The 144,179-nt window shown below is 43.5% G+C and overlaps 2 protein-coding genes across 3 annotated transcripts in view; both read left to right on the forward strand.

The window, feature by feature from the left end:
* The first annotated feature begins 8,031 nt into the window (after positions 1–8,031).
* Positions 8,032–90,098, forward strand: MOB3B (MOB kinase activator 3B). Its single transcript, XM_040963598.1, has 3 exons — positions 8,032–8,644; positions 84,148–84,350; positions 90,081–90,098. The coding sequence occupies exons 1-3, from the start codon at positions 8,227–8,229 to the stop codon at positions 90,096–90,098; spliced, it is 639 nt and encodes a 212-aa protein (XP_040819532.1). The 5' UTR covers positions 8,032–8,226.
* A 44,579-nt stretch (positions 90,099–134,677) lies between these two features.
* The window catches only part of EQTN (equatorin), an 11,692-nt gene continuing 2,190 nt past the window's right edge, over positions 134,678–144,179 (forward strand). Inside the window, exons 1-7 of one of the 2 annotated variants that reach the window (XM_040963252.1) lie at positions 134,678–134,815; positions 135,347–135,378; positions 135,952–136,051; positions 137,672–137,758; positions 139,750–139,815; positions 141,036–141,080; positions 141,976–142,032. In XM_040963252.1, coding sequence (XP_040819186.1) covers positions 134,740–134,815; positions 135,347–135,378; positions 135,952–136,051; positions 137,672–137,758; positions 139,750–139,815; positions 141,036–141,080; positions 141,976–142,032 — 463 coding nt within the window. In that variant the 5' untranslated portion in view covers positions 134,678–134,739. Of the gene's footprint in view, positions 134,816–135,346; positions 135,379–135,771; positions 136,052–137,671; positions 137,759–139,749; positions 139,816–141,035; positions 141,081–141,975; positions 142,033–144,179 lie in introns of those variants that run through there. The other variant, XM_040963251.1, reaches the window with a different exon arrangement.

Here is a 144,179-nt window from a genome sequence, read left to right on the forward strand (position 1 = left end):
GCAGATCCGGAGCCAGGAGCCTCTTCCGGGTCTCCCACGCGGGTGCAGGGTCCCAAAGCTTTGGGCCGTCCTCGACTGCTTTCCCAGGCCACAGGCAGGGAGCTGGAAGGGAAGCGGGGCTGCTGGGATTAGAACCGGCACCCATATGGGATCCCGGGCATGCAAGGCGAGGACCTTTAACCACTTGCGCCACCGCACCGGGCCCGACATGGGTGTTTTAAAGTTCTGAAGTCATGTCACTCACTGAAGATTAAAATGAGGCAGCAGGGTCCATCTTCCACCCCTGGCTCATCCAACAATGTGGTGATGTGGTGGCTCAATGTTATAGAAGTGGATTTTTAGGAACAAAAAGTCCACAGAGCTGCTTCTCAGGCTGTAGTCTCTCCATTTCCTTTGTGTGTGCTTACTTATTTTTATTTGAAATACAAATTTTACAGAGAGTGGAGAGACACAGATCTTCCATCCTTTGGTTCACACCCAAATAGCCGGAGCAGCAAGAGGTGATCTGATCCAAAAATGGGAACCAGAAGCTTTTGGTCTCTCGCATGAGTGTAGGTTCCCAAGGACTTGGGCCATTCTCGAGCTGCTTTCCCAGTCCAGGACAAAGCAGCTGAATTGGAAGTAGAGCAGCCAGGACACAAACTGGCATCCATATGGGATGCTGGTGCCATTGGGTAGTGGATTGGCCAGCTGTACCACCTTGCCTGTCCCTCTAGATTATTTTATCAGCAAGATAGTTCCTAATGAAGAAGTAGGGGTAAAACAGTGCATGGGGTTGATGAAATTGTGTCTTAAGGCACATTGTTTACTAGAACCTGAGAAGACCAGATGATATTCATTTTAATCACAGGCACATGCGTGCACACACCCCTCTAAAATCCAATCTCAATGTACTTATTTTCATGATTGCTGTTGGAAGCATCGCTCCATGGACTGTATTCTAGCCATAAGAGAAACAGTGAAGTGAGACAATGAGAAATTGTCATTCTCCAGTTCTGAAGAATTGAAACTTCAGATAACATACAGGAAAAAGCAGCCCAGTTAAAAGAGGCACTGAACAGGTATCTTCATCCCTTCGAGGGACTTCACAACATCCCGGCAGCTGGTGGCATCCAGCTTCCGTAGGTTGGCAGTGAAGCTGCAGGTTGAGAGAGAATCCCCAGTAGACAGAGATTGGAGGTCCAATTTGATTTCACTTTTATGATTTGGATTCATACACAGCACTCTCTATTCACTGTCATTTATCTGTTTAGCAAACATGCAGTGACATCAGCTCTGACCTGATCACTGTTCTAGCTCCTGCGTTTGCTTGGGGAGTATTTCTGGGACATTTCTCTGTGTCCTTACTGTAGAATCCACCTAGACAGGCAGTCCTGCCTGGTGGAATCCTCCTGCCCATGAATGGCATGTTGGACTTGGGCTATCAGCCTCGATTTCTCTGCTGTTCCCTGACCCTCCTCTGCCGCTGAGCCCTCTTGGCCGGGTGGTCATGGCTAGAGCAGAAGACTCTCAAGGGTGTGTGGATAGTTGTTTCATTTCTTTATATCCCTGGCAAAGACTCTTTGATTTTTCCACTAGTGAAGACGAGGACATCAATAGGAAGAGAAAATAAGAACTTTTCTTGCCAGGGTTGCTTAGTTACCTCAACATTCCCTTGTAGGCCAGCTGAATTCTGTCTGCATATTTTTATAGTGCACATGTTTATTGCTATAATTGATCTATTAAGCAGAAAATATGGAGAACACATGGAGTTCCTGTCAGTTGTGTGCTGTTTATTTGGATTTCTGTTTTTCTATTCCCAAAGATCTCACTCTATAGTACTTTTCGTTCCTAACCTCAGTGGTACTTAGAAGGAATCTCACGAGCATCCATACTGATGAGTTCAGTTCTGTAATAGAATGGAAGTTAGTAGGGTGACATTTGCCACAGCAGTTACAACGCTGTTTGGGATGCCTGTGTCTCCTGTTGGAGCACCTGGGTTCAAGTGCTGCTAATGGTTCCCCTGGAAGGCAGCAAGTGATCATGGCAAAAGTACATGGGTCTCTGGCATCCACATGGAAGACTTGGATAGAGTTCTTTAGCTTGGTTCAACCTTGGCTGTTTGGGGCTTTTGGAGGGGTGAACTGGTATAAGGAGGAACTCTGATTGTGTTTTTCTGCCTTTCAAATAAATAAAGACTGGGTCTGGCACAGTAGCATAGTGGCTAAAGTCCTTGCTTTACACATGCCAGCATCCCATATGGGCACTGGTTCATGTCTTGACAGACCCACTTCCCTTTCAGCTCCCTGCTTGTGGCCTGGGAAAGCAGTAAAGGACAGCCCAAAGCCTTCGGACCCTGCACCCGTGTGGGAGACCTGGAAGAAGCTCCTGGCTCCTGGCTCCTGCCTTCAGATCAGCTCAGCTCTGGCCATTGTAGCAACTTGGGGAGTGAGTCAGGGGAAGAGCTTTCTCTTTGTATCTTCTTCTCCCTGTAAATCTTTCTTTGTCTTTTTATAATTTTTATTATTTTTTCATTGGAAAGGCAGATATACAGAGAGGAGAGACAGAGAGGAAAATAATAAAAATAAATCTTTAATAAAAAAAATTTATTATTTTTTAAAGATTTATTTTATTTTTACTGGAAAGTCAGATATACAGAGAGAGGAAAATCCTCCATCCTGTGATTCACTCCCCAAGTGGCCACAACACCTGGAGCTACGCTGATCTGAAGCCAGGCGTTTTGAGCCTCTTCTGGATCTGCCTCGCAGGCGCAGGGTCCCAAGGCTTTGGGTCGTCCTGGACTGCCTTCCCAGGCCACAAGCAGGGAGCTGGATGGGAAGCGGGGCTGCTGGGATTAGAACCAGCGCCTATGTGGAATCTCAGCACATGCAAGGTGAAGACTTTAGCCACTAGGCTGCTGTGCCGGTCCCAAATCTGACTTTCCAATAAATATGAATAGATCTTTAATAAATAAATAAAAACAGCCCCCCCCAAAAAAGGTCAATAAATACTCTCAAAACCACATAACAAACTGAACTCTTCCTAATACAGGAACCAAATATTAATTAACTCTTGCTGAAAGGAAAATTACTTAGACCAATTTTATCCAGTAGAGTTCATTTGAACAAAACAGATCAAAACAAATACAGCTGAGAAATCAGTCAGTTCCGAGACGGAAAGTTCTGAGAACCAACACTGTTGTGTTTTATGGGAAAACAGGCACAAAAAACAAAAACAAAACATACAAAGAACAAATTAATTGGCTACAGACTAGTCAGTCAACCAGTCAGTTGGTTACGGTTTAGCTACTTAGTTGTTTATAGTTTTGTTAATTGGTCACCAGGCTTTCTCTAAGCAACCAACGCTCGAATTTACCATGATTAAACTCTATTGGTTTGATCTGTTGGGACCAGGGCAGATGTCCTGTTCATAGTCATGGTCTCCAACATTTACATTTAAGAGCCCTTAGTGCCTAGCCCTGTATCTGACATATAAAAACCCTCTAGTAAATGTTTATGGATTGAGTGGTTGACTTGCAGTATTTATTGAGAATAACCTCAAGGGGGCTGTTCATGACATGGGATTTACTTGTAGTTTCTATCCCCATGGCCAAGTTCTGACTTTTACTTCACTTTGGAGACTTTATAACCCCTGCGTTAGCTAGTACTAAATTTTATTCCATGAGCGAGCCCTTGCCGTGAGGCTGTAGTAGCCACAGTCCATCTGGCATGTATGAAAAGGTAATCCCAGGGGACCTCCTAGGTGCTTACTGCAGCGCTGGCCAAACCCCAAAACGATGCAGATCAAAAGGCGGTGTTATTGTCACCATCTGTCAAGGCGATGGTACTCAGAACAAAGACTCGCCATTCATTTTCCCAGGCACATACACACTGAGCAGCAGGCACTGCGTCTAAAGCAGATTGTTGACAAAACAACAAGTGCAAGTTTATTTATGCATTCTTTTACTCAGCCAGCTAGGCAGCCCTCCAACCTAGCAACACTCTTGAGATTTTGTTACAGTGTAGTGTAGTTAGATTTACTGGGTGTAGGCTGAAGCCTGAGAACCTGCATTTCTAATCCTCTTAGTTAGATTGGACCTTGAAATTTCAAGTGTCATCCAAGCAGCCCTGGGAACTTGTTCAGAATGCCGACTGTTAGGCGTCACCCAGGCCAGTTGAATCAGAACCTGAATTTTAACAAGACCCTCGAGTTAATGTTTTATAAGTACTACTCTGATCATTTAATTAGCTGACAGTATAAATTATGGGCAGTAGTTCCAATGAAAAGGAAGGTCAGGTAGAATTGCTATTCTTTTTTTTTTTTTTAAACTCTTGGGTACCTGCACAAATATAGCATCTTACAATAAGCAAAAGACACAGACAGGTGCCTCTTTGTTCATTTAGTGGCTCAACTAATCCATTATTATCCATCCTGGATTGCTGTTTTCTTCAAACCTAGGAACCCACTTGTCTAAACTATCCCTTTCTCCAGAGAATTCCATTTTGGACAAGTTTCATGAGCTGAGACATTCTTGCATTTGGTGATGTCCAAGTGATCAAACACAATGCAAAGTGTTTACTCCTCTGTAAAATGGAGATAATCATGTCACCTATTCCTGCTTCCTTACAGCTTTGTTATGACAGACTTTGAAAAGATAGAAATGTTCAGGGGACTTTGAAACAGCTTTAGTTGGAAGAAATCATATATGTATCATTGTCAAAGAGATGAGTTCAAAATTTCCCATGGTTATCTACTAACTTTGTGATTCCAGGCAAATTTCCTCGTCTAGTTGAACCTGCACCTTATTTATTGTCATATAAAATCATCATGAAACTTCTACCATCCAAGATATAGTAAGGATTTGAAATGCTAATGTAAGTAAGGGATTCAGTGCACAGTAGCATTTAATAGTTAATAGCCCAAATCAGCACATTAAGAGGCTTGGATGAGAAATAATTCTTCAGGTAAACCTGTTGAGTTGGGGCAAAAACTGCTGAATTTTAGAAGAATTCTCATCCAGTTCAAAAGCCTAATCTTGAAGTTTATTGTTCAATATCTCTGAAAGAAAAAAATACCCCCACTGCAAAGTTTCATTAACTTTTATTGACTCAGTCACTGCAAGGGTTTTTGTTGGAGACGATTTGCTGTGATGGTTCTGTCCCATTCACATGCGCCCATCAAAGGTGCAGATGGGTCTTCTGCTGGCTTCCAGAAGCACCTGGCACAGGTATGGAGGAAGGTTTCCCCACTGCCATGCTTGCTAACAGACACTCCAGGCCATGGGCATGTGACAAAATTAGTGGAACCAAAGGTCATGCGTGGCAAGGAAAGGTCATTGCTCTGAGGACCGTGGGAACTGATTCACTCTAATGATCAGAATAACAGAAACAAGTCTTACTTGCTCATGATGTGAGCAGGCAACGTTTGTGTTGTTTCTGCTTTGCTGTCATCAATTAAGCATTTAAGATATAGAGGGACTATTGTCTACCTTTAAAAAAAAGTCCTTGCCGTCTTTTATCATCCTGACCTATACTTCATAGTTTTGGAAATGCCCTTTCAAGGTCTCAGCTCTGTTAAGCCTCTTTGCAGACAGGCTGTCTTTAGGTAGGTATTCTTTGGAGAAAAGTATTGCCCTGTTCGTTTGCTGAAATTTGCAAGTTTGTGTGTTGATACCCATGCAGGTGGTATTCTGAGGTTCTCTGGAGTGTGATTTCACAGACTCGGGCAGAGTGTCATGTGGATTGTTTTTCCATCTGAATCTCTTTGTAGAGTGTGTGTGAATGCTCAATGCCATGCGAGATAAAGAAGTCCCACCTAATGTCAGTGATAACCCATTAAGAAGGGGGTGAGGATAAGGAGGCAGGGGGCAGGTGGAGGCTGCAGCAAGTGGGGTGCATTAGCTGGGTGATTATCCATTCTGTGCCAAAGGGGAGACTGTGGAAGAGCGAATCAGGAGGACTTAGGCACAGGTTTTGCTGCAATAACTCAGGGTAATATACATCATCAAGTCGTGTTTAGGTGGAACCACAGAACCCCTTCTAGGCAGAGAAAAAGCAGTTTGATGTGATTGTGTTCCATGTTAATTTCATGACACCAAGAAGGGCTCTTCTGAATCTGAACTTGGTTGTTGGCCCATTTTGTTTAAAGCTTGGTGTAGGGGTGGATCCGTTATGTCCTTTCTGTCAAGACCCAGGTCGTAGCCTTCACCCAGACAATTTGTTCCAACATGCATCCCTTTGAGGAATTTGTGGGCAAAGGTAAAAGGGACACAGTTCTGAATAAGGGGGTGTAATGAACAGCGGACAAGATGGATTGAAGGGCATCACCTTTTAGAATGGAAAAAAAATATTTTCTAGTAGTCAACAATTTGGATGTCAGTCCTGTGTGTCTTGTTCGTTGCAGAAGCTTGTTAGCCGGGTGATTTGTTTATTGGGGATCCAGGGAGAGTAGTACCAACTACAAATATAGTGTAGCTATTATAAATCCATAAACCTCACCAAGTTTTTGTGAGGGTCAAACGAGATAACAGAGAAGAGAGCATCAAATACTTTAAAACTGCTCTTCCCAGTGTGGAGCTGCTAAACATGCATTATTGTTAAATTTAAATTGATTAAAATTTTACACAATATAAAATTCTGTTTTTAAGTTACATTGGTCATATTTGCAGTAGTCAGTAGTGAAATATGATCCTCAGGCGCCTTATTGGACAATAAGGATTTAGTTGGACAACAAAGACACAGAAGTTTTATGTTATAGGAGAAAGTTCTGTTGGGCAGCTGTGTACCCAAAGTGCTACTTAGGATATGATATTACAGACATAAAGGGGGTCACATGATAGAGCTGACAAATGCTGTCATAGTGAAAGAACCATGAAAAGAAACAGAATCCACTCGACTTAGATGAAATCAGAGAAGGGATTTATTGACTAATTCAAGAAAAACTAATAGATCCCAAAGTCTGGAAGCACAGTGGGGTTTCAAGACAGATTGGAACTTGTGCTGAGGAGATTACCAGAACTAAAGACATCGGTGCTCATCCTCACAATTTATTATTGTTTACAACCTTCAGTCAAACTCAATCCAGGTAATGCAAGGGGGGAGGGTGGCATTAAGAAGAAGCACATATGGGGTAGGGTCCAATCAATGGTCACCACTCATCCTTGCCTCTTGGGAGAGCTCTTTTGCGCTTATAATCACATTAAAAATGGCTAGAAGAGGGCCCGGCGCGATGGCAGAGTGGTTAAGGTCCTCGCCTTGTACGCCCGGGATCCCATATGGGCGCCGGTTCTAATCCCAGCAGCCCCATTTCCCATCCAGCTCCCTGCCTGAGGCCTGGGAAAGCAGTCGAGGACGGCCCAAAACTTTGGGACCCTGCACCCTCATGGGAGACCCGGAAGAGGCTCGTGGCTCCGAATCGGCATAGTAATCGGGCCGTTGTGCTCACTTGGGGAGTGAATCATCGGATGGAAGATCTTCCTCTCTGTCTCTCCTCTCTGTATATCTGCCTTTCCAATTAAAAAAAAAAAATGGCTAGAAGATATTTGATGAGGCCATCAGGAAAAGTGTGATGCCCTTTCTTCTAGTTACTTCCATAGTTTGCATCACCAAGGTAGATTTAAAGGGTGGTTATTTAACCTCTACATTCATATATCTGGATAGAAGTGGGCACAGACAGGAACACAAGGTAGAAAATATGTCTAAACTCTTCAGTTTTAAAAAATATTTGCAAGGGAGGAAGATGGACACAGAGAGAGAAAGAGAGAGAGAGAGAGATTGGAGATCTTCCGTCTGCTGGTTCACTCCTCATTTTGGCCACAATGGCCAGGGTGGGCCAGGGTCTTCATTCAGGCCTCCCAGGTAGGTGCTATACCCAGTACTGCTTTCCCAGGTGCACTAACAGGGAGCTGGGTTGGAAGTGGAGCAGCCAGGACTCAGGTCTGTCCACATGCTGATATTGCAAATAGGAAATTAACATGCTGGACCCCAGCTTTTGCCATTTATTAAATGCCAACTCAGCACTCATAAATCTACTTTCTTCTCTACCTCTAGGAAGGAACATGAGGTTCCCTTGGAAGTCTTTCAGGAGGAAGATGGAAGGGGCAGTTTAACAGAGATTTAAAAGCAACAGCCTGCAAGACTGGGGCCTGAGGGCTGGCAGTGGAAGACTGTGTTGGGCTGTGATCTCTCACTGATCAGTTCCAAGTGCCTTTTTGCTTCCTGCAAAAGGAGAGAAGAGAAGGAGAAAACCATGTCTATCGCCTTGAAGCAGGTATTCAACAAAGACAAGACCTTCCGGCCCAAGAGGAAGTTTGAACCTGGCACACAGAGATTTGAGCTGCACAAACGTGCCCAGGCATCCCTCAACTCGGGTGTGGACCTAAAGGCAGCCGTGCAGCTGCCCAGTGGGGAGGACCAAAATGACTGGGTGGCGGTGCATGTGGTGGATTTCTTCAATCGGATCAACCTCATCTATGGCACCATCTGTGAGTTTTGCACTGAGCGGACCTGCCCTGTGATGTCAGGAGGCCCCAAATATGAGTATCGGTGGCAGGATGACCACAAATATAAGAAGCCGACTGCACTGCCAGCGCCGCAATACATGAACCTTCTTATGGATTGGATCGAGGTCCAGATCAACAATGAGGACATCTTCCCAACGTGTGTGGGTAAGTCCATGACCTTTTCAGCTCTCTGGAACATGTGTCCCTCAGACTTGGAAAGTTCCTAGGATCCTCCTCAGAACCACTTTTGAATGCTGATTAATATCCATGTCTGCGCTTTCCTAAGTTAGATTTGAATGTGGCTTCCTTGGGATTACAAAACCCTCCAGTTACCCTGGTAAGGTTTTCTATGTTTTGGCTAATTGACTAGTTTCCATTACATTGACTCTAATACAATTCATCTTTCAGAATTAAGAAATTTCATTGTGGGGTTTGATCTGGTAGCCAAAATGCCTGCATGCCACTGGCTTCGATTCCTAGCTCCCACTCTGATGCCAGCTTCTGCTGGTACAGACCCTGGAAAGCAGCAGATAATGGCTCAAGGAGCTTGTCCCTGCCATTTGGGGGAAACTAGATTGTCTTCCTTATTCCTGTTTTCAAAAAAGCCCAACCTAGAAATGGATCAATGAATAGAAGCCTTTTCTGTCTGCTCTTCTGTCTCTAGAATTTTAAATAAATAAATACATAAATAAATAAATAAAAACAGAAAAAAAAAAAAAACCCTCAGCGTGAGAACCTGAGGGTTTGTTTGGGGGTCAAACAACCTTGATTTGCATTCTGGAGAAGTAAAGATCCTGACATTCCCCTCCCTCTGCTATTCATAGATGTTTAATTCCAGGCTGTGCTCTGAACTCTGACCCTTGCATAGCTGCGAGACTCTTGAAATGCAAATGCTTCTGTTTACTTTGTGCCATGGGCCATAAAACTCAAGCAGAACCAAATCTATTCTACTTCTTATATTTTTTTGTACTTGTGGTCATTGCGTTTTCTGCACATTGATCATTGAATTTGGAACTTGGTGTTTTGTGCCCTATGCTAACAAGGAAGGACAATCTGTTACTCCACTCTTTGTGTCCCTAGTGTCTGGCATAATGCCTTGTCACCCTTATAAGCCCTCAGGAAGTATTGGGGTAATGACTGAATAAATACTTGGATTTGGGAAGTATTCTTTAAAAGCTCTGAGGTGATTGGGGTACACTATTGAGATCATCTCTAGATGGGAGGTGGGTGTTCCTGTGGCATTAGGAAAAGTTGCAAAGGGGCAAATGGAAGTAATCAAGTTTATACCTGGGGTGAAATGTCTGAATTGATTGGTTCTGGGTGGAAAATCTTAAAATATTTGACACACCAACCAATTTGTCAGCCTCCAGGCATTGCCTGGGCTGTGGGCTTCTTCATGCTCCTTCCTGTCTCTCATTTAAAGGAAGGGCGTGGATTGTATGACAGTGCACAGGAGCAGGAAGGAAGATTTCAGAAACTCCCCTGTCCTGTATTAAGCATCCAAAACGATGGGAATTCCTTAGGTTCCTTCCTTTTTACACTTTGACTGTCAGAGGCTACTTGTTGAGCTAGGAGGAATTTTTCCTTTCCAGAAGCCTTACAAAAGAGAGAGCTCTCTGCAGAACACATGATAGCAATAAAGATCAATAAATGTGGGCGAGGATACCACCTCTTCATCCTTCCCCTTGTGATGCTCCCAAGTGCTTTGAACCTGAGCATTCCTGCTCTTTGCAGCAGCTGTGCTTATAACACAAAGTTGCTCACCAGAAATCCTGCACAGGGCCATGTATGTTACTTAAGAGGGAGGAAGCTTCTGGGATTCTACTTGGAAACAGTACATCAGAAGTAGTTTGAAATGCTGCTTGGAGGAAAGCAACGGGTACCTCTGTGTCCCTCTATCACTGACTTTGCTTACTTTTTCTAGACCTTTCCTTAGTCATTGAGCATAGCTGGGAGCAAGTTTGATTACCACTTTCGGTTTCAGCTCTACTGAACCTATGCTCCGTACTGTCGAGGATCTTGAAGGAGCCAGTGGGTGTACTATGATCCCTGTTCCTCTCCATGGAAATATGAGTTTGGAAAAGGCTGGGTGAATTATTCCTTTACTGCAGAACATTTAATATGCCAGTCTATTCTAAAAAAAAAAAAAAAACACTTTAATACGTGATGTTTCCTAACTTGACCCTTAACACTGCTTTTTAATAGAATGTGATTATCCTCTTGGGAAATGTTACATATACTGAAGTTCTAAACCTTTTGTTTGTAACAGAATTGATCATTCTATTAAAAAATGCAAACCTCTTGATTCCCTCCCAGTTCCCCCTACTGCCTTAGCAACAACATCATAATCTGCAAATCAGCACTGTTTTAAAGAGTTTCATTGCTCTGTCGAATAACTGATAGAATTTATTTCTTCTGGCGAACTTGAATTATGTGTTTTTTGGCCAGTGTCTGGTCAGTCCCTTACCACCACCCCAGGTCTGGTAACACCAACCTACTTAGTAGTTTTATGAGTTCAATTTTCTAGATTCCACAAATATGTGAGTGATATCATATGATATGCCTTTCTGTGACTTATTTTACTTAACTATTATGTCTTCTACTTTCCTTCATAATTTGCAAAGGGTGACATTTCCTTCTCAGTCAAGGCTGACTAGTATTCCATTATATGTATAAGTATATATATACCACCTTTTCTCTGTCAACACAGTGTATTTACCCGATTGTTTATGCATGACACATTTCCCTTATTCCTGTACTCACTGACCATTTGTATGACTTTTTTTAAGGCACATTTGTTCTTATCGTTAGCCTACTTTTAATTGGATTTTTTGTTTTTTAATTTCTGAGTTGAACTTCAGTATTGAAAAGGACTTTCTACTCCTCTGTTTGCTATAAATACCCACGAGGCCTTTTCGTTCCCTAGAGATTGTTTCCAACCTGTCTGGGTTTGTTCATGTTATTCTTTCTTTGATCACCCATTTTTCTGTCTTTCGAATTCCCATGCATCATTTGAAGTCCAACTCACCATGTTCTCTTTGAGGGTTTCCATTGCTTAGAATGTAAAGTTCTTGAACTTGTGGAGGCCTTGGACATTTAACTGCCTTTATGCTAAGCCTGGTCCTGGTGCCTTGTAAGTTGTTGGGTAAGTGGATTAAGTTCAAAATGTGATCCAGGGCCCGGCGCGGTGGCGCAAGTGGTTAAAGGTCCTCGCCTTGCACGCCCGGGATCCCATATGGGCGCCGGTTCTAATCCCGGCAGCCCCGCTTCCCTTCCAGCTCCCTGCCTGTGGCCCGGGAAAGCAGTCGAGGACGGCCCAAAGCTTTGGGACCCTGCACCCACGTGAGAGACCCGGAAGAGGCTCCTGGCTCCGGATCGGCATAGTATCGGCCGTTGCGCTCACTTGGGGAGTGAATCATCGGACGGAAGATCTTCCCCTCTGTCTCTCCTCTCTGTATATCCGCCTTTCCAATAAAAAAAATAATAAAATAAATCTTTAAAAAAAAAAAATGTGATCCAAACAAGTTTAACAGATGCCTCAGAATCCCTCCGAAACCAATCCTAGGTATTTCCTTCACCTTATTTCCACAGGTTTCCAGTTTTTCTAACTTTTCCAAGATGAAATGTCAGGGCTCTGTAACAACAAAAACAACATCCACTTACATTCTCAGGGTCTTCTTGAGCACCTACTCTGACAGTACCCCTGTGATTCACCTGAGATGCTATTGTTGCTGTCTTTTAGAAGAACCTATTTTGGGAGGCACTTTCTCTGTTCTACTCCATTTCCTCCCCCCTCCCTCCCCCTGATTCTAGCCCACTCTTCCTTTTGATCTTTGTACTGTCATGAGTCATTATATGGGAAATGATCAAGATGTATGTCGGGATAAAGTAGAAGAATTCTAGGCATGGAGCAGACCCTGGTGGATGAAAAATGGGGAGATCTGCTTAGAATTCCAGCTTTGAATGCAAGGCATATTGCTGTGTTCCTGTCTGGGACTAGGCAGGCTTTCAGACTTCACCTCCTCCCCACTGTGATCCAAGGAAATAGGACCGGAAAATACTGGCAGATGTGGAGTCTTCCCCCTTAGTTGGGTATGAAAGGATACAAGCAGCTGTTGATCTCTACCCCTGAAACACTGAGGAAAGAACAGCTTTCATCTATTACCAGACTCCAGTGTAACCGGGGGGCTGTGCTATTCAAGTGTGTAGCTTTCTCAGGTGGGACCCGAAGATCACACAGACGTGGCTCCCTTGTAAGCCGGAGTCTCCTGTGCTCGCCACTGAAACTCAGGCTTCCGTTGTTAATCGTCTCTGTTAAAGGCCTTAAAACAGCATCAGAAGCAAGGGCTGCCTTGTCTTCAATTATATCTACTCACCGATAGCGATAACATTCTGTACAGAAAAATAGAAAGCCATGCCATTTCTGATCAACATTTTTTGCCTACTTTATTGCTTATGCTCTAGCCCCCCAGCTTCCCTGCTTTCTTTGTTATGTAACAGAATTTATGGTTTCGATCTAATATTATGGGAAATAATGGCAGAGTTTCCACAACTGATGTGTGGTTAGAGAGTCTTTGAAAAGGAAATTAAGAGCATGTGAAAAGCAGTTACATGGTCTCAGCTACCTTGTAGTTTTCAGATAAATGGGTGGCAGGGCAAAAGCGATCGGGAAAGACAAGGAGGCAAAGGAGGGAAGTGTCACCCCTTGAGGGCATCGGCGCTTGTCTGCTGCTGGGCCAGTACTGTTCATCTTTCCCAATTCTTACAACCCAGCTAATTAAAGCTGTGTTCCTTTTCATCACCCCTACCCCCCATTATTCATGCATTTTTATTGGAAAGGCAGGTTTACAGAGAGAAAGAGGGTCAGAAAGACCTTCCGTCAGCTGATTCACTCCCCAAGTGGCCCCAGTGGCCAGAGCTGAGCCAATCCAAAGCTAGGAGCCAGGACCTTCTTCTCTGTCTTCTACGTAAGTGCAGTCCCAAGGCTTTGGATCATCCTTGACTGCTTTTCCAGGCCACAAACAGGGAGCTGGATGGAAAGTGGAGCAGCTGCGACATGAACCACTGCTCATATGAGATCCCAAGGTGAGTGAGGACTTTAGTCTCTAGGCTACTGCACTGGGCCCAAAAGTCTTTTTTTTTTTTAAACCAGTGAAGAGGCTGACATTGACTGGGCCAGGCTGTAACCACGGGCCCAGAATCCAGTCCTGTTATCCCATGTGTGTGGCAGAGACTCAGATACTTGAGCCATTATCTGCTGCCTGCCAGGGTGCACAACAGGGTGAAGCTGAATCACAAGTAGAATAACTGGGACTCCAAACTGAGCACTTTGATATGTAATGCACTTGTCCCCACTGCAGCTTAACTGCTGTGCCACCAGTTTGCGTTTCCCTCTTATAAAGCCATCACCCAATGTCCAGCAAGTATGTCTGGGGACTGTAATTGGCATCAGCTTCCATCGTAAGAATGAGTAGAGGGTGGCTGACTTTATGAAGAACACTTTGCTGATCTACATCTTCCTGTTATCAGCATTTGGTCATCCATTCAGTATTTGCTGAGCACCTGCTCCAAACCAAGCCCTGTTTGAGGTACCGGGAGAGAGTAATACAGTCATGAGGTCTTGTCCCTGGGTAGTTCTTATCATGTTCAGACGTCTCATTGCTCTCCAGTGCATTTTTTTTTTCAAAAAGTAAGTACTTTACCCAGTGGCCAAGTGCATTGCAGAGTGAGTTGCATTCCTTTAGCAGCCTTTCTCGTGGGCGCGCATCTCACCTTCATCCTCTCTGAGTACTGAGGCACCCGGAGAGCTAAGCTGCTCAGACTTAGATCAGGCAGCTGAGCTCGTGATTAGCCTTCACATTTTAACTTTTCCTTTTCTATTGCGCATCTCTCGTTTTTCTTTTGATATTAATTTATGTAACACTGACAAGACAGAGTATATATAACACAATATATATATGTGGGAGAATTAGCATTGAACTTGTGGACAGGGACTTGGGTTTGATCACCTTGCTGTGTTTATAAGCTGCTGTGTGACATTCCCTCTGTGTTTCCATTTCTCTGTAAACTCAGGACCTCAGAGGGCTGTTGTAAGAATTAATGAGGCAGCGTGAGTATAAACATCTCTCCCAGAGCCGGAGATATAAGAGGTGCTGAAAAACAACTATGTGTTAGTTGTTTCTCACACACATGTTCTGATACAACTACCAGCAGAAACCTCTAGATGATTTGTGAACAGGCCCTTTAGTATAATAAATGCATATTAAAGACTCAGTAAGACTTTTTAGCATTATCAGTCTTCATAGCTGAGCTGCTCTGAGTTGAGGCGATAAATACTCCAGACCGACATCTCTCCAGGGTTCTGGGAAATCCCAGAGTTGGCTCAATACCTGATTTCAGAGTTGTGCCCCTGACTCTTCAAGGAGAGCCACTCGGAAAGGTCTTCTCACTGGTTTTGAGAAGCCTAGATGACAAGGCTGCCCATGTCTAGTGCCACACTAGCTGTCCTCAGGACAGGTGGCTGTAGGTCAGCTGAAGAAGTAGAGGGCGGGGTGCTCAGTTGTCATACCTAAGACAAGCATGGCAGGTCAATGGTGGGCAACGTCTCCTGGATTTGATCGCTAAAGAAAGATCTAAAATGGAGCTTCTTATTGCCCACTTCCCCACTGCCACTTCCAAATAGGCTTTGGACTGGCAAAGCACTGGAATCAGGATTTGCCTCTGAGATCTGGTAAACTTTGACTCCTTAAGAAATAACTAATTGAGAGTCCGGCACAATGACCTAGCTACTGAAGTCCTCGCCTTACACGTGCCGGGATCCCGTATGGTCACCAGTTCTAATCCCAGCGGCCCCATTTCCCATCCAGTTCCCTGCTTGTGGCCTGGGAAGGTAGTTGAGGACAGCCCAAAGCCTTGGGAGCCTGCACCTGTGTGTGAGTCCTGGAAGAAGTTCCTTGCTGCTAGCTTTAGATTGGCACAGCACTGGCTGTTGTGGTTACTTGGGGAGTGAATCATCGGATGGAAGATATTCCTTACTGTCTCTCTTCCTTTCTGTATATCTGACTTTCCAGTAAAAATAAGTAAATGTTTTTTTTAAAAAAGAAAAGAAAGAAGTAGTTGAGAAAGAATAATAATAACACTGCTGTTTTTAAACACAGACTGCCTTAAATACAACATCAGGTAGTCATAAATGTCCTAACCTACATTGTAACAGTCTGAAGCAATCCATAAGGCAGGTGGTATGATTTCCAGTTCATAGGTGAGAAACTAAAGCTGAGAAAGATTAAGTAATATGTCCAGAATCACATAGACAGAACTGGATTCAGATCCAAGGTGATTCAGCTCCCAAGTCCAGATTCCCAAGTACTCTAGCACATCATGTCTGTCATTCTTGCTCCAGAATCATTACTGCCCTTGGCCAACCTCTGTCTGTTGTATCAGCTATTAAGTCTTCTGTAAGGGATGCGAGGGTCAAGGTACATGGAAACAGCCAGTGTTGTACATCTCTTGCTAATTTACTGGGTCTGGGTGTATAGAAACTTTGATTCTATTCCTTTTTAAGAGCTCACCTGCTTCAGGTACTAATGCTACCCAGTTTTGTTCAGTAGTCTATTCATGAACTATTCTAATTTTCAGTTGTCTATTCGTGAACTGAAGTTGTGAAACAATGAGTTAAGCCACCTCTTGTTGCATACTTCCCGTATCATAGCACCTGTTCAAGCCCTGGCGGCTCTATTTCTTGTCCAGTTTCCTGGGAATGCACCTGGGAAGGCAACAGAAAATGATCCAAAACCTTGGCCCTTTGTGACCCAAACTGGGAGCTCCAGGTGGAGTTCCTGTCTACTGGTTTCAGCCTAGCTCAGACTTAGCTGTGTGGCCATTTGGAGAGTAAAGCAGTAAATGAAAGATGACCCCCTACCTCTCTCTCTCTATCACTCTGCCTTCAAAATAATTAGCAAAATAAACATTTTTAAAAATATGTTGAGGCAACTGATTCATCGCCCTGCCTTCACCCTTCTGACTACTGGGGAATCAAAGGTCTACTGCGAATGGTCATAGTTTCTCTTTCCCACCTTGTGAACCAAATACTGCAGTGCCTGAGTTAATGAGGACAGTGTTAAATAACCATCCCTGCTCAACAGATCCCAAAAGATACCTCTGAAGAGGGCCTCCGGTGTGCTTGGAAGCGGAGAACAGGCATGGAGACAGGGAGCCTGGAGGCCCAGCGGCTGCCATACGTTACAGCTAATTACCCACTGTCCTGACCTGCACTCAGCTCTCCATTACCTGTGCTATGTAATTTTAATGGGCTGTGTCTTAGGTGACAAGTTGTTATATCTCAACATCAGCTGTGAAGGGAAACAGGATATGTGATATCCAATGGAAGCCAGAGATTAAAAACTAAAACCTAAAGTTACAATGGCGTGACAACGAGGATGCCTTTAGCCTGTTAGTCTTTGGGTGCTTGTGGACACCCTTAGTCAATGAAGTGTGCTTTGTGGTGGTCAGTGATGTTTGTAGGGATAGGCAGTTCCACACTAAGAGACTGGGAGGTCACTGACGCCAGAAGTCTTCACCATGCACCTGCTTGTGCTCTGCTGCCCCTGTGGATAAACAGTGTATACATGCTTAAATGATACATTTTAACAGGAAGCCAAATAATCGGCAAGCCCTTGGGAATGGTTGACAAGTTTTTCTTTGAAGATACCTTTGTAGGCCCAAGATACTGACTTTCTGAAAAGGCCTCTACAGATAGGGTGTTTGTGGTGTTTTCTCTTTAAAAATTTATGCTTGGGCCCAGCATGATAGCTCAGTGGCTAAAGTTTTACCTTGAACATGCTGGGATCTCATATGAGCATGTGGGCACCAGTGTGTGGCCCAGCTGCTCCACTTCCCATCCGGCTCACTGTGGCCTGGCAAAGCAATGGAGGACAGCCCAAAGCCTTAGGACCCTGCACCTGTGTGGAAGACCTAGAGGAGGTTTCTGGATCCTGGTTTCAGATCATATCAGCTCCTGCTGTTGTGGCCATTGGGGGAGTAAAACAGTGAATGGAAAATCTTTGTCTCCATTTCTTCTTCTCTCTGTATATCTGCCTTTCCAATAAAAATAAATAAATCTTTTTTTATGTATGTTTATTTCATGTTTCATTTGCTAAGTCTATACATGTTTTCTTTCACATAATATTGGTTCACCTTTAAGTCTTGTAAAATGAATATTTTGGAAAGATGAGCGAATTTGGGACAAGGTGTAGAGTGGTTAAAAGGATTAGAAGTGTTAGACCTTAATTTAAATACTGTTTATCAGTTTTTCCTAGCAAATCTGTAGCCTCATTGAGTCTGTTATATCCACTATGAATTTTGTGTGAAAGTACCACTTTATGGGCTCCTTAAGAGAATTAAATAACATGCTACTTCTATTGCATAATGTTAAAACATAAAAGAGCTATGCTTTCATTGTGGCTCCTTCAATATCACAAAGTCGCAGTGCCATAAGATAGACTCAGCGTATGAAGTGAGGTGAGGAAGAACCCAGGATGAAAACCCGCAATTCTGAATGAATTTGTGACGTTGAACACCATGTTTCTTCCCTTTCTCCTTTTGTTGCATCTTGTGGACCACTAGAAACAAAGATGCGCATTCATGGGAGATGCTGGGTAACTATAACAGCTGGAAGCAGCAGGGATCCATGATAGAACTTTAGAAAATGTGTCACATGTGGGGCCGGCACTGTTGCTCAGGAGGCTAGCCCTCCACTTTAAATGCTGCATTCCATAGGGGTGCTGGTTTGTGTTTCCAGCTGCCCCACTTCCAATCCAGCTCCCTGCTTTTGGGCTAGGAAGGAGGTCAAGGACAGCCCAAAGCCTTGGGACCCTGCACCTGTGTTGGAGATCTTGAAAAGGCTCCTGGCTTCAGATCCGCTAACTCCACTAGTTAGAGCACTTCGGGAGTGAAATAGTGTATAGAAGATCTTTATCTCTTTCTCTGTAAAATCTGCCTTTCTAATAAAATAAATTTTTAAAAGAGTCTCACATGATTATCATAGGTGACCCACACAAAGCTAGTTCCTTTTATGTGTGCCTGCTCTGATGTACTGAACACACCATCAAGTTCCATGCAAAGTAGCACCTGGTGCACTAAATTAGGCAAGTGTAAGTTGATGAACTGATGCACACAGTTCATATTACAGACCAGATGTGTCCTAGAAGACTGTGAAGTAATTGAAGTTGTCCCTTGGCTGATATTTTCATTTCTTGGGGAAAGAGTTCCATATTTAAAGAAAGAGTAGCAAACAATCATTTTCTTGTGTAAATACTGCCTTTGTGATGTTTCCAATTAACTCTTAGATTGTGCCTTTCAAAGTTAAAATGTTGATTTTCACTTAAAGACAACTGGGACTGTTGGTTTTTTTCCTTGGGAAAATAAAAAGAACTATTGTTCTTCAGAAGAAGCACTGGGCTTTAGGAGTTTCTGCATCATCCACCTAAGGTCGACAGCATTGGAGAGCACTGATGGTTCAAGGGGCAACTCCAGCTGGCAGTCAGTGGTTGGCTTGTTGCCCATCCCTTATGTCACATCCCGGATTCCTGGTCCACCTAAAGTGATGGGAATCCCGGGGAATCCCACTGCAGCCACCAGGAGCAGGGGGAAGAAAGTTGCGGAATGTTGGAGTTTTCTATGGTGGTCCTCAAAGACACCATTCAAGTTTGTTCATCTGAGAATGGGGAAGAGCGAGCTTGTCACTGAGACTTCTGTTTTGCCAGTCTTGGAAGACAATCATGAGCAAATCTGTTTGTGACTGGCCCCAAGTGTCTGGTCAGTGGCTGTCGAAGTACAGAGGATTGCTGATGGCTTTATTTTATGTCCCAGAAATAGTGTAACTGTTAAAAGGTCATCTTCAGTTGTGGTTCATAAAATGGACTTCTCTCCTGCTTTTAAAAGTTTGTTTATTTGAAAGACAGGTGACAGAGTGAGGAGAGGCAAGGCAGAGGAAGAAATCTTCTACCCACTGGTTCAAACCTCAATGGCCTTCATGGCCTTGATTGGATTAGGCCAAAGCCGGGAACCTAGAGCATCAGGTATTTGGGCAGGGACCCAAGTGCTTGAATCATCTTCTGCTATCATTGCAGGCACATTTACTAGGCAGCTGGATTATTCAGTAGAGCAACTGACTGACCCAGCTCTCCCAAATGGGATGCCAGTGTCACAGGCAGCACCTTAACCCCATAGGCCACAATGCTGGTGCCTTCTCCTCCTCTTTTATGCTGTGTGACCTTAGTAAACCCTGAACCTTTCTTTTTTTTTTTTTTTTTTTTAGATTTATTTTTATTATTATTTTTTTTCATTGGAAAGGCGGATATACAGAGAGGAGAGACAGAGTGGAAGATCTTCCGTCCGATGATTCACTTCCCAAGTGAGCACAACGGCCGATACTATGCCGATCCAAAGCCAGGAGCCTCTTCTTCCGGGTCTCCCACGCGGGTGCAGGGTCCCAAAGCTTTGGGCCGTCCTCTGCTGCTTTCCCGGGCCACAGGCAGGGAGCTGGAAGGGAAGCGGGGCTGCCGGGATTAGAACCAGCGCCCATATGGGATCCCGGGCGTGCTAGGCGAGGACCTTAACCACTTGCGCCACCGCGCCGGGCCCAACCCTGAACCTTTCTAAGCCAGTGTCTTCATGTGAGTTATGGGACGATAATATGATACCCACTTATAGGATGGTGAGATTTAAGTGATATAAGGCACATAAAGTATGTAGATTGTTCCTGTCAAAGCATTAAGTGCTGAATAAATTATTTACTTTTACGATGATACAGAAAGAATACCTCATTTCTTGCATATTGCACTGCTTGATTACATAGGAGAATTTTATCTGCAATCTCTATACATTTATTTCCCAAATGAAGTAAAAATTGAGAAAAGTTATTGATCATGCTATAGTTACAGTAACCTCAGGTAAAAATGGTTTTTTATAGTCATAAAAATATCAATTAATTAAGCTGGAGTACCAGCTGAAAGAAATGGATTCCATTTTCTAATGTAAGGGAGTAATTCCAAAGCTTAAAATAGAGTGATAATTACATTAGCTAATATTTATTACCTATTCTATTTCAAATAGTGTATTAAGTTCCTCATTATACATATATTTTTCTAATCCTCTTAGTCATGATTATTGTTATCCCTATTTTTCTTTTAAAATTTTTGTATATTGATTGATTGATTGTTTTGAAAAGCAGAAAGGGAGATACATGATCAATTTTCCATCCTCTGGTTTGCTTCCCAAATGCTCACAACAATTCTGGTTGGGCCACGTCATAGCCATGAGCCAGGAATCCAACCTGAAACTCCCATTCTGTCTGTCCTTCCTTTTTACGCCTCAGTCTGTTATCCCTGATTCTTTCCCTGTTACACTAGGAGTCCTAGGTCTTAATGTTAGTGCAAGATCTTAAAAAGTGACTGGAGCTGGGCCTGGCACGCCAACCTAGTGGCTGAAGTCCTTGCTCTACTTCTAGTCCAGCTCTCTGCTGTGGCCTGAGCTTGGCATTGTAGAAAATGCTCAGTAAATATTCACTAATATTAGTGCGAATAATACATCTGGAATTTTTCCATAAAATAGTTGCTGCATTTTTCTCCCTTATGAGAAGCTATGCATACATAAATCCCGGAGGCTCCCAGAAACAGCGACCCTGGAGGCCCTGGGTTGCTCTCAGTAGGAGGGGCCGGTGGTGGTTTCTGCATGCAGTGACTTCTTGGCCATTCTTTTTTCTCAGTTACCTCTCAGGTAAGTGTCACTTCAGGGCTTATGAAGGATTTTTTTAGTCCTAACTCTAGTTGACTCTCTAATTAACCTTGGCTGTGATTGTCCTCAGCAGTCCACAGAGTCCTGGGGCTGACTGGTCCCCATGTTGCTTCAGGTGGCACAGGTGTCCATTTGGCAGTTCTTTAGCCTCCCTTACAGTGCTGTCCAACAGGTGCCTTTGGAAGGAGGTTCCTGGTGGCGCCTTTTCGGTTTATGACCAAGAAAGGTTCTAGTTTTTCAGGTAAAGTATCACAGCCTTTCTGAAAAAAATTCAATGAGGAGATAATGTCAAAGCAAAGCTTTACAATTTCATGGTTAATGGTGCTTAAGGTATAGTTGAGATCTGCTAGGTTTGCCATACTGGAATCACAGGATCTCTTTCCATGCTGACCTGTGGTCAACGCCAAGTTCCTGTGCCAGACTCTTGTCCTTCTGTGCTAAGCCCCACCTCTCTGCTGGGGTGCCTCAGTCATCCCTGACTGACACTGCTCCATGCATCTGCCTCACCCTCTTGGCTCCATCAGGGGCCTGCATCTCTCTCCACTGAAGTCCACCAGCCGTCCAGGAGTGAAGTCAGGCAGAATACTTGCAGCAGGAAAAGGAAGAGAGCTCCTCGACCCAGGAGGGACGGGGCCTTGGTCCAGCTCCTCTCTAGCTACTGGTTCCCTAAGGAACTGCCCAAGCTCTGTCTGAGTCTAACACGCTGTTCCTTTGCCTAAGCTGAAGAGGATTGTAAGATGTAATGACCGAGACCATGACACTGCCACTTTGTTCATAGAATTCTCAGTACTCCTGGATATTTTTAGTTTCAGCTACTGCTGTCTTTGCCTCTGGCTTCTAAAAGGTAACCTGGTTTACATCACATTCTGTTAATAGTGTTATAACTGAAGAGAAGAAGGAAAAATACATTCTGCTGTGTTCCACAGGAGCCTTATCAAGAGGCACGCTCCCATCCAGTCCTGTAGTCCTTCTCCTTCGTTTGAAAAACAAAGGTGTGGCTTCTTGTGTTTGTAGCTTTCTGGATATGTTTTCTACTTCTGCCAAGATTTAGCAAAGTCATTGTCCCATGCTTTTAGAAGGTTCAGGACTAATGACAGACACTTCAATACATTTTAAAATGACAAGATTAAAAAACGCCCTCTTCTCTCCCTAGAGATAAGCTGTTTCAAGTCTAAGAAGGATGTGTCCCTGAGGATGGCTCTCACTTCCGTCACACAGCTGACTGCCCATAAATAATGACTTGGGCACATGTAAGATGCATCAGTGAGTCTCCAAGGCAGGGCTCTGGTGACAATGTCAGACCCTGTGCGATGGTTGAAGGAAGATGTTTATCAGAAATTGATGAGCTTTTACAAAGAATGTGCATCAGCTGCATCATATTTATCATATTCATCAGTGATCAGCAAATAGATTGTACATAAATAAGTAAACAAGCCTGATAACAGAGCTGGGTCAGCTTAATTAGATAATGCCCAGTCTTTGAGGGGGTGTCTCATTACTACTAATAAAGACTTGAGAATTACCAAAAAGGAATGAAATCAATTAAGATTTTTCCAATATATAATAACCCCAGATGAAGTCAGCGGTAGGCGTTGTTTCTTTGTTTTAACATAATTAATTTTAAAACTTTTTGAAATAACGCTTTCTGTTTACGTTGTAGGTAAATACTTAGTGTTGTACCAGATAGAGTTTAAAAATAATTCAGCGGGAACACAAGCAAGGGCCATAAACAACAAAATTAGCTTTTCCAGCGTCAGACAGTGTCACTTTTCCTGTACTCATCTGTGATATCCTGAGAGATCTACATGCCAAGGGGGCCACCATTCTTGCTCCCCACATAGCAGATGATTGTTTTCTTTTTTATTTTGTTGTATAGTTCAATAGGATATAGGATTTCTCCACACTCCCTACCGATTTCCCACCCCAGACTGATTTTCCCCATATTACAATAGTACAGTGCTTCATAAGTACAGAAATTGGATCATGTTAATTCTCTACTTATCACAACCCCAGCACCTTCCCATTGTAATCAGATAAAATCCTTAGTCTTTAGCGTTCTGGACCCTTTTCAAGCAGCCCCCTTACTATTCCTCTTGCATTGGCTCCCCTGCCCGCTGAGCCATGGCCATCCAAGCCCCTCTATGCTTCTCGTACAACCACATTCTTCTCATTCTTCCCCCCTCACTCCCCACCTATGAGGCTTTGCACATGCTCTTCCTGATGTCTCAGTCGCTTGGCTCTGGATATTTGCAAGACTGACTCTTGTTACTCAAATTTCAGTTCAAATTTCCCTTGAGGAGGACTTCTCTGTAACTGTCAAGTATAACGTGGCATAGATCCCTTGCATTTTAAATAGCCAAATCTTTTCAGGTCTGAGGTTGAGGAAAGAGGCTGAAACCTATGAATGGCAGCTGCAACCATGGGTATGGTTGAGATCACTCCAGGAGACAGCTCTTAAGATAGAGCTCTGAGGGACATCACACTTACCAGTAGGGCAGGGAAGGAGAAGCCATTGGCAGGGGAGTTTGAGGAATCCAAGTTAGGAGAGCATGAGAGAACGGTGTTCCATGAACAGGGAGGGGAGCGTTGCAGAGGACATAGTGTTGACAGCATAAATAAGGCAAGGGCAGAGAAGACAAACACAGAAACACAGAAAAAGTAGCATTTGTGCTCTTGCAGATATTCTGGTCTACGTCAATGTCTAACATAATCCGGTCGGCATCCCTGGCCCATTTCCAAAGCGGGTCATTCTGCAGAAGCAGAAAGAGCAAGAGGACATGAAGCTACCACATGTCTTCAGAGAGGGCGGGCGGATAGTCTGGGGCCTGGCTTTTCAGTTCAGTTTCTGTTCCCTCCAGATGCCTTTCCAAAGTAGCATTTCCTGCTTTCTGTCCTTCCAAATTGTTTCAAATGTTTTTGTCTTTTAGTTACCCTAAATAAGCCATGAATTAGCCATGAACTTTCTTGGACTCACAAAGAAGAGTGCTTGACCTCTGCAAGTTCCACAGAGGTCAGCCTTGACAGTGCTTTGGTAACCTAGCAGGTTTACTGCTGTAGCCTGCAACTTCTAAACAAGAGATTAAGAACACCATGCACCCTCGTGGTGAAAAAACACTTTGTTCTCATCTGTATGTCACAAGAATTCTAAAGGCCTTGACAATAGTGCAGCCTTTCTTAGTTGCACTGTTTCAAGGAATCTTTTTCAGACCTGATTAACTGAAACAGCGGAGATGGAGCCTATGGGTTCTGTTAGCATCCTTGACTCTGTGAAGAAAGGGGAAAAACAGTTCTGTTTTTAAGATGTAAGGCCAGTGATTGGCTTATTTCAGAGACTCCTAAGATTTATTATTTTTTTTTATTGGAAAGTCAGATATACATAGAGGAGGAGAGACAGAGTGGAAGATCTTTCATCCGTTGATTCACTTCCCAAATTGCTGCAATGACCTGAACCACACCGATAAGAAGCTAGGAGCCCAGAGCCTCTTCTGGATCTCCCACACAGGTGCCGGGTCCCAAGGCTTTGGGCCATCCTCGACTGCTTTCCCAAGCTATAAGCAGGGAGATGGATGGGGAGTGGAGAAGCAAATTTGAGTTAGGGAAAGAAGTTCGTAAAAAAAAAAAAAAAAAGGAAAGTGTTGATTTTCTAAAAGGAAAGAAAAGGGCTCACTCGCCTTGAGCTTACCATCTCAAAGTGAAGCAGACTAGTAGAAACAAAACTTCTAATATGACAATACAAACTAGAATTCTTCAATGTATAGGTTATTCCAATACATCAAATGGTATTAGTCTTGTAATGGGTTGTTACTGCCTCTACTATACAGAGAAAGAAGTTGAGTGCATTGTGAAAATAATCAAAGTAGGCATTGAGATGCGAGAGTTAGAGTCCCCACATGGGACACCCTTGTGCCCCATCAGTGCTGGTGAGTCCCTGCTGCTTTACTTCTGGTCTTCCTGCTAATGCTGTTGGAAGAAGCAGATGATGACGCCAGTGTTTAGGCCGTGCCACCATGGCTCTTGGCTTGGGCCTGGCCCAAACCCAGTTGTGACCGTTTGTGGAGTGATCCAGTAGATGGAAGACATCTCTCTTCTTCCCTACTGCCCCAACTCCACATCACTCTTCTGAATGATTAAATCTTTTCTAAAACATGTAGCATAAGAGAAGTTTTTCTCTGGTTAGATGATCAAAATAGGTTTTATGGTAATGACTGAAAGTGAAACCTTGGATCTCCCCCTCTTGTACTATTTTAATAATAGGTTGTTTTCATCCATCTAATTGGTTTCTATCTCTGTTGTGCAAGCTCCTGCTTTGTTTTCTGAAAAGGATAATTGATTGTCTGATGCTTTTGGCTTTTGTGATTCACCCTACCTACTGGATATTGGACTGTTTCTAAGGTTTTTTTTTTTTTTTTCTAGATTTACTCATTTACTTCAGCTCCACCAAGTGTGTTTAGCTTGGTTTTAACCTGCCTTCCACTGTGAGGCCCAGTAACCCAGCTCCTCCTCTCTTTATGGGATCTATCAGCCTCATGGGCTGGAGAGACTGGGACAACTCTTAGCATAGCTCCCTTGATACATGGAATTGTGTTTATTGCTCATGTTGACCAAGTCTGTCTAGTTTTTAATGGGAAAAGCACGACCTCACTGACCTTTTTCTTAGCAAATAACTTTATTTAAGTCTGCATGGTGTCATCAAGAAAAGAATGTTCTTTCTCTTGTTCCTCCAGGACTGCCTACTGCCTCTAGAGTTTTGCATTTTGGAACCCCTACATTCCCAGCTTCACACCTCCCTAAGTAATCTGACCCCACACCCATGAAAGCAGATCAGAAGGGGACCTGGAAGATAGAGGAGAGTGGAGATGCAGGAGTTCATAGTTGCCATTCAGTGTGCTACACTTTGGATTTTAAAGATTTATGAGTGGTCTTCTTGGGTTTGCTTATTGTAGTTTGCTTCCATTGCCACATGAGATTAAACCCTCTTTCCCTGGGTGGTTTTATCTTTCTAGAAAGTGCTTCAGGTTCACCTCTCAGTCTTACTACATTTCCTCTAACATGTGTGAAGATGGGGGAGGGAACATACAGGAAGATTCATCTGTCTCTTTCCTGTCTCCCATTGTCTTTCTGGGCTTTGCTCTTACAGTTGGTAATTAAGTCACCAGGCATGCTTTGAAGGAGATCAAGAGATCTAACAACTAAAATAAACCACGTGTTACATCCCTAGTTAAGTGAGGAAAATGCTGCTTGTTTACCCTTTAATCCTTTATATGTGATTCCTAAGGCTTATTTTTAATTGTAGGATGAGCTACTGGCTCCTTCTATAGAGAAAATGACTTTCAAAGGTAGAAAGTCATTTTGAAAAAACAACACTTTCTCTCTTGAAAATAGTGGATTTTTCCCCCCTAGTTATAAAATTTAGTTTTTGTAGCTGCGCAGCCATTTTAAGTGGAGGAACCTGTTTGAGGAATGACTAGCTTAGTAGTGGGCAAATTCTTGGGGTTTAAGAGTCTCAGGTGAAATCTCATCCTTGACTGGGAAATATTTTTCCCCACTGGGTAGAGTGAGCACTCAGCTTAACTGTGGGGTGGAATCCCTTGTGGTTTGTGGTCTTGAGAAAGTTGCCAATGGTTAGCATTACAGTGGTGAGCGCAGAGCATTGCTGTGTCTGCTTTCACAGAAAATACTTGAAAACAGCCACGAGCTAAATGGCCTTGTGAGCTTTTGTTTCATGATGACCTGTTGTAGGAATTTTCCATCTCCTTTGAATTCCACCTGGACATATTCATCTTTTTCCTTGGCTTCCGCTGTTTGGTTGTTTTTACTATAAAAAGATGGTGTGAGGTTCTTGATGTAGACTTGCTATTTTTGTGATTTTGAACTTTGTATTTCTCGCACAAAATTCAAAAGGGCAAAGATGTTCGCTCACGTGAAACTGGATCCACCTTGTCTGTAGAATTCCAGCCATCCCACTTCTACTCCTCCAAGATGAAGTGGCTTCCTCTGTTACAGGGAGCAAACCCTCAGCTCTGGGCAGTACAGTGCAAAAACTACCTCCATAGACATTCAGCACCTACAGTTTCCTCAGGGCTTGCTTTCCTTCTTGTGGGCAATTGGGGAGGAGTCACGGACCATGGATGACCACCTGAAACCGCCATTCCTGCTACACAGGAAGGAAGAAGTGGAGGCTCCTGTGCTAACCCCTCATGCTCTCAGCACTTTCTTCAAGCTTCCAGTGTATCCTGAGGTTCGCCCAGCTGAATATGGATAATGGGAGCAGCTGTTCTGGGAGTAGCACTGTCTGCTTCAATCCATTCGGGTGGATAGGTGGGGTGGTTTGAGAATCTGTTCCAGGATGCCTTACAGGGCAGCTGACTCCCGCAGAGTCCCATCAGCAAACCCTATGGCACAAAGGGGCTCTGGAGTGTTTTGATTTTGGTGCCAGCACTGATCTTGCTGCCTTAACAGCTATCTTAGCTTTTCTTGTCATTTTCTTTCTTTCTTTCTTTCTTTCTTTCTTTTTTTTTTTTTTTTGAAGATTTTGATGATTTAATTGTTTATACATATCAGAAGTAAAATGACTAATTTGACAAAAATGACTAGATAACTGAATCTTAGTGCCAGGTAATATTATCTATACAATATAAACTGTTGTTTTTCTGCATTGCAATAGCTTAATCTCATTCTGTTTTCATGATATGGTTCCATAGGCTCAGGAATTTCCCTCTCCGCACTCCTTGTTCCTCTTCTCCCACATTGTTTTCCCCCATGCTGTTATAGTAGTTTGGTTCTTTAACAACAGTCAGAAGTTCATCATTCTGCTATTTAAGTATATCATGACATTGTAGGTTTAGAAAATGCTAGGAAGTCCAGCAACCTATTGTCAAGATATATTCAACAGTTTCACCCGGAATCCTCCTTTTGTTCAGGAGTAGAACTACATTCTGCAACATATCTTCACTTCTCACCATGCTAGTCTCCATTATATAGTTCCTTTAGATGAATATAGGTTTATACATATTTGCCTATACATCTGTTAATCTTGATCAAAAGTAGAACAGTCAGGACTTGATGGCACCCATGTGGGACCCCAGTGTTACAGGAAGCAGCTTAACCCACTACATAGCCATGCCAGTTCCATCAGAATACTTTAAGAATGATATGTCCCTTGTGATCTTTTCCCTTCCTCTGACTTCTGGGCCCAAATTGAAGCTGGTTTTTGTTATACTATTGTTTATTTTCCATGTCCCCCATCTCATGGAGGTATTTTCAAAGACCACACATTTTAGTATGAGGTTGTATAGTCAGCTGGTTTCCTGCATGCCATATCCAACTGGACTCTCCAAGAACAAGAAACTCATCGTCAGATGTTATTCTGGATTTGTAAATCCCACAAAGGTCTGGCAGTGGTGTTGAGTGTGTCGAGGGTGCTTTCTAGGGCTGGTAAGGGTTTGTTCCTTTGTGCCATGACAACTGACACGTGGTGCCAAGGCCAACACTCTTCCAAAAGACTTCAGGCATCACACACACATGCACACGCGCGCACACACACCCACATACACGTTGAACCATGTTATATTCCTGAAGTACAGTGAGTCAAGAATGAAATGTGTATGTAAACAGAAGGCCAGGTTTCCCCTGAGTGTAATCTTCCTTGCACCAGGTGATAGGAAACACAACTTTAGATATTTCTTAGGCTTTCTGTCCTTCTTCAGAGTTCATTAGAGCTGCCAAGACTTGGTTCAGTGACACAGGGTAAGGCTCCCCCCAGTCCTTTATTTATATTGCTTGTTATCTGCTTGACTGAGGTAGTCTCCTTTAGTGCCCTGTGTTTGTGTTAATCTGGAACACAATACTGTTAGCAGAGCTGGGGGCCCTAGCACCTCCCATCTAGCCCTTTATGGCATGCCCTGCCATCACATCTGATGCCATTACCCTTTTACCCAAGGTAGTAAGCCCTATCACTAAATTATCTGGAAACATTTTCTTTTGTTCAAGCTTGGAATAGAGAATAATGGGGATTCAACATTTTTCGTTTTACCTATTGCCTGTGTCAGCCCCTTATTTTCTTTGGAAGATCAGTCCCACCTGTTGATGGGATTAATAGTGGGCTTGTTCGTTATTGTTAATGAACTCTATTCATGACTAAGCCAGAGGTACTTGTGGCCATGCTCCACCCATGTTACCTTCCCTTCTGCTTTGCTGTTACCTTGTGCTCCAAGCATAAATTGCATTATGATCACCTGGGAAGTTGTTAAAAGCACAGAATCTCTGTCCAGTCCCACGATCATATTGCAAGAACAGACTTACTAGATCAAGAGTTCCTTGGTCAAAGGACATTGTTTTTCATCCCATGTCCCTTCTGACAGTGTGTAGTTCAGTCTGTTTTAATGATGTATGCAGAGTTTGGTGTTAGAGAAGGGACTATGCCTAAGGTGAGATGCAGGAGGCACTAAACTGGACTGCATGGGTGTTGGAAGTGCAGCCAGAAATGTTTGGGCTAAGTAGCCATACCCACAGGTGTAATAATCAACTCAGAGACATGATGGGTCTTGATTTAAGATCCTGCTGGAGAGCCTGGACAAGAAGGGTAGACTCAGCAGGGAGAAGCAAAGGGAGTGAACCAAATAAGCAAAACTGTGGGGGCATAATGGGAAATAAATGTGGAAAGGTAGAAATTCCATGGGCTTAAATCGTATAAATTGACATGCAAATTCTGGCTAGATCAAAGACAAAGACAAAAACAGTGAACAGAATATTGTTCTGCATGTTCTTTGATTCATTTAAAGTTGGTGGATAGGAGAGAAGAGCCAAGAAAAAGATTGTGTTCACTTCTTCAATTTGTTAGGAAATCTCAGATTTTAGCAATGGCTTTTATATACCTACTCTTCCTAAAGACATAACCACTTGGACTGACATTAAAGGTACTGTTGGAGAAGTGGCTGGCTCTAAAAGTGTCAGCTTCTCTTTCAGATACCAGTCGCTCTGAAAGAATGCTTGCCATTGGCCACATGGACATTGCCTGGGGGAGTGGTTCAGATCCAGTGCTGTTTCCTTTTCTCTCAGCAATGAAAAGTGGCTTGAAGGAGATGCTTGCGTGTGGATGCTGTTTGTGAGTTGCTGAAATGTCTATTGTTCAGCATAAACACACTGTGGCTTTTACCAAGGTGTCTTAGCACTGGAATAATGATGGGGAGGACAAGGTGGAGTTAGCATTGTCTGAGGACTACCTTGGGGGACCTTGAACTTCACTGAGATGTGTGAGCAGTAGACTCTTAGTCACTGTGCTAGTGATGCTGGATTCTCCTTGGCTTTGCCTTGCCTTTGCTCTTTGCAAACTTGCACATCCTTTGCCAAAAGTATCATCTAGGATAATCCAGTGTGTGCTTATAAATTCCATCTTGTTCATACAAGTACCAGATTCTGCAAGAAGCATCAAGTGTCCTGGCAGCTCCATGTCCCTGCACCTCTCTGTGCTTGTGTGAACTGAGAGCTTGCTTCCAGAGTACACATGGCAGAGGGTGGTTTTTCTGACTGAACCAGGTCTTCCAGGTCTTCCAGGTCTCATGATAAAGGTTGCAGAGTCTCAAGAAACCTGGAGAGCCTTATTTTTTGTCTTTGAGCTCTCTCTTATTCTGAAATTAGGAATCAGCTGAGCTTTCCTTTTGATGAAATAGCAGCTGCTGTCTACACATTAGCTAGAAAGAGCCCTGTGACAGATCCTGACTTTGATGTTCTCAAATCAGCTGCAGAAAGCTCCTTAGGAATAGAACTGTGCACGCAAACCAAACCTCAACATCCAGTAGTGTCTTCACCTGCCTGGACCTCTGTGTACATAAGCTCTGCCAATGTATTTCAGCCTATTCAGGCTTGACAGCTGTTCCCCCAAGGTCCTACTCCAGCCCCCCACCAGCACACCTTCCTGCCCTGCTCATGGCAAACAAAAACAATGAGCAACAACATAACATATGGTTGCCTTTCCTTTGCAAGTGGAGCATATAGCAGAGAAAACTGAATTTGAGTAGCACTGCATGCAGATGAGTTTATTTATATCAAGTTGAACAGATGATGACTGTGGGCTCTGGTATCAATAATTAAGATCCTATTTCAGTCCTGTCACTTACTGGTTGGTGACTGCTACTTATTGAGTTTCCATTTCCTTATGGGTAAAATTGAATTTGAATAGCACCTCTCTCCTGAGATTTCTGAAGGGCTAGAAGAGATCTGGTACTTAAAGGCTTGCAACTGTGTTTTGCATGGTAGGGACTGAATTAATATTGGAATTTTCCCTCTCCTTATCCATGGAGAAGCCAATTACCCTCCTCTTTCTGCTACGAAAATCAGAGTTATGCTGTATAATGCCTAATATCAAATGGATAAGTCAATTTTTCATCTCCCTGCCTCTCTACTTCCCTCATTCCTTCCTTTCCAGTCTCACATTCAGGGTTCTCTGTGATTTGAGTGATGAATAGATGGTAAAACATGTACTTGAAAGACATGATGTTTAGAAAGAACTTAGAGAGAGGTGTGTTAGGAAAAAAGAATGCGGTGAGGATGTGGTTGATAAAAGCTTTCTGCTGAACACAGTAAAGCTCGTCTCTCACTCCACCCCAGCTCTGGATTTGTGTATGATCTAGTGTTTTGGGCTTTAGGTTAGAAATACAGGTCTACAATCCATTATTACCCCTTCTGAAGTCCACAATAATGTTCATCTGGCATGAGACTGTTTATATTCTTATCTGACTCTGAACATCCTTGTTCTCTTGCAGAAATGAGTGCGTGTGGTTCTGGGGCGTTGCCTGAAAGTTCTGCTGAGGATGTTACGTAATAGGCATTATATGCACATCATGCCATGTTAAAAAGATTTGCTTATTTTTATTTGAAAGGCAGAGCGGAGAGACAGAGAGATCTTCCATCCACTGGTTCTTTCCCCAGATTACCACAACAGCCAAAGCTAAGCTGATCAGAAGTCAGGAGTCAGAAACTTTCTGAGTCTTGACACAAATGCAAGGGTCCGAGGACTTGAACCATTCTCTGTTTTTTAACCAGGTCATAAACAGAGAAGTGGATTGGAAGTGGAGTAACTGGGATGTGAACCTGCACCCATATATAGGTTGCCAGACATGCAGCTTCATCCATAAGGGATGCCAGACATCAACCTGCACCCATATAGGATGCCGATGCTGCAGGGGAAAGATTAGCCTGCACTGTGTTGACCCCAATAGTCATCCTAAATTCTGAAAAATCTTAAATTTTAATGGAAAAAAAATCTGTGTCCAATGATTTTGAATGAATTTCTGTAACAAAATCTAGCTTGAGATTGTTTGAGCAAACAATGCCTTGAGTGGTGGGGAAAGGGATTTATTTCAAAATTACAGGTGCATTTTATAGAACCCCAGAATGTGAGTACAGCTATATTTGGAAGGGGCTGGAAATAAACTTGCAAGATCCAGGACTTCATTGTTAGGGTTCCAGTTATCATAGCACACAATGGAATACTGATGGCCAGTTTTGATGCACCAGTTATACCCGTTGTGACTTACACATGCAAGTGTTGGTAACTTAATGTGTAAGTGTTTGGTGGATTGACTTTCCTATCTGGTATGTTTTTTGTTTTGTCGCCAAGAAAAATTACACATTCATATGAAGCCCACATTCTGTAGAGTCTCTTTACAGTGGTCGTCCAAAGGTCTGCTTTGATCTTGGAAGCTCGAGCAGTAGTTATGGGCAAGGGCCCTGGCGGTTTGTAACTGTTGCCCCAGTGGCTGGTTTGTTGGATTTGGCAGTAGCCAAGAACTGATCTTCTCCACAGTTCTGGAGTTTGATTCACAGAACCTATAGAGGTAAAGTCATTGATTTGAAAAGAGGTGGCTGACTAGTCCTGTTTCTCAGAAATTCTCTAGACCTCCTGTTTGAGCTCCACCCACATTCCTTCTCTGTCCTTGACCAGAAGTTCTTGGGGCTCTGGCTTCATTGGGTCACGACTGCTAGGATGTTTGGGGTGAATTTCTAAATCAGGTTCATTTTTTTTTAAGCACATGACCTTTAACAAAGAAACAACAGAACACCTCGAAACATCATTTTCTCCCATTTTTCTTATCCAAAAGCTCATACAGGAAATATAGGAGATGTCAGAAAGCCAGCTCAGTATGGGTGATGATGAACTCTCCGGAAGCTGGAACATTGTGGCACATAATGTAAATAGTAAACAGTGTAAGAGACTTTCACACTGTAGTAGTGTAACAATTATAAAAAGATTCTAGAACCAACCTGTTCAGGTTCACATCCTTACTCCATCATGCACTAGCTTTAAACCCGAGACACTAACTTACCCTCTCTTTGCCCTCACTTCTTCACTGTAAAGTGGATATACTGGACATTACTAGTACAAACAGTTAGAAACTCCTGGCATTTAAGAAATTCTAATTCAATGTTTGATACTTTCCTCAGATAAGCATGTGGTCTGAGTCAGTCTTATCTACTCACTACAAAAATATTTCTTTTTTTGCATTTTGTGTCTGCCCTGTGAAGGCCTTGTGCTTGAAAGTGTGAACTGTTCATGTGCCTTCTAGTCTTGTGACAAAAGCAGATATGAAACAATTATTTACACAGGTGATGAGAATTAGGACCCAAGTATTATGTTTTCCAAAGAGATTAGCAGAAATCAGGTCATCGTAAACCCAACCTTATTATTATTTTTCTTTTTAAACACTCCATTTGTTGTCCAGGAAGCCAGTGCGTAAATCTAAGTTGAGAATGTCTTAGAATGGCAGTCATACAAATTGTTGCTTGCTTAGGACAAGAAGTGACTTAAAATCTTAAGTAAAAGAATAAGAAGAATCATTGCCATAAACTCTTCCATACAAAGATAATTACAGAACAGGGGAAATTGTATTTTTTTTGTATTAATTTCATCAATAAAAGAGAAGACTAGTAATGCTTAGCAGTTCATTCTTCACCCCTGATTGTCAGAATTGTGATACACTGTCAGCACGGCAGGATTTTATCCCAATTTACAAATGAGGAAACTCAGGCTTCCTGAGCAGGAAAATCATTGATCTGCAAATCACGGGCAGGCTCAGTGCCTGACTCACAGTCACACCTGAAATGTTAGTGGGATTGGACAGTCTGGGTTTCCTGCCTCCCCATGTAGTGTTCTCGCTGGTTCCCTGGTGGAACACAACCAGACCTCAAGGCTCCAGTACTTCTGTATCTCCTGTTTGTGATTCCCAGGACTGTATAATAGCCAGCTTCTCTCCAGGGAGCACTTGAACAATAGTATGTTCCTGACTCTTTCAGGAAACATCAGATATATATTCCTATCAATAGGTTCAGGACAGAGCAGACTGACTTGCAAGACACATATTATTAACATTTTAGCATGTCAAATTACAAATCTACATTTTATATGTAGTTAGTAATTTTAAAAATAGGAAATATGTTTCCTGGAAAAAAAAATTGTTTCTGTGAATGGGAATTTACAGGCAGAGTAGAGTTGGTGGTATGCATGCTTCAACCAGTTTTAAGATGATCTCCATGAGATACAATCTTTTCAAAGCCATTAATATTCATCAGAGACTGATCTCTCCATGGCTGTCATACAGAAAGCCTCAGAAGTGCAACGTGCCCCAGAAATTGTTGGCAAAGACATAAAGCTACACATCCAAGTGCTTGGAAACAGAAATATAAAATCTGTCTTCAGCTGTCTGGATTTAGTATGATGCCTTGGTTACATTCCATCAGTAACCATCTCTACAGGTGCTCAGTTTTAACCTGGGTCAGTCAGACTAATGCAGCAGAGCTAGATTGCACCATGGCAGTGATTAGCAATGTTTCATAGTGACCACATGCCTACGCTGTAACCAAAAAACAAAAACTCTGAAAGGCATATAGTTGAACTGAATTCAGGCATGAAATTGTGGGTACTTATTTGCAGTAATGAGGGGAAGATTAGTTAAATTAATTCAGGAAATACTGAGGAATGAGAGCTGAAGTGTAAATTGTAAGGCCAGCTGCCTATTTGGAAAGTTGGATCAGTCCTAGAATTGCAAGCTGAATTGAATATTTGACTCTCACATTTTCCATTTGTTACTTATTGCCAGAAAGGGAGCTGTATTCCTTCACTTATTCATGCTTTTATTCATTCATTCACTCTTTACATATTGGTGGAGCCCCTTCCAGGCACTTCTAGGCACTTCTTTGGCACTTAGCTCAGACTCCACAGAGAGCAATAAAAACTTGAGTGCTCACTCTCATCCAACTGATATCAGAACTAGGAGTTGGGGAGGTAGACCATAGTCAAACAGAGGAGGCAGGTACTAGCAGCGTGGGCAGAAAACTGTGCTGGGAAATGGAAGGCTGTAAAGGAAATGTGGGCACCAGGGGAAAACTGTCCAGGCAGAGTGAAGAGTAAGTATGGCACCCAGAGGTGGTATACTTACTATAGTACCATCTGAGCAACAGCAAGGAGGCCACTGTAGCTGGCTTGGGGAAATGAGAAAGTTGGAGGAAATCAAATCACCTAAGACGAAGGTAAGGCTTTCAGATTCGATTCTGAGGTGTGTGGGAAGCCAGTGGAGAGCTTTTGAGCAGAAGCAATCACTCTTGTGTTCAAAAAGAACAGCTTCGGCTGCTGTGTGGAGAGCAAGCCTGGGCGTGAGCAGGAAGGTCTACATTGAGTTCTGCTGCCCTGGCTTACCGCACGTGACTGTGCACCTCTGCTGGTGTAAGGTTGATTCCCTGGCACGTTTCCTAAAGGATTTACAGTACAGGGATGAGGATGGTTGCTGGCCAGGCTCTGAGTCAGAGGTACGTCATTGCCCTCCTTAGATTTTCCACCCCAGTGTGTTTGGAAAAGGAGACTTCCGAGATCACACATGTAAAGTGCCAGCCACACCGAGTAACCCTGACCACCTTTGTGACCCCTTTGCTTTCAGAGCCCATAGTACTAGCCTCTTTTTACCCCTGCTGGGAACTCTGGACAGGAGCCTTACTGTATCTCTTGTAAAATAAAACGGAGGAGATTGGAACTGGGGGCAGGTGCTGAGAAAGAGTAATTATGACCAGATCATTCAAGTAGAACTTCATTGTTTCATTTTCAGATTCTCTTTTAATGAAATTAAATGTGTATCCCCCTCCACTCCAGCTTCCCTGTAGCTGAAAACGGCAGGTGTAACTACAGATAGCAGTTTATTGTGATTTCTTCATGTTGCCCTTTCTACCCCAATAATCATAAATACATTAACGGAAATATGGCATTGGTTATCTTGTATAATAATAGTAATAAAACACTTGAGGATTCCACAAAATCCTGCAAGTATTAAGCAGTGCATTTCATAAATACCACATCTGTAGCTTTATCAGGTTGTCAAATAAATCTTGCACCCAACCCCAACTCAAGGCCTACCTTTTAAACTAACTAAACATCTGAAAACATGAGATTTAGGCCAGATGTTCTCTATGATCTCTACTATTTCCCATGTTCAAATTTAAAAAAATAATTTCCCTTAGACGCTATTTACTGTATTTCTCTCTCTCTGTTTATCTCTCTTTCTCTTTTAAAGATTTATTTATTTTTATTGGAAAGGCAGAAATACAGAGAGGAGGAGAGAGAGAGGAAGGTCTTCCATCTGATGACTCACTCCCCAAGTGACCGCAATAGCCGGTGCTGTGCCGATCCGAAGCCAGGAGCCAAGAATTTCCTCCAGGTCTCCCATGTGGGTGCAGGGTCCCAAAACTTTGGGCTGTCCTTGACTGCTTTCCCTGACCACAAGCAGGGACCTAGATCGGAAGTGGAGCTGCCGGGATTAGAACCAGCAGCCCATATGGGATCCCTGCACGTTCAAGACAAGGACTTTAGGCACTATGCTACTACACCAGGCCGTGGATTTCTCTTTTTAACTAATCCTTAAACTTCTTCGTCTTGAGGTCCTTCAAGGTCATGAAGGGAAATCTTAAGGCCTAATTGAAATAGATAGTTGTTTTCTGTAAGTGTAGTTTTATCACCTTCTAATTACTCAAAACTAATTCATACTTATACATTTTATGCATAGTGTACGTGCTATACTTACACACAATCATATCAATCGGTGCATTCTATTAACTAAATACATGTTTTGATCATCTAATAAGAAGACACAAGCTTAATGCAAAGTTCAGATATCAAAAAGTTTGAGCATTTCTCCCTTTAGGGTTATCTGTAGATAATCCAGGGCTAACAGCATGCAAAAAGCAAGTCTGATCCTGTCTTTGCATGAATTAGCCAAGTAAAGGAACAAAACCCCTTTCTGGAATCTGAGTGACAGAATCCACTCGTCTTGCATTTTAGAACCAGATGTGTTGAAACTGCTTCCCTCAGCAACATAGCACTTCAATGAAGGAGACGCTCGAACATCTGCTTGGTCAGCCCCAGAGGATGCAGGTTTTAGATCTACAGCCAAATCCATTGGAATCAGCCAGGATCTTTTCCATTTGGAGTGAAAAATGAGGAACGTTTTCACAGCTGACAACGCTCTACTGGTATACTGACACAATTGCTGTAAGATTTAGACTGGTATAAGGACCCTCGTTTATTTTTTAATGATCCCATTTTTCTAAATGGAACAGATTAATTTTTCCATCCATGAGAAAGAACATTTTCAAGGAAGGGTATTATAGATGGGAAAATTCAGTCTCCATGACCTCTTCCTAATGTTTAAACTTATTTCTGATTTGAAATAACTTTGGATGTACACATAAGTTGTAAAATTAATATCCAGAGTTTCCATATACCATTCCTCATTTTTCCCTAATGTCAACATATTGCATAACTGTAGAACCATGTGCAAGCCCAGAAAACTGGCAAGGATTATATTATTTTTAACAATATTTTAAAAAAGGCAAATAGTAAAAGTTTGCTTGTAGCCTTACATCTGAGACACAACTGGCATTATATCTTTACAAATTATGTATATGCATAAAATCATCTTCTGAAATCATTTTTATTAGGAAGGACTTGAAGACCATAATTAATCAGAATTGTTATTCAGCTCTCAGGATTTCTTCCTGCTTTTGGATTATAATTTTGAAGAATTGAAGAGCAAATCCTTTGAACAGCTGTTTGGAAGGCCTGCATACATGCATTTGACTTATTGAGGAGGGGGAAAAAGTCTTATGATTGTGACAGCTCATGTTTATGTTGCTGACTGGAGTACTACTTCATGTGTAACCTTCACGTTACACACTACCATGTGTGACTGGTTCCTTATCAGCAAATCTGGGGCCACGGGGAGGTATAACCTCAATAGCAAGAGCCAAGAAAAACTGCCTTTGGTTCAAGACTCCAGAATTTCTAACCCCAATCCTCATATTAGCTTTGCTGAAGCACAGTGTGGGTCATGTGGGATCCCCCTGGGTCACCCCGTTGCCTCACCCGGGCTGAATGGAGGCCCTGTGTTTTAGAATGGGCTCCCAGCAGCTGCAGATAGCTGAAACAATCTGGTGTTCAGATGATGAGCCCCAGGGGATCCCAGCTGCTTGCATCCACGAAGGCTGTGTGCCTTTGGACAGATGTTTCTGCTCTGTAAACTGGGAGATGAATGTGTAATTTGCCCATTGGTAGGGATGACAGCTCTTCCCAGCCATGCTCCATGGTCCTCTGAAGCCACCTCAGGGTACCTGTAGAAGTTGGTGACAGTTGACAGGAGTAGGCATTTTCTTCTTTGAAAAGCAAGAATTTCCCTTGGGGAGTGGGAGTGAGTAATTACACATATTTCTGGCTTAGAACCACTGGAGTTTTATAGAGTTAGGCATGAGGTGGGGATGGATGTTACAGGATACTTTGTTGCTCCCAAGCTAAATGAAAGCTTTACTCCAGCCAATATGTATGTCAGTTTTAAAAATACATCTCAGATTCCAGTATTAGCCTTCTGTTCATTGAGATGATTTGAAGAAACCAAAGCTGTTTGGAAGCTGGCTTTAAAATAACCTCAGGAGCTTGCCTAGGCCTGGATTTATTAGCAGCCTTCCCTTGTCCATGCCAAACTTTCTTCTCCAGAAGGCTTCTCTGGCTCACGATTCTGCTGAGATTTTCCATCCAGTTTTTGAAGTCAGAAACAGAAATCAATGATGCCTCCCCACAACTCCCACTCTCAGTCCATCCTCAAGTCTTATTGCCTTTATTCATTTTGCTTCATTGCTATTCCTGTAATCTCTCAACTGAAATATGGCAGCACCCTCCAATTTTAGGATTCTCAGCTTCACACTTGTCCCTCTTGAATTCATATGCATCCGCATAGCTGACAGTAAGCTTTTAAAACAAATCCAGGCATGCGTATAACTGATTCATTCATGGTTGTGTGATGACTAAAATGAAAATTTATTCTGTGTCTCCTAATATCTCTTTTAAAAATTCATTCAATGTAATGGTTTCGACCTGTGCTTAACATACATTTCTTAGCTTCTTCACGTAACAGTCTTAATCTCACACATTCACACAAAAGGGAGGAAGTACCAATTTAACTAAGAAAGTGAATACAGTCAGAGATAATAGTAACATCCCAAAGATGAGATCCCTACTCATTTCCTTGCTTGTGCTTCTGTCTGTTCTGATTGCCAATGGGGTGTTTGCTCCAGAGAAATGGAGCAAAGCAGGACCCCACTCCTGGGCCAAGACTTCCTTCTTCTGTTGTCCACTACTGCTGTGTTGGATTCTGTCTGTGACAAGTGCTGGGCAAGAAATGGAAGCCAACCATCGCTTGGTGTTCTGGGTCTTGCCTGAGCCAAGCAAGGGGAAGCAGCAGGAGAAAGGAGGTGGAAAGATTGCTTAGTTGGGCAACTCCTTGCTCTCTGGACCTATAAATTGCTGAAACTAAGGCTTCAGAAGAAGCTGTTCATGAGAACAGCCATCTGATTGGCTGGTCTAGCTTTGTCAGGTTGGTGCATCGTAGCCTTGCAGGACTAATGACCCGCCGGTAGAGCTACTATGGGGTATATATGCCAATGGAATGTGAGTACATCATCAGAATTTAACTCAGGAATAGATGCTCAGACCTCCTTTACTAACTACAGATTTCGCACCCATGGACTAATGTGCTTTTTTCCTAGAAGAAGTAGATCCACTAGGAGCGAAGCCATGGTAGGAGAAACTTCACCTGCTACACATTCATTGCCCTATCCTATATACATAGTAATATCAAATCTTGTCATAATAGTCCCACCCATATGAGGACAAGAGAGTAAGTTACTTACAGACTCAAAGCAAATCCAACTTTCCGCCAGGTTCTATATTTTCATTTTTAATATTGGATCATATATTCATATAATATAATTTTAGTCTGATGTTAAAATTGTGTCTTCAAGATGTTTACTCTAGCCCTATATCTGAGTGGTTAGGTGTTCTATTACCTACTTTCTGTCAATGCAGACCCTAGAAGAAACCCATAAGGGTTCAAGTAAGCATTTGTGGGGACCTGGAGTATGTTCTCAGCTCCCTACTTTGGCCTAGTCCAGCCTCAGCTTCATTGTGAGTATTTGAATAATGAATTGGCAGATGAGAGATTTTGCTCTCCCTCTCTCTCTCAAATAAATGACTTAAAAACAGAAAAATTTTAAAAATTGGGTCCAGTCCCAGAATCCCATATGAACGCTGCTTCGTATCCCAGCTGCCCCATTTTCATTCCAGATCCCTGCTTATGGCCCGTGATAGCAGTGGAGCATTTGGACCATCTTCTGCGGCCTTCCCAGACCATAAACAGGCACTAGACTGGAAGTGGAAGAGCAGGGACACAAACCTATACACACATAGGATACTGGTGCTGCAGGGAAGGCTTAGCCTCTGCTGGCCTCAAAATGTATTTCTTTAACGGTAAAATACTCATGATTTAACTTACCATTTTCATTATTATAAGTGCATGATTCAGTGTCATTAACTGATGCACAGTATTGTTCAACCATTACCACTGTCCATTTCCAGAACTTTCTCATCACTCCCAAACTGTAACTATTCAATAATAACTCCCCATCTATCCCTCCACCTTTGATAACCTCTGTTCCCACTTCTTTTGTAAGTGGAGATTAGAATAACAAACTCATTTGGCTTTGTGTAATGTTTTACCCATGTTGTTGCAAGAGTCAGAATTTTCTTTTTAAGATTGAATAGTCCACATATGTCTATTCATTGATCTGTTGCTGGACATTTGGGTTGTTCCCATCTTTTTGCTATTGGGACACTGCCGTGAATGTTGGTATACAAGTGCCTGTTGGAATCTTGCTTTCAATTCTTTGGGTATAGAATCTAGTAGTAGATTGGCTGGCACATGACAGTTGTTTTTCTGACTTTCTGAGGAGTTGCCAAGAAATGTTTTCAGTTCTTTTGCAGTATCCGTTCTAGAAGGTATAAAGTGGTTTCTGTAGTTAAGAGCAAACATTGTAAAGGAAGTCTTTCTGGGTGCGTGTGACCTGAACTTAATCTTGCCATGGTGTGCTTCCCAGCTGCAGCTCCGGGATCAAGCAGAATAGAGGTGTCTTCTCAGTAGGAAGACAGCTCTAGAAACAAAAGAATTCTAGGCTTTTGCTTTACTAACTTATATGTAATCCCTGAAACAGTGACTGGCATGTGGTAAGGAGTTCATATTGTGTGTGAAATGAGTACATTCCAGTCTATCACTTACTACCTATGGGACCTAACTTAATAACCTAAAATCACAGTTTTCTCAACTGTAATATTGAGGGGGGGAAAAAAACCTGATATTCCCAGCCATATGAGCTAAGGATTGTATGGGGCTTTGCCCACAGAGTGCTTGCCTGCTGCCTGGCACAGAGTGAAAGCTCTGGACATAGTAGTACTTAACGGTGATATGACTCAGTAGGGGGCTTTTGTCGACTGATGGTGGGTATTGATCTGCAGCTTGCTGGTAAGTTCTGCAAGGCAGGCAGGGTGCATGGGTTCAAGAATCTGAGAGGTTTCCAAGCTAAGCCGGAGTTTTACAGCAGGAAGGAAGGGGAAATGCTGCAAAATCCATCAAGCCCAGAGCTCCCTGGAGCAAGTGCACTCTGTGGTGATGGTGCTGTGGGCCATTAGCAGAGGGAGGGTAACCTAGAGTCCTGCTCTTAACTGGTTTTGCAACAGACCAGGCCCACCAAGGTTAGAGCATGAGAGCCACTCATTGAGGATTAAAAACCAGTGATTGGAACTAACACATTCGTTTAAGATAGATGACAGCATTCTAGGAAATATTAGCTTCATGAAGCATATGTGAATGGAATGCTAACATTCCCCTGCCCCCCGTCCAGGAGCCAGCAAAGCCATGGAAGGCAAATCTGTGTGCATTTCCCCAACGTGTGATCATTGATTTTAAGAAAATGCACCTACTATCTGGTGAGAAAAATATAGATTTGGGGAAATGCGGGCAAAAAACAGTAAGTCCTGGTTTGATCCATTTCATGTGTTGAAGGAGTAGATGCTGTGTAGTGTGAGTCTTGGAGAATAGGATGACTTATTACCTCCGTCACCAGCTTCTTTCTCATCAACTTGACAGACACTGCTAGGTTGTCTGGGAAGGGGAGCATTCATTATTCAGGTGCTGAGTCATGCATCTGTGTCGTGTTCATCTGGGCAGCTTTCGTGGGCATAGCATGCCAACAGATTCCATTCCTTGCTCACCACATTTTTGGTGGAGCCACAGTATTTGTTGTGAGCCTGCTGTGTAAACCCTAACCAGGGATAAGAAGGAGACCTTGGGGCATGGGTGAGCCGTTGCTGTGGCAGGCACAGGCTCATTGGCCAGAAACAGCCTCTGGGAGATGGCAAGGCCTGCAAGGGTGTGTTGAGGACACCAGCCAGCACGGCCAGGTCGAGGGGTCGAGCCCGCAGTGCCAGTCCAGGGATGGGTTGTCAAAGAACATAGAATTCAAGTTTAGAGATGAGGGGCAAATATGGGAAAGTAAGCCAAGGAAGAAGCTAAAAGGAAACAATATTAGAGGCAGTAGGCACTCTGAGAAGCCTCCTGTTTTTCCCTAGTCTGCCAGCATCAGGACAGCTTCCCCTCCTACTTCTGGCAGCTTGTGGGTCTGTGTGTTCTGTAGGAGAGATGAGGGCTGGTTTTCCTGGAGTAGAGGTAAGGCTGTCCATGGTAGGAGGGCTGGTCAGGTGGGAGCCAAGGACTTCCCTGCTACCCTCAGCCTCATGGCTTCTGCGAGAAGTGGGGAAGGGAGGGCAGGACCTTGGGCTCCCTACCCACCACGAATTGTAGCTCTGCATGCCTCAGGGCCTCATGCGTTGGCCTGAATCCATACAGATCACTGGACCTGCATGGAGGGGAAAAGATTCCCTCCATGGCTCTGAGGACGTTGTTTCCTCTTCCTTTGATGGGCGACTCAGACGCTCTTTGTAGCTAAACTAAGCCCATAATTATAATCCTGTGGCAGTGACACTTCTGTAAACAGTAGCTTGAGTTGAAAACCCCAGCCCAGAATCATGAGACATGGCATCAGCCTCTGTTTCGTCTGGGAATGGTTCTGTTGGAAGCTTTTCCCCCCGAATTCAGAGGGTAAAATGCAGGGCATTCCGGTCTTTGGCAGATCCATTACATAACGGAGAGCAGCCTCAAGAAGTAAGCAGTGTCGGAGAAGGCTTCAGTGCCTTCCTCTTTTAGATCTCAATCCTTTTCTTCTCCCCTGCTTCTAATATGCGCATATTTGTGGTTTCTGAAGCTTAAATAGTTTAAAGTGATTAATTTTTCTGCTAGATAACTGCATTCTTCATTCTTTGTTCCTTCTTCACTTGTTGTCAAGACCAGAGAGAACATACTGCTCCTCTAAATAAACTGCATTCTAAAATCTGAGGACATAAACTGACCATTACTTGAATCCTTAAAAACATGTGTATGGCTGAGTGAAGTCTTCGTTTTTGACAGTAGCTCTTTTTTGGTCTTCCCAACCAATCCAGACCTAGGCTTGTTCTTTCCTGAGGATTGCAAGGGCCAACTTCCAGGAAGATTATTTTTTTTTCCCTCAGACTATTCTCTGTTCTAACCTTAAGATTAGACGATTAGAGTGGATGTGGAGAGAAATGGAAGAAATCAATAAAGCAGGCACTTGAGCCGAAAATTGTGTGTCAAAGCATATGAGCCATGTACCAATGCCTGGCGGAGGCCCTCTGCATCTAGAGCCTTACCACACAATGTGAGCTGTTGGCTGACTCTGCTGAAGGGAGACTGAAGGGAGCACATGTCTGGAATATATCCACAGCGACCCAACGTGTTCCTGGCTTGTCAGGCTACAGTTTAGCATTTTGCTTCTTTCATTTCCTTGGAGGCATGGGGAACCAAGTGAGTGCTGTTTGTATCCACAAATACTAAAGAACCTGCTGGAGATGTGAAAATAAAAACAGCTACGACGTATTTTGTGAGGGCAATAACAAAAAGCACGTTCATGGCAATCTTAATTGACTTGAGGCTTCATGCATTCACTTGGCTGTTCATTACTTCAGTAACATTTATTGCATTCATTCTGTATACCAAGCATTGGAGCCAAGAAGCACATCCCCTAAAAATGTCCCCAAATATAGATGGTTCATAAGAAGTATCTCCCTCATCTCCACCATCATCAGCCCCTAAAACCCAGATATAAACAGATAAACCAGCTTCTGCCTACCAAGTGCTGGGCCAGGTCTTGTGTGGGAAGCATGGTAGATTGAGTGTATCCTCTCTTGGAACTTACAGCAGTGGTAGAAACACAAGAACACAATAATAATATAGGTGGTAAGTCCTATGATCAGAAAGCATATATTAGTTTGACCCCTGCAAAAATGCCAGCTTCATGGAGCTTATCCTATTACTTCCTGCTGAGTGATTGTTCCCTGTTTCCTGGTCATAGGAATGTGTGTTATGTCAGTATCACAATTGACACACAGGATCCCGAAAAAGCTGTCTCTGTTATTTCCATATGTTAGAGGAAACTGCCATAGAGGGGACAGATTCCTTTCTCTTGGTCCCAAGTACTAAGTGGCAGTACTTGATACTTCTGACTCTACGTTCAGTGCTCTGTTCTCTGCACAACAGCATCTTCTGGGCATCAGGTGGCAGAGATTGGAAAGAAGAGCAAGTTGGTAGAGTATGATACCTACCTGTTACATGGAGAAGCTCCCAGAATTGGAATGGTTGCCCAGGTTTCAAGGTCTGCTATCAGATGGCAGATAAATTGCAAAATTTGCCACATGTTTCTTACCTCTGCCTTACCCATTTGTCTAGTTTTAATGGATTTGGTTCCCCAGTGCTACATTCACAGGATTTAACTTCTGGCTTCTAGATGTGCTGTTCTTGGCTGTTGGATGCTAGCAGAGCAGAAGGCCACCAGAGCCACCAGGAATGAGGTGTGAGGAAGAAAAATGTAGGGCGAGTTTTGCAGGGAGGGGAGGGATTTTTTTTGAAGAGGCTGTACTGTTACCTGCTACCCTTCTCAGCTCATACCTCCTGGTGAGAGGCCCATATGAGCATACCTGTCATTAGCAAGAAGCCATTATGCCAGCATGTGTGCCTGACCTGAGACAGATCCATCTTGAGGTGCCCATGTGATGTTTCAGACCCGTGAAAGCAGAGCTGGACCTACTAGAGACCCCATCTCAGGACTGTGGGGTTGTTCTTCTTTTTTTTTTTTAAAGATATACAGAGAGGGAGGAGGAGGAGAGAGGAATATTAAAGATATACAGAGAGGGAGGAGGAGAGAGAGAGAGAGGAATATCTTCCTTCAGTTAATTCACTCCCCAAGCGGCCGCAATGGCTGGAGCTGAGCCAATCTGGAGCCAGGAGCCTCTTCTGGATATCTCTTGCAGGTGCAGGGTCCCAAAGCTTTGGGTTGTCCTCAACTGCTTTCCCAAGCCACAAGCAGGGAGCATCCAGGATTAGAACCAGTGTCCATATGGGATCCCGGAATGGGCAAGAGGAGGACTTTAACCACTACACTATCACACTGGGCCCTCAATTCGAGGACTTTAACCACTACATTATCACACCAGGCCCGGACTGTGGGGTTCTTGAGAGCAGAGCAAGTGCCCTTGGCCCACTGTCCTTGCTGTTCTTTGCTTAACTTGGTTGCTGAGCTCCACCACAATAAATCCCCACCCCTGTTCACATAATTGACATGGATAGTTTCTATTCCATTAGACAGAGAAAAGTAAGTTCTCAAGGAGGTAGAGTAATATGTGTCCCAGCTAATGGGACTAGAGGTAGAGTCTTAGTCTTACATCTTAGATACTTCTGCCCTCTGCTCAGAGATGAAGCTGGATATTTCATATATGACTCTGTAAAAAAAAATGGAAAAAAGAAAGAGACAAAGACACTTCTCATGTAATTGTGTGTGTCATGTTGCACTGAGTCCTCGTCACACCCAGGCCTCTGGCCAGTCCTTTCACCCAGCCTGAATGCCCCTTCTCTGCTGGTCTCCTTCAAAGTAGTGCCTTTACACCTGTCCTTCAGAGCCATAGTCTAATGAAGAGAGGTGAGCAAGCAAAGAAATCACCAAAACACGAGGGTGTTGCTCTGAAAAGGGAACAGGCATTTCAATTTCACTGGGAAACATTGGAGAAGATTTAACCTCCAATATGAGTTTTGAGCCAGTTTGGGAAAGGAGACGGGAGTTTAAGTTCTCAGAGCAGATGGAAAAGGCTATGCAATGCAGGCAGGTATGAAAGTGGTCTCATGAACTTGCGGCACCTGGGAGCAAGCCGGTTAATTTTTACTCAGATATCCCAGAAGGGCAATCTTTTGCATAGGAAGCAGGAAGAATGCCATAAAAACTTGATCTTTGGATCCCCTATCAAAAGGGAGAGATTAGCAAGCAATGACTTAAGCTCAAGTCTCCACCTCCAGGACGGTTAGACACTTGTCTGGGAGCTCAAATCTGGAGTGGTACTCCTGGTATCTGAAGGGCAGATATGCTACACATCCTATAGCACATGGACAGCCTCTCAACAATGAGTCCAAAACAGAGCTTGGGCAAGTTTAAGGAATACTGCTTAAAAGGCCTCTTTTGGAAACAAGATTTAAGTGGTCTAAAAGAACAGCTTGATCTCTTGCAACTATGAAGTCTTTTGAAAACACTAATTCGTACTATAGATTTTGAATTACCCAAAACATATAGTCCTGAAAGCATTTCTTGGGAGGGAGATTCTGTTATTATTTTTGGATTTTTTCAAGGACTGTGTGAACTAAAAAGGCGATTTTACTAAGGAAGCAGATGAACAGATTTTTTTGTTTCACCAGAGTAAAGGAGAAAGTAATCACTCCACATGAACAAAAACTTCAAAGCATTGAGATAGTATTAATTTATTCCCTTGTAAGCTATTGCTTTGCATAATAACCAATTGGAGACTGTATTGATTTGCATTTATTTATTTGAGTATTGCTTTCTAATGCATATGCTAAACGGTTCTGTGGCCCAGTGCAGGAAAAACTTTGAATGCAAAGGTCCCCCCTTTCATTCAACAACTTTTTGTTGTTTTTGTTTGTTCGTTTTGCTGCCTCTCTAAGTCTTACAGCCTCATTCTGGACAAGCCACAAATGAAGAAAAAGTAGTATCAGGCATTTTCCCAAATACTTTCCTCCCTTCTGCCTGTATTTATTTCTTCTCTAACATGAATAATTTTTCAAAATACTTACTTGAAATGCAGAATTGTAAAGAGAGTGAGAGAAACACAATGAGAGAGAGCTTCTATCCCTAGCTTCTCTTGCCAAATAACCACATTGGCTGGAACTGGGTCAGGCTTGAAGCCAGGAGCCCGAAGCTCCACATGGACCTCCCATGTGGTGACAGGGGCCCCAGCACTTTGCATTGCTCCCTCGGAAGCATTAGCAGAGAGTCAGATCAGAAAGGGAGCTGCCAGGTCTTGAATCCATGCTTAGGAATTGTTAGCATCCCAGGCAGTGGCTTAACCCACTGTCACAATGGAGCCACAATGCCAGCTCCAATTCAGAACAATTCTTTCTTTCTCTCTGTCTTTTTTTAAGCTATATTTATTTTCATTGAAAAGGAAGGTTTATAGAGAGAAGGAGACATGGAAAGAAAGATCTTCTGTCCACTAGTTCACTCCCCAAATGGCTGCAACAGCCAGAGCTGGGCTGATCAGAAGCTAAGAGCTAGGAGCTTCTTCTGGATCTCCTACTGTTGTAGGGTTTTTGACTCCAAATACAGCAGCAACCTCAATTCTTGTCTCGCAGGAAAGAAGAATTTTCATGCGGACAGTTTAGTTTTAAAGCAAGATTTATGAGATAGAAAGGACCCATACCTCCTGCCATAGTGGCAGGAGGAAGAAAGAGAGAAAAACCCTAGACCTCTGCCATAGAGGCAGGAGGAAAAGTGGAAAAGAAAGACCAGTACTAATGGTGGGGATTGCATCTTTTAAAGGTTCACCTCAATGATGTTTCTCCATAAACAAAAGAGAGTTCCTGGTTTCCATAGTTCTTGGCCCTGGGACAAAGGCCTAGAAAGGCATCAGGAGCCAACTTTCTTGGTCCTTTTCTAGTGATAAAGAGACCAGTTTGAGGCCCTCCCCCAGGGATTCTTCAGGCGGGAAATTGGTATGTTAATGTTGCCCTTATCTCTTGGGGAAGCATGTTCTGATATGTTAAAATATGCACTTGTCTTGGGAGAAATGTGCTCTGGTGAATCTAAGACATGGTGGGGAAAATACCATTTTATATTTGAGAAAAAAATGATTCGGGGACCCAGAATACCCTACCTGCCTACTACCCAGTCTAACTCTTCTCTCACTGTGTGGGTACAGGTTCCCAAGGACTTAGGCCATCCCCATTGCTCTCCCAGGCCGTAAGCAGGGAACCAGAAGGGAAGTGGAGCAGCGAGGGCACAAACCATTATCCATATGAGATCCTGGCACTTGAGTTGGAGAATTAACCAGTTGAGCCATCATGCCAGGCTCTTGAACAATTCTTAGATGTCTTTGTAATTAAATTATCTTGTGGATAGATGTTATTGTCTTATATCAAAGGCGTTTCCTACTTCACAAAGAAAATTTCCTGGAGATTGGATCCAAAATATTATTTTCCTCTAAGTTGCTCAATGACAGGAGGAGAATACCTTATCAAGTGTCAGGGGACTTTTTCTAATCTGTCCTTTATCTGGTGGTTTGACCTTGCACAAAGTCATTAAATTCCTCCTTTTTCCTCACTGGAAAATGAACAAAGATAAAGCAGATGGTGGCTCCTTTGCTTCCTGCCTTCCCCCTTTTAAGATGTATTAATATATTTATTTCAAAGAGCTAAAAGTTGCAATGAAAGAGGAAGAGACACAAGAGAGAGAAGAAATTCTCCATCCACTTGTTTATTTCCCAGGTGGCTGCAGAAGCCAGGGCTGTTTGAAGCAGAAGCCAGGAGCTTCTTCTGGGTCTCCCATGTGGGTTGCAGGCGCCTGAGCCCTTGAACCATCCTCTATGCCTTTCCTAGGGTTTTAGCAGGGAGCTGAATCAAAAGTGCAACAGATGGAACTCAAACTGGTGCTCATTTGGGATACTGATGTTTCAGGGCTTTTATGCACTAAGCTAATACCTCCTCGTGGTCCATTTTTAAATTTTAATAGTCTTAGGACAGTGAGAGCACAACAAAAAAGTAAGGCTGCCTTGAAGATACCTGAATTTCTTATAAGCACTCTTTTCATTTAAAAAGTTACTGAGTGTATTAGAAGAGAGATTATGTCATCCTTACAGAATTGAACAGATTCTATGTTTAGTGGAATGAGAGATTGAATGTAGTGGCAGGTGATTGAGCAGAAATATGGGAAAACATCCATGAAGCAGAAAGGACGTGAGACTAGAAAGATAAAACAAGATAGATATCAGTTAGGGTCATCTGGTCGCAAGCAACTGAAATTGCCTAACTTATATTAGTAGGAGGAAGAATTTATTACACAGCAGGTAACTGTTGAGTCATCTGATGGTTCCAAGTGTCTGTGTGAATTGGGGTGGCTTGGATGCACAGCTGGAACCCCAGTGACTGAGGGAAGAGCAGTTTCCTGGAGACGAGCGTAGCGGCGTACTACAGAAAGAGGAAGAGGGGAAAGAAGTGCTGAAAATCAGAGAGTACCAAAAATGTAAATGGTTCTAGGGAAGACATATGGGAATTGAGTGGCCTCAGCCCGCTGCCGTTGGTATATTTGTTTGAAGCAAGAAAAAATGTGTTTTACTAGATGGAAAAAAATATTGCAAGAGTATACCAGGAAAGGAAAATGAAGTAAATTCAACCAACTTTCATTTATTCTTGAGCATTTTTAAGACTCCCTCACCCTCTCACTTCATACTCAGTGTCCAAAAAGTCAGCATAGCCCTTGTCCTCAAGCCTCCCAGGCCTACAGCCCAGGGCTTGGAAATCCCCGTATCCAGCTCATCTGTCTGGCTCCTCCTGGACACATCCTGTTAGCTTGCATCATGAGGATGAGTAGAGCAAGAGAGGGAACCTGATGCTGGGAAGCAGGTGGGACTGAGCCAAGTCTCAGACCTAGTACTTTTGGCTCCAAGGCTCTTGGTGCCTTTCTGTGTTGCCTTTCTTGGCAAATATAGACGGAGAAACACAGAAATGAAGGGGTAGCTATGGTATCTCTGGTAGCTATCTGGTTGTTGACCAGACCCCTGAGCATCGTAATCTGTAGGGATTGAGTCCTGTCTACTCCTTATTGAAGCCTGAAATTAATTACCAAGGACAGCCACGTGTAGTCTGTCCCCCAGAGAAGAGGAGTGACGGCTCAGGACAGAACATAGCCTGCGTTCCATCTGGAACACACCAACTTATCAACAGTACTTTTGTTTTTTTAGTTGATAAGTAAAAGTCACATATACAAATGTAAGTAGCTGGAACTATTAGATATCCCATATACCAAATTAAGTTAATCAAGAAAAATAAAGTATGGTTGATTTCCATATCCAAGCATTCAGCCAAACTTGAGTCAAAGATCCCATCAGATCTGTGATGTTTGCATCTGTTCTGACCACGTACTGGCTCCTCCTGGTGATTTTTCCTTAAACACAGTGTTTTGTAACAGTTATTGACATAGTATTTACAATGGCTTAGTTTTGATAATTTTTGTAGCAATGACTTACAGTAGTCCAGAGGATGTACATGCATTATATATAAATACCACAACATTTCACCCAAGGCACTTGAGCTTTGGATGCTGAGGGATGACTATCTTCATAACATCAAGCCTACACTGTTGTGCTTTTGCTTTCTTGCCATCATCTTGCCACTGCAGTTTTGTGCCTTTTGGAAACTTTTTAACAGCACCTTCTAGACACAGTCAGTTTGGTGGCAGTTGTAAGCTCTGTGTTAGCCTCGGCAGCCCATTTGGGATCACTCCTTCTTGTCCTTCTGTGTTTTGAAACTGTCGGCCTCTGCTTTTGTTTTCTTTTTCTTTAAAAATATCATTGAAGTCCGGAGTGTTGGCAGTGACCTTTGGAAATGTTTTCACAGCTTACAGAGGCTTCCTGACATGTTTTATTAGCTCTTGATGGTAGCTAATAAAGTGAGTCTTAGCAAAGCTGCGTAACATGACAGCTTAGAGCCACTTCCAAAAGAACCACTTACCCAAGTGATCTTGAAGGAGACTTGATGACAGGTTATTTGATGACCCCTTTATGTTGAGTTCAGCAGGGCATCCTGATTACCTCTTGAGGAGACAAGGTCATTCCTGTAGGAAATTTAATGGCTTACTTTGAGAGAACTTCAAATATTGTCTTAAAACATAGACATTAGTGGAGGGATTGATGAGTAAGTTCTTTTACAGAGCTTTTCTTCCTTACCATCACAGAGGCAAAATGTAAATCAGAGAAGTTTGGTTACCTGTAAACATTTTTTATTTTATTTTACTTGAAAGCCAGGGATAGAGATCCCACCTGCTGTTTCACATCTCAAATGTCTACAACAGCCAGGGCTGGGTTGAGCCACAATTAGGAGCCAGTGACCAATCCAGGTCTCCCTTGTGGGTGTCAGGGACCCTGCTACTCAAGCCCTTACCTGCTACTCCCCAGGGTGCACATTAGTGGGAAGCTGGAATTAGGAGCTGAGCCAGGACTTTTCCTGTGAATTTCATCTGAAGTGGAGAGGAAAACGTGAAAATGGCCCTCCTTGAAAATTCAAAGCAGTGTAGATTTTGAATTCTGGGTCTCCACAGATCAGGATTCAAATTCTCCCTCTACCGATTGTCTGACTAACTAATCTCCAAATTATCACTCAAGACTTGGTTTTCTGACACAGAAAGTTGGGATAATAGTCACACAGTTGTGTGGGATTAAATGTTGTACAGAGTTTAGTACAATGCTTAATACATAAGCACTACAAAAATGTTAGCAATGAAATTGTGACAATTTTTTAGAGGGCCGCATATAGGAATTGTTTGTGAAATAATACTTATCTATGTACTTCTTTCTGCCAGGACTACCATTTTGTACAACTCTTGGGGAGCACAATGGGACAATTATTTATAGTATGAATGGTGACTCTAAGGTTGCATGACAGACGAATCCTCTGGCACCCTTTATAATCATGTGTGTGCGTGTGTGTGTGTGTGTGTGCGTGCGTGCGTGTGTGTGTGTGTGTGTGTGTGTGTGTGCATGTGTGTGTATTCCCCTCATGGAAAGACACAGACACACAATACCTCCATTCTGTGTGAATAATAAATCATATTAACTTTGAGAAAATAACTCATCAAAAGGACTAATAGAAAAGGCAGAATGAACTTAGACAGTGTTTAAAATGTGTAGCAAAGATTTACTTGAACCCCATGCACTTTGTGTGAAAGTAGATAGGAGACCTTCATTTCAGGTAGTCAGTAACGATTAGTTATATGAAACTCAACCTAAAGCAAAAGAGAAGAAGCTAAGTATAAAATGTTGGGAGCAAGTTAAATAGCCCTTATTCCTCTGTTTTAACCAAGTAACGCTGTCTTCTCATCAGGTCCAGTAAGATTATTAGTAGACTATATATCCATAGATAAGGAATGTAGAGAAAGAATTTTATTGAGTCTCTTCCTATATACCCTTTGCTCATTCCTTGTAATCCATTCATAGTTACAATGAAAATTACCCATATCTTATAGATATAAAACCAAGACAGATCGCCTTAAGTGATACCCAAACCACTCAGCTAGCAGGAGGCAAAGCATATAATTGATTTTTTTTTAAATTATAATACTGATGTCTCTATTATCTGAGAATTTCTAAGTATTGGTGTTGCAGTGCTCACTGGTGACAAAATGAGAATGAGAGGAATGGGACAGCATATCAATGCCTTATTGTTATCCCTAGAGTTATCCCATGCAAAGGGATTATATTCTGGGATAATAATCTTTTTTAAAAAGATGTGCTTATTTTTATTGGAAAGACAGATTTACAGGGAGAAGAAGAGACAGGAAGGGAAAGATCTTCCATGCACTGGTTCACTCCCCAAATGGCCACAACAGACAGCTGAGCTAATCCAAAGTCGGGAGCTTCCTCCGGGTCTCTCACAAGGGAGGAGAGACTCAGGTACTTGGACCATCCTTGACTGTTTTCCCAGGGCACAATCAGGGAGCTGGATGGGAAGTGGAGCAGTGGGGCCATGACCCATTGCCCAGATGGGATGCTGACGCTTAAATGTGAAGGATTAAACGTGGCGACAGTTCTCTTGAGATAATAATCTTAAATGGGTTTTCTCTTTACTCTTTTTAGTACTAAGAATGCCCTTAGTTTTATGAATGAATGGTAATTGCTGGAGAGTGCTTGTTGGTAGAATAAAAGTGAACACGTTATAGTGATCTTTCCCTGTTTTTTAAATGTTACAGGATTTTTGACTCGTAGGGTCTTCCTGTGTTACATCATGCTCTTTCATTTCAGACATATACAAATGTTTTACAAGCAGCTTTTTGAATTCTGGGGTTCTCCCTATAACCTATATCACAGTTTATTTCTCCAGATTACTGATTCTGGGGAGGGAAATCCATTTGTCTAGGTCTTAGACATAGCTTTGAACTCCATGGAGTGGACTTCTCCTCTGGTAGTTAAGAGTTTAGTTAAGATGCTGGTAGCCACATCTGAGTGCCTCAGTTCCTGATTCTAGCTTCCTGCCAGTGCAAACCTTGGGAGAAAAAGTTATGGCTCAAAAGACTGGATCCCTGTCACCCAGACAGGAAGCATGAATTTCTGCCACCACATTGGACACCTGGGGTTCTCAGATCCTGGCTTCAGCTCAGCCCAGTTCGAGCCTCAGCAGCTATTTAGGGAGTAATTAGCAGATAAAGGCGCTCACTCACACTCTCTCATTCTGGCTCCCTCCTCCCTCCCCATCAATAAATAGAAGCTCGCTTGCTCCCACAAGAGACTCATATGTAGCACTGCCTACCTTACCCACCATTCATTCATACCAACAAACTTTATATAACTCCTACTTCCTGCTGTGGTTGAGGAAAGGTGATCATTGCAGAGTGCACTGAGAGAGAGACAGGTAGCTGCATTACCCTGTGAATAGAACATGCACAAATACCACCCTGCAAACATGGTATCTTTTCCCAAAGCTCTCTGTTTTACAACTAAAATCCTTTGATGGGAAGGAGTGGGTTTGAGAAAGTGAATTGTGCCTTTGTTTCCAACCATCTCCCTTGGCGCACCTAAGGCCTCAGATCTACAGGGTTTTTATTCTGACTTAGACCTTTCAGTCTGCTGTCACAACTACCATACCCGAGGTGACTAACAAACTACATGCACCTGTCAAAGTTCTGCAGGTTGCAAAGGCCAAGATGAAAGAGCCAACATGAGCAGGCTGGGTGGGGTCCTCTTCCAGGTTGCAAATTGCCACGTTTCCTCTGTGTCCTCACATTGGCAGAAGCTGGGTAGGGGGAGGGAGTTCGAAGTCTCTTTTCTAGGGACACTACTCTCATTTGTAATGGTTCTACTCTCAGGTCCTTGTTGCCTCCTAAGGCTATCACTCTGGGCAGTAGCATTTTACCATTTGAATTTTGGGGGACACGTTCAGTACATGATTTTATTTGAGGGTCTAGCACAAAGCCATCTGAGGATGTTAAGAGTGAATACTCTAACTGCTGACTCGAAATGTTGTATGGAGAATTGATGGAAAATTGTGAAGAATGACACGAAGTGATTTAGGACATTCTTTAAATACTTTGTAAGGTTTAGACAGTGGTCACAGACAGAAGAAGTGTGTTTTAGGAGGTGGCAGCAATGGAATCTGACACTGGATAGGTTGTGGTAGGTGAGGGAAGGAAAAGAAGAAGGGTGTTGTCTGGGCTCCTGGTTTGAGAAATGAGAAGACAGTTACTGAGATGGCAAAGATGGGGCAGGAGCATGCTTAGGAGGGAGAGGAGAAAAATAAGCTGATTTCATTTTACACAGATTCAGAGCTTTGCACGTATGGCTATTTCAGTAAGTAAACTAAAAATATTGCAGCCCAAAGCCTCTGCAGCCATTGTTTAAGATGAAAACTGTTTAGGTGCTTGGGGTACAAAGCAGATCTTCCATGTGACTGAGAACTGGGAACACTGTTGTAACTGATGCTGCATGATAATTGTATCATCCCATGTAGATAGGTTCAGACAGGCTTTAGGCACTCTTGGGATACATTAATTTTGGGGTAGCTGGAACCTCACATTATATCCAACCTAAGGTGAGAGCGTCCATAAAGCCAGATTGTTGTTTGTACCCCATGTGTACCCTGCCACAGGACTTCCGAACTTTGGCACTGTTGACATGGGAGCCAGATAACCTGTTGCTATGGGAGCTGTCCTGTGCATTGTCAAATGCTGAGCATCATCCCTGGCCTTCCCTGCCAGTTACTGGAGCACACCCTCACCCAGCTGTGCCTTCAACAAGAATGACTCCAAACATTACCAGCTGTCCATGGTGTGGGGGAGGTCGCAAGCAAAATCCCCTCCAGTTAAGCACAGCCCTAAAGGTACCCTTCATTGTGTTGGCCCTCTCGTGGTTCCTCTGGCCTGATAGATTTCTTACCCATTTAATGTACTTGTTTTCCAGCCCCAGGGGCTCAGAACCTTTACCGCTTATCTCTCAGGGTAAGTTTCAGTTCACTTGAAAAGTTCTTTCAGGCCATTGTGTGTGGAAATGTGGCCTTCAGGAGTGGACATCTCAGGTTGGCACTGCAGGGAACTTCAGGCTTCATCTAGCAGAAGTGTCTTAAGGTGATCATGGCGACAGTAGGAATATGCTAGACAACAGTTGTTATTTCAAAAATAGTAATTCGATTGTTACAGCAACTCTGTGTTTTTTTTTTGTTTGTTTGTTTTTGCTACTAATATTACCATCCACATCTTACAAATGGAATAAACCAGAGTGAGTGAGTGGCCCAGTATCTGTTAAGTAAGAGCTGGGTCTGGACTCTGCTCCTCCAAAAGAACATGGGGCAAGGAGTCTACAAGGTTCATCACTTTTGGTCCATTACTGTATGCCTGAATTTGCAGAGTGCCCTGTCTAGAAAAGTTTTATACAATTTTAGAGATCATGAGTCCCAGTGATGATGAAGAATTTGTCATTGATTCATTCATCTCTTGCGTTTCGTGTTGCTTAAAAGAGGCATCCAACTTCTTGGTCACAGATTTCATTAAGTTAGACTGATTCATGTATAAAGGATTTAATTTTAGTTTTGGAATCCAGAAGCAACCCTGTCCCACTTTGCTACTTTTTCTAGATTGCAGAGAGAAGCCAGAACAAACATTTGCATTACTATGGCAACTGCAGATGGCTGTGAAATTACAGGCATGCACCTGAGTTGGGATGAGAACTCACACTCATTCCTGAAGCTCCTACAGGAGCAAGTGTATTGCAGAAAGGAATGTGCTTGGGTTAGGAATATAACACAAGAGCCGAGAACTGGTGCCTTGGTTGCTACCTTGGCCCCAGAAAGGCAAACTCATGATATTTTCCTTCAAAACGTGCTCTAAAATGCATTTCCTGAAGGTAATAAAACATCAGGCTGGTAGAGCCTTAAGAGCCATCAGGAATGTGATGACAACTGGTACAGGGTTACGCATGACCCTGTTTGTGCTACATGTATAGGTTTTGAAATTCCTTTACAAAGAGCTTCCATCTGGTAAATTCCTCCAAGGGGATATGTTTGTTGGATTTATGCATCCTAGCATCTGAAAAAAAAAAAAAGAAAAAATCTTGCTGTTCTGGAGATGTTAGAAAATTGCTCTCAACAAAGCCTTTTCTCAAACCTTCACTTTTCATTTTGACAGGCATTAGCTCTATTCCAACACCACCAAATGGGTTATTTCTGACTTGGACGTTTCCTTTTTGGCTTTGTGAAATTATTGCTCTTGGAAGTGTCAGTAACAGTGATGATAATGCTAAAAATGGCACTTACCATAGCTTATCACTTTACGTGGTTAATTTAAAACCTCAACTCCATGGAACTGAAACAGTCACTGCACCCTGATTTGCAGCTGACAGAATACAGGCTTCCAGAGGCGTCCAGGGTCGCAGTGGGATGGCAGTGGAGTCAGGACTTGAACTTTGGCTTCAAGTGTTCCCACTTGCCAAGGAGCACCAAAGGCCCCAGGAAAAGCAGCAGTGGCATGGAGCATCCATGTACTTTTTGCATGTGTCTGTACAGCAATCCAGGTTTTCATAGCTTAATAGATTGCAAAGCTCCTAAGATAATACTTCAGGGGAAAGCATCAGGGCACACAGAGAGCCAGAGGCACCTTACTCCACACTACTTGCATGAGAAGCATCCAGGCTGTTGCATTCATCCCAGCAGCTGCCACTAGCAACTTGGAAAAATGACAAGCAGGTGCTTGAGGACATGCCAGAACTCACCAGCACTTGCCAGCACTTATGGTTGCTCAAAAAGTCTCAGCAAACAGTTAGCCATGAAAGGTGTCTCCTCCGCCAGAGTCCGTTTGAGCAATCCATACTGGCATCTGTCTTTGCTTGCTTAATGAGAGTCCTGTTCCTGAGTTAATCCCACCAAAAACGCCTTCACAAATTTCCAAGGGTTTAAACTCATCAATAAATTGTGTCTCAACTGCCAGTCCTGCAAGGAAACATGGAACATGGATTTTTCTTAAAATGTAGCTGCTTAAGTTGGTGGTGAAAGAGAACAAGAAAGATGGCTGGTGAACAGGAAGATTGACCCACAGCCACTGAAGCCTCTCAGGCACTTCTGTAAAACCTGTGGACCAGGAGGATGCTTCAGAAAATTCATGGAAAATGGGATTAAAAGAATTGATTCCCATGCGTGCTTTTCATAATACTCTTGAATTTTTTGATCACCAATCACTCCTGTTCTGTCTTCCTCTTCCTCTATTTGCCTTTCTGCCTCATACATCTTAGCACGGGGTGTGACACTGTGGAAGTTCTCAACGCACTTTTGATTGGGTTGACGTAACTTTTTTATGACCTGCTTTTTTTTTTTTTTTTTTTTTGAAGTTTTGTGAGTAAAAAGGTTCAGGAAAGTGAGTTAAACCCATGGAGGAAACTCAGCTGGAAAACACTCTGAGGGGAGGGAGGATCTGAGCTCCCGGCAGAGGGAATGGTGTGTGGGGCAGGAGCGGGGAGGTGCTGCTGGCCAAGGACCAAGCTCAGCTTCTCATTGTCACCCAAGCTCCTCTCCCTGGCTCCGGCAGTGTACGTGATCAGAGGCACCTATCATAGTCTCTGATTCTGCTTTCTGCTGGGGAGTGGAGTTAGGAGGCTTTGGGCAGGGCTGAGCCATAGGGACATGCTTTTATATCTGACACTCATGTGTGTCAGGGAGACTGGAGGGAGATGTTGATGAGAGAGCCTTGCTGAGCGTGCCGTCCAGTCCTACATATGTTCTCCTTCACTGCTGTTTTCTATAGGAGAGCGAGTCACTGCAGAACCATTGTTTTAACAGGAGTGATCTACAAGGTGAACTGAAGTTTTCATCAGCCCAGGGAGATCAACTAAGTGCCCAGATGAATGAGCTGAGATCATAACCAATTCCAAATGCTGTCAGAGGTCAAATGTTGTGCATTTCTTAGCTTTAGGCAGGTGTGCACTCACACTATTCATGACAAATGAGGGTAGCCTGTCTTTTTGTTTAAAAATTTTGAAAAATTAGTAAAGATAGGCCTAAAGATGGAGCCTTCAATATGTAATTGCAGCTCTACCACCCACTACATGAGCCTCCATTTTCTCACCTAGAAAGTAGCAGTAGTCGCTCCTTTGTGGAGCTGGCAAAGTTATCCAGTTAGTTCAGAATTACTCAGGTGTTTTATAAAATAGTAAAGGGTTCTATGGCTAAGTTGATTTGGAAAACACTGCATTAAAAGTGAGATTTCTTTAGCATTTACTTTCTTAAAGCCTTTAAAATGTTTTTATACACCAGGCAATTTCCTGAAAAGAGCTGGAATAAATAGCATTTTCTTTAACTGTGGTATTTTATGTCTTTAAAAAAAAAGATTTATTTTTATTGCGAAGACAGATGTACAGAGAGAAGTAACAACAGAGAAAAGATCTTCTGTTTGCTGATTCACTCCCCAAATGGCCACACTGACCAGAATTGAGCCAATCTGAAGCCAGGAGCCAAGAGCTTCTTCTGGGTCTCCCACACAGTTACAGGCTATTAAGGCTTTGGGCTGTCCTCTACTGCTTTCCTAAGCCACAAGCAAGATGGAAGAGGAGCAGCTGAAATAGAAACTGGTGCCTATGTGGGGTCCCATGCATGTAAGACGAGAATTTAGCCACTGAGCTATCACATCATGCTCAGTACTCTTTACTTTTTAAGGAACATTTTGCTATAGAAAACATTGGAGAATTCAGATAGCACATATAACGTTGCCTTCCTTTCAGTACATACATTAGTAAAAATATTCACAGGCAGGAATTAAGCCTACTATGTGTTTTCGTTAGACAATAGTACCAATAATACTTAAAGAATATATTTTGCTAGCACTTGAGTGAGAAATGTATCTGCATGTTTGAGGGAACTTCAGAAAGCTCAAAGAAAAGTGGAATTTAAAAGTGTGTGTTTTGGTGCAAAAGGGTGTTTTAATTCTATACATTTTTTTTCCACAATGCACATTTTAAAGACCACTTCTGTATCTCCCAGATACTCTGCTACTTTTACTGTTATTTAGTTATTTTTAAAGTAGAGAAGCAGAGTTAGAGACAGAGCTCTCAGCTGCTGGTCTGCTCTCTAATGTGTGTGACCACTGGGCATGAGAGAGATCCAAGCCAAGAGCCTGGAACCCTGTCAAGGTCTTCCACAAAGGAAGCAGGGACCTCAGAACATCAGCCAAAAGCTGGGCTTGGGAGAGGAGCTGGGACCTGTACCCAGGCACTGCAGTGTGACATGCAGGCATCTCCAGCGGCATGTTTGCCACCAGCCAAATGAGATGGTTTTCTCCTTGCTAAGCCAATGAGGTTAAGTGGGTGAGGCTGTAAGAGGATTGGCCCATCAAAGTGTAAATCAGGGTGCAGGAATGACTTGGAACATTTGATCTTCCTTGGTGTATAATGGGGAGCCTGTGGCTCCAAGTGGAGGAGTCCCTATGAAATAGACGGTTTGATAGCTGTAGCAGCAGGTGTCCCACACAGTGGGTGGTTTTGGACTGAGCTCCTTTTCTGACTCATTGCACTTTAAAGCAATCCAGGAATTGACATAGTACAAAATGGCAGTGATAGTATTAAATGATAACATTTATAGTGCCAGGCCCTGCCCCATATTTTCTATACACACAATGCGAACTCCGAAAGCTGAAGCCCAAAAAGATGAAATAATGTGTTCAAAGTCACATAACTAGAATGTCATGTGTGTGTTGAGAAATGCAAAGTCAACATTGTGAATCCAGAACTTTCCAAACCCCAGGCCTGGGCTGAAGAACACCTGTGTGTGTATCATGCTAATGCCTACATCTCATCAACTGACTGTTTTGGGGCAAAACTTAGAAGGAAAGCAACTTTATGAAGTCATATACCACAGTGAGCAGCCCAACCAGTGTTTCCAGTGTCATAGACGCTTGGTATCCTCTTATGCCCAGACTCCTACTGTCCATGCTGGACTTGGTTTGCAGCATCATGGGGCAAAAATTCCAGGACCACTGAAGGTTCTTGTCTAAATCCAGGAAGTGCAAAAAATACTGGTAACTTCTCAGTCTTTTGGAAGAGACAGACTTGTGCTGACAAGACTCCTAGCCCCCAGGGAAAAGTTAAGTCTTTTGCAGTCCTTAGACTGGATATGGGAGGCCGTGGCTCTTTAGTTTTATAGAAAAAAAACAAGAAACAAAAAAATGGAAACAAAGCATATAGAGAGTGTTGGATATGAAAGGCACTGAATATCATGTAAGCTGGAGTTCTCATACCTTGATTTTATCCAGTGAAATCCTGCCCAGAACTTGAGCATGACCCTGGATAGACAGTGGTAACAAGGGTTCCCATGCTTCTCCCTCTCCATGGTAGCAGCTCTGTGTCCTTGGTACAGAGTTCTTACATACTGGCCTGAGCTACATCTTTTGATAGCCCTCCAAGGAATCTGCAACCCCCAGAGGTTCAACAAGATTCTCCAAAGCTCTGCCATTCATTGTCCTGGTGAGAGGATCTCCCCAAATTTTAAGAACCATGGTGGTGGTGGTAGTAGTGGTGAGGTATGTTTAAATAGCTAGAATAGCCCTGTATTGAAAACAAGGAACAAGCAGGACTTGTAGTTCTAGCAGAGTAGGGATGTAGGTGAGAGGATGACCACCCTACTTTTCCCACTATTTTGCTCTAAGCTTAATGAAAAGACTAGTTTAATAGGACATTTAACCTGAAATGTCCTTAGGGTGCATACATTCGCAATATGAAAATTCTATCTTTTTCTGTGCTTAACCATTCTATTACTTTGGGATTGGTCTGAAAAGGGAAATCAGAATGTATTTGGTTGATGAAGTCAGTATGCTAAAGTTGTACTCTTGGTGTGGCCTGTGGAACATGCAGAAGGTGTGGATTGGGACACAAGTTATAAGATATGAGGACTGACCCAGCTTTCCCAGAAAGGTGTGGGTGAGTTCTGCTGAATTCACACGTAGGAGTTTCACTCAAGTTAATATTTCAACCATTGTGTCAATACACTTAATTGAATTTTGTTTGAGCATTCCATGACAGAATAGAAACCATTTTTAACAAGCATGATTTGTTTTTAAAGGAAGGAATGGTGTAGGAATTACCTGAGTACCCTTTGTACTGAAAAATTTTAAATTTAAATTTAAATTTAAAGAAGTCAGTATAATACATTGAGACCAAGGAAATGTTTAGACCTTATGTCTTTGCAACTCTTTCAGTTCTGGTAGTCATTTAAGGTTTTAGAGTCTGTTCCACTCTCCTGATATATCCTGTATTGTGCAGTTTTTGGTATTAGGGAGATTGCCTTCTGGGATTTTTGGATCATAATCTGTCTCAGACTAAATGGCGTGGGGTCTGGGCATATTTAGTGCTCCTTCTGCAGTCAGAGGAAAATTTTACAGCCAGCCTGCTCGCACTCACAGCAGTCCCTGGTGGCATGATCTTAGCAGGGAACTTAATCTTCATGCTTGAAGTGGAGATGAAAAATGCCTCATGGGCTCCTTTTGAGCGCCAATAGAGGTAACACTGTGGACTTGATCCAAAGTAAACACTCAGTAATGACTTCAATGATGCCTCCTTTTAAAAATTGCCCATTCCCAGGGCAGGGGTTTGGCCTAGCAGCTAAGACACCTACCCTCCATATCAGCACAACCTGGACTCGATCCCCAGCTTCAGCCCCTGCCTCCAGCTTTCTGTTATTGCAGATTCCAAGAGGCAGTGGTGATGGTTTGTATGATTGGGTTTCTACCACTTATGTGGGAGAGTTAGATTGGACCCATCTTCAGCCACCTGGCTGCAACCATTTGGGAAACAAACCAGTGGTTAGGTTGAATGTCATTTCCCTATCTCTCTGGATCTATCTCCCATAAATCAACCAACCTATTCCTGAACAACACCTAACACTCAGTGAATCTGATGGTGGGCCAGGAGTCTGCTGTATTAGCAAGCACCATAGGCAAAGTGATGTGCAGTCAGTGGTGGTAACTGTCTTCTCTCACACAAATCTCCTCTCCAGCACCGCAACAAGTGACCAGCAGGCTTCTTTTGAACACTTATTGATGTGGAGAACCCACCTTCACCTATGGCAGAACATCCCATTTTGGACAGCTCTGGTAATAAGAAAGTCTGATTTTGTATTGGCCTAAAAGAGGAAAGGGCTACCTCTGGCCATAAAGAGGCAGAATAAAGTAGTAGAAAAGGACCAAGCTTTGAAGTCAGGAAGAAAGGGCTTTGTGTTCCATGCTTGTGGCCCTGGGCAAATGCTTACTATTTTCCCTTTCATTTTCCAAATGATCATCTTTCATATTTTTTAACCCTGTCTTTCCTGTCTTCCGATAGCCTCCCTACATGACAAAGCACCAGTTCCCAGATAACTTAGAGCCAGTTGCTACTCCTATTGTGGTCCTGGATCATGGAATGCATGAATATTGATAGAAGTTGGAAGGATGGACCAGAAAGCTAAAGAAAAAACATAGGGAACAAGGGGAACAGATGCTGGCACATCATATTCCCAGCCCTTACTTTCATGGTTAGTCAGCTCAGCTGGCCACTGTTCTGATGTTTCTGCTGCCAGACTTTGGCTGAATCCCTTTGAAGGTGAAAGTGGGCTAGATGCTGTTATCCCAGCCCCATGCTTGAGGTAGCTAAATGGGTTCCTGAGCAGGTCTCTGTGCTCTTCAGATGCTGAGAGTGGAGCTTGCTGGAGGATGGGCAGGCAGGAATACAAGCTATGCCCTTCTCACCCATGCCCAGACACAGAACTGGTCCTTATAAGCTCATCCCACCCCAATGTGGATTCAGGATGTCTTGATACAGAAGTGTCTGGCATTCCCTCCCCACTGTGCTCACAGGCTTTGCAGTCTAAAGGCAGAGGCTGATCTACTGACTGCAGATCAGAAAGGAATGCAAGGTTTAAAGATTCAATTTCTGACCTGAAGATCTTTATTGCTAGCCACATGGTTCCAGAAAATTGGTTGAATTTCTCTGGGATTCAGTTCTTTTATCTATAAAATTGGGATGTCAGTAATGACTGCCTCCTAGGGGCACCAGAAAGTAGACATGATATAGTGTTGCCGACACATAGATACTAAGGGATTGATAGATGTCAGCTTCTTGGAAGGCTGGGGATGGAATGCAAGTGATTTTTTCACCTATAACCTGTGAAAGCAGAGCAGTGACCCTGCCCACCCATTTCCTCCTCCCTTTTAGTACCCTGCATAGCACCTGCAGTTCAAATGAAATTGCTCTCCCCTGCAGTACTGTAAAAGTCGCTGGGTCTTATTCTGGGAAATCCAAAGGGCACATCATAGGGAGTTTGAATTTTACTGAGGAAATGTGAGTGGCCCAGAGACCATTTCTGCACTCCTTAAAGTTTTATAGGTCACAGCTCAGTTGCCTTTCGGTTTCCTGTACTCTGTCCGTGCTTTCCCTTTAGCACAGAATGTGTGGTCACCTAGAAAGATGTTAGACATGCACATTCAACCTCACCACAGGTGGGCTCCAACCAGAGCAGTCTGTTTTCCCAAGCCCAGGTTTGGCCTGGGGTGCTGCTCAGGGCTCCCTGTTGGAGAGCTCCGGTTTAGGTGTCAGCACAGTGTCCCTCTCGTTTCGCTCCTTGCCCCCTCCCTGGCAGTTCTCAGGGCCAGATGACCAAGCCCAATTCCTTAGCCATGTATTTCACGCACTTCCACAGTTTGAAGACAGCTCCTGAGAGAATGCCTGATCTACTCGTGAGAGACTCATCTGTTTGTGCCTGCAGCAGTTGTAAACAAAGTCTAAGCTTAGACCATCAGAAAAGTCAGGGAAGTTTTGGGTGTTGGTCTCAGTTGGCCTCCTCCACCTCTGACATTTCCTTCCTGATCTGCTCATCACTGGAAATGGTCCTCTGATGATGGGTAGTGATAATAGCAGATGTTTAGCCAGCTGCACAGTGTTGGCATATCTCTTTTGTTATTTTATTTCCATTTATTCGCCCCACCATGCAATGACATAGCTACTATCCCATTGTTCTGCAGGTGAAACTGAGCCTCACAAAGATTAAGTCATTTACCCAAGATCATGTTGTTAGTGATTGACAGCTGAGAGGCTTGAACACATATTTGTCTGATGGAGCTGGTGCTTTGGCACAGTGTTAAACTGTCAGGTATGACGCCAGCATCCCATGAGAGCTGGTTCAAGTCTGTCTGCTGTGCCTCCCATAGAGTCTCCCTGTTAATGCTCCTGGGAAGACAACGCACTCGGGAGATAGCATGTGATGTTCATGTACGTGAGCACTTAACAGTCACATTGGAAACCTGGCCTGAGTTCCAGGCTCCTGACTTCAGCATCCCAGTCTGAGCCACTGCAGGCATTTTAAACATGAACTGGCAGGTGGGACTTCACTGGGTTTCTCTTATCATTAATAGTAATAATTTTTACAAGCTATTTATTTTGAAATTGTGTTACCGATACATCAATTACATTTCTCAATGAACTGTTTGACATGTCCTTGCATAAACACTGTGCTATTTAGCTCACTCTTCAGGCTGCAGCCAAGGAAGAGAGTCAGGGATTAACTTCCAGCAATATACATGCTAACTGCCATCCAGACATTACTTTTTCCTAACAGCTGTTGAATCTGTATAATAAGCATATGATGACTCATCATTTAGAGAATATTTGGAACTCAGTGGCATAATATGACATGCAATAGCAAGGATTCAGAGTAAATAAATAGTAGGATCCAAGGCATTTTCAAAAGTTGTATAAGCACACAGAGAAAAAGATTTGCAGGTAATATTTCCAAATATTATCGCTGATTTTTTCCCTTGGTTATATATTAGATGATAGTTATGTACTTGACAACATTTGATAATTTATTAATGATATTATTGTTATTACTAGTAGACCAAAACAAAATAATCACCTACTTTTATTAATATGTGTTCTATAATACCCATCTGGAAAATAGACCACTAAAATTTTTTTTGATAACTAGAAAAAATTTCCCAAATTGGTAATTATTGCCCAATTGCAGCTGATGCCTTTGTGCCCAGAAAGTGTGAAAACCTGGGAAGTGGCACTGGGCAAAGGGTTGTTTGGTGGACATGCATGTTCCTTGGTGGAGACAGGCAGCAGCTCTTCAACGCGTCTCAGGATGCGGGAGTGAATGTGTGGCTTTTGTTTTCACCTCTGGTGCTTCTATGGGGCACCATCAAACCATCACTATAATTAATGTTTCATGAATCACATGTACCATTCTAAAGGGGTTTAATGGAGTCATATATACTATACAGATATGCAGGTGGTAAGAAAGTCAAGGATGTATCGCTTGAGAATGACCTATAAATACAAAGAAGAAGATATGAGGAAAGGGACTCACATATTGCAAAGTAGAGTCCATTTGCTTTTATCACCCTCAGCAGTGTGTGTCTCGATGTGGGGACCTTCAGAAAGCAAGCAAATGGACTCTGCTGCACATTTGGATCAAGTGGAAACAGTGAACCTTCCACTGCAGTGCCCAGTGGGGCCTTAGAGAAGATGGAATCTAGAAGGATCAAGTACTCAAAGACTGTGGTCCTCGGATTGGTATTTTCCAGTGTGGCCAATGGGCGTTTGTTATGTAACCCAGCCTCCCTGGCCTTCCCAAAGAAAGCGAAGATGTGTTTTGATTGGAGCTTCCACAATGGCTGGGACTGGTAACGTAACCTATAGGAGCAAGTGGCAGGCCAGTGAATACCATCCCAAGATAGGTGTCCAGGAGACAGAAACCCTCCGCTGAGGAAGGCAGAACACTGGTCCCAGGGAGAGGCCGGAAGTGCTCACCGTATACTGTAGGTACTTCATACTTACCTGTACCTAATGTAACAAGAACTTGTGATGTAATTCATTAATCAACTATGCATAGGAGGTTGATTGTTTATAATCACCTGAGATGGTCATTGTCACCTTTATCACTGTTATTGCTACTGCCCATAAATAATGAAGACCTAATCCTCATTGTACCTCCATTAGGGCCTCAGGATACAAGAATGAACTCACAGCTAAATGACAGTCTCCTACATGGTTGGGAGACACTCCGGTGGAAACATGATGGACTTGGGAAAATTCACGATGGACGCACATTATGAACCTGGAGGGGAAAACATGGGGGAGGTAGAGGGGAGAGCCCACTGCCAACTAAATTATTTCCAAAAACAAAACAAACAACAAAAAATCAAATGCACAGTCAGAGATAATATTCTCTCAGAAGGGTCTACACTGGAAAAACCAACGCATGGAATTGCTCAGGTGTGCCAACATTGCCCATGGGTAGGGAACAGAGGGTGCTAAGGAGTTTACCAGGTGGGAATTTCACTCCACTTGTGCCTGGTCTTCTGGAGTTTTTTTAAGGTGAGGCCACAAGTCTTGATCTTTGTGATCTAGCTCCAATTTCTAAATGTTGGCAATGTTTCAAAACTATGAAATTCAAAGCAAACTTTCCTGCTGGTTCACAGTAGCCTACCCGCATCCCTTGCTCACCTCTGCTTTGAGTCTCAAGTCTTGGTGAGGCAGTAGCTTCAGTCACCTGCTGCTTCCTCATCACTCTTGTGGTCCTAGTGCCAGCACCACCACATTCTGAAAGAAAAATTTCCCAAATCCCTATTTTTTGTGTGTGTGGCAAGTGTCATATTTCATAAGGACTTAAAAATCGAAAACTTGGGCCTGGTGTGCTAGGCTAGTGGCTAAGGTCCTCATTTGAATGTGTTGGGATCCCAATGGGCCCCAATTCATGTTCCAGCTGCTCTACTTCCAATCCAGCTCTCTGCTTGTGGCCTAAGAAGGTAGTCAAGGATGGCTTAAAGCCTTTGAACCCTGCACCTGCTTTGGAGATGTGGAAGAGGCTTCGGGCTCCAGGATTCAGATCAGCTTAGCTCCAACCATTACAGCCACATCGGGAGTAAAGCATGGATAGAAGATCTTTCTGTCTCTCCTTCTCTCTGTAAATCCGATTTTCCAATAAAAAGAAATAAATGTTTTTTTAAAAAATTGAAAAATTGCCCAGTGATTTATGTTAATTGAGGATTTTTTAAAACTGTGATTAACTTATTGGAAAAATACCTTCTTGAAGATGATGTTTATTTTTTAAATAATTTGAAAGGACTTGCCCAGATAATTGAGAAGTTGGAGGATGTGTCTTGGTGGGAGGAAATGTATGCTTTCCAGAGGGCTGAGCTCTCTGACATTCCGGCTGCACCACCTCGGAGGACACTTGGGTGAGTGACACAGCTTCTCTTCTCCGAGCTGCCCAGTCTCTGCTCTGCAAAGCAGGGAAAGCAAGTTGGGATTCAGTGGGTTGTTTAAGACAAGGATATTTACGTATGTTGTTCCCTGATGCTCATGTAGTTGAGTAGTCATGTAATTGGAAATAGACTCAAAGCTTTGACATATTTTAGAATTGAAAGATTCAACTTCTTCAGAAATTCTGCTGTAGGTAGGTAGTGTTACAGTTGAGATAGAAAAATGGAGACGGTGAGAGGAAGACTCATTTTCTGGGTTTCTGCTCATGGGGGAGGAGGTCCTGGGGTCAGCTTTCAGTGCTGCAGTTCACTTAGGTGTGAGGGGACCTTAAGGTGTGCTGTCCTTTCATTATCTTTTCTTTAGTGCTAAATCTAGTAGCTAGCACATCCCCAAGTAAAGAAATGCTTGCTAGCTGTTTGGTTAACGAGCAATCAAGTACAGAGTTCCAGTATATTACCTATGTTGAAAACATACTTACAGTCCATTTGGCCTGAGATGTCAGAGTATGATGGTAGGTAACCCCACACAGTGTGCAGATTTTGCAGTTTCTCCCTAAGACGCTTTCCTGTTTGTGGCATTCATTGAAGGTATGACATTGTGCTGTCATGTAGCCTTACACTGGACTCTGGGCCATGATGTTCTCAGACTTAACCTTGTTCTGGATGAACTTGAGAATTTGGGACACTGTTGGGCTATGGCTTTGGGGGAGGAGGACCACAGATGCCGAGTGACATTTTGTGACATTGTGTCAGAGTAAATGCTGTGAATGTGATTTATCACTGTTGATGTTTAGCTTGATTACTTGGCTAACGTTACACCTGCGAGATTTCTCGGTGTAAGGGTAAACACGCACATATATGAGCTGTCTGGACTGTATTCTGTATTCTGTGGAAGCAAGTTGCCAAGCACAGCCTCCCACGAGCAACCCCACTGTCTTGTGGGGATCATCTGTGTGAATCATGTGGAATCCTGCTGCCGGACAGACTTGTCTGTGCCCCATGTGTTAGTCAACTGTTATTGCTATTAGTATCAACCATGGACACTTAAGCTACGCTTTATATTATAATGCAATATAACTCTATTTATGTTGTTCTGATCACTCCAGTTTTGAAAATTCACAATTCAAGGCTCCTTATCTCCTTGATATGTACCTCATCACTGTGCTTTTATTGAATACTTCAGCTTCTTTTTCTGGCACTCCAAGGTGTTCCAGGTCATTGTTAGATACAAAAGCAAACCAAAACAGTGGGATTACAGAGACCAACATGATGGTAAAGCTAGGTTTATTGAGATCTGCTCCTGGGCGAGGTTCATCTGTCCACAAGGTGGCTAAGGTAGTGGGCCCCTGAAGTCGAACCTGCACTGAGCCATGCATTAAGTAGTGGTGATGACAGGGTTTAGGTTAAGGTATGTATTGTCTTCTGATTGTTCAGCTCCACTTAACTGGGTCTGGGGCGCTGTTCTCCCTGGGAACTTTTGGTGTCACTTGTGGGCTTTCTGCCTGCTCCCGCGCTCCAGGCTAACAGTCATCTTTTTCATGTCCTGCCGCAAGCAGCCTTTTCTCCAAGAAGCCCTGATTCCTTTTATTCAGAATCTGTTGAAAACTGGGAGATAATTGAATAAGCACATTACTACCGTAATGTTTTTCTTCTGTTTTTCCAGTTTTTCAATTTAAAACTTTCAAATTATGCTGTCAGCTTGTGGAGTTTCATGTTCCATGTACAGTTAACCATATAAAAATAATGTTAATAAATGTTTTAAAATAATATTTTAAGGTTAGCCAACATTTAATTATGAGGTGGTTTCACGGAAGCATCTGGATTTCTGGCTTCTCTTGAAAAAAAGAAAAAGAAATAATAGACCAGCCAGACTGACCGTCCTGGCATTGTGGCTCTGCCAACAGCAGCTGGCAGGGCGGAGAGGTCTATTTCTTCACCTGCAATATTTGCTTCCCAAGTGGCCATGCTTCACACCACTCCCTAGGGCATCACACCCAGCCCGCTTTCCTCTTGGAGTTCCTTTGTAACCCCAGAAGGCATTAAAAATATGCTGCAGCACATAATCAAGTCAATAATTTACTTGAATTGCACAGCTAAGAGCATGAGTTAAACTAGACCCTGACCCACTGACCAGATTTGAAAGCTACTTTTCTGGTTTTATCCAGATCCCAAGAACTCGCCCTTACTGGGTCTTACATGCAAATACCTAGTTCACCATTTCTCACTGTAACTACTTTGATCCTGCTTACCTCAATGAGAAGAAGTGGTTCGCATCTGCTCACAGTGAGCCCTGGGCAACAGTGGGCCTGTGCTGGACATCTTTGGCTGATGTCCCTTCCCTGGGACCTTTCTGTCTAGAGAAAATACCACCACAGTTACGATGCTGGCCTATTCTCATGTGACTCTCCAAAGCAACAGTTGGATTCAAATCATTGCTCTTTCTGACTCCCCTCCTCCGCACCATAACCTTGCCTAAAGAAAACCAATTGCTGTTGCTTTTTTTTTTTTTAATTATTTTTACTTGAAAGGCAGATTTACAGAGAGAAATCTTCCATCTGCTGGTTTGCTCCCTAAATGGTCACAGCAGCTGGTGCTGGGTCCTTCCAAAGCCAGCAGCCAGGGGCCCAAGGAGTTGAACCATCCTCTACTGCTTTCACAGGCTGTAAACAGGGAGCTGGATCAGAATGGAACAGCTGGAACTTAAACCAGCGGCCATATGGGATGCCGGTACTGCAGGTGGAGGATTAGCCTGAAAAGCCACTGAGCCAGCTCCAGATTTTTGCTTTCTTTTCACTTGTTCCCTCCCCAGCTTTGTGCATCTTGTGGTTATGATTTGTAGATCTGTACGGGTTCACTTCAAACCTTGTTGACCGTTTGATACTTTTCTCTGTAGATGAGGAAGGCTCTTTCAGAACAGTAGGTGCTTCTTGCCCAGGTTCTGTAACAGCCTGAGAGAAAGCTTTGCTTCTCTCAGAGATCTTCCAGGTGTGAGGAGATAACTGTGTGTTCATTTTCACTGTGCCCTTACTGCGTTAGAGATGATAAGGTTAAACAGGGAGACCCATCACAGGGTCGTAGTGGTTTCCAACTGCCACTCAAGCTACTCAGAGCTAGGGAAAGTGAGGAAAACCAGACAGGTAAAGCCCATCACGCACCCCATTTTACTCTGCTTGTTGGTGGCCACTTATTCATTCATTCATTATCCTAGTCAACCAGATCTGTTGTAACAACACCACCACAAATTGAGTAACTTGTAAAAGCAAATATTTATTTCTCAGGGTGCTGGAGGCTGAAGCCTGCAGCAGACTGAGGGTCTCACGAGGCCCACTACATCCTACAGACCTTGGACCTTTTGCTATACCTTCACACAAAGGAAGGAGGCAGAGCTCATTTATAAAGATGTGAATTCCATTCCTGAGATTTCTGCCCTCATGTTCCAAAGATCACACCTATTCATGCTGTAAGATTAGGAGTTAGGATTTCAACACATCTGTCTGAGGGGAGCATACACATGTAGTTCAGTGCTCATCCAACAAAGGTTTATTGAAATCCACAATGTTTTGGTATGTATTACATATGCAAGAATTAACTGAATAGAAACATTCTGTGTAGGAAATACGCATTTCCTGTTATCATGGATTTTTTTTCTTTTTAAGTTTATTTTATTGTTTTATAATACAAGTCCATAGGCTCTGGGATTCTCTCCCCTTCACTGATGTCCCCTATATTATTAAAACAGTATAGTCCTTCACAATCAGTTGTAAGTCCATTATTCTGCCGTTTATATGTGTCCTGACACTTTAGGTGTGGACAGTGGCAGAGAGTCCAGCATCCTATTGTCAAGATAGAGTTAAAGGTTTCATTGAGAATCCATCTTTGATTTGGAAGTAGAGATGCATACTGCATTGTATATTCACATCTGGATATAATAGTCTCTATTACACAGCTACTATACATTTCATTAAATGATAAGCCATAAAACAAAATCAATAACAGAAAGAAAAATGAAAAATTTATTACAACTTGAATTAACATGCTACTGAACGACCAATATATAACTAATGAAATGAAGAAGAAATTAAAAACGATTCGTTCGTATGGCCTATGTGTCATTGAAGATATTAATAAAAAATTTCTTTGAAGAAATAACAAAAAATATCAAAGCCCATGAGATGTAGCAAAAACAGTATTGAAAGGGACATTTATAGCATTGGGTGCTTACAAAAAAAGTGAAATATCTTGAATAATCTAATTATTCATCTTAAGGACTAAAAGAAAAAATGAACAGTAAGCAAGAAATGATAAAAAATCACAGCAAAAATAAATGGAATTGAAACTAAAAACTACGAAATGCAACAAGAAAGAACCATTTTTTAACAAGGTGAGCAAAACATTTAGCCAGACTAGCAAACACAAGCAAGAGGGAAAAAACAAGTAAAATTAGAGATGAAAAAGAAAGCATCCTAAAAAACTAGTAAGGTAATCTCTTTGCTGAATAGATGGTTTGGTCTTTCATCATCCTTCATTCTTTTAGTATTTTTCACATCAAAATCCATGATATAAGAATGGCTACACCAGCTCATTTTTTCTCTTCCATTAGCCTTGAATAACTTTCCATCCTTTTACTTTGTTTCCACATCTTTGTTGGTTCAGTGTGTCTCCTATGGGCAACAGAGATGGGTTTTGTTTTTGATGCACTTTGCTAATCTATGACATTCAGTTGATGAGTTTCAGTCATGTGCATTCAGGCTAATATTGTAGGCAGTAATTTGGTCCTGACATCTTAGCAATAGATTGTTCATTGTTTGATTTAGTCTGCATTTGTTGTCTTGTTGGGACATTCTTCATGTTTGCCTTTGGTTTTGATAAGTGCTATTCCTTTTCTTTGTGAAGACAACATGTTTAAGCATCATTTCTAGGGCAGGTCTGGAAGAGGCAAATTCTTTGAGTTTTTCTTCACTGTGGAAGAATTTTCTTCCATTTTTAAAAACAAAGGAAAGCTTTACTGGGTACATTATCCTGGGCTGACCATTTTTTGCTTTTACAATCTGGACTATGTCACTCCATTCTTTTCTGGTCTGTTGAGTTTCCTCTTAGAGATCAACAGTGAATTCTTCTATATGCTAGTTGATTTTATCACGTGCATTTTTAAGGATCTTTCTTCCCTGTGTTCAACTGAAGAGAGCTTGATTATCATGTGTGTGAAAAAGATTGCTTTCTGTCAATCCTTTTGGGAGTTCTGTGCTCTTCCTGTATCATGTTGATCAGTTCTTTCTCCAGATTAGGGAAGTCTTTCAGTTATTATTTCATTGAATACTTTTTTAAACCCAATTTCTCTTTCTGTTCTTTCTGAAACTCCTGCAACTCTTACATTCAGCCTTTTAACAGTGTCCCTTAATGCTTGAATACTTTTTCTTAGCTTTGCTCAGTTCCTCTTCCAGCTCTTTTATTTTTCTCTCATTGTTGAAGGAAATGTCTCCCGACATTCTTTCTTCTGCCTTACTCATTCTATTCTTGAGGCTTTCCACTGAGCTTTTAATTTGCTCCATTGTGTCCTTGATTTCTAATAATTCGGCTTGATTCTGTTTCTGGGTTGCTGTTTGTTTTGTGATATGAAGTCGGGAAGATACAGAGGTTACGGGGGCGGGGCGAGATATGTGGATATGAAGTCATGAAGGCTCTATGCTCTGTTAAAAGCTTGGGTTTCACCTTGAAGACAGCAGAAACTTCCTTAGAAAGGTGAACAGCCCAGCTAGATTCGTGTATTTGAAAATGTCTAACTGCTACCAGGTGGAGAATGGAAAAGTGCAGGAAAGCAGGAAGGAAGCTCAGTTAAACAGGAGCTGTGTGGACCAGGATGAGGTGACGGTGAACTGAGAAATCAAAGGAAGAGGTCAAGGGAGTTGGAGAGAGGTATTGACAGATGAGAAATTATTCAGGCAAAGCCATGGTATTAGGGGCCCTCCGCGTAACAGAGGAGATTCTGCTGCCAAATAAAGAATGGTTTTGGTTGTAAGGATATCACAATAACCATCCTCAAGACACAGAATCTGGGCCATTTTCAAGTACTCACATGGCCTCATGATCAAACTGCTAGTCCTTTGGCTGCACCTTACAGTCCTAATGAGGTTCATTAACATCTGTCCTCAGCTCACTCCGCCTCATTTAGCCCATTTGATTTTCAACAAACTGGACAGGTCGAGACCGGCTAGAGTGCTTTTCAGTGGCTTTGAAAGTATCAACGCAATATGGATACTACTTGGAGCTTCTTGGAATTTTCCTTATCTTCTTTGGTTCCTGAGATCCTGTCCTCACTGTGAGGACACTGGATGAAAGCAATCACCTTGGAGGGGAGTGTTTCAGATAAGGATGAGTGGTGGTGCCTGGGGAGGGTGCCCAGGGAGCCAAAAGACAGTGGGGGTGGGGAGCAGGTGCTGTATTCACATCCTCTCCTTTTCCTGGCTGAAGCCACTCTTCTGTTGTGGGGCAAATGGCACATCTGAAAGATTTAACCATGGGTTTGGTAATATAATCACACGTCAGTCTATTTCCCTTTCTTTTGGTTCAACCACTGTGATAACAGACTGGAGGGTAATACAAGGGTCCAGGGAGAGGCAAAGGAAGGGAGCCAGAGAAGGGAGTAGTAGCCGGTTTATTTCTAACCATTTGCAGCTGTCAAATTGTTTGGGGACTTTTTTTTTTTAGGCAGAAGAACAAAGTCCTGCTACATGGGATTGTTTTCCTTGGCACGGTGAACAGACATTTTCTTGAGGAACGCACTGAGATAACACAAAACATCTGTTAAGAGGACTCAGCGCTCGGCAGCTGGATCTTCATCCCCTTCGGCAAGAGCATGAGGCCCCTTTAGATAAACACAGAGATGGCAGCAGGCGGGGGACGTGGCTGGGTCTGAAGGGACGAGAGAGTAACCCAGGAAGAGGGGGATGTGTGCGTTTTCAGAACCGTCTGTATTCTTGTGATCCACTTGCATTTTGTTTTTCAGTGTTTTGGAAGTGCTGTGCTCTCAGCCCTGCTGCCTGGGGAGGTCTGTCTACTTTTCCCACGTGTGTGGGATGCTGTTTGAATTCACGAGCAGTTGAGCTTGAGCGGTTTTTATAAGTGGTAGAGGGATGTTCACATATACCCTCCTGGTCCTAAGCTCCAAAGATGAAAGGGGCGACACAGCAGCTCTCAGACTTGAGCAGTGCAGTTACAGAGGAACAGTCACTTCCGGTTGCACCATCAGGTTGCTCTCAAAGGACTGGCAGGAGCATCACTTTCAACATGTGGCATGTGGAAGCCCTCGTACAGTTCACCTGGTCTTCCACACCTCCTTTCTTCTGAATCTTTCCAGGAAAGAGCTTAATTCCAGGGAGAAAAGGCAGCTTTTCCTATCCTCTTCATGAGCTCTTCCCCGGGCTTACCCGGGCTCCAGGGAGGAAGGCCCATGTTTCTGATGACAGTGACATGGGCTGCCATTTGTTGGCTGCCTGCCGTGCACCTGCTGCCACTTGGCTTCTTGTTTGCCCCTCCCAGTTTCATGACTCTCCTGGTGGTGGTGTTACCATTGCTGGGAAGATGAAATGCAGCCTTTAAGTGGTTAGCACACTTGGTCAAGAACAGCACTCAAGTTCCACACCTCGGATGCGAACTCAAGGATGAGTCAATTTAACCAGTGTCCGAAACCCCTCCGTCTTATGAGCTAATGTTTTGGGAAGAGAGGCAAACTGCTTTTTCCACCTTTGCTGGTTTTGTTACCTCAGCTCAGCTGATTGGATGGGGAATGAAAGGAACTCACAAAGCTTGGGGATGCATGGGCTCTGGGATGAGACAGACTTGAATTCAGATATTCATTTCCTCACCTTCAGCTTTGTAAATACCAAATCATCCTTCCCCATTCTGTACTTGCCTTTCAGGCTAAGCACACAGCAGAAGTGCTCTACTCTTATACTAAAAGAAGCAACTATTAAGAAATTTTTAAAGATGTATGTTTTATTTATTTGAAAGGCAGATTACTGAACAGGGGTGGGGATGGGAGGGCTTGCATCTTGTTTCTCACTCCCCAGATGGCCACAAGCTCAGCCAGGCCAAAGCCTGATGCCAGAAACTTCTTCTGGGTCTCGCACACAGTTGTAGGGGCCCAACTATTTGGACCACACTCTAGTGTTTTTCCGCATGAATTAACAGGGAGGTGGATTGGAAGTGGAGCAGCTATGACCATCTGGGATGCTAGGATCACAGGCAGGGGCTTAACTTGCTGTACCACGGTGCAATTCTGCCACTGTTAATTTCAGACCCACTGACTCCATCGTGGGCACCTGGAATAATCTACGAAGAAGATAGAAGCAGCCAATTCCCTCATGGCATGCACAGTCCAGAGGGGCCTAAAACCTGAGGCAGGAATGCCATCTGTGATCTTGGCCCAGGAAGATTCCAGTAACAGAAGAACAGATGCCAGGGAACCCAGGGCTGGGAGCAAGGGAAGGCTTTGACCCCAACTAGAAAGGAGAAAAAGGCATTAATCAGTGCCATACTTGAGATGCTGGGAGCAATTCTCAGATATTCCTGGAAACCGATTCTTCCTGTCCATACCTGTATATCCCAGGGTCAGTCCTGTACCACTCACAGACCACAGAGTTACTGCCAATCCCAGCCTGTCTGTTCAGAACAAAAGAAAATTATGAAAATAAAACAGTTACTACCCCACAAATTCCTCTTTTCATCCTGGCTGCCCTTGAGGCCTTTGCCATTCATTCCTGCTTTCCCAGAGATTTCTCTTTTCAGCCTTCCTGATGGGATAAAAGGAATATACCCCAAACCATGTGGAGAACCAATTTTTTTTTCCCCATAAACCCAAAAAGGAAGAATCGTGTGGGCATTTGAGAGCTTAATGCGAAGATGAAAAAAAAGGGAGTGGGGGGGGGGTTGAAGCTCAGAAATTATTAGTTTTTATTTGTATTTGGAAGAGAGGACGTTTACCAAGTGAAAGATAAAAGGCAAATCCACATGAGGCCCAGAGAAATGATTATATTGCATGCTCCATTTAGCTCCAGCGTTGATTGTGGTTTGGAGACCAAAAAGTTGTGGTTAAGCACATTAATGGACTCGGCAGGTTCTGTCAGGCACTGGTTCCTGATGAAGTGCAAGTCCTCTGGCATAGCCGAGCTGAGTGGGGCTGTCTCATTAGGCTTCAGGAGAAGCGCCAGCCTGTAGATTTCTCCTGACCCTGCTCCTCCTTCCCAGCTCCCTGGCCTGTCCTCTCCTTGGCCTGACTGCCCAGGATACCCTAATCGTGCTCTGTGTCCAACTGTTGAGCATGTTCCTGCTCCACATGATCTCTGCCCACTCTGAAAGCTGAGCTCAGCCTGGCCATGTTTCAGTATGGATCCATTTGCAGAGAACAAGCCACACCCCATAGCCAAAGGCCATTCAGGTCCAGGGTCAAGCTCAGATGCCTGGATGGATGTCTGTTGCTTCTTTATGGAGGAGACTTGTGAACATACTTTGTCATGTTAGATGGGCTTCTTGGAGTCTGATAGTTCCCGGCTTTAACCTGTGGCTCAAAGTAGAACAGAGGAAGGGTTTACCCTGACCTAAGGATCAAAGTCTGTCTCTGTGCCATTGATAGATATCTAACTGTCTGGGGTTATTGTCAGTTTTGTGTTTGGGTTGCTGTAAGACTCGTCAAAGTTTAACTCCAATCCCTTAAGCCATTCTATCTGTTTCATTTAAGACTGCTGGTTAATACTGTCTGACATTAACTTTCTGATTGAGTACAGTGACTGAAAATTAACTATCACACCCTGAAAAAACTAAGTTAAAAGGAGAAGAAGGGAGGTGTTAATGATTTTTTTAAAAAGGAGAAGAAGCAGCTGATTGTGTCCCCAGTACTGGACCAAAATATTCTTCATCATTGATCTCTCTTCCTTTCTCCCCCAAGCAGCACTCTCCCAAAGCAGAGGCCTCCACCCTAAGAGTGTCAAGACTCTGGTAAACAGCTGTCATTTCCATTTTTTTCTTTGAAGATTTATTTTTAAATTTTATTTGGAAGGCAGACTTAGACAAGGAAAGACAGAGAATTATCTTCCATCCTCTGGTTCACTATCTCCAAGTAGCCACAACAGCCGGAGCTGAGTTCCAGGACACAAACTGGTGCCCATATGAGATGCTAGCACTTAAATCAGGGAATTAGCCCCTTGAACCACAGCTCTGGCCCCAAAAACTGTCATTTCCACTGTGGAGTCTGCCTTCCTCTCCAGAATAGGAGATGAGAGTCACATCCTGACTAAGGAAGATCACTCCTCTTTTCTGACTTGGTTTTAGTTGATGATACATCATTTCAGGCTTCTCCTTGGTCAGGAAGCCATCTCCTGGCTCAGAGATCTTACAGCAATACAAGATGTAGGGTCAGGCACAGTGGCCTAGTGGCAAAAGTCCTCACTTTGAATGTGCCGAGATCCCTTATGGGCGCCGATTCTAATCCTGGCAGCTCCACTTCCCATCCAGTTCCCTGCTTGTGGCCTGGGAAAGCAGTCAAGGACAGCCCAAAGTCTTGCTTTGGGATCCTGCACCCACGTGGGAGACTTGGAGGAGTTTACTGGCTCCTGGCTTCGGATCAGCACAGCACTTGCCGTTGCTCACTTGGGGAGTGAATCATCGGACAGAGGGCCTTTCCCTCTCTCCCCTCCTCTCTGTGTTCTGAGTTTCAATAAAAATAAATAAATCTTTTAAAAAAAATACAAGATGTAAGAAAGTGTGAAAGATAGCATAAGGCAGAATTTAACCTAGTGCATAATTGAGTACTTACCACTCCTTTTTTGCAAATTCCAAATTGATATATTACTACAAAGAGTGCCCTCCTAAAAATAAACATGCAGGAGGAATTTAATCCTAATTTATGTCACAAAGAATATCTGTTCAATAGGATATTCAAGCTAATAGTCCATCATATAGAGCTTACTGTCTGTAAGGCATCAAACAATGCCTTTTATGTGTATGTGCATTTAATCTTCACAACCTCATGAGTCCCATGTGTGATTCTCATACTTGATAAGGAAACTGATTTAGTGTAACTAAGCCATTTGCTTATGGCAATGTTAGTAAAGGACGGTAAAACCAGAAATGAAACTAGGAGGTCTGATTATAAACTCAATGAATATTGTAAGGAAAAAGTCACACTTGAACATAGGACTTTTTTGTTGTGGATATTGTCAAATTCTTGTAGAGATCCTCTGGCTTTGGCCAATGGCCTTCTATAATTAGTCATTTTTTAAATACCTACCAGGGAGCGCTAAAGTGGATGTTCCATAGTATCTTACGGATGCCAGAAAGGCGGAAGGGGCAAAAGCAAGGCATTGGCCATTGTCTTAAAGCTGGGTTGGGGGTACATATACTGCCTCTTGCCCAGGCCAAGCACCACATACTTACCATTATAACTAGCCAGAGGTCTGTTTGACATAGAGTGTTAGTCTTTCATGCTTCCTCCTACTGGGGTATGATCATTTGAAACTAACATTGCTAAGGGAAAGTCACAAAATGGTAATCATAGTTGTCTATTCCCAGCTACCAGGGAGTCTTGGTGCCTGGATACAGAAAAGAAAGCCTAAATTTTGGCCCCAAGTCTTTCCCCTACCTCCTTTTAGCTGTGATGCCTTGGGCAGATCGTCTGGGTCCTACCTGCCCAAGCAGATGGGAGGAAAATGAAAGTAGAAGAGAGTCCCCAAATTCCCACCAGGTGCCTGACACAGTACAGATCCTGCTACGGAACACTTATAATAATATGACTGCACTTTAAAAAAAAAGATTTTTAAATTTTTATTAGAAAGGAAGGTTTACAAAGAAAAGGAGAGTCAGATTTTTCCATCCACTGGTTCCCTTCCCAAGTGGCTGTAATGGCCAGAGCTGAGCCAGTCCGAAGCCAGAAGCCAGAAGCCAGGAGCAGCTTCTGGGTCTCCCACAGGATTATAGGGTCCCTATACTGTTTTCCTAGGCCACAACCAAGAAGCTGAAAGGGAAATGGAGCAATTGGGACAAAACCGACACCCATATGGGATCCTGACATGTACAAGGTGAGGATTTAGCCATTGAGCCAATGTACAGCGTCCTGCTTATTTATTTTGTAATGAACTGATCTCTCTATACAGCTTAGTAGGTGGTAGGGCTGGTGTTTAAATTGCATTGTCTACAACAAACCAATCAGGTACTCATAAAGCATGGGCTAAAGGTGTGGCACGAGGTAAACCAGTTTCAAGTAGACCAAGTATGCAATGAAGAGCAGAAACAAGAGTTTAGAACTAGGGAAAGCAAGAGGTGGGACAGCTTGTGGACAGTCTAGAAGGATCCAGCAACTTCTGTGAATCTGCTCCATGTGTTCTAAACTTACCTCATCTGTAGACACTGAGCAGAATGTGAGCGTAAGGGTCGGGTGGGTCGACTGACACAGCTGTGATGCTCAGAGCGCCCTACCTGCTGGTGAACTTTTAAGAATCCAGTGCCAGGGGCCCGGCGCGGTGGTGCAGTGGTTAAGGTCCTCGCCTTGCACGCCCGGGATCCCATATGGGCGCCGGTTCTAATCCCGGCGGCCCCGCTTCCCATCCAGCTCCCCGCCTGTGGCCTGGGAAAGCAGTTGAGGATGGCCCAAAGCTTTGGGACCCTGCGCCCGCGCGGGAGACCCAGAAGAGGCTCCTGGCTTCGGATCGGCATAGCATTGACCGTTGTGCTCACTTGGGGAGTGAATTATCGGACGGAAGATCTTCCTCTCTGTCTCTCCTCTCTGTATACCTGCCTTTCCAATAAAAATAAAAATAAATCTTAAAAAAAAAAAAAAAAAAAGAATCCAGTGCCAGGAGCAATGAAAAGTTAGTGTACCCCGGGGAGTTTAACTCTCTTGGAAAGGAAGGGCCTTGGATCTGGCAGTGTATGCAGAGCTCCAAAACAGATTTTGAGGTTGGTAAGTGCTAGAGGCCTTTAACTAGAGACTGCCAGGCTGGAGTCTCCTATTTGCCGAGTGGGTGAGCTCAGCAGTGCTTAACTTACCCAAGTCTATTTCTTCATCTGCGAGGTGGGAACCATAAGGTAAGGGTCATTCTGAGGACTCAGCCAGCTAATCTGCATGAAGTGCTTGGCACAGTCCCCAGGACATAGTAAGCACTCAGTAAATATTAGCTTTTACTGTTAGCCCAAGGTCCATGGTCTTAATGCCTGGGCAAAAAAAAAAAAAAAAAAAGCACATTTCTCCTTGCAGACAGCCGAGTATATTGGCTGACCTCATGATGCAGCTGCTATGGACTTTGCCCTGCCCTGCACTCCCCACCTGTTTTCTTTGCTTCCTTATATTTCTGTACCAATCAGGAGTGACTTTTGGATGCCTTCTTGTGCCCAGTCTTCAGGTGAGAAAAAGAGATATAGCGGTATTGTGGCTGTTAGACTCAGGCTTAGCTCAAATGCCAGTCCTACCATTTTTAATGCGCTCCCTCATGTTTCAGAACTTTAAGTTATTCATCTGTGAAATGGCAGTAGTGAAAGCTGCTTCGCATGCTAATTATGAAGATAACATCTGTAATCCTCCTGGAGTTGTCCAAATGGGTGGCAGGCCTCCCCTCCTGAGGACACTGCACCCGAGGGCATTCCTGGGACCCAGGCTGCTTCAAAGATACCACCCCGCTCAGCTACTGGCAGAAAATAGCCCATCACTTCTCCCTACAACTGCCATCCACGCTCCCCCCTGGCCTTAGCTTATCCTCACCCCCAAATCCTGGCATCAGCTTCCCAGTCTGCTGCCACACATGCACCCAAGGGCTCTGTGGACTCATTGGATAGCATACCACTTTGTTGTCAAACAAAAGCCAGTATATGTCACTGTTGGGACCTTGGGGAGGCAGATCCCATCACTGCCAACTGCCAGACGTGTTCTGTCTCTTTCATCTTCTCTAGGAGTCAGCTAATCCCTGTTCAGGCCTCCACCCAGCAGGCTGCTGCTGGGTCCCTGTGGAAGCCAGAACGGCAAACCCGCAGGATTCCTACAGACCTGGGACCTGCCTTGAGCACATTCTACAGCAAGGGCTGGAGATCATCATGTCTGTCTTTTCTCAGTTGGGACACTGTAGCAGCTGGATGCTCCAGGACTTAGTCCACAGAGAGGGGAGAGGCGTTCCCGTTCGTGAGCTCTTCACTCTGTTCTGGGTGCTGCAGGGGAGGGACTTACTTCACAGCATTACAAGCAAACCTCCTCATGAACATCAGGGGTTGACGAACTTGCCCACAGTCATTCAGCTGGGAGGAAAACAGAATAGGAGTTCAAATAAAGTCTGCATTTTTAGAAAAATGTTATTTATTTGCAAGCAGGAGGGAGGCAGGGGGACACATCTCCCATCTGGTTTACTGCACACATATCTGGGACCTGGAAACTCTATTTGGTCTCCCTGGTAGCTGGCAGGGACCCAACAACTTGAGCCATCATTACTGCCTCCTAGGAATGGCATTAGCAGGAAGCCAGAAATTGGGATCAGGGGTAGGACTCAAACCCAGATCTTCCGATACGGGATGCAGGCAACTTAACTACTGCACCAAATGCCCACCCCACAGCGATTTTGTTTAATCTGGGAATTGTTTACTCCATTCCAGGAGTATTTAACTGATAAAAGTTTAAGCACAGTTTGGGAGGGAGAAAGCAAGTGAGCTTGCAAGGCTGCTGTTGCTATCTTGACCAAGCTGAAAGGAGTAGCCATTAGACAGAAGATCTCAACGACACTCCCATCGGTCTCCCTTTCTGGGTTATGAAAATCACAGCTCCCTGACTAACCTCCCACAGAGGGAGTGGTTGTGATGAGAAATATCTGTGAAGTTTGTTAGATTTTCCCATCTCAGTAACAGTGTGCCTTGGGAAAAATTTTGGATCAATGTTTGCTTACAGGTAGAGTCCAAATTAGAAAAAGTTTTGTTTTGACCTATGCTTTCTTTTTTACTCATTGTTTATGAGACAAGGACAGATGGAGCTTCCAATTCCTTGTCTACTCCCCAGATACCCACAAAGGCCAAAATTCAGTCTGGAGCTGGGAACGTGAGTGGCAGAAACCCCATTACTTGACCATCAGGGCTGCCTCCAGGTTCTGCATTAGCAAGAAGCTGGGGACTCAAAACCAAGTTCAGCATCAACAACCAGTGCAGCCTGGGCTTCTCAGCTGCCAGGCTAAACGCCTTCCCCTGGGTTTTTGTTGTTGTTTCATTTTGTTTTGTTTGTTTGTTTTTAGAAATTCAATCTAGGAAATGTGGCAAGTTCACATAGAATTGTGGATTTCTAAACTCTCTTGAACTGTCCTGAAGCTCTAACAAGCATGGGCTTCTTCTCGGAATAGTCTCTGTTGCCCGGAGTTGCACAGGGGCTGTTCCCTGAGGAAAGGAGGCGGCAAAGTGCTTTCTAGCTTGCTCCTGTCCCCAGTACTCCCTGTTGCCCACGTGACGGCCAATGCCAGTCTTCCTGTAGCTACTCCCTCCTTCTCTGTCCTTTTGTTAGATTAGTGGTAGGAGGAAACTTAGCTTTTCCATCACAACTTCATTCCCTCTTCTTTTTTCTTCTATAGGTGTTCCTTTCCCAAAGAACTTCCTTCAGATCTGCAAGAAGATCCTTTGCCGCCTTTTCCGTGTCTTCGTCCATGTCTACATCCACCACTTCGACCGAGTCATTGTGATGGGTGCAGAGGCCCACGTCAACACCTGCTACAAACACTTCTATTACTTCGTCACAGAGATGAACCTCATAGACCGCAAGGAGCTGGAGCCCTTGGTAAGTGTTCCCAAGCAGCAGAGGCACCAAGGTCACCCCTAGCTCAGCCACATGTTGCAGGACACTGCCAGGCCCGTGGAATGGCCCGCTGTTACGGGGCACTACACAGCTGGATAGGGTTCAACAATGAGATAAAGGTCAGAAGTTGTCATAACGGGTACTGTCGTCACCAAGTGGAATTTCCTACATTTCTCTCTGAGCAGTGGCATAAGACAGAGGTGAAATAATCATTTGGGCCAGAGGGAGTAGCTTTCAATCTTAGCCTCAAAAATTCACTCATCTATTTATTTAATCCCTTAAATATGGATCTCCGATTTCACACATTGTCTCAGGCTGTTAATCAACAATGTTCAAAAATATTCCCTCAGTCAAAAAATAAATATTTGATTCCTACTATGTGTCAACTGTTACGCTTGTGGCCAAGTAAAACTGCCTCTGAATAGCTGTTACTCTACAGGTAGAATAGAGAAATTTATTGTAAGAACTTTGGCTTTCCTACCGGAATCTCTTGACATGCAGCTGTAGTGAGTAATTAGAAATAAGAATGTTTGAGACACAATGTAATGTTATATGGGACAGTGAGGTCAAAGCATTTGGTGGAGTTCCCTAAGATAAAGCGGATATAGCCTCACGTAGCATTGCAAATCACCTTCCCGGGCAACTGTATTGACTCATAGGAAAGTCACCCTAACTGAGGAAATAGTGCAGTTAACAAGTGTACTCTTTGAGTGCAGCCTGTGTTACACCCATGGACTGGTGCCCAGTGGTCAGCTCCCGCCTCACCTGCCTTCCCCGCTGCCTCCTTGCAGTGTGATAAATAAATCTAGCTCTGCTCACTCTGCTCTGGAGGATTTTTTCACCATCCATGGTGTCAGCCTCGGTGGGTCCATTCCTGGGACATGGTTGTTTATGTGAGTGGGGACTACTTTAATTTTGGTGTGTATTTTTTTTTTTGGCCGTTGTCAGTCATTTTACTTCATTTATTCTGATGAGTATATCCAATATTTCATTGTGGTTTTGATTTTTTGATTACCGATTATATTTAGCTACTTTTCTTACTTGTGTATTGTTTTATGATATAGTTCCATAGGCTCTAGGACTTCCCTTCAAACCTCTCTAAATCTCTTCCTTCACTGATTCCCCCCTATAAATTTTTTAAAATATATTTTCATTTTAAATTTTGAATTATGTCGTACAATTTCATGTAGGCTGGGATTTCCCCCCAAACCCTCACCCCCGACAGATTTTTTCCCATTTTACTACAATGGTGTAGTCCTTCATAAGGAATCATAATTCTATCAGTCTCTTGTTTAAGTATACCCTGACATTGTTGTACAGACAATATCAGACAGTCCAACATCCCATTGTCTACACATGTCCAACAGTTTCATTGGATTCTCCACTATATTATTGTAGTAGTACAGTCCTTCACAAACAGTCCTAAGTCCATCATCCTGCTATTTAAGTGTATCTTGACATTGTATGTATGGACAATGATGGAGAGTTCCACATCCTGTTGTCAAGATATATTTGACAGTTTCATTGGGAACCCAATTTTAATTTGAAAGTAGAAATGCATATTGCATTGCATCTTCACATCTGGATGTGATAGTCACTGTTACACAGTTACTACGCATCCCGTTAAATGAAAAGCCATAAAATGAAATTAACAAGTTGAAAAACAACAGGAAGTTGTTTACAAATTTACAACAACAGGAAGTTAAATAACATGCTACTGGAGGACCAATATACTGCTGAAGAAATGAAAAAATCAAAGCCTTCTTGAAGAAATCATTGTTACTTAATGACCTGAATCTGTGAAAAAATTTTAATAAGGAAAAAAAACTTTTCTAAGGAAATGAAACTAAAAACAAAAACTTCAAAACCCATGAGATGTAGCAAAAACAGTATAAGAGAGAATTTATATTTTTCCCTTTGGAATTGATTTATTTCACTGAGCATAATGGTCTCTAGTTGGGACCATTTGGTTGCAAAAGGTAGAATTTCATTCTTTTTAGTGGCTGGTTCCATGGAGTAGATGCACTGTAGTTTCTTTATCCACACCTCTTTTGACGGGCATCAGGTTTCGAACTCCTCTATCATTCACAATAGCTTGTGGAGGATTTGGTAAGTGCTTCTTGAAACATTTGGTAGAATTCTGCAGTGAAGCCTTCTGGTCCAGGGCTTTTTGTGGTTGGGAAGGATTTAATTATTGATTTGATCTCAGTCCTGGTTATAGGTCTACTTAGCTTATTAATTTGGTAGATTGTATGTGTCCAAAAATATGTCCATTTTTTAAGGTCTTCTGATTTGTTGGCATATAGTTGCTTGTAATAGTTCCTAATAATTCTATCGATGGCCAAGGTATCTGTTGTTATATTTCCTTCTTCATCTCTGATTCTATTGGTTCGTATCTTCTCCCTCACTTTTTGATTAGTTGGACTAATGGGGAATCTGTTTTGTTGACTTTCTCAAGGAACCAGCTCTTTGATTCAATGGAGAAAGAATTGAGAAACAAAATGTAGGAGGGCACAGAGCTCCCAATAAGGTTGACCGAAAGCAATTTTCACCACAACACATGTTAATCAAGCTCTCTTAAGTTGAAGACGATTAGGGCATTGGGGGGGGACACTGATTAGACTCACTGTTGACTTCTCAGAGGAAACTACAAGCCATAAGACAATGGAATGTCATATTACAGATTCTAAAAGGAAAAAATTGTCAGCCCAGAGTAACTTCCAGTAAAAATCTCCCTTGTCCTTATATTGTTCTTTTGATCTCTATTTGGTTTATTTTCTCCCTTGTTTTGGTTATTTCTTTTTTCCTGCTAATTTGAGATTGCTTTAATGTTTTTCTTGCTCATTTACTTGGTGCTTTCCTTTTTTTTTTTTTTTTAAGATTTATATATTTATATAGGAAAGTCAGATTTACAGAGAGGAGAGACAGAGAGAAAGGTGTTCCATCTGCTGGTTCACTTCCCAAGTGGCCACAATGGACGGAGCTAGGCCAATCCAAAGCCAGAAGCCAGAAGCTTCTTCCAGGTCTTCTACATGTGTGCAGAAGGCTTTGGACCATCCTCTATCCTTTTCCCAGGCCTCAAAACAGGGAGCTGGAAGGGACATAGAGCAAGCAGGACACAAATCAGCGCCCATATGGGATCCCAGTACATGCAAAGTGAGGACTTTAGCCACTAGGCTACCACACCGGGCCCCTGTAAATGTTCTTTTTAATTGGAATGTTTTTCATTTATTAAACCAGCTTCTGTCTGTGCCATGTGATGTTCCCATAGCTCTTACATTCAGCCTTTTAACAGTGTCCCTTAATGCTTGAATACTTTTTCTTAGCTTTGCTCAGTTCCTCTTCCAGCTTTTTTATTTTTCTCTCATTGTTGAAGGAAATGTCTCCCGACATTCTTTCTTCTGCCTTACTCATTCTATTCTTGAGGCTTTCCACTGAGCTTTTAATTTGCTCCATTGTGTCCTTGATTTCTAATAATTCGGCTTGATTTTGTTTCTGGGTTGCTATTTGCTGTGTAATATGTTCCTTCAATTCCTTAAACTCCTGTATGTGCTTCTCATGGTTGATAAGAAGCTTTACAACAAGGTTTGAAGTTCTTAATCCCCCATTTCCTCGATGTCTTCCTCAGTTAACTCTGAGACTGACAAGGCTTTTGCTCCTTTGCTGGGGAGGCATCAGTAATATTTGTTGTACCTCTGTCCCTTCTTTTGCTCTTGGTCATTGTACCTCTGGTTAGCAGATTCCTCTCCTTAGGCAGGTTTCTAAGCTGTATTGCCTACTGGTCTACAGGTCAGTTTTATTGATAGCATTTGGTACCCAGTTCTTTCTTTGCAGTCACTTGTGCCATTCCCTGCAACAAGTTCTGGTCCCAGGCACTTGTGCCTTAAGCTTACACCACTGTCTCTGTAACCCTAAATTCTGGCTCACCACTCTATCCCTTGTGATCCTGTGCTGTGGCCACATGGTTGCCTGCACAGCCTTTCTCCTACTGCTGATTTGAGCATTACCTGGGACTAAGGCGGTACCAACTGTCTTAAATCACCAGGTCTGGTGGTGCTAGTCTTGCCATAACTTGCTGGCCATTAGATCTGAGGCCACCTAGACCAATTTTGGGTGGAACCCATAGGATGCTAAGTTGTTACTGTTTTTCCTGTGGGACCAGTGTAATGCACTGAGTTGGAAGTGAGTTTGCTCCATGTTTAGCGCTTGCACAGTTCCCTGTTGTTCCTCCAGTCCCACAGCTTTTGCATCAGTACACAAAGTGGCCCCCAACATGACACTGATGGGGTTCTGTGTCTGTTGGCCACCAAGTCTGGGGCCCACTCAGACACATTTTGGGTGGATGCTTTGGGATGCCAAGTCGGCACTGTTTTCCCTGTGGGATGAGTGCAATACACTGAGCCATAAGTGAGCTCACTCCCAGCTTCACTCATGCACAGCTTACTGTTGTCCCTCAGTCCTACAGCCTTTCCCCACTATACAAAATGTTATCTGATGTGGCACTGGTGGGCATCCCGGCTGTGAAATCCACCCTGTTCTCGTACAGCCCACCTGGGGTCTGCCACTTTGTCTCTGCTTGTAGTTGGGTCAAACATATCATCAGTTCTATGCCTGGGTTCTTCTCCTGAGCTACCGGTGAACTCCCCCTTCCCGCCTGGCTGCCGGTTAAGTTCTGGCTGCCTGGGGAACCCCGATCACCACTTGTTGGCCACTGCTGGGGTGTCTGGTCACTGCAACACTGCTCTGTTATCTCTACCACTTACCCAGGTGTGAGTCTCCAAGTGACCCTCTGCTGATGGCCCGTCCTCGCCTAGCTCCTGGAATGTGCCCTCTCTGCTCTACTCTAGCTGATGATTCTCCATCAATTTAAACTTGTCTTTTCCCTATACCACTTACAGCTCAAGTCTGACTATAGTAATGACCAGAATGCTGGGATGGAACCAGACCATCATTCCCTGCCACCCCATATGACTTTATCCTTAAGGCCAGAATTTACAATACAGCTTTTGTATTTGTTTAGGCTCATTGAGGCCAATAGATGAGAACATGGTCTATCATTTTCCCTGCAGGCAGGCTGCCCACCTGCCTCTGTCTCTCTTTTGCCCTTGGTCTTTGCTGTTTTGCTCAGCAGGTTGTTCTCCTTAGGGCAGGTTTCTAAGCTGTGTCACCCACTGGTGTACAGGTCAGTTTTACTGATTGTGTTTCTTTGCCATCACTTTTGCCACTCCCTCCAGCAAATTTCAGTCCCGGGCTCTTGTGCTAGGCTTCCACCAGTCTCCGTAGCCCTAGGATTGTTACTCTCACACACGCTGGGAGAAAGTCGGCAGGAAGTGGAGGGAGTGGGGGAAACATGGGCAGGGAACAGTCAAGCAGGTCACACCAGCTTAAGGTATACTGACTTGAGTGATTGCAGTGGCCTGAGTGTGTCAAGGCTGTCTTCAGCCTGGGGTGCTTAGTGCGAGAGCCTGCAGGAGGAGGTGTTTATCTTGTTAGACTGGTTGTTTTCTCTTGGTTGGTGTGTGAATAGCTGGAGGTCATTAATTTACTAACTCCATGTATTGGCAAGCCCTGGGAGAGGCAGTTTTTCCATGGCTCTAAATGTTAAAAAATCAAAATGCAAAAAAATAAAAGGCATGTGTGATATAGTACCTGTATGTGGAAGAGAATATAGGTGAATTCTGGGTATCACCTTTAATCTTTCTTAACTTGCAGCTTGTGATTGTGCTATGAGAGTATGCAGCAAAAATAAATAAATAATTGCATCCTTCAACAATTCTGAAATAAAGCTAGTATTTTTGGGAACAGTTAAGAATTCTCATATCACTGGCTAAAGAAAAGCTTTTCTTCATTTTCTTTGACAATAGCTTTGTAGAAAGCTCTTGGGGACAGGCACTGAATTGTCTCAAAATGTGATTGGGCAGCCAGTGTCAATAGAAGCTCAGAGGGGCACTGATGGTGGTCGAGATTTGCTGGCTTGTTTTTTCTAGAATTTGTTGTGGATAAACAGCCATGACAAGAAGGCAAAGGTCATGTGAACAATTCAAAAAGTTTAAAAGATTGAAAAGACTTGATAAAGCTAATTTTTCAAAAATTGTCAAATACAAAAGCACCCATGAATCCAGGCCTTGAAAATGGAGAAAGCACAGTGTTCTTGCAGATCTGGTCCTGCTTTAAGGCTGTAGGCAAGCCTCTCAGTGGGCTTGCTTAACTTGAGGAAAATTGCCTTCCCCATCAGCTCGCCTGGAGGAAGAAGTCTCCTAAGCATGTGGACATTGGGCTTCTCTGAGCTAAACGGACAGAAACAGACAGAGCTGAAAGTCGGTTTCTCCTTCATGCACACAGCATAAAGGATAAAGCATTGTCAGATAAAGCTGAGTGTCAGCAAGCGGAAAAAGCCTTTCTTTGCCACCAGAAAGTTCTGTCATCTTCTGTAACTGACAAAGGACTCCTGCACTGTAAACCTGGCAGTGCCAGGAGTTGCCTTGAAGTCTCAGAGTCACAAAGAAGTTCCGAACAAGCAATATTCCAGATAAGAGTTCCTTTGGATTACTGGAAGGGGTGGGGAGGAGTGGGATTAGATTAATAGAAGAGTCCCAACAGAACAGAAAAGGTATTTTTGAAGCTTCTATCTTGTTTGAAATAACATTCTTTCTACATTTATGTTTTGCTAATTGTAATTGCACATAAATTAATTTTTCAAAAGGTTTATTTATTTTTATTTAAAAAGTAGAGAGGCAGAAAGGGGGAAAACAGTGGGAGAGGCAGAAATGTTTCATCCTCTACTTTGCTCTGGAAAAACCTCCATGACTGGAGCTGGACCAGGCTGAAGTCAGGAGCCAAGAGAGTCTTCTGCGTCTCCCACATGGGTGGCAGGGGCCCAAATCCTTGAGCCATCTTTTGCTACTTTCTCAGGTACATTAGCAGGGAGCTAGACAGGAAGTGGAGCAGCTGGAACATGAACCGGCATTCATACAGAATGTCAACATCCCATACAGCAATTTAACCTACTATATCACAATGTTTGGCCCAAGGAAATTAATTTCAATAAAGCATTTGTTTATTTAGTGCTTGCTTATCTCACATTTATATTTGTTCTCCATAAATGAAAACTTAAAAATAATATAATTGAATATTTAGAAAGTTTCTGAGGATAGTAACTCTGCAGTATCAGACTCCAGTCACCTAGTATTTCCTGTGCCCACTGAGAGAGCTGTACTTGTGGCTTGTATAGCTGAAATGAGAGCTTTTGTAGCTCCTTTTGCCTGAATACCCAGCTTCGAACTTTCTATCACAAGGTACATATTAAAGTCAGGTGTAGCATGTGAAGGAACACCTTTTTGATCCACCTATGTCAAGTACCATATATATCCAAAACATGTTGCTCAGGTGTTTTACGCTCGTTTCAAAAAAGAAAAAAAAAGCTCTCAAAAAATGTACAATGTAATCTGAAAGATATCATAAATGTGACTCATCTTTATCCCTGAGGGATGATGCAGAAGTCAGGCATTTGGTTTCACATTCTCGTTGCACATGGTTTAGACTCAAGTGCAGCTAGGGGCCAGAGGGCAGCATGTGTCAAACTAGTTTCCTTTAGGACATCAGCATTCCCAGAGTTCCCACACTTCGAGTGGGACATTCCTGCTGTCATGCTTTGGGAGTGAACCGTGTAGAACACAGAGACCCCATTTTTATTTATCCACCTGTCATGTTCCCATCAGACACTGCTGTCATTGCTTCCCCTCTTTGGTCCCTGGGCCCACCTGCTTGCTTTCGTGTGATGCTGGCTGAGCATCCAGTTCATGTTTGTGTTAAGAGTAGGAACTAACTCCAAGGGAAGGAGCTTTGGTATCATACAGTGCATAATCAAAGCCCAGACTCTCAGGATTCTAACCCTAGCAAGAGACTTGGCTTTGGAAAGCCTCCTTTTCCTCATTCATAGACTGGTGGTAATAATGGAGGAAGTTAAATGACTCGGTCATATGGCAATAGTTCATGGAATCTTGGCTGTTAAATGAGATGACCAAAATTACTGTCATACTGTAAGTAGAAGTACCCCAATTCTCCTTTCTGCTTCCCACAGCCTCTTGCCAACTTAGTGATCTAAGTAGCCTTTTGCGCATGGAGTTACTTATATTGATATCAGACTCTCCCATGAAATTGTCAACTCCTTGAAGGCTGTGATGGTATGTGCTTAGAAGCCCATGGTACTTAGTACATAACAAATGCTTAATGTGTTTTTGAATTGGGAGGATTATTTTGATGTTTCTTATTCCCAGGGATAACACACCAGCCATTCCTGCCTTGATCCCATCTTTGTCTCAGGATGTACCTGCAGGCCTTTGTTTGTCTCTTTCTATGTAAGTCATGCTTCATTCTCTCTGACCAGCAATAGAGATGAAAAGAACAAAAGAGATCAAGTACAGTGAAGGATGACCATAAGCATTAGGCCTACCAAAGATGAAGCTTCAACTCTTGAGTCATTCTCTATTCCGGACTCCAAGTGGATTGCCTAGGAAACATGGCATTGTGTTACATGTTGTGTCCTGCTGCAGCAGGTAGAGTTACCAGCACTCCCAAATTTGGCACTGAAACCCTTGCAAGCTGAGAAAATCCTTGGTCTGGAGGAAACTGGATGATTGATCCTCCTGTGAGGCCTGTAAGTGGGAATGCAGTTAGGAATTCACAAGTTGAGAAGAGGTCACTGTGACTAGCGCTGTGACAACCAGCATGTCTGTCCACCCCCAGGCCTGGCCTTGTGGTTCCCACTGGGACCTGCTGCTCAGCCACAGCCCACAGCCTGGGAGCCCAGAGGAAACTAAACCATTTCCCTTGCTCTCCAAGAAGGAGGGGGAGGCTGGCACACTGACAGTCACAGACGTGACAGTTCAGCCATTTCTCATGTAAATATAACAGCTGAAGATGACTTGAACTCAAACAAGTTCACAGTTGGAGGAAAGGAACCCAAATGATGCTGGTAATTAACAAATAGACCAGGCCCTGATTAAACAAGCTGGCTGCTGTTGGCCCAGGGCTGCCTGAGAGTCAGCTGACAGATTGTAGCTGATCAGAATTATGGGTAGCAAGCACAGTGAGCCAGCCCTGTTTTGTGGGCCTTTCACTAAAACAAAAGCAGATTCAGAGAGGACTGTTAGCAACTCAGTAGCTGTGAATGAAGTGTTGATTAGGGCTGGAGAAGAAAAGAACCTGGTAATATGGGGAGGACTGACAGGAGGGTGCTTGTTCACCCAAATGCACCTGCTGACCACTGAGTACCATTGTTCAGGGCCCCTTCCAAGTCTCTCTCCAGGGCTCTCATTTTATTGTTATACCACGTTGGTTTGAAACCAAGCTTGTGCACACACTTGCACTTCACAATATCATGGAGGTAATATCCTAAAATGTGCCTCCCTGCAGATACATGGAAGTAGAATTATTGAGATTTCACAGTACCAAGCTCTTCAATCTCCATCTCAGATTTTAATGCACCTACCACTCACCTGGTGGTCTTGCTAAAATGCAAGTTCTAATTCTGTTCAGCTGAAAGGATTGGTGCTCCAGATGTTATCAGTCCTGCAGGTTCCAGTACAACCCCCAAAGTGCCAGTTCTCCTGAAGGTTGAGCATGGCTATTTTGAGTACCTACTTTAGGCTCCTCCAAGGACTGGGAGCTAGCTCAGTGGAGTAGGATAAGTAAAGCAAAGGAGGACAATCCAAGGAGCCCTGTTGCCAAGAATGTGCCTCCAAGGGAGCTGTCCTCTGTAGTAATACACAGTGGAAACAGACTTCCTTGCTTGGCCAATTGAGTTTACAAGATAAATCCTTGAGGACCCACAATGTCCAAGTGCAGCTGTCAGGAGAAGCATTTCAGCAAAGAAATGGATTTGACATTGTGCAGCCCACCCGATTTAGCTGCATTTAGCTCAAGGACATTCTTTTCCTTGGTTATCACTCCTCATCAACCTTCAAGAGATGGGGATCCATGGAACTTGCTTTGGGCTACACTGCATATCTTTGTGATGCATCTCTAGAATTTGCAGTGGTTTTCTTCCTGCCTCTTTCATCACTGCTGCATGGTGTGAGGAAGAGAGAAAGTTGGGAGGGAAGTGAAACTCCTGGGAGAGGGCCTTGCAGGAAGCAATCCCACACCTTCTGCTCTGCATTTCAGGTTCCCATCACTGTGGGACACCCATCGTTCGGAGGCTTTAGCACCTGTGCAGCACACAATTTCAGCCATAAGCAATGGTTCCAGCTATTTCTTTTATATATATTAATTACATTTCATTTTGTGACACAGTTTCATAGGCTTTGGGGATCCCCCAACCCCCACATACCCTTCCCCCATGATATATTCCTCCACCTTTTTGCTGTATTACATTTCAAATTCAGTCAAGATTCTTTCATTGCAAGAGTATACCAAGCATAGAGTCCATCATCTTATTGTCCAGGTAAATTCAACAGTTTCTTGGAGAGACCGTCTCTGGTCTGAAGGCATGCTGTCCACTGCACTATGCTGTCCACTGCATAGACATCAGCTTAGACCCAGTCCCAATGCATGCACTCCAAAGTTGGATCACATATATTGTGATTTTCCTTGTGGCTTGATTTGCCTTCAGTCAAGCCATCTAGTTGGGAAATTCCCCATGAAACCTTACCTCGGACTTGACTCTTGCTTGTGCCAGCCAGTGCAGGGTAGATTCGGTCTGTCACCTTCAGCTGCCAATGCACATACTGGTGGATGCAGCTGTCTTGTCAGTTCTACCCTCAGCCCCATTTCTTCTACAAACTGATGAGTGCTGCAGCCTAGGCCAAGCCCAGCACACCACAGGCCCAATCTTCGTGTGTACCAATTGGTGCCTCAGCATAGTCAGGGTGATCCCCCAAAAGCACAACCATGCCTACCCCAACCCAGTTTTGCATTTGCTGCAGCCCAGTCCAGTCCAACCCACTCCCCATCTGGCTCTCATGGACACCCATGGGTGCTACAGCATTAGCTTAGCCCAACCAACCCCTAAACCTGGTCCACACATATACTGATGGATGCTGCTGCTTGATCAGCCTGGTCCACCCTCAGCTCTGGCTCTCTCACTCACCAGCAAAAACTGAAGCCCAGTAGGAGAGTACCCACAGTTCCCATACCAGCCCCACTCCCAGCCCTGGATCCCACACCCACCAGAAGGTATCATGGTATATCATGACTTGACTCACACTCAGTCCTGGTACTTGTAGGTATGGCAGCCTACCCTAAACCCAGACCATTCCATGCCCAGTCCCACCTCTTGCACTCACCAGTGGAAGTAGTGGCCCAGCAAAAGGTCCCCTAATATTTTCTTACCAGGCCTGTTCCCAACCCTGTGCATGGGGACCTGTGTACGCCAGTGGGTGCTGTAGCCTACCCAGATTGGCCAACACCCATTCTGGCTCTCATTTGTGCCAGCAGATGCTAGAGCGTGACCTGCCCATAGTCCTGGCTCTCACACTCACCAGTGGGAGCGGCAACCTAGCAGTGGAGTCCCCAAAGTTTTCCAACCAGGTCCATTCCCAGCCCCAGATTGTTCATATACTAGCAGGTACTACAACCCAGCCTAGCATGGCCCACCTGTAGTGTCAGCTCTCACTGGCAGACATTGCAGCCCAGCTTAGCCAGTTATGGCCCACACCCTGTCCTAGTTTTCAAACATGCCAGTGGGTGCTATGGCCTGGCTTTGCTCACCCCAAGCCTTGGTTCTCACATGTTGGCAGGTGCCTTGGCATGGTCTCGTGGCAGTACTGACCTTTGCATATGCCGACAAGTGCCACAACCTGGCCTAGCCTGGCCTCCTCCCAGCCCTGGCTCCTTCGAGTGTCACATGAGTTCCAGGGTCCAGCCTGGTTCAGCCCATCACCACTCCCAACTCTCTGCATAAACTGGCAGGTGCTGCAGACCCACAGAGGCAAGCCTACAAGTCTCCTATAGAATCTTGCCTGGATCTAGTTCCTTCATGTCTGGTAGGTGGTGCAGCCCAACCTGATATGGCCTACCTACTGCTTCAACACTCATGGGTGGATAATGTGACCTGGCCCGTTCAGGCATGTTCCTAACCCCCAGCTTTTATGTGCACGCATGTGTGGTGTGTGATGCTATTTAGTCCATCCCAAGTCTCCTATGTGGATAGGTATACCTTCTCCTGACCCAGACATGCCCTCCAGTTTCCCTTTTCTAAATGACCTGGTCTCAGCAACCTTGCCTGCCTACAAATACAGAGACCCAGTCTGTGGAAGACCCCAGAAGTCATTCTTCCCCTGTGAAATATGCCCTCAGCTCCTAACACTCCAGTATGTGCCCAGAACCTCTTCCCCAGGCAGTCTGCAGCCCTTCAGCCTGGATGCTGAAGTGATATGCCCTGAGCATGCATTCCCCACCTTTACCACATATCTTACCACATTTCTTTTTTTTTTTTTAAAAAAAAGATTCTTTTATTTTTATTGCAAAGTCATATATATACAGAGAGGAGGAAAGACAGAGAGGAAGATCTTTCATCCAATGATTCTCTCCCCAAGTAGCCGTAATGGCCAGTGCCGCGCCTATCTGAAGCCAGGAGCCTGGCACTTCCTCTGAGTTTCCCACGAGGGTGCAGGGTCCAAGGCTTTCAGCCATCCTTGACTATTTTCCCAGGCCACAATCAGGAAGCTGTATGGGAAGCGTGGCTGCTGGGATTAGAACAGGCACCCACATGGGATCCCAGCACATTCAGGGTGAAGACTTTAGCCACTAGGCCGCAGTCTTGGGCCCTTCCACGTATCTTAAAAGACAAAAACAATGGATAACTGTGCTCTCACACTGGTATAGTTGACACATATTTGACATTAACCAGGCCCAGAATGCCATCATCTGTTGGCTGCTTTTCTCCCCAAAATATAATACTTTCCTAGGTACAAGACATCTTAAGCAATTGTTTCCAGCTGGGATTCTTTGTGTGTATGAAGCAATTTGAGGGCCAAAGATGTGAAAAGTCTTGTCTCATAAAGGCCAAACCACGGGTCCATCTAAGCCCTAACATGTGCTGACCTGTGCTGTCCCTGAGAAGTGGCCAGGCCTTGCTCACATATCCTTGCAGAATGTCTGGATGAGGGCAGTGGCCAGGGCTGGGCTTTGGTGGGCAGGTCAGGACTATGGAAGGGAGCAGAGCCACTCACATGAACCAGAGCTGGGTCCCAGAAGAGCTGTCAGGGAGCAGCCATTGTGGGGCCTTTGAAAGGATCTTTTCTTTTGAAGCATCAACTGTGCAAAGGCCTCCAGGCTGCTGCTCGTCAGGCAGCGCCCTTGACTCTCCGCCAAATGGCCTGGGCATGGACACAGCCCTTGTAGAAGGAGCTTCAGCTGCGCGGTCTGGCAATTTAGCCTTTGCGACGACAATCATGTTGCCCTGCTAGTTGTCTGACCTTGGTCTCAGTTTCCCCATTTGTAGAAGAGATTACCTCTGGAGTCCCCCAGCTTGATTTTCTAAGATTGTCATCTTTGACGTGTGTCTCCAGCCTTGTTGCTCTCCATCAAGATGACCTTCACTCTTGATTTGTTGGACCTTCACAGGTTAAAGCCGGCAGAGGAGTGTACCTGTCTCAAGGAGTAGCTGGGGTTTACATTAATGGGCCTTTGCACAGTTCAAATGGTGTGTGTGTGTGCGCGTGCTCGCGCACAGAAAGATCAGCTTTTGGTAGTTGCTCAGAGCAACCCAAATGCAAAGAGATGAGCTGGAGAGCTGCCAGAGATCATTTGAGGAGCTTTGGCAGATGTACACGAAAGTGTCAATTTGAAAAATAGCAAAGAAATGTGTCATTATTTTCAATGAATTGCATTGAGCTTGGTAACAGGGAATGTGGCAGATCAGCCCCCTGTCTTTGCCAGGCCTATTTATTCATTCTTTGTTGTGTCCAGGGAGATTTTGCTTCTAGTCTGTGGGATGGTAAATGGTTAGTTTCTTTTCCTAACAATAGAGGGGACAATTCCTAGAGTATTTTATATTTTTAAGATTTGTTCATTTATTTATTTGAAAAGCAGAATGACAGAGGGATAAAAGGAAGACAGTGATCAAGATCTTCCATCCACCGATTCACTCTTTAAATGGCTGCATGCACTGGCCAGGGCTGTGACAGGACAGGCCAAAGCCATGAGTGGACCTTCACCTTGGTCTGCCATATGAGCCACAGGGGCCCAAGTACTTAGGCTGTCATCTGCTGCTTTCCCAGTCATGTTAGGAAGCAGCTAGATTGGAAGCAGAGCAGCCAGGGCCTCAAACCAGGGCTACAGTTAAAGATGTCAGTGTTATAATTTGCGACTTAACCCATTACAGTGTAATGCCAATCTCTGCTTTTGCTTTTCTGGTATATTTTGAGTTTTCTGTTTTAAATTGGGGAATTGGTGAAATGTGGTCTGATCTGTCTTAGGGCCTAAAATACAAATCATAGTTGAAATTGATGCAGATAAAACCAGGATTTCAACCCAGTCAGTCTGATTCCAAGTCCAGAGTGATTCAAACGCTAGAACACAGGGTGGAGTGGAAGTACAGTATCTCAAAGACATCATTTCAAAGATTGAAGCTTCACAGGACGTTGGCCTGCGTGTCCAACCCTAAGGACTCCAAGTCAGCTCTGTCCTCTCTCTGGCCATTCCTTCTGCTTCCTTGTGTAAGGGCTAGATGTGACAGAGATGTCGCAAGACACAGCGGTAACTCTGCAGAATTCTTTGTACTTGTCATTGGAAGGTTGATCAGCAACTTTTTGCACAAAACAAGGAAGCTTTTCCTGAGTGGGAGGCATTTCCTCCTGGAATGGCAAGCTGAATGGGTTTGTAAGCATTGAGGTAGGATCATTGTGAGGTGTACACAGCTTTCATTTTGAATTTCTCTACCCCTACAGTATTTACTGGAGCATCTCCTCAATTATTCCTGCCAAAACCTACTGGTTACAATTGATATCAAAAGTATTAAGTAAAAGAGGGTTTCTTGATCAAATAGCTCTAGAAACAGTGAGTTAGTGAAACTACTCAGGTTCTTTAGGACCATAATATGCATTCCAACTTCCCAGGTGGGCCACTTGATAAGTGAGTCTTTTTCTACAAGGTGTTGTGTGAGCGTAAGGTGCTGTGAGATCTCCCTGGGGCTGTATTGGCTGCAGAGTTTGTGGTCTCATTTCTGTATTATAAGTTAGTCCTCTTGTGCCTAATAAGTGCTTGAAATCCTGCTGTAACTCAAACACTGAACTGAACACAGAGGTAGCAATCAAATAAGATACATCTCCATTTTATTTCACTTATTTGGAAGGAAGAGCAACAGAGACAGAAATAGGAACAGAGACATACCCACTGATTTTCTCCCCAAGAGCCAGCAACAGCAAGGGCTAGTACGGGCCAAAACCAGGAGTCTGGAATTCTGTCTGGGTCTCCCATGTGGGGTGCAGGAACCCAAGGATTTGGGCCATCGTCTGCTGTCTCCTCAAGTAGCATTAGCAAGAAGCTAGATTGAAAACATGGTGTAGCCCAGGATCTGAATAACACACTGCAAAATGGAACACCAGCATCCCAATTGGCAGCTTAACCCCAAACACAACACCAGCCACCTCATGCTTTCAAAGAATGATACCATTACTTAGTGTTGTGCAATTCAATCCAATAGCTGTAGACACTTGTGTCTTATTAAATTTAAACTAACAAAAATAAAAGTGCCCCCAAACCACATGTCTGGTAAGTGGAGATTGAAGACACTGAACATTTTCTATCACACATCTCTGAGTCAGAGGGCCTCTGTTTGAGTCACTGCCTAGGGGCTGTGCCGTGATGTAATGGGGTAAGCTTCTTCAACCTCCTGTGCCAGTGTCCCATATGAATGCCAGTTCATGCTCCAGTTACTCCACTTCTGATTCAGCTCTTCTGCTTATGATCTGGGAAGACAGTAGAGGATGACCTAGATTCTTGGGATTCTGATCTCATGTGGGAGACCGGAGAAAGTTCCTGGCTCTTAGCTTCAGATAGACCTAAGTTCAGCTATTGTGAACATTTTGGGAGTGAACCAGTGAATGGAAGATCGATCTTGCTCGCTCGCGCTCTCTCTCTCTCTCTCTCTCTCCCTCCCTCCCTCCCCTTCTTCTGTAACTCTGCCTTTCAAATAAAAAGTTAAATATTAAAAAAGATATTGCCTATAATGTTAACAGGCTCTCCTGCCACCAGGAGTTGCCCCAGGGGCCAAAATGATCTTCATGCTTCATCAAGGAGGCCTTTCTGTTTAGTTCGTTAAGCCCCTGGTATGATTGGCTTCCCCTTCATAAGCCATCCACTTTATAGATGAAGAATGGATAAAACTCAAAGCCAGCTTCTCAGGGTCTCTCACTGGGTCCCATTAGAACCTCCATCTCAAGCCACTGCTGAATTATCTCAGCAGGACTGCTGGCTTCTGGGGCACCAAGTCGTAACTGCATTTTTTTTCCTTTGGACTGTGCTCAGCAGTGTTGGAAATGGCTACAGGATGTCAGTCACAGCAGAGATTAATTCAGCATCGTGAACATTTCTATGAAAATGTGAATAATCAGTAGGCCTTGATGCCTATATAGGAGCCTGCCAACTTTGGGCTGCTATGTGTGGTCTAGACTAGTTCAGTTTTCCTAACGAGATAAGAGTAAGTTCTTTGGCTCCACAAACTGTCAAATGCATTTTAATCTGAATTTTGGATGGTGGAAGGTTTTACTTATTGGCATGTATAATGCATCTTCTCTCACCACTCACTTACCCAGCAACATTGAAAGAATAGAGATAAGATTACAGCAGTGTCTAACTCAGGACATGGTCATTTGTGTTGTCTGAGGACCTGTTCCCGTGAGGGAACTGCATACGTAAAGCTAGACATGCAAGCTTCTAACAAAGGGGGTTAGGCTTTAATGGGGAATTGGAACATAGCACTGGTCAGTTATTAGTTTCATGGTGTCCGTGCTGATAGATTCGTAACATGTTTTAAGTCTTGATGTAATTTGGTCCTATAAATAAATAAATGCAAGCAGGTGATCCCGGGTAAAGAAGGAGATGCACCAACTCCTAGAATCCTTACATGGAACTTTTCCTCTTAGCTTCCTGGTTCTCTTAAGCCCTGCTCCTTTCTGCTGGACTTGGCTTCACTGTCCCTTCCTCAGAGAAGACACCCTCACTCCATGTGTGGCAGCTCCCTGCTGGTTACCCCAGGAGGCCCTGGTCCCAGGCAGGGAACCAACACTGAAGCCTCTGTGTTCGCAGACCTGTGTCGGAAGTGAGGAAGCAGCTCTTCCCCATTTCCGGTTTACCACAAGTCACTTGCTCACTCTTACAGAAAAAAAGATTTAGCCTCTTTAAAAAAAAGAATTCTCTATTTACTGCTTGAAAGGCAGAATTTTAGAGACAGAGAAACCTTCCATCAGCTGGGTCACCCTCCAAATGGATGCAAAGATTGAGGCTGGGGCAAGGCCATTAGTTTCTTTTAGGTATCTCATGTGAGTGTAGGGGCTCAAGAACTTAAGTCATCTTCCACTGCTTTCCTAGGGCATTTGCAAGGAGCTGGATCAAAAGTAGAGCAGCTAGAACTTGGATGATTGTCCATATACAATGTGGTTTTGCAGGTAGCAGCTTAACTCACTATGCCTCCACATGCTCTAGGCACTGTCTTTTGAAAAGAATAATGTCACAGAATTTTGAACATTTGACTAACCTGCTGCAAAGGACCAAGTGTTTTTACATTGGTGAACTGCATTTCTCTGTATTCTCCCACTTCCTTCATTCTAGAGCTTAGGTGTGTCACTCCTTAAGGTGCTCATTTCTCCAGAAATCCTCTGCCTTGGTGGAAACCCCTGGTACTTCCTTTTCGTGCTGTGACCTCTTCCTCCTTCCCTTCTCCGGAAGAGCCATTATGCCTCTTGTCTCTGCTTCCTTGCTGCCCTCTGGGCTCTCAGTACACTCACGCTGTCCCTCTAGAAACCTGCTCTTTCTACAGGAGCATCCTACAGCCCTGTGTGCTTCCTCCTGGCACTGAGAACAACTACTGGAAAGCATGGCTGGCCATTCACACTAGGAGTAGGTCTTTAGCACACTATGCAGGGGGGCAGCGTGTGCTGCAGTAGCTGAGACACTTCTTTGGATGTCCCCAACCCTTGTCACAGTGCCTGGGTTCCTGCTCACACACACCCTGGGAGGCATTGCATCATGGGTCAAGGACCTGGGTGCCTGCCATCTACACAGAGGACCTGGGTGGAGTGCTGGGCTCCTGGCTTTGTTCTGGCCCAGCCTCAGCTGTTGCAAGCTTTTGGGGAGTAGGGCAACAGATGGCAGATTTCTGTCTCTGCGTGTACGTGTGCGCATACGTGTGCAGGCGTGACTCAAATAACAAAAGCATTATACAGAGCAAAGGAAATCAGATGCAAGCACATATAATTAAATGCCATGGATTTACAATGCCAGGACGGTGTACACTAATGAAATGTCAGTGCATCAGTTGGCTGGAGCCAAGGGTAGAGTGATGGCATTGATTGCAACGGAGTTAAAAATTATGAGCAATGATAGGAACCTCCTACGTCTTGTGATGGTGGTTACCTGAGGGCAGGTATCTGCTAAGACTGCACGTTTCTATAGAATCATGTTATCAAAGAAAACTCACACCTCAATAAGAATTTTTATTTTGCAAACATGCCTAGAAAATGCATCCAAGGTATTTTAAAAACAACTCCAATGTTCAAACCGTGTTTTGACAAGTCTTCACTGCAAGCCCTTGTCTGCTTGTGCAATTAACAGGCAAACTGCAAAGAAAAGCAGCAACTGCTCTCCAGGGGCCGATTAGAATATGTGCATTTTTAGTCAGCTATACTAACAAGCATAATGCATGTCACAGAGAAAGACGCAAGGAGCCCACACTGCCCCAGAAGTGCCCCCTGTCACTCAGTCTCAGTCTCTTCTGTCTACATTTATTTAGAGCTGACGTAAGTAGCCATAAATGGCAGGGCTTCTCCATAGCAGCTGGATGGAAAGGCCTATTTGGCATTCTTCAGCGGTGCATAATCTACTCTGTGGGCTGAGCAGTCGCTGGTTGTATCTCTGCCTCTGCCCATCCCTGCTGGATGCTGTAAATGACAAGTTTATCTCCCATGCAAGCTAGGTCAGACGCAGTGGCAGGTGTTTGCAGGTGGGGCTGTCCTTCCCCTCTGGCAGTAAGTTGTTTGGGATGTAAACCCTTCTGCAGCACATTGCCTGGGGGCGTTATGGAAACTGCACCTGTTCTTGGGCCTCGTGCTTGTTTTATTAAATCACAGTCTCCAAGTGCAAACCCTGGGCAAAGCAACACACTCTGCAGGATGAGCCTCTTGATGGAGTATGTTGCTTCTCAAGCCTTTTCCTGCACAAGAGCTTTGGGGAGTGTGTGAGGACATAGATACATGGGCTGGACCACTAGAAGCTCTGATCCACTGGGTCCTTAGTGAGGTTCATGAGTCTGCTTTTTAAATAGGCTACCAAGGAATTCTGATGCCGGTGGCCCAGGGTTCACTCCTTGAAACCAAATACTGGCTAGTCCCAAACGTCTGGGAAGGATTGGAAGGTCAGTAAGATGTTTGGCCCTGCCCGTGCCCTCTCACTTCCATGTTTTGGATGGCATCTAGGCCTTCTTTTGTTTCTGTAAACTCAGGCTCTTACTTGTCCCCCCCCCCCCCCCGCCCATGCCTTCCTGTAGAATCCACCCTTCACCCAGCATGCTGTTTAGCCCATAATAGGGTTTTTATCATTCCACTCTCCCTGTCAGTGATGCTAACCACCTTCCAGAAACCCACCTATCAGCCCAGCACTTCCCCATGTTGTTGCCTCCACCACCCAAAACTGGGTACTACGAGGGCACTGTACTCCAAGTGCATGGCCAAGTGCTAAGGTTACCTGGAAAGGCCAGGCATAGTGCTTGCCATGAGCCGCCTTCTTTGTGGTGATATTGCAGTGATCTTAATTTTCCCACTGGAAAACGAGAGGACATAGCCAAGCTCAGGGGTGTGAGTACACAGATCTGTGACCACACCATATAGAGAAAGAGTCCAGCTCTGAGACTCACCTCCTCTTCAACCAGGACTGCCACATTTCTCTCACTCAAAGCTTCTGTGTATGGTTATATTAGAAGAAATGGATTCTCCAATAAATTCTGGTAGATTTAGATTCTCTACAATCCTGACTCAGAGTGACATAGACTCCTCTGCTTTACTATTGATTTCTAACAGTATAATTATCTTAAAATAAATTTATTTTAGGAATTTATGTCTATGTCTTATTAAAACATCTTAGCATGAAACAGCTTTAAACTGCCGTCAATAATTCCATGTTTCCCCATTGTTCGTATCTAGCCTCTGAGGATATGCTAACAGCGAAAATTCTTGAGTCAAGCTATGAGCCAGATGCTATAGGAAATGTGTTTGATCTGCACTCCATCCTATAAAATGAATACTATTTTGTCTGCATCTTTGAGAGCAAGAGAATGGGCTAGGAGGTGAAGGAACCTGTCCTGTGTCACACAGTTCTGTGGATCCAGGGCTTCTCTCCAGAACCCAGATGTAGCCTGTCTTGATCTGTTACAGTGGCTATATCAAGATACCTTAGACTCGGTCCCTTAGAAACAAAGGTTGTAGTTGCTGTTGTTCTGGAGGCTGCCACATTCAAGATCAAGACCCCTGCGTATTGGAGATGCGTTGAGGCTTTGCTTTCTGCTTCAAGGATGGTGATGCCTGCTGCAGCCTCACATGGCAGGAGGGCAACTCCCTGGGTTCTCTTGCATCAGGGCACTAACCCCACTCCTGAGGTCTGCCTGTGTGACTTAATCACCCCAAAGGCTCTCCGACCTGATTTGGTCACACTTGGTTCCTCCACATGAATTGTGGGGAATGCCAATGTTCAGACCCTAGCATGGCATCTATGAAGGATTTTCAGTGGAGGTGGGTTTTTGCTTAGTAAAAGTCTGCAGAATGAGTTCTGATGGTCTGCAGCAGCTAGATGATTTCCTGGGGTTGCAGGCTCCAAGAGCCCCCCATTTCCATCTCTTTCTGAACAGTGAGTCTATGAGGACCACTGTCAGGTGTCTTCCTTCAGCTCTCTATGCCCACGCATTGCATGTTGTCGAGTGACTCAGATGAGATAAAGAGCTGGTGCTGATTTCAGAACAACTCCAGAGAAAAGCCTCCTGCCCTTAAGAAGTTTGATGTCTGTAAATCAGAAGATTGAAGAGCCAGGCAGATAATACATCTGAGTTAGCTGCCACCCAGTGAGAAATTGGAACCCACCAGGGCAGCTACTGTAGCATTCAAGCTAACAGATTTGGTGTAGGATAAAGGCCTGATATTTCTACATCAAGAGAAGTCTAAAGGCAAACATTTTAGGTGAACGTTCCAGAATTTGAAATCATGGCAGCTAATTACAACATTTTTTGTATTGTGCTGTATCATATATTTAAAGCTACAGGCCTGATACCTTGCAAGCATGCAGCTCAATTAGGGGCCATATCTTTGTACTCATGCTTTGGCAAGAGAGCTTGTGGCCCATTATACTTTGTGGTCCATACTTTGAAGGTCATTCTTAGAGTTCTCCCATACTGTGAAATCCCAAACATCTTAGCACATGAGCTTGTGTGTGTGTGTGTGTGTGTGTATGAGTTAGTGGTTGAGGTTCATGGGTGGGAGCCAGAAGTACAGTGTCTAGATGAAGCGGACATGACAGTGGCTATTTGATGGAGTAGATGTCAGGTTCACACCATGCTGCTGCATACTGCATCACCACTGCTGGTCTGCAACATAGACAGAGAACACAACTGCTCCTTTGTCCCTGGCTTCCCTTGACACCAACAGTGTCATCACTACTTGGCACTCAGAGCGTTGACCCCATCGCCACCAGGCCTGGACCATGAACAGCTGTTGTTACTGTGAATGCTTACTCCAACACTTGGGCCTTGCGAACCCACCCTCCTCCACCTCTGTTTCTGTGGAACTAGAAAGGACCTGGGGACTCGGCGTGGTTGAAGAGATTGTAGTGTATTATTCTGTGAAGAACGGTGGCACCTTGACAGGAGCCGATGCGATGTTAGACCACATCCACATCCCGCTGTGATTTTTCAGGCTAATGATTGATGATTGGCATTCCTGCCCATAGCTGATTTCCATTTGTAAGACAGGGTTTCTGTTGTGGGACTCTGTTTCTTTGGAACTCCTTCCCTGGTAGTTACAGCAGCCTTTGTTCTCATGCCTCAGAGCCATCTAGAGAGGTACTGTGTGGGTGTGGTTTCTGCCTTCAGTGTCACTGGTGTCAGTGTTAGAACAAATGGTAAAGAGAGTCTTGGGGACATTTTGTTTCAGTTTCTAATGTTGCTGTAAGGGTACTTAGCAATTTGCATCAATAGAAAGAAATTATTCTAAATGGGAGAATCCTTGCAGACATTTTCATCCCCAAACAGCAATTAACAGGGAATGAATTAGTGTTTGGAATGCATGGGTGTTTCTCTTTCTTGCTTGCTTTTTTCTTTCTTTCTCTCTCTCTCTCATTTTTAAACGATCTACTTATTTCATTTAAAATTCAAGGAGTTAGAGACAGGGAGAGACTGAGACACAAATTGTCCATCTGCTGCTTTAGTCCGAATGGCAGCCACAGTTGGGACTGGTCCAGACTAAAGCCGCAAGTTGACATCTCTGGGTCTCTCATGGCATGGATGGGAGGGCCGTCTTTTGATGCTTTCCCAGACATATTAACAAGAGCTGAAACTGTGTTTCATGTGGGACGACAATATCACAGCCACTGGCTTAGCTTGCTATACTGTCATGCCAGCCCACGAGTGTTTTAAGAAGATGTGCACCTGCACAAGCACACCATAAACATACGCAAATACTCACTTTTTCCTTAACAAAACGTCAGGTCTCATAAAACTTCTCTGATAATTTTTTCACAGTTTGCTGATGGAACTATATTTAAAAAAAAAATAAAACTTCTTCCTTGAAACTTTTGAAATGGGTGCTTTTCTAAAAAATGATTAGCTATGGTTTTTTTCTTTTAAATAATGTTTTCAATTATATAAACATATGACAGAATCTACCATTGTAACTCTCTCGACGCATTCAGTCCAATGGCATTGAGCACACCCCCGTTGTTGTGCAGCCATCACCATGGTCTCTAGACTTTTCTCATCTTCATACTGAAGAATTTCGTTTTCTGTTGTTTCTTTCCACAAGTGAGACAGTTTTGTGGGTCTGCACTTGAGGCCAGAAAAGAGGATCAAAAATATGTGAAGAAGGAGAACATCGGCTTTTGTTTCTCTTGAGCTGAGGCAGTGCTGCTACCAAGCTTTGATGCCTTCCGCTGGAAACAAAGCACAAGTGACAACACCTTAGAATGCCCTCTATTGGTAAAAGGTTAAAAAAATCTACAATCACAGTTCGTAATAAAATATCAAAGGAAAAAATGAGAAAGGATCCCTGACAAGTAAAAATTGTTTTTGCCTTATAAGACACATTCCCTTGTTGTAAATTTCATATTGTTTTCACGGTTCATGAGTCAAGAGTGAAGAAAGAGGAGGGCATGCCTCCTCCTGCGGAAGCTCAAGTCTAAGGAACAGCAGAGATGAGAACTCCTTCGTAGGGTGTGCTTTCTTACCAGTGTTCTTCCAAGAGAGGAGAAATACTGTTTGTTGCCAGGTCAGTTTTGGAAGGCGGCCTGGTGACACATTTATAACCATATGGACCTAAAAACCACAGAGTCACATTGGCCATGGATTTGGCTTGGTGCAGAGCCATCCAAGTCTTGAAACGGAAGGTTCTGGCAGACCATATGGTCTCCTTCACAACTCTTCACCGTGTAAGATTTGGAAGCAGACAGAGACAACAGATAAATAACAGGTGAGGCTCTAATAAAGGTGGTGAAGCTGTATTACGGGGATTCACATTTGTATTTCATACACTATTCATGGGTTATGAAATATTATTCTTTAATTGTTTCAACTATTATTAAAAAAACTTTGCTTAGCTTAGGAGTACAGAAGAACAGGTGTAGAGTACAGGTTTCTTTCCCCAATGTGGAGGGAAAACAGCATTCCAAGGCTTGTTGACCAAGTTGTGGCGGCAGGCCTTGCTTCACATGCACGTTCGGCCAAGTGTTAGCTACATAGCTGTGGGTGTCACTGTCACCTCATGTCACAGGGGAAGCAGAATGGCCTCCCTACACAGAGTCAGTGACAGAGGAGTGAGAAAACAGACTGCTGATGGGTCCAAGGCTCCGAAGGGGGTCACATGCTCTGTAGGAACTTGAGAACACATCTCAGTTGGGAATAGCCAAATTTCTAACAATAGATCCTACTTTATGGAAACAAGGATATGTTTTTGTTCCATTTCTGTTTATTCCACCCAAATAATACTTCGTTTCCACCAAAACAGTGAGCCTGCTAAGACGCTGCAAGGTCTCTAAGTTACAAGCTCACTAAAGAAGAAATCCCAATAGTGACTGTTAACTGATGTCAAACTGTGTGCTGCACTGCATTCAGCCAAGCTGAGCAGCTTCTGTGGAGTCTTTGTTTTCTCAGGGGAGATCAAATTCTTCCTCCAAGGACTCATACCCTGAAAGGTCAGAAGACCTCCCCCACAAATGACAAATCCTGTTTCTTCAGGGTCATTAAGAGGTGGGTCCATTGAGCTGCCCTCAAAAGAATTAAAACTCTGCTGTCTCCAGCATCCCTTATACAGTGTTACTCGGCACCTCGCTCGCTGATCTTGTCCTTTACTCTCAATGAATAGGCCGCAAACATGGGGCAAACAGGAGGATTCTGACCCTGTCCGGCCTTCAGGGATCTGAGCAGCCCCACAGATGGCCACTGGACCATGTAGTAGTTGGTTTCACCCTGCAGAGCAGGTGCCTTTGGTCATTCCTCACTCATCTTGAATCAAGGGATGCAAGCAACATTTGCCAGAAAGTGGTCCAACCGTGCTGACCAGTGCCAGTCATGAGAGGGAGGCAGCCAGAATCCTGACATTTGTGGAGCCAGCTAAGGAGGTCATGGCAAGCAGAGGTGGGAGAGATGAGAGAGCAGCAGCTGAAAGGAAGGCCAGTTTTTGAAGCACATTAGGTACCAGCTAGCATCACTTTGTGCTGAAGCTGGTTTGGCTCCACTGCCTTGTCCCAGTCAGGAGATTGGCAGTGCAGCAGTGAGCTGGATGGGGTGGAAAGGACACAGTCAGTGGTTCCACACAGCCAGAGAGGATGCTGAAGGGCAGGGAATCGCACACCAGAGAGCCCAGGGAGCTCAGGGAGAAGGATCTTTAGAACAGAGAAATGTTGGATGGTTCTGATTTGTCCTCCTACTCTCACAACACCCTCCTTCTACTGTGCTTAGGTGGGAGGTCCTCAAAAATGCACAGCTCTGTCTTTTCAAAACAGTATGTTGACCACAAACAATTTTCATACTTGTAGGATTTGCTTCCCTTGCCAGTAGGAGTAAATCTTGTCTGTGTGATGAGGGTGTGCATGTGTTTCTCTGTGCGTGTGTCCAGATGCATGCAGGAACTTGCACATGTGTGCACACCTTCGCACACACATGTGTCATTGTAGAAATGTCCTTTGTGTTGAACATATGGGCTGCTGCTTAGCAAGAGAATGAATCAAACCAGTACTGTTCTCCCCAGTTTAGGGAGATCTGGCCTGTTGGGTTTCCATTTTTTCTTCATTTTGGCTTATTTGCCACTCATATCCTGGAAAGAAAAGATAATGAGCATTCTTAATTCCTATGCGTTGGCTGGATCTTGTGCACACAGAGAGTTGGAAGAATTGTTTTAAAATGGTGCAGCCTGGATGCTCTGCTTGTCTTATGAGAATTCAGACTTGGGGATGCTAGCAGGAAACACAGCCATTCTGGGTAGAGATGTCCCGTACAGGGGTCAGCCCACCACATCCCTGATACTGCTCTTGCCTCCTCTTCCCATGGCTGGTGCTGGTCACTTTGTGTGGTCACTAACTCAAAGAGACTCAGCTGAAAGTGCCATGAAGGAAGATGTGTTGGCCCGATGCCCAGGGAGATAGCGTACTGACTGGGAGGACAGATTTTAAAATTTCAAGCTTGACTACCCTAACGACTAGTGCCGTAACCATGGCCTGGGTTCTTATCCACAGTCCCTTTTTTCTCCCAGGAGGATATCACTTACCTAGTAAGATTGTTCTAAGGACTGAATGGAATCATGAATGTGAGGCAGAAAGCACAGTGCCAGGCATGTAGAAGAAAACCAGGAAATGATAGGCACTTTGTTAGGAACACAAGACACTTTTGTTGAGGAACTGTGGCTGCTTTGTCACTGACCCATCTCACTCATTCTTATATCCATTGATTCATTCCCCAAATGGCCACAACAATCAGAACTGAGCTGATCAGAAGCCAGGAGCTAGGAGCTTCTTCCAGGTCTTCCATGTGGGTGCAGAGAACCAAGAATCTGGGCCATCCTCTGCTGCTTCCCCAGGCATTAGGCAGAGAGCTGGATGGTAAATGGAGCAGCCAGGAGTAGAACCAGCACCCATTTGGATGCCAGAGCATAAAGATGGCCCTCACCGGGCTATTTAAGCATATGAAGTTTTGTTCCTGAAATAATTGAGGTTGCCTGCTGTCATCTTCCCACGAGGATTCTTTCTCCCTGTTCCCAGTAAGTAGACACAGTAACACAGCACAGAGCAGCTTTTTAAGCAAGGTTTAGGCCTCCTGCTGGATCCTTGCCAAGGAATGCGCTCTTTCTTTGGTAGCCACATTGCCCTCCTATGAACAGACCCTTCCAGGCAGAAAGCCCCACCTGCGTGACCATGGCCAACCGACTGCATGCACCTTGGCTGCCAAAGTCCAGCAGGAGGGCGTGACATGAAAATCATCCCTGGCAGGCCCTGACCCCTGGCACTGCCAGCACAGGGTCATGCAAAGCAGCTGGGAATGGCCCAGAGAAACAGCCTGGGGGACCCAGCTCACACCTTCCTCTGTGCATAGCACAGAGGGCTCTTTAGAAAGTCTCCACAGGCCCCCAGATGTATGGTTACCCTACGGGAGATGAGGTGGGAAGGACTGTTAGGCTAGGCTTGTCAAGGCATTTGGAAAAAAGCCGATGTTATTTCCTGCGATGCATACAGCTCTTCGGGTTCTAGAAAGTGAGCAGGGAAACGCTCACTGCAGGCAGTGGGCTTCAGTCTGGCCTGGACAGCTGTGGGCTTTCCCAGCCCAGCCGCCACCCCTAGGCCTGAGGTCGGCAGGAGCTGTCGCACTGTTGGTGTCTTCAGCTGGCCCAGCTTTCCCACAGGGAGCTGGCTGGAGAGTTGTTTGGGATGTTTTGGATTTGCTTGTTTGCTTCTCTTTTTTCCCATTCTCTTTTTTTTCTGGGGATTTCCCTGCAATGAGCAGCCTGAAGTTTGCCCTGAATCTCCCTGGCTCAGAAACCGTCCCCTTCAAAGAAGGGTGGTCCCCTGGGGAATGAAAGCCAGCTGCCAGGCTACAATCCTCTCTCTTCCAACTCCTCCTGAGAGTCCTGCTCCCTTTTCCAGAATTGCTGTCCCCAGCTGGGAGGCTGCGCCCTTCACAGACAGCTACACAGAGCTTTAAAAATTGAGTGGAAGGAATGAATATGCAAAGATAGAGAAACATACAAAAACCATGTACGTATGAGGCCGCTGAGTCAGGAGTGAGGCAGGACCTGTGTTGGGCAGGATCTGGGGAGGAGCAGGGAGCAGTAGAATGTCTACTGGGAGCCTCGGTGGTGCCCTGGCAGCCAGTGCCAGAGTAATACTTCTGGACCTTGGTTACTTCTTGCAACTGTGACTATGCCTGCAAGGACTACAAGGTTGCATGGTCCTTGAAGCTGGAAGACTCAGGTTTAAAGAGATTCAGAGAGAAGCATGAATGTTGACTTTTCATGATCAAATGCCTTCACACAGCACAAATGCCTCTTCTGACCTTTGAGGAGCACACCTGCCTGACCCTGGCATTCTGTTGACACAACCATCACCTTGACTGCAGGAGGAAGCCTCATGGACTGCTTCGGTCACACTCGCTCACATGGTTCAGTCAATAACCAACATTCTTTGCTGGTGCCAACTCACGTTGACTTTGGGTCTCCCCTTCATCACTCCTCCAGGAAAGGCACCTGATCCAAAGGGGTTCCCTTAGTGCCTAGTGTATTGCATTTACAGCAAGGAGACAACAAAGTGTTGGTGTGCCAATGGGTGCAGACACATGACCTGAGGGAAGTGAGTGCCACTGTTTGGAGGGAAAGCAGAGAAAGGAGGGAATCATGAGATAAAGTGGAATTTTCAACCGTCAAAGTTTTGGAAGAGGACAACAGTGGCCCATAATGACAGATTGGATTAAATGGATACAGTCCAGTTTCTGAGTCTATAAGGAATGGGATCTATGACATAAAAGTCACCTTGAAGTGCCATCTTTGTGACCTGGCCTCAATCCCCAGGGAGCCTAACCTACCTAACTAGAGTGAGAGTCTGAAACCACAGGTTTTGGTGTTCCTCATCACCAGCCTACCAGGTTTGTTGGCCCGATGTTTCTGCCCCAGATCAAGGCCAGCTTCTACAGTCTGCCTTTAGCTGGTACAGACTGAGAGTGAGGGACCAAGGTCCAGTAAAGGACCCTGAACTCCAAGGCCTGAGCCCTGCTGCTGGTTGGTGGGCAAGAAGATCTCTATCTGAGTAACACCTTCTGACTGCCTTCTCTGCCAAACCCACTGTTTTTCTCTCTCTGGTAACAGTTTGACTTACACTGAGGTTGCAGACCAGCCTACCAGAAGTGAGACTATAATTTACAGACCCAGCACAGTAAATGAACATCATAGCTTAGCCTAGCCCACCTCAGACATGCTCAGATCACCCGCATTAGCCTTGCCCAAGGCCTGTTTTATACTGAAGTGTTGAACAGTTCTAAAAGTAAAACAACAAAAAAGAAAAGGATAGTAGTTCAGTATTGCTACCCTTGGAGAAACTCAAAACTTAAAATTCAGGGTACAGTTTCTATTGAGTGTAGAGCCTTTGAACCATGGTAAAGTTGAGAATTATAAATTGAACCATTATGTGTTAGGGATGGTCTGTGTTTGGTTTCAAGTGTTGATGAGGCTGCTTCGTTGCCATGGTTCTCTAAGTGTGCGTCTCCCAAGTTCATGCATGTGTGTGTGTGAGACAGAGAGAGAAAGACAGATGAGGAGCTAATGATAGCTTAGAAACAACTTTCTTCTCTTTTAGGGCCAAGTCTAATATCAACTTGAACACCTCTCTCTGCCCAGTTGTAAGCCATTGGGTTTTCAATGGGTGATGGGCTATTTACATAAAGGCCATTGTTACAACCTTTGCAGCACAAAGCTGTCATTCTTTCTTACCACACTGTGTGGAATCCTCCACACCCACCATCCTTCCCTCTCTCTCTCTACTCCTTTTCTGTTTATTTCCAATATTTCTTCCTTTTTCTTCTTGTTCCCTAAGCTTTAGTAAAGAATTACTGAATTAGAAGACACAGGGTTTCCCAAATGCTGCTGAGGCACTTCTAACCCTAATATAGTTGGAAACAGTACAGAAATCATGGACCTCATTTCTGTTCTTTTACCCTTATTCCCCCAGGGGAGCAGTGGAAACGGCAGACTTTTCTGTAGTTTTTCTCTTTCCAGCCACTGCAAAGACAGAGTCCATAGGCCAGCGTGGCCTGCTCTGCCGCCACTGGCTGGGCCACCTCCAGGAAGTCACCATCTTCGTCACAGTCCAAATCAGTGTTTCCTTACAGCTGTTACATTGGATGTTGTCGCTAATTCCTGGAGCTTACTTTGCAGCTCCCGGGGGCCTGGGTTCATCTCACTAGAACCGCCTTGCTTCCCAGGAGACCGAGCCTAGTGAACTCCCACATTGCTCCTTCCCCACCCCGATGTGGGAATCTGGTTAATAAGAAGATGTGTGCTATGGTAGGGTGGGGCAGGGGGGAAAGGTTGAGCTTAAATGTTTGATGGTCATGGCTGGGTCGGAAACTGCATGACCGAGAGCATGGCACATCGCAAAGACTTACCAGCTTCCACTGTCGTTTATAAACATGTGTGAATGCAAGATCATAAGATGTGACTCTTAGAAAGTCAAAGAAACTTCTTCTGTGGATACCAGGAGACTTGTAATGGTCAAGAGATGGAGAGTATTTTCCATTTACAGAGTGTTTAGATTAGAACCAAACAAACTAGAGTTCTCATGCAAGATACAGGCTGGCTTCACCATCCTCGAAGAAATAAGGCAAAGTCATTCCAACTGCATCCCTGAAACTAAACATGGTTTTGATTTGGAATTTCACTCTACTTTCCTTTTTTTTTTTTTTTTAATTACTGGGGCTTATTTTTTTTATCAGAAAAAAAATACATGTTTGTTAAAGTTATTTTAAAATGAAGAGCATAGGCAAAGGACAAAAAGGGTAAGAAATTTTTAAAAAAATATATATATATTTTCATCCATCCTGAGAAAAACACATCGTGTGGGCCTGTATTTGGCTTGTGTCCCCCACTCCCAGCCCAAACACGGGACCAGCCTGTACCTGCTTTGGTACCTGACCTGGACAGAAACAATCCCTCAACGTGCATTAAAGATACAACAGAGTGTGCATCTTCTGAGACTGAAGCAGCCATGAAATCATAAACTCCAGAGCTGGTCAGAATCCTGGCGTGCACACGTGTGCAAAGCAGGGGGGACCAAGGAAGGAGCTGGGAGCTTGATCTGGTGAGACGTCGGATTTGCCAAGCACATAGGAGCAGAACGCATCGAGATGAAAGACATCACCTGATTGTGCTGGGAGCCAGCCGTCTGATGTGGGTGGATCTTGAATGCCTGATAGCATGGTGTGTGGGTGAGGATCCAACAGGAGGTGAGCAGGGGTGGAGGGACCAACTCCTGACAGCTACACGTGCTAGGCTGCCCAGCTCTGGAACCTGCTCTTCACAGCACGTAACCCCAGGGATCCACAAGGCCACTAAAGCCCCCAGAGGAAAGGCAAGGGCTTCAGAGCACCACGGCTGAACCCATGCTCTATTGCTTATTCAAGGACATCCTGTAAGATTCAAGTTAAAGAAAAAAATTCATGTATAAGTCAAGTACACTTGCCGTGACCATTTCTTAGAAAATTATCACCACCTTCAGCAGATGCATTCTTAAGCACTTTTTAGAGTACTTTTTTTTTGGCCTGGTTCAACACTTGTAGAACCCAGTACCCCCAGTCTTAAAAGAGCATCCTGGGTAGGAGTTCTTTAGGTCACTCTTAGGAAGCCATGAGACCCAGTTTGGGCCATGCACATATTTTTTTGTTTGTTTTGGTTTTTTCTTTCTTTTTTCTCCCCTCCCTCCTTCTCAGTTCTAGTTGCTTCTTAAGTAGCTTATTAGCGCCACCCAGTGGGCACATACAAGAATACAGCTCTGGGAGGTTTTTAAGGTTCACTTGGATGGATGAACTGACTTATGCCTGGATCTGATTGAAATTTTCCTTCCTCGTGTTTCTGATCTGCCATTTCAACTATTCTTTCTTTACAGGAACTAATAGCTTTTCCTCTACATTCTGAGGCAGAATGCTGCCACTTCTTTAAACAATACTCTTCCATGTGTCTAGAGTCCCATCTGTCAGTGGATCACTTTTTACTTATTACCCATTGCATCTTTGCTCCAAATTTGGAATGGTTCTGGGTAAAGAAAAAAATGTCTATCTGACATTTTAAAAATTAAGAATTGGGATTTATCATTGATATGTAAGTTGGAAGATACCAACAGTCTCATGAACTACATCGAGAGCAGAAAATTGGAGTCAAGATTAAACCTGAGGGACTGTTTTACTACCAAACACAGGGGATGGTGTGGGGGAGAAGGAGGTTGGTGGGGAGAGAGGGAGGAAGCCCCATGCCTGCAAAATTATAAAATGGAAAATAAGAATTAATAAAAATCATTATAGGATTCTTATAAAGCTAGAATTGTGCCCATCCTGTGGTCTCTTTCTCTCTTCCTTCTCTCGCTCTCCACCTTATTTTCCCATCTCTGTAATCAACAGTTAAGCGGCTTAAGAGGGGACCATCAGACTTATTCTTGGGTCGTCATCATTTGTCTATTCCTCACAGCAGGTGCATGGGCCCTTAATGGACAGCAGTGTACTCACCCATCCTGATCCTGGTCCCCATGCCCCCGTCATGCTGTGTCTGCTATCCCTCTACTGCAGCCATAACACTGGATCCCTGGCCATGTCCCACCTGGGCCTCCCTTCTCTCATGCTGATACCCCTGTCCTCTAGTGCCCCCTCCACCAGACAGGCTCTTCCCTCCCCCTGAGCTGTGGGCCCTTCTCAATGACTATCTGATCAGAAAAGGTCTCCCATGTCTCCTCTAGCAAGGAATGACTATTACCAGGTTTCTGCTTCTGAACATGTCTTTCTATAGGAAGTGGTCACAAGGGGGAATTTTCTATGCTGAGTCTATGCGTGCAGATGCTTTGCATTACTGGTAATCACAGGTAGGGGTCACTCTCTCCACTTTAAAGTGGGAAGACTCAGGATCTGTTCCATAATTAAGCAAGCACTGGTTGACTATGAGCTGCCAGGCCTGGGGCACAGCAGCAAGCAGCTGGATCCAGCAGATCCAGGGTGTCAGGGGATCATCTAGGCAGAGGGAAGGCATCTTGCTTGCATTGAATTAGCACAATTGAGGGGAAGGATGTGTTAGGGTGGGTGCAGGCCACAGACAAGGGGCTCAGCTGTGTCCGGCCCCAGAGCAAAAGATTGGCATCTGTGTGATCTGAAAATGCCCATGAAAGCGAGGCAAGTGATGGCTGCAGGCCACACACTGAGGTCCAGTCCTCATTGCTGCTGAGACACAACCTCCGTCCTGCTTGTCCTGCGTTATCTCTGACTTTACATTTCTGGCTGAAACATCACTGAAGGGAAATTATTCTTTAAGAAAACTAGTAGCCCAAATCCAGTTATCCTATCAATTGAAAAGTGGTACTGGTCTCCTAGTGGGGACACAACTGGAAGGAGTGGGGACTGGGGCCAACATGTTCTCCCTCTGCTCAGCAACTCCAGATGTTGCTGTTCCCCCCCCCCCCAAAAAAAAAAAGCATCCTGGATTTCTGGCAAAGTAGCCAGAGTCATACAGCCTCTTGGCAACAAGAAAGGAACCTACCAACCAAGTGGAACAGCTCCTCACTCTGAGTCTTACTCACCGGCAACGTGTGCAACCTTTCACGTATAAAGACTCCAGAGGCCCCAGGAGAATTTTCAATCTTGCCTCAAATCATTGCTCTGCTTCTGATCTCTCCTAACTTCCCTTCTCCTCTTACTTTCCAGAAAGAGATGACGAGCAGGATGTGTCACTAACACTCCCTGTCATCCTGCAGAAGAAAGGAACGCAGCTTGCTCCCAGAGCGCCGAGCCAGAGAGGCTGCCCTCCTGGCTCAGATGCTGCCACTGCGTCCAGGAGCAGGCGAGGTGGAGGGATCCGGCGTGCCAGCGACGTTTCCCGTTCACTGCACCTGCTCGTAACCATCTGAGTGCTGCTAGCCAAGACCTGTGGACCTGTGGACGAAGGACCAGCCAGCCCGCAACCCTTCTGCCTTTCAAACTGCCCAGGGAGGAAGGTTTTTGCCCTCCACTCACATCCCAGTTCTGCCTGCGAGCTGCCGACGCCCGAGCGTTCCTGGAATTGGACTTCTGAGACAGAGCTGTTTATCTGTGCTTTTCCACGTCGCTGTCTTGGTGATGGCTGTCTTCCCTCGGCGCCTGTGCGTTTTGGAAGGTCCACGGCGAGTGTTTCCTTACAAGCCTTCCTCTCGAGCCTCTGAACTCCCATGCTTTCCCATTGTGCCGTGTTAGACCGGAAGCCACCGCCGCCTGCGTCTGGACCATTCCCCGCTAACAGGCAGTTTGAGGATTCCAGCAAGGAGACTGCTTGCCAGCACAGAGCTAACACGTTACCAGTTCGCCTGCCCTGAATGTAATTTTGCTTTTTTTTTTTTTTTTTAATATAACCACTGTTATTCCTTGTCTCTCCCACTGAAGATGTTCCTTCATACAAGAAAGCTGGCAATGTCCGAGAGCCACAAGCAGGAGCCCTGAGCCTGCTTTGTGCAGTGTTCTGGATGAAAATACAGGGGGTTGTGGCTGTGTCTACGTAATGCTAGCATTTCAGTGACAAGGATGATGTGTGTGGGTTAAACACTCAACTTGTTGACTTGGAATCGTCCCCTCAGAGCTCCTCAAACCAGGGCTGGGATTTCCTCCTCCCTCACACTGTGGGAAGGCACAGTTAACTTCCGCCCCCTGCGATTGTCCACCGTTACCAAGGTAACAGTGATGCCCAAGCCACCATGCTTCATCCTTCCCAATGTTTCTATTCCACGTGGACAGCCAGGATAACGCATTCTGTCCTGCCGCCTGCCTTTTGAACCCTAAGTGAGTTTTCAATGAAACGTTGCCTCCTCTGATCCAGTCACCTAACTGCAGTGATCCTGACAGCCTGTGACGACGGGGTGACAGTACTTCCAGTGAGCAGTTAGTACTTAACAAAGTACCATTGGGTGGAGGGAAGTAAAGAAGAATGTACTAATGCACTTAACCAAGCAACACTGATTTTGCTGGATTCTCTGTGTTCCAGCCACCCGGGGCCGCCAGGATGGCCCGGCTGAGCATAGTGGCTTTGTGTGTCGCCTTAACCAAGCAGCCTGACCCCTGCTTCACGTCTGACAAAGGTTGTCTCATGGAATCCAAACGCTGCTACCTCTCCATGTTGTTGCGCTCTGGTCAACGACAGGCATCTTCCTTCTTTCGCTTCCTTAGTCACCTTGGAAGGACAGCATGGGCCAAGTGTTGGTGAGCAATGCTGTGACTGTCCTGGGGGCCCAGAGAACAGAGGACCAAGAGCCCCTCATTCCCGACAGCACACAGCATCACACAGGCGTGCAGAACTATGCAACAGAGGAGTGAGCGCGTGGAGCCGTGCCTGCAGGATCTCCCACTCCACACTGTGGACAACTGCAGGGTTGTGATATTAAAAGCTGGAATCTGTTTCTGCACTTCTGTGATGTGTCATCAAATGGACTCTAAAAGCCATTGGTCAGCAATTCTTTTAAAGTTCTTTTCTGTTAACTATGTGTATGAAACTTCTACTCGATTTAAAAATCCAAATGTTTTTTTGAACTCCTTGGAACGATCCCCTTCCCCCTGTCCCGGTTCTATTGCTAATTGCACTAATCAGTTTGTCTAGGTACATTCCGGCAAACAGTTCTTATTTTTTAATGATGGAGTGTGTTCCTGTGTTAGACAGATTTTGAAGAACATCCTCATAGGTGATCTTCATCTCTTCATCCTGTTGGCATCTTATCAGCATCTCGTAATGCAGGTGGAGAACCTGGGGCCCCACAGCCGCCCCAGACCTCTGCGCTCCCCTCAACTCCCCCACCTCCTCCAACCCCACATCCCCATCAGAAACTGACAACCTTGCTTCTTCCTCTCAACTTGACCCTCTTCTTTTTATCCGGAGAAGTTTCAAAGTTGAACATTTTCAGTGGGTACTTTTACCCTTTTCAATGTTAGCGGTTGTTCACATCTCACCGCCTTTCCTTGCTCTTCACGGCTGAAACATTTGAAAGAAAGCTGCAGCCCTCAGTTCTTGTGAAGCATTTCATCATGTTTCTCATATTTATAAGAAAGCTGCCCTTTCCACGTGTCATATCATTACACGCAACACATCAAGCACCGGTACTGCATTATCTAATATTTAAATACAGTTCATGTTGAAAATCTTCCAGGTGTCCTAAAAATATTCTTCATAGTTAATTTTCCTAAATCTAGGATACCACTTAGAGTTGTGCATTGCATTAGGTTTTCTGTTTTTTAAATTCTATTCAGTGGAGTAGGGTTGTGTATTGGAGTCTATAGAGTATCTTTCGTAACACTGACATTAAGGAGTGTAGGACAGTTGGTTTATGGAATGTCCCACAATCTGATTTTTTTTTCTCTGATTCTTTCCTCAGTGTTAGATTTAGCTTAAACTTTTTGGGGGGCAGACAAGGATATTTTGTAAATGCTGTTTCTTTCTATTGCATCTCACCTAGGATACACATGTCCTCCGGTTGTCTCTCAGGTTCGGGTGTTATCTGCCTGATCCAATCACTATTAAGTTCAGGGTTCATGGTTAAGCTCCATGTTTGAGTGCACATGCATTTTACTATAGTGTGTGAGTCAGTGCAAATTATGGACGTTCATTTCCTATTGTTTTCCTGGAGGCCCAGGACTTCTGCAGTGAGATCACAAGGCAGTGACCAAGGATTCCATCATTTCTCAACAAGAAGGATAAGCAGGATTCCACATGCACGCAGTGCCTCCCTCCGTCTGCAGGCTTAGGAGCATTTGCATGGTCCTTGTTGAAATACAGCCAGAGGTAAAATATGTGTAACCCTCCCTTCTGGCATCAGCAGTGCCCATCCATTTAGACTCATGGAGAGTTGGGGGTTCTTGGGGAGGATGATGGCCAGTTGTTGCTTGACGGGAAAATCTTAGCTCTGATTGTAAATTTGGCCTTGTACAGAATGTCTGTACATAGACAGCAAGTGCTTATTATGCTATTGGAAGCACTGGGATGACATAGGAGATGGGACGGGTGACCAGGAAATCATTGGTTCCATGGAGGAAAATAATGAAGATAAAGCTGATTGAAAAGAAACACTTCAGGGTTATTTGTCACTTCATAGGCTCTTTATTCTTTCCTGGGTAATTTCTCATTTCTAAGGGTCTACCCTGAACACCAAGATGAGGGAAATACTTTGACAGATTCCTCACCCCATCCCTTCTAACTCCCAAACTCGAAGAGTAACATTTCAAGGTTTTTTTCTCCCCCAGTTCTTTAATTACAGAAATTCTGTAGCATCCTTCAGTGACTGTCTCTCACTGAATGATTTACAGCATCTGAAATCCTTTCATGCAATTCAAGCCAAAGCCTTATTTTGAATTTCATCCGATCTTCTGATCTGAAAACTATGTAGGATTAGTAAAAATACATGAGACCATGATTGGCCTATGAAAGAAGCAGTCTTACTGATTGTCTCGTATTCTTCCCTTTAGAGCTCTGTCAACAGTAGCATCCTCTTCCTGAAGAATGTTGCTCCACTGTTGCACAACTCTGAACTTCAACTTGAAACTTTTCTACACTTCCAACTGTTTCAGCCTTCTGGGTGTGTGCAGCAGTGAATGTGGTCAATTATCTTTTGCCGTCTCCAAATGATACTGTGTCTTTGCTGAGTCTGGTCTTGCTTTTTAGATGCCTGCAGATTGGCTTTTCTATTTGAATTCCCCACTCAAAATTCTTGATACTATCCAACTATTCTGAACTACCTTGCTGACCTTCCTTTCTTCCTGCTTTTAACATTCCTCATGCGATTACAGTATGTTGTTTTTTCCTGTTTGTTAATCACTTTTGTAATTGGGAGAGCAGAAAAGGACTTGGGTAGGCTTTCTCTCATCTTTTTGTGGTGGTTTAAGCCAAATCCATCCTTCTGGTCTCTAACCTTCTATGTCTTGTACAGCCCATGGCTAACACTGTGAGTAAAAAAGATACTGCCTGGCCATAAACGTCAAGAAATGTGTACAAAGACACACTCCAGTGAGAAGGAGTATCATTTGAATAATATTATCACTCTTGTTCTGATCATTTTTGTCCTTGGAGAAATTGATGTTTCTCTTCTAGAATTATCCAAATAATGTGCGTTTGGGAATAACATTCATTTTCCTGTTTTAGACAGCATACCCACACAATATTTTTATAACAAGATATTTCCCTCTAAGCAGGTATTAATTTTGAGTAAAAGTTTTTGATGATTATATAAGGATTTGTATAACTTGTGGAGGGAAGATCCATTTCTAATCAAACAATTAAGCTGTTTTACTATCTTCTAGTGTTCTGATTATGAAGTTTTCTATGTACATCTGGAAAAAAATGCATACTATATTTTTAGTTCCAATTTTGATCAAATTAAGAGTCTGACTAACATGGTTTAATCAATTAGAAATGCAAGAAGAAATTTTAAAATATTTATGAAATCAGTTCAATGTGAGCCTAGGAACTCATGTCACAAATAAAAAAATGTATAACCATCATTTAGTTTGTCCTTTTTTTTTTTTAAGATTTTTTTTTTTTTATTATTTTTTCATTGGAAAGGCGGATATACAGAGAGGAGAGACAGAGAGGAAGATCTTCCGTCCGATGATCCACTCCCCAAGTGAGCGCAACGGGCCGGTACTATGCCGATCCGAAGCCAGGAGCCTCTTCTGGGTCTCCCACGCGGGTGCAGGTTCCCAAAGCTTTGGGCCGTCCTTGACTGCTTTCCCAGGCCACAGGCAGGGAGCTGGAAGGGAAGTGGGGCTGCCGGGATTAGAACCGGCGCCCATATGGGATCCCAGGCGTGCAAGGCGAGGACCTTTAACCACTTGCGCCACCACGCCGGGCCCCTAGTTTGTCCTTTTTAATATTCAATTTATTTCTTGAACAAATAGATTGCTTGTCTTGCAGTGCGCCTGAAGCCAGTAGATAAAAGGGACATTTAATTTTATGAAGTCTATTTCAAAAATCATTGGAAATGTCAAGTGTTGTAGCTCAGCAAACTAAACTGCCACAATGGACAGCTACATTGCATAAAAGATTGCCAGTTTGAATTGTGCCACCTCCACTTTCAATTAAGATCTATTTTTTTATATGTACTTGAAAATCAGTTTTAAAGAGAAATCTTCCTTCATACTGGTTCACCCCCATAATGGCTACAATGGCTGGAATTGGGTCAGTTAAAAGCAGGACGCTTCACTTGCGTCTCCCATGTTGACAGGGGAGCCGGGGGTGTGGAGTGGTCCAAGCACCTGGACTATCCTGCAGTGATTCCACCCCATGTGAGCAGGGAGCTATATTGGAAATGGGACAGCTGTGACTCAGTTGAGCAGCTGGGACTGCAACTGGTGCCCATATTGAATGCTGGTTTTGCAGGCTATGGTTTTATCTGCTGTGACACAATGCTGGCCTCCCAATCCAGCTTCTTGCTAATGCATGCTGGGAGGCAACAGAGTCTATACCATCTCGGGTCCTTGCTGCCCACATGGAACCTGCCTGGAGGTCATGGCTGCTGGCTTCCAGCTGAGCAGGCCTTGGCTTCTGCAGGAGTTTGCAGACCATGACGTACAGGATCTCTCGATTTCTCTCTATTGTTCTCCTTGGGAATAGATGAAAATAAACATTTTTAACAGTTTTGTTTAACAAACATATGCCATCCTTACCTTTTAGCACAAGTTTTGTTTTTGTTTTTGTTTTGTTTTTTGTATCTTAGGAAGTTTATTCCAGCGAGGCAGGAAAAGGGGAAGGGGAGAAGAAGCTGGAAGGAGGAGAGAGAGTTAGAGAAGAGCAAAGAAGAAACAGAGCTGCACCTGGGGGCCTTTTTGTCTGCCAGGGGTGGGGGGTGGGGAGTGGGAGGGATTGAGGGCAGGCCCCAGGGGATTGGCAACTGCAGGTGAATGCCTAGGCATGATTGGTGAGTGGGCAGGGTTGCAGAAGGGGCTGGGAGATTGGGGGTGGGATTCTCAGTTGGAATGCCAGGTTACATCTGATTGGTGGATGGCTGGACTGGCACGAATTTGTGAGCTATGAGGAAGAAGGAATGGTGCCAGGTCCAGGGTGGGATATTGGAATAAGTCCTTACATTCCTCCCTTTTGTTATATATAAAGGAAGAGGGGCATTGTTCTCTATGGCTTCTAGGAGCTGTTTTCTCTTGGCAGTGGTTGCCGCCTGGTGGGAGGAATGGGAGATGGAGGAACGCTTCTAGTCCTGCAAAATAAACTGGTTAATGGTTTGATTAGAAAAAAATTTTACATTTCAGTTGATGGGAATGGAGGGAAGGGTTATTAAAGGTCCTTTTGGAAAGGTGTCTTGAGTTCATTTTCCCTTAGCCAGGCCTTCTTATACTTTGGTCATTGATTCTTCATTACTCCTGAATGGCGCAAGTTTCTTTATCCCATCCAGAAAACTTGTCAAAAAGACACAAGCCAGCTCATTCAGCTTAACAGGGTAAGATATGAGGGATCTAAAAGCACACAAATAACGAAAAAAAAAAAAAAAAAGCCATGCATGAAGTTCAAGCTCGTTGCATCAAAATCAAAACAGATGTACCATTTCACACAAATGCTAAATATCTTTGCATAGTTTTTTTAAATATATGTGTTCATTTATTTGAATAGCAAAGTAACATAGGCCGATTTACTCCCCAAATGACATAGCTGAGCCAAGCATTTGGTGTAATAGCCTAGTGGCTAAATCCTTGCCTTGCATGCACCAGGATCCCATACGGAAACGTGTTCATGTCCCAACTTCTCCACTTCCCATCCAACTCCCTGTTTGTGGCCTGGGTAGAGGCTGGTCTGAGGCCTTGGAACCCTACACCTGTGTGTGAGGCCCAGAAGCAGCTCCAAGTCCCTGCCTTTGTATCAGCTCAGCTCTGGCCATCGTGGCCTCTTTCTCTCTGTAAATCTACCTTTCCTATAAAAATAAATAAATCGTTTAAAAAGAAAAAAAGGTTGAACCAGGCCAAAGCCAGGAGCCGAGAACTCCATCCAGGCCTCCCACGTGGGTGCAGGAGCCCAAGGACTTGAACCATCCTCTGCTGCTTCCCCAGAAACATTAACAACAATCTCTACAGGAACCAGAGCATCCAAGACTCCAGCTGGTACTCTGATGTCAAATGTTGGCAGTATCACAAGCAGTAACTTCACTCAGTGCACCACAACACCTGTTCTTTTTCCTGTGGTGAGATGCTATATTAATGTGATGATAATCTTACATAAAACCTAATCAAGCTATCACAGCAAAAGCTCTCTAATCAGAGGAAATGAAGTGAGTTTTAATCTTGGATATGTGTGTTTCTCTTTTTTTTTAAATAAAAGATTTACTTTACCTAGAAAGTCAAAGAGACAGACAAGAGACAAAGAGATCTTCCGTCTACTGCTTCACTCCCCAAATGGATGTAACAACCAGAGCTGGGCTGGTCCAAAATCTGGAGACAGGAGTTTCTTCCGGGTCTCCCATATGGGTGCAGGGACTCCAGCAATGGAGCCATCATCCACTGCTTTCCCAGGCCATAAGCAAGGAGCTTGATGTGAAGTGGAACAGCCAGGACACAAACTGGTGCCCATATGGGACGCTGGCATTGGCAGGCAGAGGATCAGCCTGTTGTACTACCACTGCACACCCCTGTTCTTACATTTAATGTTTCAGTGAGGGTGGTTCCATGCCATGGGTTTCTGAATGGCAAATGGCTTATAGATTTGTTCCTGTAACTTAGAATTATTGGAAGATAATAAGTTAGCATATTTGGGTAGATGGTGAAGCAGGTGTATATTTTAAATTCTGTACATTGATACAATATATTGACTTATGTATGTGTGTATATATTTATAGTATATAAAATGATAGATGACTCCAATAATAGCCACGGTTGCTAATGATAGCAATATTGTACTTGACGAAAGCAATTGTATCAGACAAAGAGAGATAAATAAATGGCTTCTAGACCCAGGGTATGGGAAAGAAGACTTTCAGAACTCTACCACAAATACAAGGAATTCTGTTTTCAGGCCCACTGTCTAAAATGACCACTGAGATGTAACAAAGGGGCCGAGTGCAGGCTGCGTTTTGTCTATGGGCATGTTTTATTGTCTGAGTTAGATATTTTACACAAGCCAGCAACCATTTAAGAAATGGAAAACTCACCACTTTAGGTGCAGGCAGTTGGGCTTTTCTTATAAAATCTGACCTAGCAATGCCAGCTCCTGTTCTCATGTGTCAGGAAGACACTGACCCAGCAGTCATGTTATCTGCACTTGAACGGCATCCCCACCATGCCCACTTGCCTGTTTATGGGACTGGTGCTCAGTTCCCACTTGTCTCTCTCCATCCACTCGCTCACAGCCCCTTTGTAGCACATCCGGAGAGGCCACTGAGGAAATTACTATGTTTCCAAGTTTATCCTCCATATTGAATATCTGCTTTATTCTTTTTGTTAAGATTTATTTATTTTATTGCAAAGTCAGATATACAGAGAGGAGGAGAGATGGAGAGGAAGATCTTCTTTAAATAATTCATTCCCCAAGTGACTGCAACAGCCAGTGCTGTGCCAATCCGAAGCCAGGAGCCAGGAATTTTGTCCAGATCTCTCACGTGGACGTGGGTGCAGGGTCCCAAAGCTCTGGGCCATCCTCAGCTGCTTCCCCAGGCCACAAGCAGGGAGCTGGATGGGAAATGGAGTTGCTGGGATTAGAACCAGTGCCCATATGGGATCCCAGCGTGTTCAAGGTGAGGCCTTTAGCCACTAGGCTACTGTGCCAGGCCCTGTTCTTGCATTTTTGTAGTAACCAGCCTTGCATTAATGATAGATGGAAAAAGTTTAGAGGACAATGGATTCAAACCAGATGCCTTCAGTCTTCCTACCCAACAACACAAATCCATACTACTGTAAGAGGCTCACTTCCTCTGTGGAAAGATGGTCATTAATCTGTCCAGTGTTTTAATTATCTTAACTTCTTTGCCTGCAGCTCTATTTCCAAATAAGCTCATTTGCTTCAGTGGCCAAAATGATCAATCAAAGCCACTGAAAAGCAATGTGGTGACATTGATTAGAATTATAGACTTTATCTGGTTTTACTTCTGTTTTGTTGTTAAATGGATTTTAAGAGACCAGGCCATTTGAACTAAACTTCTCTTTGTTTTAATGCAGTACTAATCATCTAATTGAGTTTTCATAAAGACAAAACCCAAGCAAAAATTCCCTGTCGTTTATAGATTAAACACTAAATGAGGAAGTCAAAGCCAATCTAATTAAACCGTAAGTTTACTTACAATTATATTACTATGCAACTAGATAGGGTTGAATATCTGCTCCAAAGGAAATTGTATCATGATTGAGACGTGACCTCATATAAATGAGCATGCGATAAGAGTCTAAGAATTTTCTCTTTCTCCCCTAAGTTTTATTTATTTGTTTGAAAGGCAGAAAGAGGGGCAGACATCTTCCATTCACTGGTTCACTCCTCCAATGCTAGCAATAGCATCAGCCAAAGTTATGCGAGACTGACAAGTCTCTCCTCCCTGGCCAATGTGGATGTTTGGGGCATCAACCAGCAGCAGGTGCCCTTCGCCCCAACACCAACCCATCTGGCCTCCCTGCTGACAGCAGATGTGCTGACCCTTCCTTTTCCATGACTCCTCCCAGGTCATCACATGTCCAGTTCAGGTCTTCTTGGATGTCGCCTCCTCGGTGAGGGCTCTGCTGAATGTCCCTGCCCACCAGAAATAAAGAACCCTGCACACATCTCTGTTCTAGTTTTCTTTTTCCTAGAACTCTGTATAACTTATGCTATTTTAATTGATTTATGTTTTATTCATTTAGTTTTATGATCTGCCATTGGTCTCTCCTCTACCATCTCACAACCATCCCTGCTGGAATATGGATTTATCCACAGCATTGGTCTATTTGTATATCCCAAGCACCTAGAATACAGTGTCTGATACACCACATATACTCAACAAGCACCTGATGGTTGAATGAATTCACATTGCAGATACATGCTTTAAAAGTAGTATACATATATATTTAATGTTAGTAGCACTAAAAGGTTGTGTATCAGCTAAGTGGCACTGAATGTTTACTGTTAACTAAATGTGCTCTATGTGGAAAATCTTGTATAATGTTTAGAGCAACCCTATGAGATTGGTTATACATATTTAGCCCCATCTGATGGTCCAAGCAACTAGTCAATTTTCCCAAGTTTTGTTCCTGCTGTGAAATGGAAGTGAAACTTACATTTTACCTATTAGAACATGGGCAGACTTCTCAGGATTAATAAACAGAAATTCCCAGAGCAAGTCATTTTATTTTTGATTATCAGCAGCCTGATAACTAACACAGTTAATTTTTGCTCATTTCCCTTCTTTACTAAAGAAATTAACTGGTATTAATTCATCAGCCATAATGTAAAAGATGCAGATGTGGGTCTATGAACAATTAGAAATCAACAGCTGAGCAGCCAGAACCACATAGACTGTTAGGGTACATTAGTACACATACCCCATTAACTAAATTTAGAAGGGAACAGGAATCACATTGCATGTTAAAGGCATCTCTGCCATTCACCTGCCCTGTGCAGTTTCCTCTGAGGTCACGAATGTTATGCAGACCATAAACATCCTCCGACTCCTGGTTCCAGTGGGAGATCTTTCAGATGTCAGGTTGGAATGCAGGCCTCCTCAAGGCCAGATGCAATCAGTCTGCTGTGGTGAAATGAATGTCTTTGGCTTCCCCGTTCCTGGGGCTGCAAAGATGTTGTCCACAAAGGAATTCAAAGGGAACAACATTCCTCCAGAGATGGGAAGTAGAGAGTGTACTTTTTAAGATATGGCTTTGTTTTTACTCCACTGACTTGAATGGGAGAGAGAGAAAGCTACCTAGCTAGATCTCTCTATATGTGTTTATAAAAAGAATATCTTACATCTTCTTTACTCCCCAAATGCCTACATCAGCCTGCAGCTGGGGCCAGGTCTTCCACATGGGTGGCAGGTGCCCAAGCACCTGAGCCACCATCTGCTACCTCTCAGGATGCACTCGAAGGAAGCTGGATCCAACATGGAGGAACTTCAGTATGGGATGCAGACATCCCAACTGGCAACACAACCGGCGTCCATGTGGGAGACCTGGACAAAATTCCTGGCTCCTGGCTTTGAGTCGGCACAGACTGGCCATCAGGGTCACTTGGGGAGTCATTGGACGGAAGACCTTCCTCTCTGTCTCCTCCTCCTCTCTGTATATCTGACTTTGCAATAAAAAATAAATCTTTTTAAAAAATCACAAATCCAGAAAGTCCCTAAGAGCCTTAGCGAATGATTGCAGTGTCAAGTTTGCATTCAGAACAAAGGGTAAGTGCTGCCCCTGGCCTCATATCTAATTGGAATTTACATCCTGTGAACTAGGTGACATATGTGTGACTTGGGTAGAGAAACGTGTAGGGCAGGTACTCAAGGGCCTTACCTACTGCAGAAAGGACGGACAGCTAAGTGAGGTGAGCATCTTCTGCCGTGTAGATTCCCAACCTTCTGTTAGGAAGGACCAGCATCAGAGTGTCTGGCTGTGCCAACTGCCTTACAGGGAACTAGGAAGGTGAGTTCAAAACAGAAAAGCCAGGGAATGTGTTAGCTGGAGGGTTTGTTGCAGGCCAAGCACTGTTCCTTGACAAGTAGTCTTCTCTGGATTTTATAGCTATCCATTGAGGGAAATATCAGTGAGCTTCGAGGCCCACCGCAGATGGGGACACTAAATTCCAACTGTTGGCTGGGAGCAACAGTGGGCTCACCAAGGGGAAGTCCCCATCCTTACCAAGAGCCAGCATCATGCCAAGGGCTTGGCTTACCTGAGTCAATCCTCCCCATAACCCTGGGAAGCAAGAGCCACTGTTGTTATTCCCATTTTACCGTTGGGGAATGGGGGTTTTGGAGTAAGAAGGTCATTAGTGGGATTTGAATTCAGGTAGCCTGCCTCCAGAATTCCCTTATCATGGTGTTAAATTCCCCCTGCTCCCCTCCCCAGCTCAGGCATACACACACACACTGCTACACATGCCATGTGCACACACAAACACACTTATACCTTATGTATCTCTAAAAGGCATTGTTCCTTTTAGATCGTTCATTTGCTTATCTGGTGACAACGTCCTTTAATCATGTGAATCATGAAATTAGTTACCCCTATTCCAAACAACAGTGGGAAGTAGTGATCAGGGATTTCCAAGGGAAAATTTGACAGTCCAGAAAGGGTGAGTCTGGTGGGAAATGTCATTGGAAGTGACGATTGCCAAAGGACAGGATGCAGGAGCTTACTAAGCCTGCTGCAGAGGTAGTCATCGGCCCTGGGCAGTTGGTAAGACTGCTCACCCGGGAAGCTCAGTCCTGACTGTCAGGAGCCCAGGAATGCACTCAACCACTGGGTCCCAGTCAGGGTTGGCATCGCCCATTTGTTTTTGTTTTTAAAGATTTATTTATTTTTATTGGAAAGGCGGATATACAGAGAGGAGGAGAGACAGAGAAGAAGATCTTCCGTCCAATGGTTCTCTCCCCTAGTGACCCCATAGCCAGTCTGTGCCAATCCGAAACCAGGAGCCAGGAACTTTCCCCAGGTCTCCCACGTGGGTGCAGTCCCAAGGCTTTGGGCCACCCTTGACTATAACTCTTCCAAAGAAAAATAAATAAATAAATCTTTTTAAAAAATGAATACATAGAAATCTTACCACTGCTAACACCTTTAGGTGCAAAGAAAAATATCTAGAGAAATACAGGAAGCAAATAAACTTAGCAAGTTCAACCCAAGACTGACTCTTAAATACTTATGGTTAAAGTATTAAATACTTGCAGTGAAATTTGATTTCCCTATTTTCTGATAAGCAAATTCAGGATCACAGAAGAAATGACTTACCCATGATAATAAAAGTAGGAAGTAATGTCACTCAGACCCGGATGTTTGCCTCTTATTCTAGGCCCGTGTGAGGGAAGACATGGAAATTGAGAGAGGTTTGGCCAGGCTGAAACCAGAATCCTGGAACTCCATCTTCATCTCTCACACAGGTGGCAGGGGGTACTTGGACCATCATCCAGTGCCTTCCCGGGAACATTACGAAGGAACAGGATGGGAAATGGGGTGCCTGGGATTGGAATTGTGTTCTGAGATGGGATATTGGTGTCATGATTCTCCCAGTGGCATCATGATAGTCCAAAATTACACACTGATTTTAAAAAATTTTTGCATCCACATAAGCTTATCTTTTAATTGCATTTTCCATGACCTTTGGAAGTCCCCTCAGATAGCTAATGACTTTGTTAGAATGAGTGAACAATAGACTGGTAGGATTTTACAGGCTAAAATATGCTTTAATATATAAAAAATGTACACTGAAGTTCTTTACATTTGTAGCTAAGATTTTGCCTATTTGGGAGGTAGACGCACAAATGGATAGTTTCCACCTGCTGGTTCATTCCCCACATGTTTGCAATAACGAGTGCTGAGCCAGACTACATCCAGCAGCTGGGAACCCAAACCATATCTTCCACATGAGTGACAGCGACCCGGCTACTTGAGTCATTACCTGTTGCCTACCATGATGTGACTTAGTCAGAAGCTAAAATTTGGAACAGAGCTGGGACTTGAACCCCAGTACCCCAATATGGGATGCAGGTATCCTTACTGGCATCCTAACAGCTAGGACAGTCACCCCCACACTATGAAAAATGTTTCTATTATGTTGTGCTCTAGAATATCTACATTTATGAAGGGGCTAATTACAACTCTCAAATCATGACCTTCAGAGTGGATATTCAGTGTACATTTCCGTAACCGTTTCTAGCAATCAGTCTAGCATTAGTGTGCCGCCAACTGAGAGGCTTCACCAGCAGAAATGAATGACGTTACAACTCTGGAGGGCAGAAGTCCCGAATCAGGATGTGGACCAAGCTGCTTCCTTTGATGGCTACTGGTGGCTGCTTGGCCAGCTCGAGTGTTGTGTTTCTGCTTCGTTCCGCTGATCTTGGCCCATGTTTTCACATGAATTTTTCCCCTTTGTATGTCTCTGTGACCTCTGTAAGAATCAGTCTGATGGGAGAAGGGGCCTTTCTGCCTCCAGAATGACCTCATCTCAAGAAGTTTGGGGAGCCCAGCATGGTAGCTTAGCAGTTAAAGCCCTCACCTTGTGTGCACTGCTATCCCATATTGGCATTGGTCCTAATCCCGGTGGCCCTGCTTCTCATCCAGCTCCCTGTTTGTGGTATGGGAAAGCAGTTGAGGATGGCCCAAAGCCTTGGGGTCTTACACCCACATGGGAGACCAGGAGGAAGTTCCTGACTCCTGGCTTTGGATTGGCACAGCTCTGGCCATTTGGGGAGTGAATCAACAAATCAAGAGGCTTCCTCTCTGTCTCTCCTCCTCTCTGTATGTCTGCCTTTCCAATAAAAATGAATAAATCTTTTTTTTTTTTCAAAAAATTTTTGGGGGAGGATGGCATTGTGGCATAGCAGGTAAAGCCAACCACTTGCAATGATGGCATCCAGTATGGGCTCCAGTTTGAGTTCTGGCTGCTCCACTTTTGATTCAGTATCCTGCTGATGGCCTAGGAAAGCAGTGGAAGATGGCTCAAATCCTTGGACCTCTTCATCCACATGGTAGACCTGGTGGAGACTTCTGGCTCCTGGGTTCAGGCTGGTCTGCCCTGGCAGTTTGGTTGCAGCCTTTTGGAAAGTAAGCCAGTAAGTGGAAGATTCTCTATGTTTTCCTTCCTTCCTCCCTGTTGCTCTGCCTTTCACATAAGTGAAATAAATAGGTGTTTTTAAAAAGGCTATTCTAGATCTGTAGGAGGATTCCAGCAGAAAATGTTTTATGATGAGGCAACACAGAAAACCTGTCATTAGAACATGCTATTTCCTTTTAGCACCTACATTCCTGCTGAAGAAATAACCTGTCTGTTCACTCCTTTACCATGCGCCTGGTAAATGCTGCAGTGTGTCTGTTTGGGGCATGCAGCGGTTAATGTGTTTCTCCAGCTGGCTCTGGCTCCCACATCTCAACAGGTAAGCAAGTCACTCTACTGGATGCCGCTCTTGCAATGGGACTCACTTTTCCAGCCTATTTTTCATCTTGGTTGAACTCCATCATCTAGGATAACATGCTAGCTGCAGCCCCACAGGACACACTTGCTTCAGGTTTCTCTCCTTCTCCACAATGTCCCCTTGGTACCCACAGGAAAAGGCTCCTGCACCTGCGAGCCCTTCTTTTGTGTCTCCTGTCCCACAGCCAGATTTCACAGTTGAAGGCACTGGATGCTCCAAGACACAAGTGGGGAAGCTTTTTGCTGGTCAGGGAAGGCCCTTTGGCTATTTATGTTTCAGAGACCATACAAAAATTTTCAACTTCAAAATTACCTGCTGTAAAGTTCTTGAATTTCAAGTCGCACCAGCGGTTGCCTGGGCAGGGCAACCAAGTGATTCTGCAGGCCTTCTACACCTGCAGGCTGGACTTTGCCCACCCCTGGTCTAAGCGAAAACACTGCTGCACACAACAGCAGTCACTCAACCTCTGGGTTGAGTAAGGTTTCTATCCCAGCCCTTGTTGCTTGCCATCTTTTCCTTTTGGGTGAGTAGTTACCTCTGCTCTCCACTTGCCTGGTCCCCTCCTGCAGAGGAGGCATTTCTCCCCTTGCACCACCCCCCACCCCCCAGGCAGCTTCAGCCGGGGAGCAGTCACAGGTTGGCTTTAACTTGTGAGCACTCATGACACTTGAGAACATTTTCCGGGCCTTTAAAGTCCTGCTGTTTCTGCCTGATAACTTGTATCATTTTGAATATGAATGTTCTCTAACGTTAAAAGGCTATCGTCAACAACAGTAAAAGTTCAAAAGTGGGAACTTGGGTTCCCATTAATGTCCTGGACAGAAATATCAATCATCTGATTTCTTATCTATATTGCCTGTTATTTGAGTTATTATATTAATAATAATGCATATTATAGCTAAATCCTCTATAGTTAAGTCAACTCAATGCTAGACTACTTTCTCCACCCATATGTGAAGTAAGAGACACTTTCAAGGAACAAATCATTTTCTAGTTTATAAGAATATACATTTTTAGTTTTTTTGAAAAATGAGTTTCTGGAAAAGTTTCTTTAAAAAAAATCATGGTGGGGGCTTGCATTTTGCTGTAGCAAGTTAAACCATCACTTGAAACTGCCAGCATCCCATATTGGAACATCTGTTGCAGTTCCAGCTGTTCCACTTCTCATCTAGTTCCTTGCTAATGCACCTGGAAAAGCAACAGAAGATGACACCTGTTGTCTCTTGAAAGACTCTGGAGTCTGAGCTCCCAGCTTTGGCCTGGGGCAGCCCCGGACATTGTGGTCATTTGGGACAGGAGCCAACTAATACGATCTCTCTCCCTCTCTCTCCCTCTCTGTCACTCTGCCTTTAAAATAAACAAGCCTTAAAAAAAACTGAGGCGCCAATAATTACCCTTTTGTGAAAATATAAAAACTCTCAAAAGTTTTCTAATGGCTCATTTAGAAAAGCTAAAGACCATCACAGTGCTGGAGATAACATTGTCCTCACCCAGAATCATAAAGCTCCCGAACATCCTCCACAACGTTCTGACCTCTCCCGGGCAGTGATGTCACAATGTCCTAGCCAGTTATAGGGCCTGCTGGGCCACAGAAAGGAAGCTCTGAGGAGACACAGTAGATTACTAGATAAATCACATCATCCATTTCCCAATGAATTTTATACTATTTATTTTTTTACCTGGGGCTTTTCCATTAGCAATCAGCAACATGAAGCCCAATATTGACGGTAAGTAAGCATTTAAAACTTTCACAGGAATCATAGATAAGAATGATAACCAGAGTGGGTGTTGTGGCACAGCATTTTAAGTTGCTACTTGGGATACCCACGTCCTGATGGAAGCTCCAGCTACTCTACTTCTGATCCAGTTTCCTGCTGATGCACAAGGCTGCAGGTGATACCTCAAGGCTGTGAGTCCTGGCCAAGTATGTAGGTAACTCAGATGGAGTTCTGGGCTCCTGGCTTAGTCCAGTCCAGCTCCATCTCTGATAAGCAGTTGGGGAATGAACCAGCAGTGGAAGATCTCTCTCTATTTGTGACTTTGCTTATTAAATAAATAAAAATAATACATGTTAAAAAACTGATGGCAATAATTGTGTGGAGTTTGTGGGAGTTTTCTAAAATTATGTTATAAAATATATTGTTGGGAATGTGGTATGCTTTAGGGTTTAAATCTGTCTTGAATCATTTGTGAAAAAATGCAGTTAGAAACAGGGAATAGCCAATGTACCTCTGACCCTGTTGTGTCTTACCTTTCAGAGGTACCTGATATGCTACCTTTCAGTGAAGAAGTAGCAAACATGGACACTATTCCTGCTGTCCACGAAGAAGAGGAAAACATGGCCGTTAATCCTGCTGTACTTGAACAGATTGAGGGTACCGGATCTAACATGCCCAAAGATGGAGGAATGGATGCAGGCATTGCTCCTTCTGAATCTGACGAAGAAGACAAGAATATGGGTACTGTTTCTAATATACCTAAAGAAGAAAATAATACAGGCATCTCTACTGATCAACATAAAGAGGAAGATAAGGACACAAACATGGTTATTTCTCCTGACCTACATAAAGAGGAAGATAAGGACACAAATATGTTTATTTCTCCTGACCTACATAAAGATGAAGATAAGGACACAAATATGTTTATTTCTCCTGACCTACATAAAGATGAAGATAAGGACACAAACATGGTTATTTCTCCTGACCTACATAAAGATGAAGATAAGGACACAAATATGGTTATTTCTCCTGGTCAACATAAAGATGAAGATTCGAGTATGGAAGTAACTCTTTCTCCTGATCAACATAAAGATAAGAATATGAATATGGTTATTTCTCCTGATCGACATAAAAAGGCAGATAAGATTTCATACAGTGCTTCTAACCTACATAAAAATCAATATAACCTGGATACTATTCCTGCTAATGAGAAAAGTGGAAATTATTTTAGAGATATAAAACAATGTAAGTATTTTCAGATTAATAGCAATATACCACAAACTGGTGAGATGGGTTTGATGTCTTAAATCTCCTTTCTAAATCCCTATAGTCATTCTATCTCCTACTTAAATCCTAATATATCTTACAGATGCAGCATAGTGTGTGAAATGAAGTCTTTATTTCCTACAATGTTTTTACAAAGTTTAACAGAGTTTCCTTTGCAGTTATTCATAGCTCACAACATTCTTTATGCTATCATGACTATTTATTCACACCAGTAACAGTGGGCCTAATTTATACGTAAGTGTCACAGAATGTATCTAAACATAAGTGTTTCCTGTGGTTGCTAAGACAAAGTACCAAACACTGGGTGGCTCCAAACAGCAGAAATTATTCTCTCTCAGTCCTGGAGTCTGGAAATCCAAAATCAAATTTTGAGCTAAACAGATAAAAGTCCTTCCAAAGCCAGTCGAGGAGGATCCTCCAACTTCTGGTGGTCCCAAGCATCCCCTGGCTAGTAGTCTTCACCTCCCTCCTCACATGGTCTCCCGTGTCTCTATCCAAATTTCCCTCTTCTTACAAGGGCACCATCTTACATGATTAAGAGCCCACCTGACTCCAATATGAATTCTTCTTAGTACATTTTCAATGACTCTCTTTCCAAAGAAGTCCACACTCCAAGCTACTGAGTTATGACTTGGCTTTAGTTTGGATATTAGTTTGGACAATGACTATCTCTCAAAAGATCCATGTGTTTTACAGGTTTTATTCCCAAGGACGAATGGGCTATGATATAACCCTTAGCAGATAGGATTCTTCAGGCTCCTTAGATCATTGCAAGTGTGCCCTGAGAAAGGACTCATCATAAGAGGTTTGTTGTAACATCCTGGGTGTGAGTCCAAACTCAGCTCCAAGACTAGCCATGTGTTCCTTGAAACATGCTCTGCCATGCAACATTCTATCTCAGGAATTTCTCAAAAGTCGTGTTACAATAATGGCATTTTCTTAAAAATATGTGGTTTCTGGCAGGACTTGAGACAAAATCATACATTTAAGTATGTATAAAGTTGTGTTACTTTGTGAAGTTTTGGTGGGAAGAGATACAGGTTTGTGTATGTGCAGCCTGTTATCCGGATCCCTTTGTTGGGTTACTATGGTCATTATTTTTGAGTTATAACTAACCCACTGATGCTTTTAAAAGTAGAATTGCTTGTGGAAATACAAGTATGAGGGCAGATCCTGATTTTTATTGAACTACCTGTTTAGTTTCAAGCTGACATGTGTGTTCTATAGTCTAATGAAAAGGTCAAGGGTGAATGAAGTTTTTCTCTTCCACTGTTTTACTTATTTTTGGTAATACCAATGCAGTGACAACATTGAGCATCTACATATCTCTTTGCAACTTGCTTTGTATTTCTTTTACATAGATTTCCTCTGGAATTACTCTTCACATATTTTTCCTCATGATTTTCAGATTGCCCCATCTTAAAAAAAAATTGTAGTTGGAAAATGACTCAGTTATTTTTTTCTCATTCTTTTGGAATTAGTGCATATATTTTTAAGAAAAAAAATCAGATGAGGAAACAAGTAAAGCAACAAGAGTTAAATTGGCTAATTGTTGAAGACTTGATTTTTTGCTTTTAGATGTTTTCACAACACAGAATCCAAATGGCTCCGCATCTGAAATATCCGTGAGAGCAACGACTGATCTGAGATTTGCTCTAAAAAACTGTAAGTAGGCACTTTTGCGCATGTGAAAAACCGTAAAGCTTAGCAAAACAAGCAAAAAGCCTTAATGCGGGATTTCAAAACAGTACTAGAGTGTTGGGTAGAAACAAGTGTTAATTCCTAAGTTAAACTAGTTGAAGCAGACTCTGGGACCCCACTGGGTTTAGTCATCCCATCCCACAGGTCTTTTCCTTTTTCACTGTTCTCCACATGTCCACTGCGTCGATCATTTCAAGAGGCAGGGAGGTCCTAAACAATCCTAAAGTTATCCTTAAGTTGTGTGGAAAGGTCAATTCCATAAATTTTGGATCTTAGGAATTCTATATCTTTATAAAAATTCACATTGAAGTGTTTTCTGGTTTTTACCATCAGCTTTGAACATGGCAGAGAGGATGTTTCTGGCTGTGGCAGTTTCAAAGCTGGAAAAAGCCAAGCTGAGTAATGCCTAATGACTATGACAGATACTTGACAAGAATGGAATATTTCCAGCAATTTCAAGCCTTTGTATTTACAATTCAAAGTCATACATTAATTAGATAAATCTCTTTTGGAAATCTTGCCTGTTCCCAGCAAACAACATCTAATCATTTGGGTTGAGAAGAGAGAGACCAGTGTGAAATGGATCGAATGCCTCCAAATGCCTTATGGGTTATTAAGGACTATGGGATTCAAGGAAAAGGTTCCAAAATGCTGAATTCTCATCCCACAATTCTGGCTCCTAGAGGCTCCAGACAAAGTTGGGTTGGGATAAAAAATTCTTGCCATCTTCAGAGAGGCTTTGACCAACAACACTAGCCTGGCACCACGAGCTGGGCAAAGTGAGGCTGTGTGCCTGCAGAGCTTACCTCTCAAGAAATGGAAGCCTCTAGGGAAATTCTGAGTCAAGTTTACTTACAGACATGCAGTTCCTAAAACTCCAAGGCCCAGAGGGCAAGTCAAGGCAGTCCAGGTGCAATTTTCCAAAGTAGAGTTAAAGAGCTGCATACTAGATCGTAAAGATTACTTAATGATTTTTCAAGTCCTTCCTGGACTGTTATCAACTCTAATATAGATTTTCTTTCCCTTCCATTCTTGTCTTCAAGATGCCTATAATGGAGGGAGGCATTTGGCCTGGCAGTTATTTATGATGCCCATGTCCCAGGACTCTATTTGCACTTGTGGCTCCTGCCTCCAGCTTCTGCCAGTACAGGTCTTGGAGGCAGCAGCTGATAGCTCCAGGGCTCTGGCTCCTGCCACCTGCCTGGCCCACCCGGATTGCTTTCCTAACTCTTGCTTTTGCCGTGTCCCAGTCTGGGTTGTGGACATTGAGGAGTGAACCAACAACCATCAGTTTTTCTCTGCTCCTCTGTGTCTCAAATAAATAAAATAATGAAAACTTTGTAAGCAGACACCCTGTAACGGGTATATAAATTCAGTCTGAATTCTGAATTCATTCTGCCTTTTTATAGAACTCATCTGAAGTGAGCTGGCTGTACTCCATTCATTACTTTATCAATGCCTACATTAAGCTGAGTTCACTGAAATGACCACCCAGTCACAATTATTCCCAGCCACTCTTTTAATGACATACATACACCCAGTTGGATATATTGTAGACTGAGATATATATTAAATTACTCCTGTAGTCCAAAATCTTTCTATCTACAACTCTGAAGACTGTCTTCTTTCTTGTCACTGCACTTTATGGCAGCCAAGTTGCTTTGCATACTGAATACGTTGCAAGACCTGGTCCAAAAAACCAACTAAAGCCAGGCGTGTCACCTGCCCTTGGTCCTGTGTTTCCTTGCTGTTCTTTCACAAAGTTTAAGCCGGTCAATCCTGACTCAGGCAACCCATCATCAAATAGATTTATATTTCCCCTTCTTTATTTAGAAAAATCTCAATGTCTTTCTAAGTCGTTCCATCTTTTATGTAAAATATAGCTAGTCACAGATGTTGAGTCAAAATTTTTGTATCCTCTTCATATGCTGATAATCCTTTATTCCTTTTCCTAGATAAACTTGGCAATGCAAGTGCTGAAAAAACTGAAGAAAAAGAGCCCTATCATAAAAATATTCAAAGTATTAAAATTACTACACTGTATTCATATCTGGAGCATATCATTACATGACTTAAAAATTTAAGATTCACTACTCTGATCATTACATAAAGTAATAGCACGCATAAAGAGTTTATATTGCTATATTTTAAAGTCATTCTGAAATCCTTTAAAGGGTGAATATCTAAGAGTCACTTTTCAGGTGTTCAGTCACTTTTCAGAATTTGGTAAAGGAGCAGGAAGTGAGCCTTTTTAGAAAAGTAATTTTTTATTAAACATGTATTCATATCTATATAAAATACATATTTGCATATCATATATATCATAGATATTTTAAATACATTTGATATTATAAACGTTTCTAACTGCCCGAAGAATAAACTTACCTCTGGTTAGCGTCAACCATTAGTGTTTCCTAAGATTTTTTTTTTGAAGAATGGAATGGGTTTGCATGTGGAAGACTGAAAAAATTAAAATCACCACTATACTCTTTTACTGAAAGTATTCTTCTATATAAACTATTTGTGAAGTAGTAGTATGGCTGGCCTCTACAGTGCTTAGTGAACAATCTAACTCACAACATTGGATAATTACCAATGAAACTCTGTTTTCTCTATGCAATTCAATTATGCTTCTAATATGATTACTCTGAATTAGTATGCATCTTTAGGTTGTATCTTACCAAATGTATCTTACCTTTTGATATGTTTTAAAGTGGAAACCTGATCATCCTAGAACCCCCTCTCTTAACTATCTTTAGTAATTAACTACTAGGTTTGGGGGTTATATTCTAACCTGTTAATCAAGCATTCCCACATGAAACCATCCTGCCATTGTAAATAGCTGAATGTGTCATATTTCCCTTCTACATTATTCACTGCAGACCACCTGAAGCCCCCTGAGCTCCCTCAACCTGCTTGACTGTTTGCTGCCCTGATTGGCTTGCCTAGTGAGCCATTTCTAGGCCTTTTTGGCTATACAGAAACAAAAGCTGCCTTTCAAAGAGTGTCTGAGCTTCCCAACTTGACCTAGGCCCTGTGCATAGCTCCTCTGCCTTCCTTAACCCTCAACATGGCCAACAGTAGCTGCTCTGCCTCCACAACGAGGACGTTATGCTGTGTTCTTTGCATAGTGCCAGCCTCAGGTCCCGGTAGCTCTGGATATAACTGCTAAATGAATGGTGAATGGATATTACTAAGGCTAATTACCTTATTTTGTTATCTTGTTCTTTTCTCAAAACAGAAACAACCCCAAATCTGCCTGAATTTTGGTCCATGTTAGCTAAAGGTAAATGCATACAGCTGGGGAAATGTTTTCGTTTTCGAAAATGTTAAGTATGGAAGACAAGATCAGTCTAAATTGAATACAGAGTCAATATGCCAACATTGTGTTGTCACATGTAACAAATGCAAAACAAACCTAGAAAGTGATCAAGTATCACACATTTTCTGATTCTCCCACTTCACACATAAACCAAAATTTTATTTTTCCTATAAATGTTAAAATTTGGTAATTCAATTTAATTTATATTTGAAATTTAAAAATAAGGTACTTGCCCAATGAGAGCTCTTCTTGATTAGAGCAATGTGGACATAGCACATGGAAATGCATGTATAAATGTAAGGCTAAATAAAAATATATGCATGCTTAACAGTAATATGTATATCCTAAGTATCCACATAAATATAATGTGTCCATTAATCTACTCATGCATGAATATGTGCATATAAACATATGCATAATGAATGTAAATGAATGTATTATGTGCAACACATAGTATTTTTAGTCAATCGTCATATATTTTGTATTAGCATTCCAAATCAGTAATATTTCTGTAATTAACACTGTTAGTTAGTCCCTTAATGGTCACTTGTGGACAATGACAAAACTTTAAACAATGCAGCTGCTTGGTGTACACAGTTATACCTTGAGCTGGCCTTCAAGAGTGGTGTTACATTGCTTAGTGTTCCTGAGTACAAGTAGGCGATCATGGAGAAAACACACGTTAGTTAAATGTGGTTCAGTCCTGAGTTATAGTGATATTTAAAATACACAGAGTACAAACACTATGAATAATGAGAATAGACTCCATGTATCACACACACACACACACACACACACATTTACGCACATAATCTTTGTGAGAACTGTTGACCATAACACCATTTTATTGTTTTAACAGTTATAAATCAGTCAGCATCAGAAGCCGACAAGGATGATTTATATAAACCAATTCCAGGTAAGAACAAAGTATTTCAATTAGTAGATACATAAATATTCACACACATTTCAACAGGACAATGCTGTTTTCCCAAGCAAGGTGCACATAGGACAGGCTATCTAACGCTGTGGAGGTTAAAATTCCTGTGTATTCCTTCCGGTTCCTGTTTTACGGATAGTCATTCCCATCTTCCTATTTTACAGCCTCTACTAAAACAGGTAAACTACGTGGAGGACTGAGCATATAAGTAACATGATCTTCTTAAAAAATAGATTTTTGCAAGGTTTTTAATTGAATGAGAAATTCACTATGCCCCCTCAGTTTTCCACATTGATAAGGTTACAACTTATGAACACTGATTTATGCATATCGAGATATGGATATTAACCAAAGACCACATTTTACACTAGGGTTTACTCCTTGTGATGCGTGATTCTTTGGGTTTGAACAAATGCACAGTGTCATGCATATACCGTCACAGGCACAAACCAAAGTGTGGCTGTCCCCAAGCCCCCTCCCAGCAATCCCATCCCTCCACAGGAACCCCTGGCAACCACTCAGTTTTTACTTTTGATAGTTTTGCATTTTTCAAATGTTATTATTGGAATACAATTACAATTATTGGAATATAATAATAATAATGGAATAATTCAGAAAGCAACCTTTCAGATTGGCTTCTTTCACCTGGAAATATGCCTTCAAACTTCCTCACCCCATTTATTTGAAATTTGAGAGCTCATTTCTTATCACTAACATTCCACTGTATGATTTTTCCCCAGCTTATTCACCTATTGCAGGACATCTTGGCAGCATATGGCTTTGGATGCTATATAAACATTGGTGTGCAGGTTTTGTGGGTACATACATTTTCAGCTCATGTAGATAAATGGTTAGGAAAGCAATTGCTGATTATATGAGAAGGCTATGTTTAGCTGGCTGCTATCATTTTGCATTGTCACCAGCATTGAATGTGGATGCCTATTACTGAATACAGCTTCCACTAGCAATTTGATTAGGTTTATATGCATAAAAGAACTGAATTGCACCAAAGTTTAATGACAAGGCCGAATGTTAATTTCTTCCCCAAACTTGTCACACAAATAGATGGTATCTGGTAGTTAAATCCTGTCATTTCAGTCTGCATTGGACTGTTTGGCAAGTATGGTCATCTGTCTTGTATAGCTTTAAGACAACAGAGCAAATATTCTTTGTTTAGGAGAGTTATATATAAGAATGATCAAAGCTGGGTTGTTTTAGACATACTCTGTCATTTCTCTGCAGTGATTAAATTGAGCTTCATTGATTTTTCTTCTACTGAGCACACACTGGATGCCAGGGACGTTGGATACATTATTATGTTGGTCCTCACAGCAGCATCCTAAAGTTGGTATTATCTTCCATTTTATAGATATGAAAAATGAGCCTTCAAAGGGAAGTCTGTCCAAGCTCATAATTTGCTTTGCTGTAAGTTTCTAGTGTTTAGGAATGCCAAACCCAACTGTGGGCCTGACCATCACTGGGACAGAGAAATGCATGATAAGCTGCCAGCATTCCTCTTCATACAAGTAGCAGTCAAGGTCAAGAGAAGCAATTTAGGAGTGTGGTCCATTTAACTATCATTTGTGCGATTATATCCAAAATAATCGACCTCAAAGCCATATAAAACAGTCCTTGACAGTTAGGCACATCTCACTGTACTGGTTCTAGGCCACACTTTGACAGCTGCTGCAATCTTTTAAAAATTTATTTATTTTATGATACAGTTCCATAGCATCTGTGATTACAGAGAATGGACAAATGGGACTTAGTCATTCTTTCTTACTTAAACATTGTCATCTATATAATGGTGAAGACTTTGGAACTTCTGGGTTGGGGTGAAGGGAAGCTGAGAAAGTGGAAAGAGAGAGCACACATCATCTAAACCATCCATAAACACATTCTCCTAAGTCGGAAGTAGATTGAGGGAAATAGAAAATGAGACAGTAAAGATAAATGCTCATTAATACAGTACAGAGACTCCTGATATCTCTGGATTCAGACATGATTTTACTGATTTTAGAAAGTTAAATAAGGTGTTTCCATTTCTTTATTAAATGTCAGATACATTTGGTTTTATCCCATGAGTGATGAAATGCAAAATTTAACAGCTAAGCCTCATAAAGCAT

The sequence above is a fragment of the Ochotona curzoniae genome, unplaced genomic scaffold (assembly GCF_017591425.1).
Source record: "Ochotona curzoniae isolate NIBS_2020 unplaced genomic scaffold, NIBS_Ocur_1.0 scaffold_3208, whole genome shotgun sequence".
NCBI lineage: Eukaryota > Metazoa > Chordata > Mammalia > Lagomorpha > Ochotonidae > Ochotona > Ochotona curzoniae.

Bases quoted from the DNA above. Each gene is read 5' to 3' on its own strand.
- MOB3B (XM_040963598.1), top strand. From the start codon at position 8,227: ATGTCTATCGCCTTGAAGCAGGTATTCAACAAAGACAAGACCTTCCGG. The intron at 8,645-84,147 runs GTAAGTCCATGA...TTTCTTCTATAG, and splicing joins CATCTTCCCAACGTGTGTGG to GTGTTCCTTTCCCAAAGAAC.